A 131987-nucleotide genomic window follows, 5' to 3' on the forward strand; every position below is an offset into this window, starting at 1 on the left:
GAGGCTGAATTTCCTCCACGTTAAGGGCAATTTCATTAGTCAAGCTGTCCACAAGAAGTTTGAGTATGGAAAATCAAGTCATAGTGAAGTCGTTGTCAAGTCATTTTAGGAAAAAAATACAGATTCTGTACAGTCCCATGGTGCTTAGCTATTTCTGCCGAAAGGTCCACTTTACTGTTACTTTACTGCCTATGTTGGCAGGTTAGCAGTTTCTGCAAAAAAACGCTAGTTATTTTAAAAAGTACATTATAAGAGCATATAGACTATATTATTATAGAAAAATATATTTATTATATGAAAAAAAGGTGGCATAGAAATACGGTTTAAGTCCTATAGTAGGACTGGTGACAGTCACCTCCCAAGAAAACACTAGAGCATTGATTGATGCCATGGGTAGTGACTCCTTTTTCTATTGAATGGGATCTTTCCATATTTGAAAGTTATTTTCCCATCACCTATACCATGGAAGAAGGTATTCCGTGCACTGGTATGTCACTTTCTTGTAGTCATGGGTATAGTTATGGTGATGTCATATGTTTTATCTTTTATTTAAATATTTAACTCCGTAGAATTTACAGACAAAATAGCAGAAATAAAAAGCCATCCAAGGGCCCATGGAGTTCTTAATACAGCCACGATTTACAAGAATGCAGTACATATTACACATCCTCCTGCACAGCACCTCAGAATAGGTGCTACAGCTTCTAAGTGCTCAGGTCTCAAATTTTTTCACTGTGTAACCACATCAAAAAAGTTGCATATCCTGTTTATCTCTAAACCTACTAGTATCACCTCAGTGACTGATGCGAAAATGAAGGTCGGGCTCATGTATTTTATAGTGTATGAATCTGCTTCTGTTCAGAACTGAATCAGTAACTTAAATTTATATATATTTCATATTCTCTAGATCCTAGTGGCATTAGACAACAAAACCTTCTACATAAAAACTAAATAAATAATACTATAACTAATAACTAATAAGTGTAATAACATTGATGTCAATATTACATTTTTTGTGACAATATGTAAAATGCTACAAGCCACAACAGATGCCAGTCCAACACAAGAATACAAGAGAATGCAGAATTTAATTACACGTAGAACATTCAGAATCAGCCAAAATCACAATACTGAAATACTGTGGGTTGTTGCCATTTTAAAGAAAAGTCAACTATGAGTTGGTTGCCTGATGTTAGACACATACACACTTTATAGCATTGATGAAAAAAGTCTTAAAAATGGACTACTGGAAGGGAGGATTTTTTTTAAGGGCAGATGTCAATTACCTGTCTTGATAATCAGATTTTTCCCTGCTAACTGAAAAACAACAAAGGAATTTACAACATAAAATATTTACAACATGTGCTGGCTGCAGCAGGAAGGAGGGCAATTTACATGCAGTGTCTTACACAACATGGCTTTTTAGTATAAAATGCATCAAGCCAACACTAAATTGTATTCCAATAAAACTAATCTGCATTTAACCATTCCACTACATTGCCTTACTGACATAAAATTATAAACAGTGTAAGGTGCTATCAGGGTTTGGTGCACTGCATAACACTGCACGATCACACTCTGCACAACATACAATGTAAAGGCGATAACATAAAAATAGACAAATAAGTATGAAACCTGGAGCTATACATACAACTGAAAGGCTTGCTCCTTGGACACAAGTTCCCTGAATGCACTGGTAATTCCATCTGATGGCCAAACCAGTAGGAAGTAAACACACAACTCCATTCAGAAGACTGCTCAACACTTGAGAGTAAATGATCCACTGCATCGCATACACAGGAAACCAAAGCATTTCCTGTGTATGCGTATGAGGCAAAACAGTTTCCATCAACATGGAGGGGTCAATATGCTTGAATCCTGTGACAAGCAGCCAGATCTTAACCCTATCTAGAGCCAATGTTTGGTTTGTCCATTCTGGGCTAATGAGGAGACATGGTGGTGCAATATGGTGACCAGGGTTGGAGCACTAAAGTGCAATTTCACCTCGGACTTCATCTCTGTGTAGGATTGCAAGTGACAATCTGTTTTAATTTTTAACCTATCATTTATTTTTTGGAATAATCACTTAATCATTTATCTTGTTAAATGCTAAAATAATAACCAACATGATTTAGCATTTCCTAAGTGATTCCCCCAAATAGATTACTTTGTCTTTGCAAAATACCTAAATAATGAATCCATCAGAATATTCACTGATCAATTCTCTGCTGGTCGACTATTCCTTCAGTCCTATCTCTGTGATGTACTGTTTTAGCTCAGGCATATTTTTAGTCTTGGTCATTTCTGGGAGATATCCAGACCTTTTCCTACCAACCAAAAACCTACCTGTAAACAACAAAACTGAAAAAACACAATAAACTATGGCAAAATTGGTACAAACACATTGCATTAGCACATGGAACAAACATTTCCTGCTGTAGCTAAAACGTTTATCCCAGCAAATTATTCTTGTTCATCTTAGAGGTCACACATTTTTATCAAACTAGAGAGATTTGGGCTAATTGCATAGAGTATGTTGGAGTTTTGTAGATTTCTAATGACAGACACATCTGTTGCAGTATTCTGTGAATAATAAAAGTACTATTACTATAATATAATACTATTATCATAAAATATATCATATTAAAATCTGTCAGTATGAATCATGACAACAGCTCACTTACTGACAAATGAAGTAAAACGCAGTGCATTTTTACGATATGAAGACAAGGTGCACAGTCCACTCTTTTCCTCTTCACAAAACACGCTCCAGGCAGCACTTTTTCCATACACAAAATCACTGCCTAAAGCACTATGCCTTAGTCTTGTTTTGATTATCCCCTTTATTTTCATTTGCATTCTGATTAACAAAGTATCTGTGATCCTGTTATCACAGCTTCTGATTTTCTGTAACTTTTGGTAGATGTTGGGATGTAACGACATAAGTGGTGAGCTTTTACCTTTAAAGTGTTTTTTTGGTAATTTTTAAATAAACATGTACTCTACTCCAGCATTTGAGCTCAGATTGATTTATTTTATTGATTTATATTCTTGCATTAGCTATGGCTTACTAAGGCTCAAATCATGCACTGTACAATATCAAGTGTTAAATCAAATCGCTAAATATGGACCAAAAATGGGAATTTTCCCCAAGAGATGAAAACACAAAAAGTAATTTTAGCGAGACCAAACTCTGGACTTTTATGTAACAATAATAATATAACTAGCTTGTCATACTTCAGAGCCCTTAAGACTATAAAGGCAGAGTTCAAAAGTAGGATACAAAAGTTATAACCATATATTCTACATTGTCATTTACATTACACACAATAGCATAAAATACTATTCTAAACCGCAAAACAATGTAAATAGCGCATGCTCTTATCGCCATATACAGTATATATACATAACTATGTAAACTGAAGGAAGCAGAACCATTACCCAGATAAAGCCCCATAGTGGGCTGCAATATAACTTGTTTGCTTAAAAAAGAAAAGAAAAAAAAAGGCTATTTTATACAAATGTTTAGTATTTGTATTCCTCTTTTGAAAATCAGACATAACCCTGAGTGTCAAAGACCATAGACAGAGTTCACAAACATGAAAAGGAATTTAGTTTAATCCCTTAAGAAACCAGGGACGGTGAAGTCTCACAAGTGTTTCTCGCAAACTAAAGTTGGTTAGAAAATTTTGTAATACAATTGCTTCCATAATGTAGCTTTTTTTCTCCATTGATAATGTGGTTTTATTCACATGCTGAAGTTATCACTAACTGAAACCTTGACAAGCCAGGAACCGAAGCCCTGCTGCAACAGGTACGCCCTCAGCACGTTCTTGGCCTCCTGGTACGGCTTCGCCATCCTCTTAGGTGACAAGATAACAATAGAAGTAATAACAATCCTTACAGAGAAGTTTTCTAAAGCAAATACATGAGCGTCTTTACAAAATCAATTTTAAATCTGTAATCATGTAGTAAAGTTAGGAAAAAAATGGTGGTAGATGATGGTGGAAGATAAGAACGATTGCATACAGACAACTTGTAAACAGTCAGGCCGCACAATAAGTAGGTTTTGCTCAAATTAACTTTGAGGATTAACAGCTAGCTAACAAAAAAATATAAGTGAGCTGTATGACTGGAGCAGACACACCAAAATCATTTATCAAGTGTTTGCAAACTGGAAACTGGGAATTACACTACATGTATGTTTATTGTATGTCCATTCTGTAGTACAAGTGTTACTTTGGTAAACATTGCACAGAAGTGTGGGGAGGAGCTGTTGAGATTACCTTGGCTTCTCTGTAGGAGCTTGTGGCCAGCAGGTCCTGCCTCTGGGCCTCTTTGGCCACCAACTTGAAACGGTGCAGCATCGCTGCTTTGCACAGACGGCTTGCCAGAGCAGAGCCACTCTTAAAGGGAGATCTACAACAACAGAATCAGTTTAAGAAACAGCTTTGCTGTAGTCCCAGACAAAGCTACCAAACAGCAGAAAGTAAGTAAGTAAATCCCTACACAGTTTATTGACGAGGGAACTTATCAAGCTGAGGAACACTGGCTACAGTTGAACTTCTCACTGTTTATGGCTGGTAACCTGCCAATTAGATTTTCAGGCTGCCTTGTTTCAAGAATGAAACTACTTTAACCCACTTATCATCCATTTATCATGTATTATTTCTCATTAATTATGCTGTAATCGACAGTAAGCACAGAAGTGATGTTACTGATTTTTAAAAAGGGATAGTTTGGGTTTTTTGAGGTTTTTTTGGGGCTGTATGAGGTACTTATCCATAGTCAGTGTATTACCTGCAGTAGATGGCAGTCAGCACGTCCCCAGTTTGGAGAAGCAAAGAGTTGTACCGGCACAAAAGCTAAGCACTGTACTGCTGTGGACAGGATTAGCAGCAAAACGTACTTTAGCCACCTAAAATACAGTGCGCGTCCCAGCTGTGCTTATGCATAGGAATATAGAATATATTCTAAATATATTCGAATATTAATTCATGTGTGATATAGCAGATGACCGTATCGTCATATTCAAGTGTTTCAGCTGGTCGCCACTGAAGGGTAGTTACGTTACTTCAGTCAGTCATAAAGTGTGTAGATAAGCACAGAATAGATAAGCAAAAGAAATATTGTTATATATATAAAAGTTGGTTTATGCAACGTTACTACAGCATCTTCTGCTCTTTGTAGTTGCTCCAGACTGTGAACAGCTAGCTAGTTAAGCTACAGTGATTTTTTCGCTGTGGCAGAAAAACTAAAATCACAAGAGAAAACACGATCAATCATCTGATCCCTCTGAATACTGTGCCCACTGTTCCAGCTCCGCAGCTCCAAAACCTGTTTTGGGAGACCTCTGTTTTTAGGCCATTTTAATTGACTTTCGCCTGATGCAAAGCTGCTAAGTAGCTAGCTGTTCACAGTCTGTAGCAACTCTGCTGTGAAGTGTACAAGAAGACGCCGTAGCACCGTTACATAAACAGGGACTTTTTATTTATTTTCTGTGGCAGCAAACACAACACTGTGGGCTGTGGGTGTGCTAACCAGAGGTGGAAGAAGGGCCATTACTTAAGCAAAAGTACTAATACCATCCCGACTGTGAAAATACTCCACTACAAGTAAAAGTTCTGCAAGTACTCATTGTGCAGTAAAATGGTCCCTGTCAATGGTTTACTATTATATAAGATGTTTCTGGATTAATATTACTGCTGCATTAATGTGTATTACTGCTGTAGATGTTTAAGGTTGAGCTAATTTTAATTGCTTTATATACTGTTGGGTAGTTTATTCTATAGCAATGCATCATATTCAAGACGGTGTAGTCCCTCATTCGTCCAGGAGTGTTCCATCGTAGAAAAGGTTTCAGTCGTAGTCATCTGGACACTGTTTTCAGAATCAAGACGTTTCGGCTCCCATCCGGAAGTCATTCTCAATTGTGAAAATGGTCTGCAAACTCAGAAATTTAAGCTACTCTGTGTTGCTTAGGCCCTGCCCTTAGGGAGGGGTCTTCCTGAGTGTCTGCTGTTTACCCTGCCTAGTTTCACCTGAAACTGACCTTCATTTGTTTTCATGATGGCCCAGTAATCAGGCCTATTGTTAGGCCTATTGAGGGAGGTGCAGCCAGAGAACAATAGGCCTGAACTTGGGATCTGCAGCAAGACAATGATCCAAAACACACCAGCAAGTCCACCTCTAAATGGCTGAAGAAGAACAAAATGAAGACTTTGGGGTGGCCTAGTCAAAGTCCTGACCTGAATCCTATTGAGATGCTGTGGCATGACCTTAAAAAGGCAGTTCATGCTCGAAAACCCTCCAGTGTGGCTGAATTACAACAATTCTGCAAAGATGAGGGGGCCAAAATTCCTCCACAGCACTGTAAAAGACTCATTGCAAGTTATCGCAAACGTTTGATTGCAGTTGTTGCTGCTAAGGGTGGCCCAACCAGTTATTAGGTTTAGGGGGCAATCACTTTTTCACACAGGGCCATGTAGGTTTGAATTTTGTTTTCCCTTAATAATAACAACCTTCATTTAAAAACTGCATTTTGTGTTTACTTGTGTTATCGTTGACTAATATTTAAATTTGTTTGATGATCTGAAACATTTGTGACAAACAAGTACAGACAAACACTGTAACAAGTGTGACAAACATGCAAAAAAAAAAAAAAAAAAATCAGGAAGGGGGCAAACACTTTTCCACTCCACTGTGTATGTATGTATGTGTATATATATATTTATATATAGCGGCATAGCCTAAAAATAGCGAGATATTATTTATAACCCATAACACCCAGTTCTACACCAAACATAAACTAGTTACCAGCAAATATGACTTTAGTTTCATGCAAAATTTGGCAGTTACATATGACACCCTACTACAAGCTTCCTATACACAGTCATCCTTACTCCTCTATGGTCTTGCCCTCCAAGCCATCCACAACCTCCAGGGAGCTGTCTCCTTCACTCCAGTTGATACCGTAGGTCAATTGGCCACTGTTGGTGCTGTTGGTAGCCACAGAAGGTGCCAGGCTGATGTGCGGCCTCATCATGCAGTAGAACATGGGCAGCTGGGAGGTGATCCCCTCCACGCGCTGGCTCACAGAGAGCTCCATGCCACGGATATCACTGCAACCAGAGTCACCTGTAGGAGTTAAGATTTTAAAAGTTAATATCTTTCAGCAAATACCTATGTACATATATACTTGATTCTCTTTCTACAATGTGGGGATTGCAGAACATTAACTCTAGATAGTGGCATTACATCTGATTCATCTTGTATTTTATTTGTGGAATGTCAGCTTTTGCCACTTAATAGAAGGGTATAGAGTACCACAGGTTACACTGAATAGGTTGCAGAACTCATTCCTTCAAACAATAAGATGGGTACTCTTTGTGTCTGTTCCTGAGATGACTGTGGAAAAAAGAAGATGGTTTCTCTGCAGGCCAAGTGTGATATGCAATTAGTCAGGAAATGACACATAAGGTTTACACTGTTCAAAGAACATGCATATGTCAGACAGTGAATGTTAAAACACTACTTGTGTGTGTGTCTAAAATTGATTTGGCTTGCGATACAAGAATCTGATATATCCAATAGTGTCATATAATAGTGTACTCAACTACAGTAACAATTTACCTTATCAGTCATCTAGTTGTCCTTCTGTAATCACTAACGGTAACTGGTGTCATCATTTTTAATCAGTAATCTTACTTTTAAATATGTTTTTACAAAAGGCGTTCCGCTTTGCGATACAACTAATTTTGGAATTTTCCTCTATTATAGATTGGGCAATTGCAGGTCATATGCCATAACAATTAAGAGGAGGACAGAGTCATATGGAAAATCATATCTAACACTATTGTCCTTTGTAAAAGCTGACTTGGAAACTTCAGTAGGATATTTTCACACCTAATGTTATTTTGTCAAACAGATGATTTTAATGTTGGGGAATTTATTTGCTAGCTGTGTCATTTGTGCATGAGCACCTACTTTAAATCTAACAGCTGCAAACATCAGCCATCTGGATATAAAAACTTATTTTCCCTGACTTAGTATTGACTATTCCCTTGAGAAAATGTGGGGCTGTCTGTTAGCTTGTCTCGTTGTAAGCTACTTACAAATGCTTGTATGACAACACTGACGCCATGCTTCTTTTACAGTCAGGGCTTTTCCTGCTTTCTGTCTTCTTTTGTTTTTTTAAAATCGGTAAATATATTGTTTGCAGGGCCGGGATTCCGATGACACGTCAAATTCAGATGGAGGGCAGGAAGTGAATTGCAGAATGGACGAGATGAAGAAAAGTTTGTACTCTGCTAGTTTAGACTATTACGAGAGAGAGGTATCAATAGAAAATCATAAACCTATGTTGGATGTGATCCTTACGTTATGAAAAGGAGCGATTTTTCAACTGAATTGAAAGACTTCTATCTATCAAGGGGTACAAACTCCAACAAAAAGAAAAACTCTGACGTTTTTCGGTCAGTTTCCTGCATTTTTTACTCTTATGAACAACAATTTTTGGTACTCGATAAAAGCTCCTCGTGGTTTTTCGGTTCAATCGATTTGAGCAACCATAAACAGTGCAAATCAAAGGCATTTTGAGAGTTTATAATAGTGCTTCCTATGTAGAAAATCACCTCCTGTCCTGCTATACTTTCAACGTGTGCCATGTCCTTAGCAGAGGACTTATCTGCCTACACTGCCAGTCAAACCATAAATATTACAAAAGAATAATTTTTGCACACTACTTCATTTGTTATGCTACCTGAAGCAGATTTTTTAAAAAGTATGATCTACACTGGAGTATCAGAAAAATAGGACCAGCAAAATAATGCAATCCCATATAAAAGCCCTTTTTTAATCAACTAAAATTCTTATATGATGTTTTGACACATCACTGGGATCCCACCCTTGCTCAAGCAGAGAGAAGGTACTGAGGTTTCTACCATTTTTTCCCTGTTAAAAAGAGTTTTTCCTCATTCGAATTGAGGGTCTAATGACAGAGGGTGTTGTATGCTGTACAGATTGTGAAGCCCCTTGAGGCAATTTGTGATATTGGTTTATATAAATAAAACTGACTTGACTGAGCTGAGACCCACACAGACAAATAATTTCTTATCACGGTTTTTGTCTTCCTGCTATCCCTGAAAAAATGCTACGTTTATGAAGCTCATCCTATTAGCTTTCATTGTGACTGTTTCAGAGAGGTGCTCATTTATCTCTATAAAGGCTAATGTTTGAATTGACCTGAATTATACTTGAAGGTGGATCAGTGGGAAAACGCTACAAGTCCAAAATGAGTGCTTGGATAGAGATCACAAGTTCTTCTGGCTGTAGGTGACTATACCACCTGTATACTGTATATACAGCTTAAAATAAGGCAATTTGGAGCAAGCATCCACCACAATTAAGTGAAAGTCTTCAATGAACTGGGAAACACATTGGAACTGCAACTCTTCTCAAATCAGTTTACCAGCTCAAATCATAAAGTCTATAATTCTGCTACATCGTCTGATGTAGCTATATTGTCTCACTTAACATCACCCCTGGAGTGATTCTGCTGTTGTATTTGCACTTAGTGGTGATGCATTCAAGGCAATGCTCTTTAAACTTCATTACTGCCAACATGGTCAGGTTTTGGAAAATGTAGCAGGGAATTTGAATATGGTGGCTGCCTTTACATTCCCTATGCTGGAAAAACCCTGAAAATCCTAGACTAAGGAGCATAATTTGACTAGTTGACTTACCTATGAGGATGCTTTGGACATAGATGGGCTCAATGAAGTGGCTAAGCAAGGCTCCCTGGTATCCTAGCACCTGCCACTGAGTGAGCTTGTCTGTGGTGGACATGCTGACCACCTTGGAGGCAGAGTGATCAAAGGCTGACGAGAAAACTGAGAACACCTTTAAAAGATACAAACCAATTTGTAGTTATGCAGCAATAGTGCAGGTAACAGTTGCAATGCCATTTTATATTATGACTCCAACATGCGTTTAGAAATACGCAACTCAGTTTTTGTTACATATTCCATAAAATCAAAAATCCCATAAATGAGAGAAAGTAACAGTACAACACCTTGCCCTCCACTGACAGGTGTAGGCTGATCTCGTTGTTCACTTGCCATGCCGAAATGGAGAGTGGGTTCAGGCGCCTGAGAATAGAGCACAAAGCTGAAGAAAAGCATTTGAAATCTTTGTATTTGTAGAAATATTACTCATGCTATTTTATCCAGAAATGGTATTTTGTTATAAAAACAAAAACAGCCAGCCAAGGGTGAGTGCAAAACAGCAGATCAAGCTTGAGGAAGGATTTATATGCCAGAGCCTATGTGTCTTCTGTCATTACTAATGTTAGCTGTTTGAGTAGTAACACTTGTATTACAAAATAGGGTAAATAAATCATCCCAGTATTACTCCAAATATTTGGTTGTCATAACCGTTCTCTTACTCGAGAACTTGAAACTATCACATCACTTGATCTCCAGTGCCTCATGAGAAAACAGCAGTGAGAACCTCCAAAGGATGAAGTTGATAATCAAAAACTCACAGCTTGGAAGGGATCTGAGCAGCACCCTTTGGCAGTTGGTTCACATAGAGGTGGAGGGTGATGCCGCTCTTCAGGCTGAGGAGGCCGCTGCTGCTGTTCTGCTGGAAGATTGACTTCTCCGTCAGATAGGTCGTTTTGCTGAAGAACATCAGCAGGTGCCGGTATAGAAACCTGATAGCACAGTATGAGAATAGCTCACTATGAGGTTACATCTGAAATATGTGGGGTAACAGCATCTAGAGGTGAAGACCTACATTGTCAGAGGAAAAAAGTTAATTTCATGTCTTCCCCCATGAATAATCCAGTAAAACAATTAAACTTGCTAGCTGATGCCAGTTGAACGTGAACTATCTTCAAAATATCGAAATTCACACATTCTAAACGTGAAATATTCCAAAAACATTATTCTACCTTCATTTTAAACCTACTGTGCTAATCCAAATCATCTAAATAAAAACCTGCTGAATTTTAGTAGGAAGACACGTACATCAGTAACGGTATCTGTTTTGTTAAATTATTGCATATTTTGTTGAATCATATTAGTGGTTACTGGTGATGTGTGAAATTAAAGGCATTTTTAAAACTGTCAGTATTCAGTTGTTGTTGTTTTTTTTTAACAGTAATCCCCACTGTGATATTTTCATTGCTTCTTCCTCTTTCAGACAAGGCCACGTGAAATTAACCTTAACCTTAAAGACTTCTCCACAAGACATGTTGAAATACACAGGCAACCTATTGGCTTGATTACAAATTCATAATACAAACTTGTAAATAATGACAATCGGATTTGACCAGGCAAGTCCTGACATACATGTGATCTCAGAGCATCAGGGGACTGCTTAACAAAACAGGAAATGCAGCCACATTGCGAGTCATTCTCAGAGGCATTCGTAGGCTACTGTGGTCTACATGTGTGTCTATCTACACTTACTTACCCCACTGACAAAAGGTACACATTCAAAAAATGTGTCATCTGTGTGACCACATTTTACAAGCTTCTCAGTACTGGAAGGTGTTTAAACTGGTGTTTAATCTTGATGTTTGGGGCCATGTAGGGGTTCATAAAATTCAGTATTTTCCATTACCTGCAGGATGGTTTGTAAAAAAGTTTCTAGAATATGTATTATTATTATTATCTTAATTTTTAAGGTATTGTAACCTCTGTGCTTCAAATAATTATCAAGTAACATTACCTTAGATGGAAAAATAATACTTTCAATTAAATTTTATTTATATAGCGGCAATTCATAACAGAAGTTATCTCATTGCGCTTTTCCTATAGAGCAGGTCTAGACCGTACTCTTTATATGCACTGACTTTTAATGCAGTGACTTTCACTGTTCAGTGCATTAACACTTGCATCACATTTGTTTCTAGGCATAACATGATCCAAACAAAGCAATATACACACAGGGTCATGTTTGCAACTAACCTCATAAGTGATCTCCTTGCAGTTACCACTGCATGGGAATCGTGTACAATCCGTCCACTAGACGAGGCACTCTCTTTAGTATTGAAGTTCCCGGTGCCAAAAGCGACCACCTCACATCCACTGGCTAGAGGGAGAGAAGAGTAATTGAAAGGAACACGTCAATATAAAGCAATCCAATACAAGCTTGTGAACTATAGCCTGTAAAAATACTCACACTCAACACAGGCTTAAAAAACTCTAACATCATCAGCACAGATGTAGTGTTATTTGCATTGCAATTGTACTGGATCGTATCACCTTTTATACTGTAGCATATATTGTAAGGTCTATATATTCATTCAGGACACAACCGAAAATAATTTAATTAAAAAATTTTTTTAAAAATTTTTAATTATAGCCAGACGTTGGCCAAAACCAAGTTGTTTTCCTTCTTTAGTGTCATTTGCCTTTGTGAATAAGAGAAATGCTGTACAAATTTAGTTGGTACAAATCTTGGTCATCTGACAAAAAGGCAGAATGCACAACTGTCTTTACACTGTGCACACCAATGTCAAATTAAACAAACACTAGTGTTTATAATATGATTTAACCACACAGTGAGACTGATAAAAGTAATTTCAGTTGAAACTACCTGTTTTACAACCTTTTTATTAACCAACCTTCGGACCATGTTATCTTCCAGATTTTTTCCTAGTGAGAGCTCACTTACAAGTCTGAATGATGAATGCTGCTGTAGTGCCTGCACAGGCAGAGAACTCGGGGTGGCAGTTCATCAGTTTAGTGAGCTGATCCCTGACAGCGTGTGGAATCTGGAGGTTGACCGAATTCTTCCTTTCTGAACAGCAAGACAAACAATAAAAGAAAAAATAATAATAATTCTACTGGGCTTTAACTGATCTCATTAGACACCCTAAATGAGAAAGGTGAATGAGAATATGTATATTCTACGGTAGCGTGTGTTTGTACAGCATTGCCTGCACTTTCCTGTTTTGCTTTATATGGCATTAGGCATGGGATGATATGAAAAAATCATGTCACGATTATTCTGGCCAAAATAACTGCGACTCACAATATTATCCAGATAATCATCAAAATATGCTTAAAACTCCTAAAATGGCACCAAAATATACCGGAATCACTTTACCTTACATTTTGTTAAGAAACATTTTTTATTGCATTACAGATAGGACACACAACTTTTTAGTGAACATCCTTTTTTGTGAAAAACTAACAATCGTAAATAAGGCAATCATAAATCATAGGTCCCCCTGCATAAATAAAGGATAAATTAAAAATTTAAAAGATTGTGTGACTGTTCTTTCTTACATGATAATTCCTGTATTTTTTTAAATCAGGCTCTATTTTTCATTGCTCTACCATGATATCAAATGGTACAGACAATTTTTGCATCAGTATATATAATTTACCCTAACTTAAAAAATACAGTAAGTCCAACTGGCATTGGCATTTTCAAGTCACTCATGTGAGGATATTCACGATTTTCCCAATCCGCGATAAAATCGTGTATCATCCCATCCCTATATGGTATGGTCCTCAAATATTTCAACATGACTCATTTTTTGTTGTTTTGGCTGTACTTTAGCACATAGGATTTGAAATGAAACAATGAGTATAAGTGCTGACTTTCAACTTTATCCAACGCAATCATTCAAGACGCACAGCCAGACTAACCAAGGAGTTTTTGAGGCCAAACAGTGGGATGTTCAGTCATCTGACCTCAATCCAACTGAACATGTGTTTCACTTGCTGAAGACCAGACTGGCCAAACAGTTCTCCAGAAACAGGAAACAGATTCCATTCCATTGGATTTCATCCAATATGATGTCAACACCCTCAAATTAAACCCGAATGTCAGCACTTGAACTTCAATGTTTTATTTTAGAGAGACAAAAAACAAATATTCCACTGTCCTAATATTTGTAGCTGCAATGGACGTGCTGCCATCTCGCAAATATTGCAGCACTTGAGACGATTCATATAGAAATCCAGAATTACCATGAATGGCTCTACAAGGATGGATGTGAGAGATGGAGGGCTCCTCTTTTACTGGCAGGGGTGGAGGGACACCTAAGAAAAAAACAGACACGGAAATGAATGAAGATAAGAGTCACCTTATAAGATACTATGCTCTAATTTATGTTTTTTTTAAACACGCATTGTTGACCCACCTGTAATTGCTTACATTTAGACTGTATCATGTTTATTATGTATTATTCAGTTAAGTCTATGCTCTTTATTTTATTCTCATAGTAACTGTTAACAGGGTGTTGTTGTGCAAGAGCATGTATGCTCAGCCAACCTACCCTGTATAAATAAAGGTTACTTGAATAAGTTTAATTCTGTTTTCTAAAATTAGTGTCTACCCAGTATTTCCTTTAAATAGCGATTGACACAATGCCTTTCAGAACATTTCAAATGCATCCTCTCACTTACTCCTCAGCTAATTTTCTTCTTTCATGATTTCACTGTCAACAATGTCTAAATGTAGCACGAAACCTCTTTCATGGATGATGTTAGTACATGTTCCTGAAATTTTCTTTGTCAGAAATGAAAACCAACATAATGAATGGTATTTGAAAGTATCTTTCTGTAGGTGATTTAAGTTTTGACTCACCATGTTATAATGACATGTACTGCAACAGCAAAACTAATTGTATAAGGAAGGAAAACCAGTCTGGTAATTGAGGATAACCTTTACCAGCACTAGAAGAATCATCAAAGTCTGCTACAGAAACACATCATACTTTGATCAGCATTATACCCTAACCTGATGCTTCAGGGAGGACAGACTTCATACTTTCCAAAGTGGGCAGCAGGTCCTGCACAGCGAGCACCGCCGCTTTGAGCCGAGCCTCCTTTTTGGTTCGTCCCATGCCAGTGTTGTACTCAACCCCATCAATTACCACACAAAAGGCAAAATAAAGCCCTGGTATGTTGCCTGAGAAAACAAGAGTTGAGAAATTGATTGGAGACAAATCCTCAGCTCTGGCTGTGGAGTAAGCAGTCAGAATTTGGGAATCACGTGAAGAGCTGAGAGCCTGCAGGTTTCATCCTAACCAAATTTTAGAAAAGCAAAGATCAAGAGAAGTCGTATTTGCTTGGAAAAAAAAAAAGACTTTTGGGTATTTTGGGATGGCAACAGTTGCCACTAATAATCCTTCTGCGCCAAGTAGGAGCCACTTTGCTGATACATTTTGTTGTGTTTTACTGTACATTGGACATAAGAATGGGTAACCATTTCCAATTTTCTATTTTAGAAATTTCACTGTTCTAAAACTTCGGTACAATAGTTATCAGTTATTCCGGTTGTCAGACAGTATTGCTGAAATTACTCCTCACACAAACAAACTAGAGCTGAAATGATTAGTCAGGTATTTGATTAGTCAATTGAGAGAAAATTAATCAGCAATTATTTTGACAATTGATTAATCGTTTGTGTATTGACAAACATTACCTACTTCTAGCTTCTCAATTGATAGAATCTGCTGCTTTTTGTTGTCTTTTATGTTAGTAAATTGAACATCTTTGAGTTTTGTACTTTTGTAGACAAAAAGATTGAACAATTAATCAAGAAAATAATTGGCAATAATGCAAATAATTGTTTGTTGCAGTCCTAAAATAAATACGTCTGAATTACTGTAATTATGAATTATTTTAATTGGGACAGAAGTCACAAGACCCAGATTAGAATTTTAACACAGGCAACAAATCTTTTGCATAAACTGTCAAGTATAATTAATCAACAGGCTTCCACGGACCAATAACAACAGGAGTGGTCTCTTAAGTGAATGCACAAAGACATGCTGAGAAGCTTTACCTGTGGTCACCGTCTCCTTAAGTTCCAGGTGGAATTGCAAAAGCTGGGCAAGCTGATGGAGTAAAGACACGGCATTTGACTCGCCTTGCCTGTATCTGTCAATCAGCATTTTAGGTGAGAGTTTTGGCTTGATAGCAGGACCTTAGTTGGTGAAATAAGGAAAAGTGTAGAAAGGGCAGATTAAAATTTTACACAATTACAGATTTTTCCAATTGGCTGTAGCAAAAAACTAAATGTTAACTGCCCTGCAACAAAAACCAGACCTCACAAGGGATGAATGCAGTCTGGATGTTATTATCATGATTGGTTATTAAATTAATTATCATTAGTGATAGATGTTGCTGATAGAGATTTTTGGGGTCTCACCAGGTCTGAATGTATTTTTCACTTGGTCGTCTTTACTAGGACCATTTGAGGTAGACAGAGGTTCATATGATTCAGTCAGTCCTGGCGTCACAGGCAAATTCTTCATGAGGATTTGTGCGAAACAGGCTCCTCTGGAACCTCGAAATGAACCACGAGCTGGAAACATCCTGAAAGCTGTCAAGATTACTGACAAGAAGAGAACACCAAATTATACTCCATGATTGACCTGAAACCACACCTCAAAAAATTTAATAATGTGACAAACACACATAGATGTGTTAACTAGGGTTCCCAAAGTAATCAGAGATGTGATTGGCCAATGACAAAAAAGCAGGAAAATATACAGAGCGCAGAGCACGCACAGAAAAACAGCCCTGTTTTCAGCAGGCCCCCAGGAAGTGCTCCAGGCTTTAAAGACAATTTGACATAGGGCTGGATACCGAACTTCGATACTTTTATAGCACAGACGAAATTGCTTACCAAATACCGAAGGAGTAAATCTCATCAACGTCAGTGCGCCAATAAGCATGCAGCATGCTTGTACCAAGATCAAATAATGCAGGTAATTGGCTGTCTAATGTTAAGCATCATAGAGCCATGCAGGAATAACACTATGTTACGACCAGAGACGGGGCTCACAGTTGTTTTTATTGACTGCCAGCTGCTTATCTGCACAGATAACTAAGTGAACTTTGTTCGCATTTCATCCCCACAGTCTTCTCCCACTAAAATAGAGCAGCTAACCAACAGAGGGTGGTAGCGAGTCATTTTTGTGACTGCTCCTATCTCAGACTCAAATGCTAATAGTTGCATGGGTGTTGAAACTTGTTCAGATTAATTTTGATCACCTTTAGCTTATTAATCAACTTTATTTTATCATTAAAATATAACAATAACAATTAATATAATGAATTGTTAACATTTTAAAAATCAATCAGACAGCATTTTGTGGAAAAGTCAAATAAACATTCACTGTACAGTTTAAATAAACTCAGTAGTTTGTTGATTGTATCCTGTTTTGTATTCATACAATGTAATTATCACTTATTGTTATTGCACCATTGGTTTTGGCCTTGGTGCCTTACATTTTGGCTGCAACACCCCAATAAATTTGTATTTATGAAAGGCCAAAGTGACCTTCCCCTAAAAATGACTTAATTCCAGGCCTGGTCACAACCCAATGAAAGGAACCCCACCTCCAACGCTGTAACCAGTTTTCTTTATACATCCTTGATTTTCAGCTTCCTGAAGATGCATTTTCCAGCTGATGGGGGGGGGGGAATCACCAAATTTGTACATTTATATTTTCACTTGACATTAAGGGTATGAAATTGAATCTGGAAAGTAACCCTTAGGTCTAAATAAAGCTGTCAGACAGTTATAGAATAGAATAGTTGAAGTATAAAGTTGCATAAAATGGAAATACTCATGTAAATTACAAATACCTCAAATTTCTTACTTAAGTACAGTACTTGAGTAAAATTACTTAGTTACATTCCATCACTGATGACAAAAAATAAAGTAGCTAAGACAAACAGAAACAAGGCGCCCATCAAAATCTGCTCATACTTTTTCCCCTAGCAGCAGCACAACTGTGTTAGGTGGCGGCTGCTGGTACTGTGAAGCACAGCACAAACCTGCATGCTCACTACTTCTTGTAAAATACAAGAAACAACGCGCACGTAATTCTGTGCGGTAAGTGGGCTGTCCACCGTTTTAGAGAATGTATCATTTTACTTTCAAGTAGCGTTAAGCTAGCTGGCGGCTAATTTAGTTCATCCCACTTGATGGCGCCGACTATTTACTTGCGTGTACCAACCAGTTGGCGCTTTAGACGCAGGTAACAATGTAGTCAAGCAAATTGAATGTAAACATAAATATTTTATTCCCTAGCCGCCTGTGCCGTTACCTGTCGGCTAAGTACAAGCACAGTACAAGTACAGTACGGCAAATAACCCCCCCCCACACACACACAAAGATGTTTTTACGGATCTGTATGATTCATATTTTCAGGTCGGAAAATCCGGAATTCCGGATGAATCCGGAAAAACCACATCCCTAAGTGATGTCAGGTTTAAGGGCATCCAGTGACTGACCTAGTGTGACCAGCTGTAACCAGAAAGGTAAGCAAGTGGTGTGTTATGTCATATTCAAAAATATGGTAACAATAGAAATATACTTAGATGCTTAAAGCTGCCAAGCTAAGTTAGCTCAATAATACTGGTATGCTAGATGACATCAATGTTACTTTATCGTTGCCATTGAGGAGGGACGTTGCTGTAACGTTAACGCCTAATATCACACTTTCTACAGTTTAACAAAAACAAAGGATGAAAATAGTAGCTAATACTCAATGTAAAATTAACTTTACAGTTCCTTTACACCTTTACGTTTCTTTAGAAGCAGACGCCATACCTCATGATGTAACGTCATGTTAACGTTATACTAAACATTAGCAGCTAACGTTAGCCTATTTAAAAGAGAATTTCCGAACTCACCACGTTCATAAATGCTGCTAAATTTACAGTCCTAATTCTCAGTGTACGCTAAGTATTCCAACCTTTAAATTCAAACAACAAACGTAAAAAAAAAATATATATATAGCTAACGCTACATTTTTATCTGTATTGATTTTTAAGACAGGTTCTGAGCTGCGTCTCACCGTTCAGTGACGCTTCTGGAAAGTGGGCGTGTCTACACGCATGCGTTGGCGGTTGTAGTTTTTGGTTGTCGTTGTCAACGGAGTGCAGAGATCGTCTGCAAAACACGACGAACTACACTGTTTGGAGTATTGTCAACTGAATGTTGGCAGCGATTTTGCGATAAAACCATTGGTAGTCGGTCGGTCCACCACTTTGTTGCATCCAGAAAAGTCACAGCAACTAGTGAATGGATTGCCATGAAATCTGGCACAGACATTCATTTCCCCCTCTGAGTTAATTGTAATTATTTTGTTATACCATATACCTGTGTCCAATATTTAAATATATGCAAAATCGATATCCCTTCATCTTTAGCTGTACTTCGAGTTTAGTGCTAATTAGCAAATGTTAGCGTGCTAACATGCTAAACTAAGATGGGTGGTAAACATACCTGCTAAACATTGGTTTGTCAACATTGTCATTGTTAGCATGCTGATGATGGCATTTAGGTCAAAGCACCAATGTGCCTAAGTAGGCTACAGCCTCACAGTCTACATGGCTGTAGACACTAGTGAGGACCCACTGGCAGCGAACAAGGTGTCTTCACTGCCTCCGCCACTTCTCGCCTTAGGCTGTGGACATGTCAATGTCTTAGACTGTAAAACAGGTTAATGCTCACAAGCTAGCAAGTAGGCTAGTTAGAAAACATTGTGTAAATATCAAAGACTGTATGAAACAAAATATCTTACAATGTTCTCCAACAGTTTGAAGGTCTTTGTGTCAAGCAGCACTTCCCCAGATCCCAGAAACTACAATAGTGTTCACCTCCACATACATTCTTCCACTGTAAGCTAGGTAAACACTAAACTTCCTTTACAATAAACAAATTGCTGACACATTGAAAGTGTAGCCTATTTGCTATGCTTTTTCTGCATGAAACAAAACAAAAACTATTGGGATAGTTTATGATTTATTATGAATGACTGTCAACATTTATTTCTGAGCTGTTAGCACCTTTGATCCAAGTCAAGTCACTTTTTTGTCCATGCAGCTGTCTGACAAAAGACAAAGAAATGTTTGTATTAGGTTTTGTTACAATGTAATCTCTATAAACAGATATCTGCATATGAATGCAGAATCTGTAGGTAAGGGACGAAATTTTGGTAACTGAAGCTTTCTGGTTTCCGTCTGTAGTCTGAGTAGTATTGACCAATCATGTTTGAGCGGGCTTTAGTTGCATACAGTAAACAGTCTGTGTGGAGAGCAAAAGAGGCGGAATGCATTGGCCGAAATGCAACCCCCGGAACCCATTGGCTATCATCTGACGACAAATTAAGTTTTTATCCATCTCCAAACCCTAGAGCTTAGCTTTTTATTAGCTTTTTTTTAAGATCATCGCGGAAGAGGAAGCCTTGGCTCGGAAATCTGTACCTGTTATTCGAATATCCGCTGGCTACACCGGAAGCCCGAAACATTAGCCATTGACCCCAGTGATGATTCCAATGCAACTCAGTGTAAGTCGTGTGTAAGTGAATATTTTAAGTGTGAGGTAATCGAAAGGGGGCTTCCTCTCACATCTCCCACCCCCAGCTGACATGATGACAGTTGTGATATTTCAGTACACAGAGGCAGCTCCCGTCCCGTCTCCGTTCCCTGTCTGCATCCTCACTAAGACAAAATGAACTCAGCTTAAATACCTTCAGCAGAGTCAATTTTATTTTAGTCCCTGCATGCATCTTCTAAGTAACTGGTTTTGTACTTTAGGAATTTCCCTACATCCGAGTCACTTAAAAATAGTTATGTTCATTGGCTTATTTAGTCACCTCACACTGATAGTGTTAGGGGGTTTTACACTCTCCTGCTTTGTTATTTAAAGAAAAGGCATTGTCTCAGACAATGATAAAATGACAAGGCAGGTCACGGGACACTTGGCCATAGTATTTTCACCATAGTAACAACAGACACTATATCCGGCTGATGATAATTGTATTTTGTTTTGCCGGTATCATAAATTAGATCAAGTTTAAACATCCTAGATCAACAGCAGTATTTGCAGCCAGAAAGTGAGGCAATGAAATAAGAACTGCACCACTGATCCTGACCTAGTGGCTTGTTGAACCATTGAAGATATATTATGATAGATTTGTGCATTTGTACGGTTAAGATATATTTTATTTTTAAAGTTAAGTAACTGACTTATCCTTATATGTTAGATTTGGGCCTTTTCAATTGATACATCCACAAAAACAAAATTAAAATGAAATTATAAATCAGTTGTTCTTGTAATCATTCTCATTGATAAAAATGTGCTACCCTCTTAGTCATGTTTTTCCCATTTATCTGTCATTTCATTCAGCATCATATGCTGGTGAGAGCAAGTGTGGGGGTGGGACAGAGTTTCACATATTGTATTTTTGTTTGTATTAGAATATACATTAAAATTCTGAGGGATAAGTGATGAGATCAATACCACTCTCATGTATGTAGGGTAAATATGAAGCTACCACCAGCAGCCAGTTAGCTTAGCATAGAGACTGGAAATGGGGAAACAGCTAGCCTGACTGTCCGAAGGTAACAAAATCTGCCTGAAACTAAATTTTTCAGCTATTTTGTTTGTGACCTCCCCAGGATAGTTGCTCATCCAGCTTGACCCTTGATTGAGCTTGAGTCAAAAACCATGCATTTAGTCATTTAGGTATTAGTGATGCTGGATATTTAATTGTATGTATTTTCCAGCCTAATTGTTGTCTACACTACAACAACGATATGGCTCAGTGAGGGGGTGGCTGGATGTGGTTAGGGGTTTGACATTGCTTGTGTGCAGGCAACTGGCAGAACTTACACTTTTGTATGTTAAAGGGTCATTATGAAAGGCTACTGGCTTCAGTATTTTCAGTTCCCCCCTTGAACCACAAAGTACCCTCATTGGGCAATGATTAGCAATTATGAGACCGTAAAAGTAAAATGGAACAAGCAACCCACATTCAGCGAGAAGTGAAGGTCACCACAGGAACAAATATGGTTTTACACCCCCACAGATTGTAGGGACAAAGTTTGAATTGACTTCTCTGATCAGTCACACTTGAAAAGGGAAAGGACGCAGTCTGAAATGAGTCTGCACGCTCCATCCTCCTGTTAATCTTCCCATAAGCAGCTAAGACAAAGGAAAAAGATGAGTCACTTGATTTTGAACATGTGACCTTAACCCCAACTCAGTTTTCCCATTAATGAAGCTGGATGAGAAGAAGTTTGTTCTTTGATTTTCTTCTTTTTGGGGGGAGATTTCTTCAGAAACAATTTATATTTTGTGAATGACAACTTGAGCGCTGTCATCATTAATTTTTAAAATCCATTGTAGGCATTTAGCTGGTACTCTTCTAAACTAATAATAGAGTAAAAGGAGAGACACATGTACATTTCTCAATTGCTTTATAAACAGCCAAGATAATGATATAAATAGGTGAAAAGGGTCAGGAAATAGACAACAAATATTCATGTTTCCACAGCGCAATCCTTGTGTGGTACATATGTACGTAAATGATGAAGGCGTAATTGCCCAAGAGAAAAGGTTGAAAAGTCTATCTCTCTATTGTGGGGTTGTTTGTTCAGCATGGAAAAATCATAACAGCATCGATCGGAAATGAAACCCTCAACTCTGGAAATATTTTATGTTATTAATAACTTAGTGCACGTCTGCACCCTCTCGCCGATTTGGAAAAGCTAAACCCCAACTGAAAACCATTAAAGGCAGTGGAATTTCCCCTACCGAGTGAGATTTTCAGGACACCACCATCACTATCAAACTCAGACAGAAACTTTTTTTCTTTTATTCAACATGTATTTTGCAAAAACAAAGGCACCAGAGTAGAACATCACACTAGCAAGAGGTCATCACACACAGGATCTGATGTAATATGGAGATACCCACAAACACTTGCACATGCATGATGAATATGTAAAGCAATCTTCCATGGTTGGAGTCTTATTTTTGCCTCCGCCCACGACAACAATGACGATCAATGGACCAATAAGAGGCTTTCTAAACTGACATTTAACACTGTTCAAATTTTCAAGTCTACCAAATTTACATATGAATATTATTAAAAATAGTATGTCACCTACTGATCCATGCGCAGGATTCTGAGGGCTATTTAAATAGATCACAGTTCAACTGCCACTGATATTCACACGTGGTATTTTTCTTTGTAACAGTAGAGGGCAGTGTATGAATGGAGATAAAACTAAAGTCTATGGCATAAACTGTAGGTTACACACTTCACAAGATGTGATTCATTTAAATATGATGACTTTTCAGTATGAAATATTCGTGGTAGTGAATGATAATGACAGGCCTCAGTGATAAGATAATGAGTCACCAGGGTTGGGTAGGTGACTTATAAAATATCAGCTAGTACAGTTATTATTAACATCATCAAAGACTGTCACAAAAGTTTAAGCTAACCCCCTTTGTTTTCTGCTTACTTTCAGCTACTCTCAGATAATTATGTAAAATCTGAAAACAGTGAAAATTTAAATATAAATGAGTTTGCAAAGAAACTGTTTTGTTTTTTTTTTGTTTTTTTTTACAAACTTTTGTAATCAAAACAGAATCTAAATAGAAAATTTTACAATTTTTTATTTTTTTTTAAATTTAGTACATTTAATGCCATTCCCAGTATTTTGTCAATACCCAGTGAGTGCAGTCTGGACAGCAAATATGCTTCCAAGTTTATGATTTATGAAGAGAAATAAAATATCCTGCTCTCTGGGCTTAACACATGATGTACACATAAGCACATCTTTCCAAGTATGATATACACATAATGGGCTGTAGAGAGCTACACTAACCGCTTTACTGGACAGAGTGCCCCCAGACCATCAGAAACCAGAGCCTAGCGCCCCATGGCTAACGCATGTTTGCTCTGACAGCAACCCACCATTGATAAATAACAGCAGCTCTTCTTTAGCCTGCTGGTGCAGTCGCGTTCAGCTGCAGCTCTCCAATGCGTCCACATCCAAGATTGAATCTTCCCCATTCATTAGACTAAGTGGATGAGGCTCTCTAATAGGGGCTCCCTTCCCCTCAATAATTGCCGTTGATTGGCGTAAATTAGACCCTAGTTGCCAGACGAGTGATTCTCGACGACGATAATCCGATTCCCAACTCAAACTAATAGGATTTTAACTCTGGCTTTGGCCTAATGTCCGTCTGCAAACCCTGGCTATGGCCCTATGCCCCATCTAGCCGACGTCCTCTGGATCATATCTGGGCCAAGCCAAGCTGAAACTGCAGTGGTGTATGGATTCAGCAGGGTTGGGGGTCGGGTCATCGCTGTCCTTCGCCCCATGCTCTCGGTGACTCATCCCCTGCACGACATTCTTGGTATCAATTGGTCATTCATGTGTGTCACTTACATCATCAAGGGAACATGCGTGTGAATGAGACTGGAGTCTGCTGGAGCACAGAGCAGATGTTGGATGTCTTCGCTTGACATGTAGCTCCAGTTTAGGCCTGGATACTGAATGATAAGACCTTTGAGAGCTCTGATTTTTGGGAGACAGTGTGGACATCAATCAAACTTGGCAAACAGACACTTCAATCCTAGTCCAAGTCCATGTTTTGTTCCAGAGGCAGTGATCTCCCGTGGCTGGAGTTGAAAACTACTTTGGCTCAACTCTGTCTCAGCATAATAAAAAGCTGGCTTACTTCACATTACTAGTAATATAATGTTACTAAATGTTTGGGAAACAGTCTATTAAATATGTATTTTCCAAACCATATGCAGCATTCTTCCACAAGTAAGAAGCAGGCAGTATATGAACAAATGTATGAATTGTGCAGTCCAGTTATTGCCTTATTTAAAAAAAGAGAAATATAAAATGTAGCACTACTTGCATTTGGCATTAATTACAATGAATTCAAGTCTTTTATCATTTAAGAACTGACAACTTGCGCCATTGTCTCCTCTTTTACGGTGCTTGGTAGTTTGATGTGATGTGGGATGAAAAGATGCAGAAACACCACCCAATTTCGATATCTGTCCTTAGTTACCAATATGGCACTTTTCTATCTGCCTTCCCAACAACATGAAGTCTATAAGAGGAGAACCCTAAATGTTCTTTTGTCATTCAGTTGATAAGGGGACAGTGCTACCACTAAGGCCCGAGGACTAATGAATCTCCACTCCATTACCGCTGAATCGGACAGATTGCTCTCCCGGAGAAATGAATTGAGTTTTTTGTATTTGTGAGATCATTCTCCCTCCATTAACTGCTCTTTATCCCGTCTCTTCATCACAGGCAAATCAGGTTAGGCAGCCATGATTAGCTAGGGTGGCCTCCCTTTTTAAAAGGTAATTGGGTTTGGCGGCTCAGCTGATAGTGCCATTAGGACCAATAAAGGCTGGGCTTGGCTCATCGAGTGAAACAGATTCTTCAGCAGCAGATGGCAGACGGAGGGAGAGGGCTCTGATGCATTGAGGCCGAAAACAAAGTTTGTGTAACCAAAGTAGTTTGGGGGCATCCTCTCTATGCATACCCCCCACCAGCTTAATATTTTTGTCTTTCGAAGCAGTGATGGTGACATTTTCAAAGGGAGACAATGACAGCTTTTAATATAGTGAACACTGATTACAAAATGATTTGGCCATTAGAATGTGGTAAATTTATATTGGGATAATTATTCATTCACACAGAAATGTTTTAATGGTTTACTTGGGGCTATGATGTCACCACGGACTAGAGAGGGGTAGGACTAATGCTTTCTGGGAAATCAGTTTCACTCACCCCAATGTTGTGTAACACTTTGTTGTTGCTAATAATCATTGGCACGAAGACATTATCTTTTTTTATTATCCACAGTCTACATCCTAACCCGGTGGTTTGTAAAAACAGTAATCAGCGGTTGATGAAGATCGAAGATGTCGAACGAAGACGCGCAGTGTGACCAGCAATTGATCCCCCCAGCTGTATCATCTCCTGTCATCTGGACTAAAGGAAAGGTGAACTTGCCAATTCCGGGAAATCCTGCAAAGCCCCAGATAACCTTACTGCATCTGGGGCTTCGTCCTATAGGAAAAGGTGCATTAGTGGTGACAGGAGGGCCGGTGGGGACTGGTGCTGATGGGTAGATTTAGACGGCTGGAGGTGGGCTTGTGTATTATGTGGCTGGCCATTGCTGTGACTGTCTCCCTCTTATCTCTTGCACTGAGGGGGTCTGAGCCCCACCGTCCCTCTTATCTGCACGTTAGACTTAGTTTCTCCCCCTTTTCCTTCCCGGAATCATCCCAGTTTAGTGAATTGTGGTGTTGGTCATATGAAAGGTGACTCTGTTGCCTTTTTTTCCTCTATTCAACCAACTGCAAAGTTCATGTAAAGAAGCCATCTTTTTAGTATCATCTTTAAATCTTGTGTGGGATTTGATTTCCAGACATGCTACATTCATAATATGATCAACTGGGTTTCTGCTGACCTTATCAACCTTGAGGATGGTTATTTTTGATTTGCTGCAAAATTAAACAAGCCAAGTCAATGAAAGGCCACTGTCTATTTTACTTTATTGATGTGTTTTCAGAGTTTTTTGTCAGAAAGGTTTTTCAGAGCAGGAGAAAACCAAAACGCGTAAATGTAATGGAAATGCAATGATCTATTTTGCTACAGTACGTCTGCTTCTGTGCCTGCACACACACAGTGATTTTATTGCTGAAGTATAACCAGAGGGTTGTGGTACATTTTCACCTGAGAGCTGCACATTTCCAGCCCTCCTAAATAAAACATTGTGTCGCCAGGCGCCGGTAAGTGTCCCTCAAAGAGCAGAGGGAGGAAGGGTGAGGGTAAAAAGCGTCCAGGTTAAGTTGTTTGAAAGGCCCCGGGTATTAAGAGGCATTTTACACTTAAGAAGTTGGTTTCGCTGGGTTTTCTGTTTCCCCTCTTATTGATTGATGCTCAACTATCAATGCATAATAGAAAAGCACTCAGAGCAAATGCAGGGTTATGGCCTTGGGAGGGAGTCGGCAGACGAGACTTCAGCACCCCCCCACTCCAATGCCATTATTGGCCCATAAAGGATCCCTCGGGAAGGCCACGGTGTTCAGATCAGCACACACCAAATACCCAATTAAAAAAGGCTTTAAATTCCCTCCTCTTTCCTGGGCAAAAATCAATCTGAATTCAATCTATTCGGCTAGGATTCCGACAGAGCAGGTAATTGCCCATAATCGGTCAGCTAGGTGACAACAGCTTAAAGGGGAGACACTAATACAATCAGGTATTTGCTTTCAACACCCGTCCTGGGCCCAGGCCTCGGCTGTCGAAAAACAGGTAGAGTGCAGTTTATGTAGCCATCAGACAAAGGCGTATATAAAGTTACACAAGTCTTCTATTGTGGGGTGCTCGACAGCTGATAAAGAGATTCTGTAAAGTACTGGAGGAAGGATACTTCCTAAATGACCCATCATAAAGCTGCAATAAATGTATTCAGTGATGATCTTTGAAAATAGCTTGTCAAGGAACTGGAAATGAAATAGCGCTCATATTCCTCTATCAAGGGTTCACATTTTCAATGCATATTATAAGCATTATTTGCACACAATCTTCACAGTCATGTCAGGATTATCTCAATGAAATTCTATGCTTGTGCTTAAGACATGGCATACTTAATGGTAGCATTAGATAAGTAGAATAGTTAATGGGGGTATATTACTGTACATAACCACACCCCACCTGGCTGGATGTTTTTCCATTGCCTAATGCATGTGCTCTCGTGCTGCCTTAATGTTTTTTGCTCTCAAGCAGCTCTCTGGAAAAGGATTTGTCATCTTTTAGACTGCTGACACCCTCTGTATGTTAATTAAAACAGACCTGGACACAACACTGCAAAATCTGCTAAAAGCTACTCAACTCTGTAAACCATTGACTTCGCATTTTATTAATTTTGTTTTATATGCAAATATCCTTTAATTGTGACCTGCCAAGGGACTGCAGATGAAAGCTAACTTAAGCTAACTCTGGTACAATACATCAAATGGTAACATTTATGTTTAATATTGTACATGGTCCCTTTCCAAATAAAATAAATAAATAAATGCATGCATTTTCCTGAAATTTTGGATATCGAAACTAGTTAAAAAATCCACAGTATAATTTCAAATATTCATGCGCAGCAAGAAGATAAAAAAGCAGTGCATTATTCATTCCTGTAATGCTTCCTTGTTTTAAGGTACATACATACATTTTTTAGTAAAGAACACCTTACTGCTTTTTTAATTAAAATTTTCTTGGTTAAGTGTCATGTAATTTCAAAGAAATGGGGATCAATGGGGAAAAACAGAAAAATTCTTTACGTATTGTTGTTTTTGACATGATATAAAAACAATACATATTCACACTACACAGACAACATAGCTTATCTTTAATTACTTACATTTATTAATTGCCAGTTTATGCTTGGTGAAGTTTCTTGACCCCTAGGCCTTTAAGCCTATCAAAAATAAAGGAAAAAAACATCGTTCAGATGCCATGTCTAATAACAAGTAGCCTGTTCTGAGAAGTTGGACAAATGTAAACCAAAAGAGACAATCCAGTGAGCTGAAAATTGTTATTAGTTTTTAGGGGAACTGTGTCTGCCCTGCTGGCTTTAACTCTACTTTGCCCGCCTGGTAACATGATGTCCAGAGGTCAGCAGGGGTCAAAGGGTCACTAGCAGAAGGCTACGATTAATGGATCTCTCAATAAAACGGGAGCTAATATTACCAACTCTCTCTCCCTCAGCCTGACTTCGCCAAAGTGGAGAGGGAGTTCCTCATAGCAGACAGCGCAGGGCAAACAGCTTGGCTCTAGAAATTACTTTCTGTAATGGGTCCAGGCTTCGAGAGTGGAAGCGCACTTTTAATTGACCAATCAAAAGGAAACAAAGCAGCCAATCTTCAGACACGAAGCAGAAAGCCAATCGAATTTGTTTCATTTCCTGCCAGATCCATCGCCGTTTAAGACCGTTACACAGTACATCAGTGCAGTTGATTATGAATATATCAAATAGCCAGCTGCTTTGAGAGCTTTTGACTTTGTTGCATTAATAAGCACAGTGAAAATCAATTTCTTCTCTTTTATAGTGTAGTATTATCCCAAGAATGAAAAAGTGGAACTGAATTATTATTACCTAATTTAGGTATAGTTTCATTTTCATTTAGATTTTCTTTCTGAAGAGAAATTCAGCTTGCAGCTTTTGCAGAATAAGAGCATTTGATAATCATAATACCTACTTTTCACTGATAAAGTGTGTTTTGATACATGTCATGTCCTCAAAAGTCACAAGATTTTGACATTTATTAATGCATATGATCCTGTGTAACAAACCCTATTAAAATAGCCACTTAGTGAGAAACATGTCTTAAATGAGAAAAGAAAAAGTGACTTAAGCAGAAAAAAGGCTCATAGTGTGAAAAAAAATCTATTTATTCTGAAGTAGTCACTGGTTATCATCAGTCGTCACGATCCTGTACAGCTACTCTCAGCTCAGTGAACATAAGTGACTGTGAGTGGCATCACTGAACATGCTAAGCATCATTTGTCCATAAGGTGGCGTATAACGCTCTCAGTTGCCAAGGCACATTTTAATTTCAGCTGTGAAGACACCAGTCAGCATGAATGGTATGTACCTGTCACAAAAAATACCATTTGGTGGACACAGTTACCCAAAGGGCCAGTGATAAATCATCTTCTAAATTACTAGCAGTACCACAATGTAAAACATGCTTTATAGTATTAAAAGGCCTTACATTCAGTTTTTAAAAGTACAAAGTAAAAGTACAGGAGGATTTTCAGGGAAATATATTCAAGCATCAAGTAAACGTATTCATTAATTCATTTGCCGATGAGTAGTGGACATACAGTTACATATGCTTTTGAGTAGGTTAATCTGTAGAAATGCATCAATTTTAGAAGCTGATCATATGTTTTGTATATAGTATAGAAAGTAGTTAATTAAGTATAGAAAATTTGAACTACAGCTATTGGACAAACTGATTAAAAAGCTGTAGTGGTGGTACTCAGTATTCAGATCTTTTACTCAAGTAAAAGTAGCAATACTGCAATATAAAAACACACCATTACATGTAAATGTCCTGCACTGAAAGTGTCGCTTAAGTAAAAGTACCTAGATCTAATTAGTAAAATGTACTTATAATAGTTCTCATAATGAAAAAAAAATTCCCCCACGAGTGTTATATTACTACTGTATATATTACATTATTTTATTGTATTCTTATTACTGATGCATTAAGTAGCATTTAAATTGTGTAGTTAGTCAAAGTGTCTTGAATAAATGTACTTTGTTACTTTCCACCAAAAAAAAGAGCTTTACAGTATTTTGAATTCCATACATTTTTTTGTTATCACTGGAGAGAAACCCCTGACCAGTTCAACACAGAGCCAAACTGTGAAAGCAAATGGTGGTATATAAGTAGAAGTTATTTTATTTGAATGTATAGGTATATGTTGTTGCTATGGAATCCAAATTTGATTCCAGTCAGACAAAAAATTACAACTGTTAAAATTTGTTGGGCAGTTTTTCAATACATTATAGCTATACACCGATATTTGCATAGACCTGTGAAAACAAATCAAAGAGGCATTTAGGAGGCTTTCATATGCACATTGCCGCTGTGCATCAGAGCAACTATGAAGCTGTGAGTGACTCAATCTGTTGCTTTCACAAGGCCGGGCGCTGCGAGCAGCTTGTATTTGATTTCACAGAGAGGTGGTAAACATGCCGTTCTTTTCCACATCTCTGTTGTTCTGACATGCTCAGCTGAGACAGAGCAGCTCTAAAGTGTCAGATTGAGGATGTGGGCACTGCAGGTCAGCTTTCACACACACAAACTTACACCTCTCATGTTTCAGCCCACAGTATGGGTGGATGTTACTGCCAGTGTCCCCTTGCCGGCCATGGATTAAACGCAGACGTACTGTATGAGTTGAACTTGGTTCCCTTAGAAAAGTGATGATGTTGGGAAAATACAGTATGTGATTTGGCTGTAAATGTATTAGTTATTTGCCTTTGAAGAGAGAGTATATGCTTAAAATTGTTTTCGGAATTTAAATAAAAAAGCAGATAAATTACTTCATAAAGTTAATAACATAACTTTGGCCATCATCCATTTAAAAAACAAAAGTGTCATCATTCTTAGACGATATTTTATATTCATTTACCATGTTTTCAGTTGAACTGATGTAAACTCCAAACCAACATATTTCTTAAATGCAGTTTGCAAGCTAATAAAACGCTTTAAAAATGTTTTTGTCTTTTAATCCCATTTTGAGGCCACTATACATTCCACAAACATTATGTGGTATCAAAGAGGAAGTGATATGACAATAAGTATATGCTCTCTTAGGGCTTATCGTTCAAAACGATGTTTCCTTTGTCTGGTGAAATAATATATGGCTATTAGAGCTGATGAATCCCAGGAGGTGGCTTTTATTAACTCCATCTCATGTTGGTAGGTGTGATGGCACCAGTGTTTTCAGAGTGGGACACTGCAGCTGCTGAGGCACCAAGGGTTTTCATGTCCCCACACTGGGAGCTAAACTAAGGCCCTGAGGATGTGAATGGGACCCCACCTCCCCCGTCCTCCCCCTACTCTCAGTCTTTCTTCCATATAGCCATGTCAAGCCCGAAGGCCACCCTGTTGTCTCAAAGTAAATCAATGTTCCCACCCCAGTCTGACGTCCCCTCACCGCTTGCCCATCAAGAGAAGTTGTCCACACATTGATATTCCCCCTCCTCGTCCTCTCCCGGTCTTTATTATTTTAATTAATCAGGATCGCTGCACCTGTCTGTCAATTCTGCGGGTCGCCATTCCATGCAAAAGGAAAAGTAATTAAAGTGGCTGGCAAGGCATGCTGGGGGTTTGGTTTGGGGCAGAGATGGTGGCGCAACATTGACAAGATGAATCGGATACAGATGCCAGAGCTTTCATTAAATCCCCCCCCCCCCCTCGTCTCAACACCTGAAGCCTTCTTTGTGCTCACTCGACAGTGGCCAGGTAGGGAAAGAGTTAATCAAGCAGCGGCTGTGTTGTTTCTAATTCTGTGGATGAATAAATGATTGCTTGAGGACAGCGTGAATACTCATGTGATGGAGGCCCAGATAATTGTATCCTCAAAATATCTGATATCTTCCAGATATCTAATACTTTCTAATACTTTAAGTGTTACTTCTGGGCTCCATATACTTCAATGTCATATTTAGACGTTATAACTGCTTTCACTGAACATATTATATTAACGTCACGTGAAAACCTTGTGATATTCAAATTTGCCGATTTTCATAGGATTTTCTAAGATTACGAGGGCCATTGCTGAGCATATACAAGCTTTCTGGGCACTTTGGACAAACTCAAAAATGTCCATCTACTGTGCAATCAAAGCTCCTTTTCACCCCAGTATGCCATTTTGTGGTTACTTTAATTTGGGATTTTTTGTGCAAATTGCAACAACAATCCTATCATTATTGTAAACTACCACCACTACACAGAGGCAGGCTTTGAGCACACCACATTTCTATATTAGGTAATCTGGAACAACTTGCAATCATAGTTCATCATAGTCATAGTTTGATTGTTTTTCTCAAGGACACTCAGGATCCATGATGGTTGTTATGAGCAAAGCTGCAAGACCAGTTAAATTGCACAACCAGGTCTAAAAGACTACTTCAAGACAAAGACAGTTTGATACAAGTGTTGGGTTTGATTCTCAGTGGAAGCAGACCTCTGAATTGCTGTCCACATCTTCAATATGTTCAGCGATTCACATGTCTGGTGTTGTGCCCGATGCCTAATGTTCCCCCCGGTTAGAAAAACAATTCACCAGTCAGTGCTTCATAGGCGGGATTAAGAATGAGGATGTCAACTTCTTGTGAAATGTCTTCAAATGGAGCTCATGAGGTTATATTTCTGACATGGAAAGTTGAGTAAGGATCATGCTTAGCATTCAAGTGGTTTACATCATGAGAACATTGTTGCTAGGTGACTGACAACAAAAATGTTTAACAAGGACAAATGAACAGACGACAACAACAAAAAAGATTAAATAATTGAAAACGTAACTTGGTAAAAAAAAAAAAAAAAAATAAGCCAGCATACGTCACAACTCATGAACCGAATTTGTGCATACCGCAATCAGTGGGTTGCTCCAAAGGACTCTTCTTGCAACATGATGAACTATCACTATCACTTCCATAACTAGAAGGATCTGCATGATTCACATGGGTCACATTTTCAGGTTGGAAAGTCCGGAATTCGGGATTAATCCAGAAAAATCACATCCCTGATTTCTTATTTCTTACATAACTGCTGCCTTTGTTTCTACAGTGATGTTTGAGGCGGCTGTTATGTTTGTTGTATGTTTAGTAGCAGCACACCATTCACTTTGATTATGACGGGTTCGTGCATGCGTGGCGAATACACTTCATTTTGCCATAGACACAACGGTGTTACAATTGACCTATCTCACAATGTTTTATATGTAATTATAGTGTATATGCCCCGTGATTCAGATCCGCTCCAGAATTTAATGGGTTTGGCCCATGCTACATCCCTCCACTACGTTTCATGAAAATCGGGCCAGTAGTTTTTCTGAAATCCTGCTGACAGACAGACAAACAAACGGCACCGAAAACATAACCTCCTTGGCAGAGGTAATAACAGCTGGAGTAAAGTGCATTCTGGAAAAATTTCAAAATGGCAAGAAAAAGTTAACAGCCAACAAATTTGAGACAAACTAGGTTCAAGACCAAGAAAAGACCAACACTTCAGAAAAGTGTTTTCAAGGCCAGAGTTAAACCTGAGACTGTGTGCTGCTGCTGGTAGCTCTGACTGTCCAATCACCTCACCCCTAATGTGTGCTGCAGTTGGGAGCCTCAAAAGGCCTTTGCCTCCCTCCCTGCTTCACAGCCCCTTGTTCTCGTTTTGAAATCATTGCCTATGACTTGATTGCACTCATGCATCGGTCACCTGGTGCAATCACATCTTAAGTCTTATCTCTGTTAGCTTTATGGCTCCGTGTTTCAATAACCTCCGGCTTGTAAGCACCTTCAGGTTGACAGAGGAAAAGAAACGTCTTTGTCGTTTGTATTAACACCGCCTTGTGGGGGCAACTTAGTGTCAATAAACCCTGGTGCTGGCAAGGCGACGGCGGGCAGGAATGGACAATCAGAGCGTCTGCAGGGGATCTGCAGGGATACATAACACGGCGGGGGCTCTGGGAAGCTCGGCAGCTAAGTGGGGACTTGGGGTCTTCCACAGCATTCTGGGTAATTATCTGCATTATGAAGCATCAGAGCACTTTACGAGGGTCCCTAGGAGGGTGGTAGTGGTGGTGGTGGTGGTGGGGGCTGTTCTCCAGCTCAGTCAAAATGAGATGTGACGCCACGTAACCTGCAGAACGAGGCCCCAGCTAAAGCTTTCCATTTGGAACTGTTAGCCAAAGCCTCCTGCACCCTCCCCTCCCTCACCCCGAGTCAGTGTCATCTTCACTGAAACAGGAGCAAAGTGCTTTAAAAGGGGAGATGGGAATAGACCAGGGGGAGGGTTCGGGGGAAATGTGATTATCATCAGAAAAATGCAACGAGACCAAGAGTGTTTAATGCACAAATGTACAAAAAGTGATATTTTATTACAGCTTGAAGGCTTTCAAAAATTACTGGAAAAGGCAGGAAAATGTGTCTGAGATGGAGACTCTGAAATGCCTGTTTAACAGGACATAATCGGTTTAACCCTGATGTGTCCTGTCCTTTTCACGCGAAGATATGTTTCTCTGACCCTTGATTTGATTAAGTAAAACTTCATTTTGGGGGAAAAACCACTTTGTTGCTATTACTGGTGCATTTTCAAGATGGATGAATGCAAAAAAAAGTGGGCTGCATAAGATGTTTATGTCGCTCTCAGCTGGTTTACTTGACTGAAGGTCTATATGTGTATGCATATGTGTGTATGTGCATGTGTCGTTTTAAACAAGAGTCTCACGTTCCCATAATACATAATGCTGCAATATGCGATAAACGTGTTTAGGATGACCATGAGTTACATTGACCATAACTAAGGAACATTTCCTGATTTCATTTTACTCTTAAATGTTGCAGTTAACAACATCCGTTTTAAATTTAGGGTTTTAAAAATGCCTCCTATGCCCTTGTGACCATATGTCATTATTAACTAAAACCTGTATTTGTCTGTTGATTGATGACTTTTATTGCAATTTGTTACATTATTGTTATTAGAACCAAAATAAAACCCCTTTGTGTTTCACTATGTTATTCACAATTAATGCAAATTCTTAACTTCTGCCTTTATGAATTTTCTAATATGTTGCCAATATCCTTGAAAGTTACTGGTATGGAGCACTGGTACAGCATCTTTTGAACAGAATGTATTTAAAGTAGGGTAACCTTTTAAGTCGGGTTTCACTTTAACATTATGCACTAATAAATTAAAATATAATAAAAAAAATTATTTAAAGGAACTTCACTTCCTGATCAGCCAGTTAGCTTGTTACATGCCAAACATAACAAACCTATTCCAAGTATGAATGTGCCAACATAAAGCAAAGGACACCTGTTTGGTTTTTGCTGTTTGTGGTTAATGTTGAATACACAGCACCTTCCCATTCAAAAAGTACAGCAGATCACTCTCTTCCTGTAAATCGATGGAAGGCATTTTGGAAGAAGTTTATTTTCTTGCGATCATGTGAAAGTTAATTCTCAACACAACAAGCTTGAAGATCACAAAAAAAGCTAACTATTTCTTTTCGGGTCTTATCATTTTGTGATCTCAAAGTAAACAGCTAGCAAAATGTTTTTTTCTTGTTGGGTCGAAAGCACATAATTATTTTGTGACCATGAGAAAACAAGAAACAAAATTACATGCATGTGCTCTCTGGCCTGCCATAGGAATGGGTGCAGCTCACAACAAAAATGTAAAAGTGAATGAATAAATAAATAAGAATAAAAACATTCTGTTGGCAGAATGATTTGTGGAGGTTTGATGCCTGCTTGTAGTTGTGGAGACTCATTGTGGAATGAATAACATTTGATATTCCTGTGCATAAAATGAGTGCAAGTCTGATCTCCGACAACCCTGAGTAAGAGCAGAAAGCTGTGTTGGCCTTGGGATATAGACAAAAAGAGAAGTGTGGCTTAGTTTCACTAGAATATCAACATGTGTGACTGTCTGAATTTATGTCCACTGAAACAAAGACAACTTGTCGACAGACAAATTGTTACTGTACAGTAACTAACCTCAAGTAAATGCCTTCAGAAGTCAAAAATTGATTCGTTTCAGCAAATGGTTTGGCTTTTAAATAATCAAAACCAGTCTGAATTGAGACATCTACCACTTGACAAACACAGTTTACGAAATGAATGCTGATTTCAACTAAATCCCACTGTGAAATATCCCAACAAAGTTAATCTCAAAGTTAGTAGCGTTTGCTCTGAGGCCATTCCTAACGAAACAAAATGTCAGAGGACGTAATCAAATTGTAATTTGAAAAGCTCCTTGAACCTCTGTGAACATCACTTTTACTCCAAAATGGATCCACGTCATTTTGCTCTGAAACCCTTCACACTCAGATCCATCTGACAAATCTCCATCTCCCCTTTCGCTTTTGTAGCTCTAATAGGTAACATTATCCCATATTAATGGTGCCGGTGGCTATATGCTGCTACTAGCCAAGCAAACGGGTGACTACAGATCAGTGGGGTGAGGCGGGCAGATCATTAACCATAATTACCTCCAGCTAATCCACTTCCAAGCAGTACAAAATAAACAGCCAGGCCCATTAGAGGAGCTGACTGTCAGCCTGCAAGTGGCCTGTGGCTCCTTTGGCAATGATCTGAACCCACAGGGGGATAAGAGAAGAGGGGGAGGGTCTGCATGAGTGATGGTGAGCCCTACTAGTCCTCTTCCACCTGATTTGGGGGGTTATAACGTTGAAAGTGGCGGTGTTGTGGCGTCACTGGCTACATGCTGGCAGCACTGGTGCTTTTGTTTTGTTTCACCCCCCGCCTCCCTTTCATGTACCCAGATGGTGTTCATTTTGACCTGCTCTGTGTTTGCCTCCTCCTCCCCATTTCCACGTCCTATTCATTCTCTGCCTGCAGGCGTTTTCCTTCTTTCTTTCTCTTCACTCTCTCTCTCTCTCTCTGTCACCCACACACAGACACACACTGTGTTCACCCATATAATTGTGTCATGGCACACGATTAAGCTAATTTCAGGTCTTTCACTTTTTGTGTGCAGATGATTTATTTGCACTATACCATTATTATCCCGTCTGCATGTGAAAAGTACACTTCATATGTTCTTGTGGTGAATATTCACTGAGGTATTCAACAGTTGCTCAGGCCTCCTATAGCCCCTCACACACAAAGCAATCGTTTCATTTATTTCAGTCTTATTTGAGCTTTGTTTAACCAGGCAGATAAATTAAGGACAGTTTAGAGGTGTACGACAGACACTATCTTACAGAAAATGTATCATTTTTCTCCAAAAGTGAAATTTAAATGAATAAATACCATTAATACCATGTGATACTTACTTGAATAAAGTAATGACTGCCATGGAAACATATAACATTGCATATTATTGAAGTTAACCACCTTTTTGACTCTTTTACCTACAAAACAGCATCATTTTAGACAATACAATCATAGGCTCCTTTTAAATCCTAACAATCTTTACAGCTCAGCTAAAAGCCACTTTGCACAAAAACAACTTGCGATTCATTTTACATCAAGTAAATTACATTATATTCACTACTAAATGCTGCCTAGAGTGAGAGAGTGTTTGCACCAGAGACGTAAGGCAGCAGGGAAATAAATCATAACACAGAGGAGGATGAGGGATGAAGAAGCAACAAACCTGGTTTTGTCTGCTTTTCTTTTCCACACACTCTTTCCCTCTTATCTCTCTTTCATGTTTTTCTTTCAGTCCATACAATCCATAGTGTTTGTATTACTACTCAGTTTGACAAGTAGGACAACATGATCAAGTACAGTATTTCAACATTCATTTTGTATGGTTTTGAAAGGATTGATCAAACTTTAATATTAAAAAATATATTAATATATTATTATCCCAAAGACACAATGCCTTAAAATGACCACAGGTTAACACACATACTACAAATGATCTGTAAACAATATTTGACTGTGGCTTTTTGATGTAACTCCAACTTAGTCCACTCCTCCTCTACTTTTATCGCAAACTTACTGAAATGCTCACTCTCTTCTATCATCAAGAATTTCTCACATTTACATTTTGCATTAAGCTGACTAGCTTATCCAAGGACTGTGATAGCAACAACATTTCATGTAAATAAAGGTCCAGTTAGCACAACTCTGTTGCTGACTGATATAACACAATATATCACCGAACCTATAGTTAAAGTTTTACATTTGTTGTGTCAGGTAGGTTTTTCCTGGGGAAAATCCATACAGGAAATGACACATTTCTTGGTTTTTGCACAGCAGCAACTGCTGTTGTATTCTATTATGGTCTAAACAGAAAAAAAGAGTTAGCATGACCAGCATCATGCAAGTTATGTTTTGGTTTCTTTTTTTTAACTTATAACATGCTGATAACATATTCTGTATTGGCAATTCACATCTATAATTCAGCAACATTTGCAAAAAATGACACATGCCTTCAGTTCATATTTTCCTCAGCTTGCTCAACTGGATGTGAGCAAGTATCACTGCAAGCAGCGGGGCAGTAGATTTGGAAAAGATCCAAGTCTATTTGTCTTCCCTCTTGGCTCTCTTTCAGGTGCTTCTTGCAGTTTTCCTTCATGCTCTTGATGTCTGTGCATCTGATGAAATGGGGGCACTCATCCAAGTAGCTTTCAGGCAGAAAGATGAGGGAAGACTCATCTCAGTGTCTCTTTGATGTTTGTGAACCTGCAGCAGCTTTCATCGTCCACCGACTGACTGGTCAGCAGTTAAAGAATGACACATTAATCTTCTGTTTGATACGAGCTTATTATATTATTTCTGTTGTGGTTTTGGTTAACATGAGATGATTGGCTTTTAAAAGAATACAAAGTGTCAAACTGAAACAAACCTCACCACATCAGCAGCGGCAGCTGAGTAACCCATAGAAAGAGAAAGCAATGGAAATTTAATTTCCTCGCAATTAGAACCTCTCCTTCATAATGAAATCTGAAAGGGGATTCTTTGGGCGTTGTTCATTATTTTCTTTGAAATTGCAGGCTTTTGACACAGGAAATTCAATTCATCAGGCACTGGGTAGACTTCATTTTGAATCAACGGGAAGTGAGAACAGCCCTGCCAAAGGCTTTTTAATTCACTGTAAGCTTGCGGCTGACACACTTGAAAAAAAAAAAAAAACAGATGGAAAAGTTCCAAATGTTAACCAGTTGTACAGCGCCATTGGGCTAAAAGTCTTATTGTTACTAATCTAAAGACTTGCAAGTCAAAATAAAGATCAAATAAGACAGTACAGAAGTCTCTGTCAGTGCGGTTTGTATTACAATCCATATATATTATATAACACAGTTGATTTAACATGTCTCTTCCTGGCACCTTTTCTTGGGTAAGTATTGCCAACAGACCTCAGGCCAAACAGGATTTGCAAATTGTACTTTCTGGTCAAGTTGAGTGAAGTTTTGTATAAATAGCCATACAAAAGTTTGACTGAAAACATTTTTGCACCACCTGTATTGTACTTATGTAGCAGCTTAAGAAAGGAGAAGTGAGTCTAGCCAAAGTTAGTAATTAATCCCTGTAAATAAATCACCTGACTGGAGGAGAGAAGACAGATGCAAATCAGAGATCAGGTTCACTTGACTTGAAACACAGAAAACAGTTATTGGGTTTCACCAACAGGTGCATTTGACTCAGATTTCCAAAGCGTTTCCTTTTTATTTTGAACAACACCTGCTCTTACTCTTGCAAACTTTTTTTCCCCCCAGATCGAGTGATCCTGTTTCCAGCAGCAACCCAGAGCAACACTAAAAGCCACCCAACCCAAGAACAACCGGGAAACATTAACCGGCCGCTCCGCTACCCACTAATGGATCGGACCCATTTCATCAGCAATCTGACATTTAATGAATATATATTTTATCTTCCCGTGCCAGTTATCGGAATGTCCTCCCCGTTCCGAGAAATGGCCGCCCTGGGACTCTTTTGAACGGACCTTTTTTCCTTCGACTGGCACCTGTACGCCAATCACACTCGCTGCAACCGGCCCACAATCCTCTCTTGTTTTTTCCTCTTCCCTCTCTGTCTTCAATATGGTACGTGGATTAATAATTCATGGCCAGTTATTAGGGCCAGTTCAATAGGAGATCTGCTGATGGAGGGTCGGTGCTTGGCGAGCGTGCCCGGAGGGATGCTGCGTGTTGTTGTGTCAGCCCCCATCTGCCAGAATGCAATAAGGCAAACAATGGAGGCCTTGATTTCCACCAGCAGGCCCATAATCTTTAAATGGCTATTAGCTGAAGAGTGCAACCAGTCAATAACCGACAAAATCCTTTTAAAAGCTTCTGTCTCTCTCACTCTTTCTCCATTCTTCTTAATCTCTCTTTCTTTCTGCCTCTCAGTCTCTTTCTTCTCTCTTGTTTCTGGTCAAATTGGGACACAGTTGCAACGATAAAACTCTTATCATGAGAGTTTTTAATGCCACCAGTGGAAGGAGGTGAAGTGATCAATGGCGGTGGTCAAAATGGGGACAACTGAGGTCAACATCCATTTTCTAATCATCTCAGGAATCATTACACTCCATCAAACCCCATGTTGAGTGTGTGTGTGACCTCACATTGGCTTGGTATTGGTATTTATTGCCTTAAACTGGTATCTTTGACCTCTAGGTTCTCTTAGAAATGAATCCTAATATTTCTAATAAGTTTACCTTAAAGTTATTTTCCCATATTTTTCTCAATGCAAGAACAGAAATGCAGAAGGGAAGACTGTTTCACTTGTCAAAAGACTCCTCTTGATTCGAGTGACAGTGTCTTGAAATAAGGCAGTTGTCGCCCAGTGACATCGTATGGATGATATACTTATGCTTTTGCCATCAGTCACATGAGATGCAGCTTGAAAGATATTGAATTACTGTTTACAAGGATGAGATTAAATTGTTTTTAATATACAATGTTATGAAAGCAATAACCTTTTTGATAGCCGCAATCATATCCTAATAAAACTGATATTCATTAGTGTCAGGGAATATTCCCTGCTTCCAATCTCCTCGAACTAATACACAACCTGAATCACAGTGGCTGGTACACAAACAAATCCTGTTGTCCTTCATGGCTGACAAGGTAAACAACACATGCTCTGGTCCAATGACAGATCACTTACTGTGCACTCTTTGACAGAGAGAGGGACTTTATGTATTGTATTTGGAACAACATGCAGTTAAAAAGTCAGATTTCTACTGCTTCATATCAAAAATGATCAGATCATTCTATACATGCAATGCTTCGATACCAATACGTAATGAATACTTGTACTGAGACCTCTCAATTTCCTGTCTATTTCACCCCTTTTGAGCCTTACTCTATTATAGAGCAAAAGCTCCACATCCACAGAGATTCATGACACCACCCCATTCTCTCTTACATTTTCAGTTACTCGTTGATGGAAGATAGTGCTACATTTCAGCTTCAAGTGGTCTAAAAGCATTGTTCTCAAAAAACACAAATTTACGTTTGCAATGGAATGCATGCATTATGAAATATCTTTGTGTGACTTATATGGTTAAGAGAAGTGGCAGAGCTTGTAGCGGAGGGAAAACACTCAGTGTTGGTGCAATTCCTACTGGCCTCCAATAGGAGTCAACAAAGGTCATACTGCAGATTACTTAAATTCTAATGTGATGCCCAAAATCTTGAGTATGAAACACTCACTCAATGTAGGCTTGAAAGGTGGCTGTAAAAAGTTTGTAGTCAGCTCCTTTGCAGATTGCAATCATGTCTGTGTCAGTGTACTCCAACAGCATTTTTTTTATTGTGGAAAAAAGTATCAGTTCTTGCAAACTTCTTAAACCACTCCTGCAGCGTAATCCACCTCTTCACTCCCCAGTCAATATTTTAGAAACACAACTTTTAACTAAAATATGGCTGAATAGACTATTCCTGTCCAAATAATCTTAAATAATTAATATAATGTAAATAAAAATGTTTTGAAGTTAAGGAGTATGGTCCACACACTGATACTTTTGAGAAAATATCACAAAATACACAGCTTCTGTAACATGCTCCTCGTGAATGATCATTCTTACAGAACCAGTGCATTTATCAATCATATGTTGTCCCATACTGTCTGAAAAAAACTGGTTAAGAAAACAATAAACACAAAAATGCTAGCTGACAGTCTCATAAATCACATGACAAAATTATACATTATAAATGCTTCAGAACCTTTCAAAATGTTCTTTAGCTGCATTATGAATTACAATGTTTCCCATAATCATAGAGGCAAACACTCACTCTGATGTTACAATACCATGCTATCACTCACTCTGTCCACAATTCTTAGTCTGCCAAAAACACACTAAGAGCCATGGAAGGAGTGAGTGAGTCCGTGAGTCAAAAACATCACCTCAAACAGATTGGCACGTAGGTTACCACATTGTCACACATCAGCACCGGTGTTTTGACAAGCCAGCGTGACCTCTGTGTTGCACAATCACATGATCACAACTGGTCAGGTCAAAGGTCAATGCTAATGGATGGTGTAGCAAGGGAAGCAGCTTTATGTCAGGGTGTGAGCGTGTATATGTGTGTTTGTGCTGCGGGTTTGAGGCCATACTCTCATAAAGACTGTGGGAGTTTCCTGTTATGTGGTAGTTATTTTGCTGTGCGTGATATAAGAACTGACACTTTTTCAAAGTGGTATTTTGTAATATGAAAGTAGTTTGCTATTGGTTTTAGGATCCTAACTCAGGTACATAAAATAATGGACTACATTTACAATCTGTTTAGAGCCTAAATGACATTTTTTGACATGTTTCAGTGTTTGGATCTAACTTTTCTATTTTGCTAAAGAAACAAATTTCATAATTGCTCTCACCTACACAGGAATAACAATTAAAATAAGATATAATGAATGTTAAAAGCAGGTTTCATGTTGTTATTTTCTTTTGCCTTTAACTATGTTTTAGTTACATCTTGGTTGGGAATTGTGGCGCTTCCAAGAAAAAAGCACTTGCTTTTGTGGAATTTGCCGTTGCACATGTGAGATATGACATTTCTTGTGAATTCATCACATGAAATTTGTCACACGTGATAAATTCACATGTGCTTTTTCCTGCAAACCTTGATATCACTGAAATAAAATACAACAAAATGAATAAAAATGAGGTGCAAAATAGATATATTATCTACTACTGACAGTTGATTTGTTTTGGTGCCCTGTGAGACTATCAAAATAAAAGTTCCCATTCTTTGGTTTTGGTCCAAGGCCAACGCGCCCACACAGGAAACACAACATAGTGAAGGCTCACTCTATATAGGAAACGCCTCAATATGTGCCCCAACCTCCTCAATCTTTTTATCTCATTCTTGTGTCTCCCTACCTTGTTCTCTCACTCTCTCCTTCCCTCTCCCATTAGTCTTTCCTTTGTCTCCCTCTTTCTGTCTTTATGTTTTCTTTTGCTGTCTCTCCTTCTCCACCTCCGTTTGCTCTCTGTCTCTCTTTTTTGCATTCTCCTTCAATCTTGCCCCCCCCCTCCTCCCCTCTCCTCCTCTGCATCCCTCAGTATCCACCCGACAGAGAGTCATCCATCTTCATTGGGGAGACACATGTGCTGTTTTGACAGTAAGGGCTCTGACGGAGTGAGAGGAAGGAAAGCAGCAACCCCATGACAGCAAAGACACATTATCGGTGAGAAAACACATCCGACCATCAATTACTAAAGCCCATCCAACTCCACCAACACTTTGGGTATTAGCTATTGTCACTGCCATCTGGCTCAATGATCCGGCATCACTGGAGGGATCAATCAATCTACTGAGTTAATTCTCTATTAGTCAACACTGTGGGTTTGCTATGGTTTGCTATGAAAAGTGCAGGTCCAAAATGGTTTGTAATTTGAGATTTTTGATTTTAATTTTCAGTTTGTGGCTTTTTTGGTGCTCCCAAGACTTTGGTGCTGGCCAAAATTTGGCGCTGGAAATGTAAAACCCATAATTTCCTGTATGGCAGAAGATTTTTCCTATCTGAGTTTTTGTAACAACAAAAGGAAAAGTAGAGTTTGAATCACAGTTTTTTTATGCCAGTCAACAGTCAAGATGCAAATCATCATTTATCCATTTGAAAATGTGAATTATTACTTCACCATCTGACCATTCATCATGCTAACATCTTTTTACAAATGACAATTTGATTGATAAGAGACAATCAATCTGATGTGGGAGACATCAGCAATGTAACTGATGTGGATCTGGATTTGTTTGTAATTGCTGTCAAAGGTGATCTTAGTCAGTGTCCTGCCATTTGGAATGGTATTACTTTGACCTAAAGATGACAGTTCAATTAAATTCAGTGTCTTCAGGCTGAGAGGATGTGACAGGCACGTCCATGACAGTTGCCATAAGGGCATTAATGACATCGCTGCCAGTCAAACTGTCACTAGTCTCTCCTCTGTTGCTTTTTGTTGTTATGGAATTAAGTAAAAAAAAACTTTGAAGGAGAGTTTGGCTCTACTACAACGCATTTGACATGAAACAATAACCATGGGGTTTAAGAGCTGACCCTAAGATTTAAAGGATTATACCAATGGATTTGCATGTTTGAGCCCATTTACAAGAAATCATGTATATTTTACAGCACAGCTCATCATTTTGCAATCCATGCTGCTGTGTTTTAGAAAATCTGCATGCATTTTTGCTATTGTTTCAAGGATCTATTGGTTTCTGTTAATATCTCTTTTAATAGACTATTAAAGCTTATGTGGCTTGTGTAATCAATCACAGTGAGCATCAAGTCAGCCTAAATTTTTTTTTTATCAAAGTAACATTATCAGTATGAGGTAATGCAGTGCAGATGTTTCAAATCAAATCATTCTGCTCTTAAACTGCATTACTACACAATGACAATGCAACATTGACAAGATTAATGCAAACTTGATGTTCACTATACTGGATTATAAAAATCAAGCAAGTTTGAAAAGTCTACTGATAGATTTACTGTATGTAGAGCAAAGCAAACACAATGTTGTGGTTCTTTAAGGGTGTTTGAGGGTGTTCTCATCCTGTGTAGGAATCATGGCTCTTTTTATTTGCAGAGCAGAAAAATGGGTATGTTTCTAACCACTTTATGTGCATTTCAGTTTGCGCAAGAACACTTCAGTGATGTCAGTCGAAATGCGAGAACTATAAATAAAAGGCCAAAATATCACAAGAGCCTTTTTAACTTGCAGAGGTGGATTTAATTAATTACTGTTTCTTTTTTCAATGCGTTCATAATCAGAACATCCTCCGTTTGAACCAAGACGAGGATAGAGACACCAAAGTGTACATGTGGATCTGAAGAGTCAGATTCATTTAATAAAACACAAGTGCCATCTTAGGTGGGAAGCAGTAATGAAATGCCATGATGTATCAGAGCTACTGGTATTCCATTATGTAATGTTGTCAAGTCTCCTTGGGAAGACACACTGATACTGACACATTTTATTTTGCTAAGAATTGTGCAACATTTAAATGGAAACATAACTCATGATAGAGCTACGATTCCAATGTTATAAACACCCTTATAGTAAAGAAAATCACCAATTTAACCGCATTGTCATTCTTCATTTTAAATCAAATGTGTAAATGTCTTACGTACAGACTGCACTATACATACACACATGAATATAAGGTGAGGTCCTTGGTTGACAAAATATTAACATATTAAGTAGTGAACTTGAGCGAGACATTAGAAATTAAAGCTTTACACGATGGTCTACAACCTCTCTAGATCACTTGAATGCCTCTTCCCTCAACATTTTACTGGTATCAGGTTGTAAATGCTGATGCACTTATGTGTTCTGATAATGAATCTACTCGCTCCTCATCTCCATGTAGCCACTCATCATTACCGTGTTTCACAAAATGCTTCCTTGCCATCTTGACATCATGTGGATCACAGTAATAAGTCTTTGATTTACTACTAAAATGATCCTCTGTGATTTTATTTTTGCCTAATGTTTTTAAAGTTGTCACATAAATCAAGTCGAATCAAGAGGAGGACGAGGTGATTCTCTCTTTCCTCCCCCGTGCATTAGCTCATCCTCCTCTCACAGACTCTTCCCGCCCCGGCACTCACTTCCCGTCTGTAGGCGCTCATACCGGGACGACGCTCGCTCAGAGCTTCCTCTTGACGACCCTCTGAGGTACATTTGATGTCAGCGTGAACAGCTTGTTTTCCTTTTCTCCCTCTGATTCCCTCTCTTGCTCCCTCTCCCTTTCATGCTTCTTATTTCTTCTTTAGTCTGAAATGCCATTGCAGTATTGGATGCAGGTCTGAGAGGCCGTGGTACCAGATTGATGGCCGCTGGGGAGCATGTCCGTGACATACAGGCCTGAGAAGAAGCATAGAAAGAGCTCCTCTCTGCCCCCATCCATCATCCCTGAGCCCTAATCACCCAGTGATGGAGAACGTACAGGATGGAAGAGGAGAGAGTTCTGGATGACGGACGTGTGTGCATTGCACAACAAAAGCAATTCTGTTGTCTGCTGTGAGCCACTTTCTTCTCAAACCTTATTTATCCAGAGGAGGTTTGTGGAGCAAAGGTGATGTGTCTCTGCCTCAACATTCATGCAGTTAAGCAGCTCATCTCACAGGACTAATATCATCTCAAAATGGGAAGTGATTTGAAGTAATTGCAGGGATCATCAGTGTTTTTTCTTTTGTCTTATCTGTCTTCAGGTAGTCACATTAGCTTTCCGTTCAACGAAATTGCTGCACAATCAGCTCCAAAAAAGGATGTGAAGTGACTGTTCCAATGTGGGTAGTAAAAAAATACTGATCAGAGCAATCACAAACTGTAAATGGTGTATAAGAGCCATGCTGCAGATTGCAATCTGGTAGGGAGATGACACTGCGCTACAATAATGACTTTTCCATTTGAAAACACTATAGATCTCGTTGGCTCTATCAGCTTACACTGTGAATTTGCAGGGCAAAGTTAAACCTGACCTGTGCCTCTGCCTGAGCTGGCCAGGGGATAAAACCAAAACAGGAGACACATCCTTGATTTTGTCTATCAAACAGGCTTCAGTTGAAGTGAATGGAAGACAGGAGCGAATACGTGCAAAAAGTAATGTTACCGCACTCTGACCAACCTTTCAGTTGTGGTCAAGTTACTTGGAAAATCCTGGAAGGTGTATTCCTATTAATTTGGCACAAAACTAACACATCTCAGACCACTGAACACACAAACAAAAATTTATATCAACCCTCCCACCCAACGATAAGACACCAAACAAACGTTGAAGCATCACTAGGATTAGTAGTTGCGGTACACTGCTTGTTAATGAAAAAAACAACCACGTTATTGTAACATACTACCAAACACTGATCCACACTATAGAAAAGAGTTTTGATGGAATACTGCAAACATCCAGTTCCGCCTTGCTACATAAATCAGAAAGTGACTAATTGGTGGTGGTAAAAACCTTGCTTGTTGGTTAACAAAAGTAAAGCTTTGGTAGATCATCTTTAATAAATGTCACTGAATATGTACCAAAGGAAGCTTGCAAGTTGCCAGGCATGCTATAGGTAATTAAAGCTGTCAAACGACTTTGTTGCATAAGCCATTCTAGTTACGCTACTGATAAAATACTGATCATGGATGTAGTCTCCGTGACGTCACCCATAGGTTTCTGAAGAGCCAGTGTGAAGCTCATTGTGGTGGCTCCTGGCTGTCACCATCTTGGCAGTGCCTGACTCCACCTCCAAAAATGGGCAAAGATTTGAAGCCTGGTTGCTGCGGCTAGCCACCTGTGATGGCACCCACCTGTCACTCAAAGTGGCCACGACCTTATGCACAACTTTAAGCCTTAATATAATTTAAATGGGTGAGTTATATAAAAATTCACCCACCCCCTGTACAGTCGTCATGAACAGGGAAATTAGCTGGAGAGACCAAAACCGTTTGTTTGTACCTGGCTTTAGACATGTTTATTTCTGCTGTAAAGTTGGGCATTTTAAAATGGGGGCTTATGGGGATTGACTCGCTATTTGGAGAATGCTTCAAGTGGCCATTCGAGGAACTGCGGTTTTTGGCACATTTGTGTTGGCTTCATTTTTTAGCCCCGGAGGTTGTCGCATGTTTCCAAGTAACTGTGCCAGGAATGTGTTTGCTTGCCATCCCTTTGGCTGAAATATCACTGGTGATTGGTTGATTGGTATTACACAGGAAGAGGAAAGATAAATGAAAGTCACCACAACTCTCCAAAGTGGAAAGTGGAAGACATTTAATATCAACATTATATGTAGTAGTACAGTACAGTACAGTATATATGTATATGTGGCTTGCCCAAAGGAAAATTTACTTTCAAGTGCCAGCCTGCACAGTATACACAACACCCTGTACAGTATTTATACATATGTATGCAAACTTAGCACATGTACTCCTAATTGTGTCAATCAATGTCAATGTGCCAAAATGTTTAATATAACGAGGTTGGGGCAGGTCATTAATTTTTTATTATCTATTACTGATAACTTCATTAAATACAAGAAATGCCCTCATAATATTCTTTAGTGCTGTGTGAGGTGGGCTTGTAAACACCCCTCTTTACAATTGACAAGCTCAAGTGATGCATTTTGGGATTCTTGTGTTGTTTGTATTGCTCAAGGGCACTTCAGCAGTAGCCGTGATAGATGAAGCATTTCTCCATGGGTAATTTTTACTTGTGGTCTTGAAAAACAAACTAGTAAACGTGCAGTGACTCACTTCTCTATTCTCTACGCTGTAATTTGTTGAAATTACATGTACCCCCCAGATAACACTGAGGTACTGTATCCATATACACAAACTTCATTTTCATTATGTTACCCTTTTCATCATTACACAGTATGTCAGTCATGTGTCAAGGAGGCTCACCAGGATTATCTTCCTTGTAGTTGAAATAATTTTGATCCCATAACTTGTCCTCTGATTGTGTGAAAATGTCAGACACAAAGCTCTGATAATCCTGCTTATTAGTAGTTACAATAGAAATCACTGAGCGATTCATTGGAAGGATCTCAGTAGTTGACTGGCACCAGATTCATCCCCGAAAAACATGGAGAATCAACTGAGCTTTTGTAAACCACTCAACACCTCATCACTGTCAAAATATCCATTCAACATGTCAGGGAAGACAGTTTCCAAAGACAGAATAGAGAACCACACAAAAGAGTGAGGCTTTAATTGCTTCTTCAAATTTCAATAATGGGTTTTAATTTCATAAAAGTAATTATATTGTCAAAGCCGGTATTACATTTTTCAAATAGTGGATTTGCAAAGCGGATAGAAAACAATGCACGCACACACACACACTTCAAAAAAGAAGAATGCCTCATCAGCAATTAGGCGACAGATAACTTTTCCTGCAGAACATCAATCAAATCCAAGTCTCTTCCCACGTCTCGCCTTTATTTTGTTATTTGTCACCAAAATGATTAATAGTCACTTAGCATATTATTGCACGGCATGCTGCCGCAGCTCCTGCAATTACACAATACTTAGCTTCTCAGCTGTCAACGATCCATGCAGGGAAGAGGATACTGCAGGTTCACATGGCAGAGGAGCAGAAGCAGAGGTTAATACACTCGCAGAGAGGATGCGTCACTTTCAACACATCTGTTTTTATGACAGAGTGTCCATTCGAGTTACTTTCCCTTGCAGCTTAGAGTGTGTCATTAACAGCAAATATTACCCCAAAATACTAAAATGCACACTACTGGCAATGCAGATTACTGGCAATGATAAACGACATATAATAACAGCAAAATATAATTGTTATTGATGAATTTTCTGTTGAAAAGCAAAACAAATGTCAGCTGTCAGATGAAAAATGACAAACCCTTTAGAGCATTCTTCAAAACAACTGACAGGCTTTTTGAATATTTAAATATATTGACTACAGTTGCAGATGTATGATGTGCAATCTATTGACCTACTGATATTTTAATTTAATTTGAAGACTATGACTTTCAGCTTTATACGAAATGAAACACAAGTACAAACATTTGAAGTTGCCTCTATCAACAAATATAGAGTTGGAGCAGAGCAGGAGTGTTGCAATGTGAATAAGGAAAAAAAACCCACATGACCTCATTCAGTCCAGCCATTACCATTGAAGTAATGCGTAAACTGTTATTCCAGGTAGGACTGTGCCTCGTTTGTCAATGTCAGATGAAAGGTTTTGTGAGACAAAGACCCATTAAGAGCTCAGACTAAGTGTTTCTTCTTTCGGAATATTATATGATAGCCATTTGTTTTCACTGTCTCACGTAGTAAAGATATGATTGACTCTCATCTCGGGAGGCAAAAAGTATATTTCCGAGGCTGGACTGATCTGCCAGCATGTTGTTAATGTAATGACCCATGAAGCATGCCAATCTCTTCATCAAGACCCCAAACACACAACATATTGGTATTATTAAAAGGGCTTTCATTCTGCAAAAGTACAAATTTTTCTACACCAAAATTAGTATTGTAACATAACTCTCCAGAAAACCTTTTAAAATCATCTCAGGTATCAAAAACTGAAGGAATTCCTTTACATTTAAGCAGTAATATATTAAAATGAATTTAAAATCTGAAAATGTGATTTTACAGATCTGTATGTTTGATCTAGTCTAAGATAGAGTGCTCCTGTCATTCTTTGTCTTTGTAATAACTTTTATTTTTCAACCTGTCAGTAGTCTTTCAACAGAGGCAAAAAATAACAACAAGTTGGGCCAACAAAGTAGTTCATGTCCTACCTGAGAAAACAGATGGAGATTCATGTGAAATGCTCACATATTTGTATTGGCCTCCAGGACTGACAGAGAACAACATGAAAATCCCCTCTTTAAGATTTCATGTTCCTCCTTCTTTCCACCCTCTCTGCTGGCGTCGCCCATTAAAGCGCTCATGCTGTTCACTTTATCATTCTTATGACCCCCATCTTCGGCATCGGTACTGAGGCTCTCCTCCCCCTCTGTTTCTAATTCATCATCCTTTATAGAGACTAATAGGCTAGAGGTGACACCAGGGAGAGCCAACGATGACTCCTGGCTGCTCAGATCCACTCAGAGTGAAGGGTTTTCATTTGCCTCCAAGACACGGTGGTATTCATTTGTTGCAATGGCACCCAATTTTCTCCTGGCTTAGAGCACAAAACTCTTTACGAGGCCTCTTAAACAGAGATGTACAGCCCAAGTTTAGGAGTGCTGTATGCTGTTGTTTCCCTCCTGGTCACCTCTTCTTGTTACTATTACTTGTTTCATATTAAATGGCGTGTATTTTATTTTTTAACTGCAGGATGGAGTAGGTTATGTACAAAGATTTGAAGCTTACCTTAATGCAAGCTGTAAGAGGTAGATTGGCTTTGAGGCAGCGAGTCTGATCGGTAAATTGAGGATGTGGATTGTGGTTGGGTACAAAGTCAACAAAAAGACACAGAGACATGAGAGGATGCTAACAGTTTTGAATTTGCTCAAGGCGGTGTGAACCAAGTCGAAAATATGTCTATGCAAGTTGAAAATGTTTCACTTGAGTGAAAAATTCATGCAGATCCCGCAGCTCCACTCCACTTCATGAATGCACTGAGACGAGTTCCTGATTTGAGATTAGTCAGAGTCTGAGTTGTCACACAAACACACACACTTGGACACTCCACACACACACACACGGTAGGTGCATGTGTTAATTCCTAGCTAACAGTCACAGCTAATGTGTACAGTCAGTAGTCTACATGGGCTGTTTAATGTGGTGAACAAACATGGGCTGCAAAAACACTCCAGCTGTCAAATTCATGCAGATATGATGAGGCAAAAGCTTTGCTTTGCATTCAGTCTTAACACACCGGATGCCGGATGGATGGGTTTACAAAGCACCTGACCTCAATACTAAAACAATGCTGGTTTCATCTAACCGTAAAGATAATCTTGCTGTAACCTTAACCAACCACTTGTAAGCTCTAAAACTGAAAAATTAACCCTTGTGTCTTACCAGGAGTGGTTAAAATAATTAATAGATGCTCACAGATGACATGACACATCACCAAGTGTTGGAAAAAAATGTTAATGGCTAGATTCATTTAGGTGCTTTATTGACTCAGAACTGATCATTTTGGCACAGATACATCGACAGTATGACAATATCTGGTAGAATCTAGCAGTAGTGATCAGTTTAAAGGAGCCTGCAGGCTGCTGTTAATTTAGTTTAACAATGTCAAACAAAACTTATAGTCTTATTAGTCATATTTACTAAGGTGACTCTTCAAGCTCAAGTTCACTAGTAGTGCTTTGAAGTATAAACCAAGACAGACAGTATGTGTACTCAGGCTGCTGATTATATTGCACAAGCAAATGCTAGTAGTCATTGTTAGTCTGTTTGTTCAGTGAAGTGAGCTTGTAAGCTTGTGAGCAGACATAACCTAGATACCAAGAAAATAATAAAATAAATAAATAATGAGCATAGAGTTCTCCAAAACCCAGTTGCAGTTGTGGCTGTTTATTTTTTTATGTGTTAATTTATTATTTGTGACAGTAATTGAAGCTGCAGTTTTGAAAACGTTTAGCTAGCTACCCTTTGCATGCTGTTTCAGTCAAAGCCAGATGGGCTTCTTGTTAGTTGTAAACTCACCGGTTTAATACTTACATACAGTACATAGAGGCTGTGTGCACTCCATTAATACATGAACTACATTTAATACATGAAGTCACACTGGTGGTCCTAGCATAAACCTATGTGAGTGTCACATCACCCTGGAGACTTCTGTATTTCTCTTAGGCAACATTGAGGATAATGTTTAAACAAAAGTTGAAATGGGAAAAAACACTTGTCCCCTCCCACTTTGCAGCTCTATACCACTGTTATGTTAACTTCCTCTTCTACTGTTGATGTATTTGTGTCTAAAATTTTCTGTTAGCTTTTGTATGACAAGTTTGTCATTCATGTTCTGCAGTTGTATTCAAATGTAACTGCAAACATCCGACTGACAGAGAGGAGTCAGTGTAAGGGCGATGCAGCTGGAGGGGGAGTGAGTCGGATCCTTTTGTGCATGCAAAGCACCTAGTTTGGTAAGGCTGAATACACATAAATCTTTGGCAGCACAGTGTGGGGGTTCACTGAAAAACAGCTAAAAGGAAAAAGCACATAATTAATATTTAAATTCTTGTATATGAATTTGTTCATCATCTCCGAGTTGCTGAGGAGACATAGAATTCTTAGGCTTCTTAACAAAAAAAAGGCTTATGGAGTATTGTATTTCCAAAAGTGTTATTTGTTTAATCCACAGGTAGACTATTACGAGCTGAGTTATAAACCTCATCATCTAAATAAATGAGAAATTATTAGGTGAATTAACAAGACCATGATAACATCATTTAGCCTTCCCAATTTTAGACAACGTGGGAAGAAGATGCTAAATTACTCCACTCAAAAACCGCTTATCCGTTAATAGTATTTCCAATAAAGGGTAATAAGGTTTGATTAACCAGGACGTGCTTCCTTTGGGGAGAAAAATATTAGGTTGAGAAATGTGTTTATTTTTAAACTAAATAACGAGGGACATTTATCCAAGCTGGGAAGCCTGAGAAAAAAATAACCATGTACCAGTTTTTTTTCACATGAATACTGAGTCACAGTTTAGAAATACAAGCATTAATACAGTGAAATATATCCTGCCTGAACTATAATTTGATGCTTTTAAATGTCAACCATTTGAATTATAAATGTGCCATAAGGCAGAGAAAAAAATAACCTGTGCAAGTCAATCTACTGTGTTTCAATTTATGTTAAGCATTCAACTGCAGTCTTTGGAGCCTGGCATTAATACCTATTGTATGCACTTCTCTCTGCTTTCCATAAAGTTAACGTCTGTAATGATACTTCTGAACAGGTTGTTATATTTGTGTATTGACAATTTTCTTTATACCAGTTTGTCAGATTGTCAACTTGACAATCTGTGACAGAATGTGACTAAAAAATAACAAAAAATGCACAACGTTCTGCTCAGGAATTGAGTGCTACATTAAAGAAAGATGGATAATCCAATCACTCCCACTCCTGGTCACTAAATAGAGCAAATATAGATTTAACGACTGTACTATTAACTAATGCCATATAGCATTAGTTCAGTGTAATGAACCACTTAAAAGTTGTCCCCTGATTCCTCTTAGGGCTGCCAAACTGCAACCTTATTGCCAGACAGAACTTTGATACTGGATGATTCTGCAAAATATCAGATTATGTTCAAAGGCAATGTTTTAATTTTGTAACAAGGATTTATTTATACTATATCTGTGCATGGGAACTGCTGGATGGTTATGGTTAGGAAAAGACTGTGGTAATGGCAAATAGAGGCATGGTCACGCAACTAAAACATTCATTTAAGGTTAGATAAAGATTGTTACGGGGGGGAAAAAATCAATCAATAATTGTTGGTCTGTAGAAGGACACAAACTCTGAACATCTGCACAAAGATCAGATGCACCACCACTTCAACATCCACACCCTTATTTCACCTCCCTAAATAAAGGGCCCCACCACTCTCTGCATTGGCACTGAACATTGGCATTGGACATAAATTGTGTGCTGCAGAATCATCCATTATGAACATAAATCCTTGGATACTGGGCTGAACTGTGAAGTTGCCAGGTGCAAAATCACATTTGCCATTAATTGAACCATTTGTATCCAATTCATTACTTGTTAAGAGCAGGTTTTGTTGCAGATTGTAACAAATATCTTCTTCTGGCACCCCTTTTCACTACAGGTCTGTCTGTGTTTGTGAAATCTCAGAGCTCACACAGACCGACTCAGTAACTCAGACATGAAAACATGTAGACAAACTACGGCCCCTGTGAAAGGGGTCAGATCTCAAATCTCAAGCAGATGATCTCTAAGCAAAACTTCCCATCTGCTCTGCCATGCTGCCCTGCAGTCCCAAGAGAGTGCTTAAACAGACTGTCCAGAAATTAAGAGTGCAACCAGAACTATCTTGATGGAAAGGAGAAAGTTGTCTGATTGTTGGAAAGCAGTTTCTCAACTGATGCTATGACAAGAACGTCATGACGAATAAAAACAGGCTTTCTGCATAATTGCGCGTATTTTACAAAGAGTGAAGTGTCAATTAGAAATAAATGTGAAAAAATAACTGCAGCACTGACTCACTCAAAGAGTCTACACTTTATTTAACTAATATTTTCATTGGACCTTTAAATACACCTTGAGGAAGACCCTGTACGTCTGTAAGTGCAGACTCCACACTGAGTCAGTATGTGTTGCCAAGGTATATTTCATGTGGTACAGCATAGGTGTAAGACATGATACAAGTCTACAGATGATAGCTACTGATTTTTACCACTTTACAGTTTACCAAAACCCCCCCCCCCAGCCCAATATCCTAAGAATTATGCCGATACTGGATGATTCCGCACCTCATGATTTACGTCCAGTGCCAACATTCAGTGCTAGAGCAGGAAGTAGTGTTCCCTTTATGTAGCGTGGTGGAAAGTCAGGGTGTGGAGCTTGAGGTGGTGGATAGGCATGTAGCGTCAGTTTGCCTTTTTAATTGCCATTATTGTGATCTTTCCCTAACTTAACCTCAACCAAGTGTTTCAGTTGCCAAACCTCAACCAGTTAATTTGCCTGAACCGTGATCTTTATTTAAAAAGAATGAGAAGCCTGCACGCTCATAACTCAGATGCAATAATTTATGTCAACTTACAAGGATCAGTGGGTTTTTTATAATATTTACATTCTTGCCTGGCAATCAGGCTGAGAAAAAATGAGTCCACATGGCTAACCCAGGGTGTAAAAATACCATACAGACATTTTAACTGATTTCACCTGCAAAACAAAGCGGAAGCCAGAAAATGAAAACATACCTTGCTACCACTGATATTTTCCATGAATGTCTGCTATCATAGTCTGATAGGATTTCCATGTTGATGCAAATCTGTCCAATCTGTCCATAACAAGCTGAACAAGTTGTAGTCAAATCTACTAGCTTAATTCCTTGAAGCGTCTCTGTGTTCTGTCCATCTCCCGCAGGAACCAGCATTGAGCCTAACCTGATGTATCTGTTTTATGACAAGAAAACTTTCTTAAATCTTATAATGAAGTCTACGGGTTGAGAATTAGATTTTTATAGAATTGTCTGTTCTTAACAACATCACTGTGACTAATTTGCCAGTCATCCATGTTACCTCATATGTCCCCTTATACATCTACCCAGCTCCCTATGACACCATATTTCCTGTAATCTACACCTCATTCTTAACTCTGCCACCCCCATTTCCAAAGTTCAGATCATTGATTGGTAACTTTGTCGCCTGGTCTCTGGCCCCAAGCCAAAAATGATAACTGTTCATATGGGACGATGGAGCTAAGTGCTAAATCAATGGGGCCAGCCTCTCCGATGTGGATATAGCGTTACTGAGAAGGCCAGTGGCACGAGGTGGGGAAGATGTTTCCCTGGGGAAGACTTTTGGAGACACACCACCACCGCCAGCCGAAACTCCAGTCCGGGGGTTCATCATTCACATGATCAATTACAGCACCTTAGCAAAGTGCCCGTTTTGGAGGACTCGCAGTTTGTCTATCAATATCCTCTCATGTGGTTTAATTGATGTGACAACGATTATACTCACTGACAGCACTGATTGTCTGTTTTTGTCATATCTGTCATCTCTGTGGGCCAGATTTAGGGTTTTAGGAAGTTCTAGTCCGAGTATGGTCAACAGTGTATGTAGGTATGCATATGTTCGTGTACATGTGCGAATGACTGAAAGAGTCAAAGTCAGACTGAGGGATTGAGAGAGAAATAAAGGGAATAAGGTCAGGAAAATAAAGCAGAACCCAATGAGTTTGATTCGTCCTACAGCTGCAAGGTGTCTCATTAACGTCAAGACACTTCGCTGTCCACATATTTCCTTTAAGGTTGCCATGTTATAACAGGAAAAAGTCATTTTTCAAAACCTCAGCTTCGGTTTCAAATGAATTCTCGGCTTTGCAGCGCTGTGACTGGACCACAGTATGATTGTGGTTGGGGGCGATTTCGGCGGCTTGGTGATCATTAGGGCCGCACGGTGTTGTTCTCGGGCACACTAAATTAGCTTGCCCGTCCCAAATGGACATTACGCATGCACACAATGCCAAACTGCGCTGTCAGGGAGGAGTCTGGGTAATGTTGCTGCCACATTAAGTTGTTTCCATCATTAGGCTCACTGTTGCTTATTTCCCTTGTGAGTCGTGTGTTTTTGTTTTGAGGGATGGGTCTATCAAGGTCGGATGTGAGGCTCAAATGTACTGTTGAACAGTTATGTGTCAATGATTGTGTCCCACTATATGTCTTTTGTTTTGGTTTTCTTTTGTCTCTTTAAATTAAAAAACAAATCCCATGAAACGCATCGATGAAAATGAGGATTTAGGTTTCAGACAACACAAGCATTTGCCAAATGAGCAATTTCTCAAATAACACCACAGTATCTGTAATCAGCCCCGCTGCCAGGGTCTCTGTCTCTCACTGTGATAATGGTAGCTGATATGGTGGGTTCAAATTAGCCTTTGCATCCATTCTTCCCATTGTCTTGGATGTGATTGTGTCTGAAACTGCATGTCAGGGCAAGACAAAATGCAGGGGTTGGTTCAAAGAATTCAGTTTAACAATGCATTTAACAATGCTTTACACAGAATCTTGAGCTGTAACAAAAGTTGAAAATTCTTTAAAATCAATACATTCGTTATTTGGAAGAAAAAAACTGTTGTTTATAGGAGGCAGAGGGTATAGGGGGTAAGAAATAATGGGATTTGGATAGAAAGATGTTAAGAAAGATCTTGATATGTAGAATTTACCAATAAATGGACAATCAACAACTGCAAACAAATTCATTTAATGCTTCTAGACCGTCCAGGGCATTGCTATTTCTGATACAACTTTGGGATATGTGCATCTATGTTTACTCTCTTAAGGATTAGAGTTAACCTGCTATCCCTCCACTGACCAGCTCTGGGAACATAAGGGGGCTCTAAAGATGGAGCAGCTAGCAGGCAGACTGAGCAGTTGTGCCTGGAAACCTGATAGAGCGCCCCTCACCCAAAACTTAAAATACCAGCAGAGATCAATAGCTGCAGCATGTTATCTATTGTCCAGCACAGAGTATCGCAGGATGTTTCAGCCAGGCCAGATAGATACCTAACTCATCTGCAACAGATCTGTAGTAGACCTCTAACTGCAGTCACATATTTGGTGATTTTTAGGTCAAAACACATCTAAGGGGTATGGGCTAAATTTGAATAAAACCTTTTTTAAAGGTCTAAGCTAACTGACATTTCAATTTAGAAAGCTGTTAAAAATTCTGTTGTTAAAAAAACAACAATTCTTTTCAACCAAATTCAGCCAAAGCCCATTAACTAAGATGTTTAGATGTCTTTTAACCTGAAAATCAGTGCTTACTGGGTACACCGACACTCAGGGCTGTAGCTACCACTGAGGAAATTGAGATCATGTCCTCCTTAATATTAATACTATTAAAAGGAGTTTGAGTTGTATGATTACAACTAGGTTGGATGTTTAAGATTCTGATATATTTTTTTAGATTAAATATCTTATAATAGTTTTTGGCCAAAGATCTTACATATGTGGCACAGTGGAAGTGTGGAGAAGGCTTTGGAACAACATGCTAGGTGATAAAATTTACAAAATATAACTTGATTCATGTTTTTATTGCCAGAAAACTTTGAAATTCTCTGGATTTTCCAAATTGTCATGGTGTGTTCAGGCTAAATGTGAAGCAATTTTAGAGTCTTTCAAGTCGTTGAATTGAAACTTGAGCGAAAGATTTGTGCTTAACACTTAGTGTGCTCCACAAACAGTCATAGTGAATAGTTGCACTGGCGGGTGGATGTGGATCCACGTCACCTCATGTTTGTGTTACCAGGGATGGAAAGAGGTATTGTCTGTAGAAGCTTTTTAAACTAAAGTTCAAGGTGTGAGGATACTTTTCCAATTAATTGAAATACAAAATGGCCCACAAATGTCAAGACATTTCATGATATGTGTTTTTTTTTGTAAAACAACAACTTTCCTCTTTTTGAATCTAGAAACTTTTAAGAAGATTCAGACTTTATTCTGACTTTATGAGGGCAACCTCAATAAATTAACCGTTATTTTTCATCAGCAGAAGTAAAAAAAAAGAATTGTATATTAATGTTTATATAACAACTGCCGCCCCACAGGTCCCCCAGAGGAGACAAAAATGCAAATATTTGTACATTTAATGAGCATCCTGTCATCGTCGCCTATTCTAAAATAATATGGAAGACACAATGAATTAGTTCCCTGTTTTAAATAAAGAAAAATAAAACATTTCCCTGTATAATTAAAAGCTGGTCTGCAGCCTCTGGGCGTCTCAGGCATTGTCTCAAACTGTGAGAAAAGATGAAAAACAGATCCTGCATAATCAACAACGCCCTCTACGAGTCAGTGCAAGCGCACCTCACTCAGACGCCTGTGTGGAATGCATTCTGGGTAACATGCTGTCTAGCCCTCATGTCCGTCATCTTAAATAGCAGCAAAGACAGAACACTTGTGGACCTCTCTGGCAGATTTATGGGCTGTTAATGTCTTACCCCTTCACCTGCTGTTTTCCTGCTGCTTTTGTTTTGGCGGTGCTGAATGCAGGTTACGATTCTCCAGGCTTAGACGTGATAAATCATCGAATCCTCACGTCATGTCAAGTTGACTCACTTCCAAGCTTCGGTTTTCTGGTCGGTCCGGCGACAGAGGTCAGCTAACCCCTCGGGGCGGCCGGGTCAAGTTTAGTGAGACTTTTTAGCAGATGGTGTTTAGAGTTCAGTCTGTCACTCAGGAAGAACAGAGAAAGAGGAGAAAAGACACTTTACGGCATTAATTGACTTGTGTGTGTCTCAATATTGACCCAGCTTCCCCCCAAAACGCTAACCTCCTTGTCTCCAAAATGAGACACTTAAGGTCAAAACGTCAGCAAAACAGTCCTTAAATACCACTTATTCACCGCTCACTTAAATATTGATGATAAACTGAGTGGCTCAGCCCAGTTCTCATTCAATTGGAAATCAATTATTTTAGCTTTTGCAAACAATAGAGAAGTAGGATACTCATTAATTTTGTAAATTGGAGGTATATTTCTGTCTTTTGATTAACTGGGAAGCATTGTCTGTTGAAACTTTCCACATAACACAATCTTAGAAAGGACTTTTTTTGTCAAAAATGTGTTACTCATGAAACTATATTTTGACAAAATATTAACATTTTGAGTGAATTTTATTTTTACTTTTATGCATTAATGGCCAGTTCAATGGCAAGTTCTATCTCTAAAGTCATAGTGGGAGGAGCTAATTCAGGCACCCCTGGTTCTGGAAGTCCCATTTATTTTTCCCATAGACAATGTGATATGACTCACAGTTGGAGCGCTTCCACAGCTTGGATCGAGAGGAAACTCTCCCGGTTAATCATCAGTCCTAAAGATTAACAACTGCATTAGAAAATATCTTTGTCAAAAAGTTGTAGGTACAAGCCTGTGTACATACAATCTTCTAGTTAACTATGACTCCTGTAGTTTCCAGTCACAGAGCTTAACATTTTGTCACGTACATTGCTGATGGCAGGCGGGAGCTAAGGATAATGCTGTTGAGAAAACTGATTTTACATCGACAGCTTAAATCACTTTTAATTTCTGGTTAAATTTTGGATGAATTCAGCAACTATGGTGTTTTGTTTACAACTGCAACAACAAAGCTTTTTAAATTTGCCATCGCCCTGATTTGCGCCTCTGACTGGCTTCTTCTCAATAGCTACGGTGGCTGAGGCTCATGGGTATTGTAGTATTTAGAGCTGTCATGCCAAAATGACAGACAAAACATGATTTCTCTGAAACAAAGCTGAAAAAATTTGATTGTTACGTTACCCTTGTTTTTATGCTAAGCAATACTGAATATATTGTTTAAATAACATTTTTGACATTACAGAATGGGGAAAAACACTTCCAGAACCAGCGACTCCTCCCATTTTCTAACTCGATTCTCTAACTTGGTTCTATAAGGTTCTACCTGCAAAGCACCAATCAGTGCTCAGGATAAACACAGGAAAACCAATCAAGTCCTGCCTCTACTGTTCCACTTCACTGCTCTAGGTTAAGGGTGATGAAGAGACCATGAAAGTTTTGAAACCTCAAAAGTGATGATTTTATCTGAGACTTTAAATTAAATTCAAGGTTTTTGCAGCTAGTTACTATTTTAGTGATCTGATGCTAACTGTACCTGCTGCTAAGTGGGTTTGTGTCTATTTATAACTTGTGCTGCAGCAGACACAGAATGATGACCGTGACTACATTCAGAGCTCACACTTACTGAACAGTGAAGTCTCCAGGTTGTCCAGGTAAAAAATAGATAAGAGACATGAGGAGCACAGAAAACAACAGATATATGAATGCAGCAAGTATTTTCTTTGTTCCTTCAAACTAAAGGAATCCAGCCTCTGCTTTTCCTTCTCAGTATTTTTTTTTCAGTCTCAATCAATCACCTGTTTTGTTGGTTGGGGAGCCATCTTTGCATCCTGATGTTAATCAAATAAACAGCACATGTTTTACACGAGTTTACCATCCTATATTCATCACAGCTTGCTTGTATTCTAATGGCGTAATTATTCTAATGTTCATTAAGCCACTTGGGTAATTAGCATTTTTGATTGCGAATGCATCCGCAGGTGAATTGAACGGAGGGAAAAATAAAAGAACAGAGACAGCCCAAACTACCTTTAGACATGTTCTAGAAGCTTGTAGCGGCTGCAGAAAGGGCATTTTATAAAGAGAGACATTTATGCAAATTAGTAGACTTAATTCCCACTTTAAACAAAATGTCTTTCTTAATTTAACATTTAAAGTTGAGGTTTAAATCTATACCAGGAGAGCAGGTTTAAGCAGTGCAGCTGAGGGAAGCTGCAGTCTTTAAGTGAGTGAGATCAGGTTCCTGAAGCGAGATAGCTCAGTGAACTGAGCCGTGACTTAAGGCACCCCTCTTAGTGTACTTTTTTCTTGCTTTGGGAAAACATGTCTGTTGAAACAGTCAACAGAGTGCACCGACGCACGGTGGCTTTAGCCTGCGTTTACTCAGGTTACCCCATATGGACGCCTCATCACATGGTCTCCTTGTCCCTCCGGGAACAACCACAGCTCCCTGCCCCTGAGAGGGACAGAGGATATGTTCAGAAGACGTTGTGTATGTATATATGTGGGTTTGCATTTGTGTGTGTGTGGGTTTGTGTGTTTAGTTGGTTTCTCTACCACTTCTCAGGCTACGTTCACACTGCAGGCCGTCATGCTAAATTTCAAATTTGAATGACTTTATCTGTTAAAGGATCATAGAGATGGATACATTCCACAGTGAGCATAGAATAGAAGGACTCCATTAAAATGCACACTTCCTGGAAAAACAGTGAATTTTTAATGGTGACCTCATCAGGTACAATTAGGCATAAACAAAAACTCCATCCAGGTCATCACAGATATTTCAAATGTCAAATGTCAAATCCATCACTCTCTACTTATGCCCCACCCCAACATCTTCATATTAAGGAAGTAAAGATACTATTACATGGGCTCTTTAAAATCCCCTAAATATCGTAGACTCAGCTACCCAGTTAGTCTCTGCTCCACCACCTTGCTTCCCTGGTTCACGGCTCAACCCCCAGCTCTCCCCAACTCAGAGACTCTGCTCCACTTTTAAGACTAACTTAAGCATTGTGTCCAATAAATTCTTTTTTGCACCAGCTTCCTGCCTCAATGTTCTGTGTTCTGCGTTTGGGTTCAGAATTTCTAGTTCCTACGTAACAGTTATTGGTGTCCTCCACTGCAGAGTCATGTGATAATTATCTGTGTTATTATTTTTTGTTATTATTATCTCATGTTTCAATTTAACTGCTGTGCAATCTATTAAACTCTTCTATAAAGCACAAGTTTTCTGCTTGAGTCATCTGATCATCAATTATCAGATCTGAGCGGCTGGAAGCTTTACCTTGGTCGGCCATGTTTTGAGATTGAAAAGAATCATAATTTACCCACAATTCATGGTGAATTAGTCCTGCAGAACCGCTACAACTAGACATCTTTGTGAAACTTTGATTCCCTGGATGAATGCTAGTAAGTGCACCTTAGGTTATTAGATTATTTTGACAATGTCCAGTGGATGATTTTGGTGTCTTCTCAACATGTAACAGGTAAGTTGACCAATTGGCAAACCTTTCTAAATCAATGTCACAACCGAAATCTGCCAGCCAGTGTTTTAGCGCTCAATGTAGACTTGACAGAAAGTGATGAACCATAAGTGAAAACTAAATGTGATGATCACTATTAGAGATGCTGTAATTTGACAAAACAGTTCCAAGTTAAAGTCCACTTACTTTTCCAGAGCTTGTCCATCTTGTCCATGTTGGCTTACTATAAGTTGAGCATGAAAGTTAATTCTTGGCCTTGGAAAAGGTAGCTTGAAACAATCCCAACTCAAGGTTCACTTACTAACTGTTTCTGGAGCTTTCAACTGTCTTAACCAACATATGGCGTCATGGATCAGGTGACAGTGATGATGCTCTAATGTTTCAAGCATTGATGAGGTGGGATGGCACCAGTTTAAGGCCTCCTTATTTAAATGTGGGCTTGAATCTTGTAGTTAAGACTATTTTGTCCTCCCTTTTACATGTGTGCTGAAGAATTCAAATAAACACTTTTGAATTTTGAATCAGGTACCTGCAAGAAATATGATTTTGTTCTTCAAGGAAAACTAATAAGACCCATGTGTTTTGACGTCAGACACACTGAGGTTTTTACATAGTTCAAGGCCTTGCAAAGATCATGAATGATACACTTTAAAAACGAGTGAGAAAACATTTAAAATTTGCAGTTACGTGGTTATTCTGGGACAGTAAAGACAGGGCTGAAGGGTGCTGGATGCTGGGGGTTCATGCTGATGGTGGGGGTATGATGAGCTGTAGTGCTCATCCATCAAGACCACTTACACGCCATAGGATCTGCTCTATAGCTGAGGGGGGAAATTAAGTTATAGACCCACATCTGCTGATACCCGCTGGTTCATTAGAGGATCTGCCTGCTTAGACAGCAACTGTGCGGCATCAAACACACTGCAAGAAATGAGGAGCTTGTTTCAAATATGCAACCTATTCTCTATGGAAAAATTAGCTGAAGATTAACTTTCAGGATCTGTTAAAGTAAAGAGTTTTAGTTCAAAAAGATGTTTCTATCCTTGAAGCATACACATTTTTCAAACTGTGCTTATTTTGTGGTGCTTTTGGCATTAAACAAATTCAAAATCATTCAAACTGTCTTTATTTTTTTCTGGGAGAAATAATCAACCATAAAGGTGAAGTAAGGTGACCTTTGACATGATGTGAAATCAACTGGTGCGCTAGTTTTTTAAGTGTAAGTTTAAAAAAGACGGATTACTTTGTCAATAAAACAAAGCTGTTCAACACATTGTCTGATTTCACTTACAATGATTATCTTGTAAGAAAGAATTCAAGATTGGCATGTTGACACTTACATTTCTTGCAGCGCATTGCTTCAGTAGCAGAGCTCTTTAGGAAGGAGGATGGTGGAGTAGAAAAGGAGGAAGGGCAGAGATTCAGAGTTTATTTTAAACAAGAGGCCACTATCAGCATGAGTCCACCACCACAGCCCAATGTGAATTAAACTGATTGGATGCAATTGGTTTGGCTCTCATGTTGCTGACATTGACAAAAAAGTTAGTTGGTGTTGTTTCAATTAGTGGAGGAGGGGCCCTGGCCGATGGGAGCAGGGAGGTAACTGAGGGAGGAGACGGCTGCTTTTACTTATCTTGTTATGAGAATTTGGTTGTATTGAAGATAATCGTGTATCATACAGGCTTGAGTAAGCCTTACTGTTGCTGCTGGGGAAACAAATATCAAATGTGTTTTCCTTGTGACAATGTGTTTTTTTTTATTCATACAACTTTTTTTTTTTAACAGGCTACAGTTTTTTATATGTTGTATTTGTGGTGTTTTCTATTATTTTGACTTTGGGAATAACAGTTGTGGATTGCATTTTCCATGTGTACTTGTATGACAAAGATGTCAAACATTTGCCTTGATAGATCTAGCGACCATAAGCTTTATCATTAAATGCTTGTATTGGTCCTAAGTGTGCAGACCTCTCTTTTCTCCATATTTGTTTTTTGTTTTTTTGGCTGTCATCATTTGGCTGTTATAATCCAATATTTTCATGTAGTCAATTATACTGTTATGGTTTAGTTTTTCTGCAATAACCATTCAGTGTATTCTCTTTGTTACCTCTCTATAATAGTTGTTTTCATTGTTAGTGGCGGAGTCTGCCATTACCGGCATTCAAATTGCCTTCACATGGACAAAGGATTCACATAAAATGATGCATGCATGCAATCCAGCGTTACTGTTTTCAATTTTAGCTCATTCCTATCAGCCTCACTTTCCCACAGCCATATCAGAGCTGGATTAAGTTACTACTAATGCAAATGTGACATTTCTGAGACGTGCCAATCAAAATATAATGTATTATATTGTATTATAGTGTATTCTATTTTGATTTGCACATCTCTTATTTCTTACTAGAAATAATTGTCTCATTGCGGACTTATTTTTTATTATTTCTATTTCTATTCTATTAGTACTTCTATTCTTGTGTGCATTGACGTGATAGTGAGCAGCTGTCACGAAAGAGTTTCCCCTCGGGGATCAATAAAGTATTTCTGATTCTGATTCTGACATGGTGTTAATTAGTTTGGAGCTGAGCAAATGTTCATTAAGTTACTAGCAGCCTCCATTAGGTTAGGTGAGTTAAGAGTTGTGAAAACAGGGGTGTTTTGACTTTCTGTCTTATAAGTCATATAGTCTATTAAACCATACAATTATTTAAATAGAAACACATTTCTGATTAAAATATATTTGAATATTATTTTTATTCATAATCAATGTTATTTCTAACACAATATATTTTGGTATATAATCTATTACTCAAAAATAAAATACATCAGATCCCTCCCACCCCCCTTTCTCTTTATGAAAGTAACACCAGTGAGAGCATATCGACCAAACGATGTCTGCCCTAGTAGGTAATTGAACTTAAGTCAGGGTTGACTTTTAGTTTCACACGGGACACGAACAGCGGCCTCCAGGATGAAAATCCTGTGTCTGATCCATCCATCCACCCCAGCGTCCTCACTACACTGATGTGGACTTTGTTGCTCTTTATACTATCTTACCTGACTTCCTCCTTTGCTCCTGTCATAATACTATGGCCACTAGAGGTCACTGCCTGACAATAAACGCAAATATGGGTCGTAATAAGCTGCTTGCACAGACGTCCTATACGGCTGTATTTTTGGGGAGGACGGTCTGCCATGGATGTTCTTCTACTATAAGGCCCCAGGGGTCATCAAGGTTCAAACATAGACAAACATTTGCATATTCAAATTATTTAAAAAAGGGAAAGCTATTAGGGGCCCTATTTTATACCCAGCGCAAAGCGGCACACAGCGCAAGTGTCAATGCTAGTTTCTGACCAACGCAGTTGTCATTTTCACACCCAGCGCCCACGTTGTGTAAGTAGCAAATGTACTTGCACCCATCTGTGCGGTGTGGTCAGGAGCATTGTTGGCTCATTGCTATCTTGAGGCAGCAGAAAGCAATCGCGTCATTGACGAACAAAAACCTGGTCTAAAGTCAATGGCGCAGTATTTTCCTGCTATTTAAAGGGTGCATTATTCAGATAGTAAGCTGCGCCTATATAGACGGGTTCACAACGCACATACACTCCGCTTGTTACACACACAGGGACTCATCCTCCTCAGTTAAATATCGGTGCCTTTGCTCATATGGAGTCAAATGGAGTTGTTGATGGGATAGAGGGTCCACTGGCCAAGGACCGCATACCCGTCCCTCAGCAAAGACGAGTACCGCTGTAAACTTCGCTTATCCCGCTAGGCTGTAACAGACATCTGTAATCTCCTGTCAGATGATTTGGAGACTAATGCCAGCTGGCCCTATGCACTCCCCTTTGCATTTCTTTGCAAGTGGGTCATTCCAGCATCCCCTGAGTTCTATCGGAGGCATGTCACAATCTACTGTAAGTTTGGCCATACACTCAGTTATAGCAGTCTGATTGGTTTAATTCATGTTACGCCCAGAACACACCTATGATTAATTAAGAGACTAAATACAGGCCCTTTGTGCCTTGCGCCTTACTTTGTGCCCAGATTATGCACTGTTTAACTAGAAAAAGTGGAGAGTAAATGCACTTGCCCATGCACTTTAGACCATGTGCTATGTTTCATTGAGGAATGTGAGTGGTGTTATTGTTTTTTGTCTATAAATACAATTTACTGTAATTGGTGTCTTCCAAATGCACTCGACCCACCTCACACTCGACTGCAGGCCTGCGCATGGATCTAACGCCATCATCAAGTTTGCAGACGATACTATGGTGATTGGTCTCATCAGCAACAACGATGAGACTGCCTACAGGGAGGAGGTCCAGCACCTGGCCACCTGGTTCTCAGACAATAACTTGCTCCTTAACACCTCCAAGACAAAGGAGCTCATCGTGGACATTCTTAAGGACTCCTCTCACCCCGCCTAGAGACTGTTTTCTCCCCTGCCTTCCAGCAGGCGCCTCAGGTGCCTCCGGACAAGGACCAGCAGACTGAGAAACAGCTTTTTTCCCAGAGCTGTCTTCCTACTGAACTCTGGCCCCCGCTGATTCCACTGTCCCCTCATATACCTTAACTTAAATGCTGCTACATTGTTTTTGCTGCTGCTATATTGTTTTTGCTACATGTACCACATGTTCATTTGCACTACCGGACTATTTATTTCGGTACTGCATCATTTGCATTCCAGTACTATGTACTGAATACTGCAATAACTCATCTACTGCACTGTTAACTATTTCTGTCCATAATTTGCACTACTTAATATTCATTGCACTGCTGTTCTACCCAGTCCAATTCATTTTTGTACATATCCATCAGTATACTTCTTTTTATAGTAATGCCATCTGTGTATAATGTCCATGGTACCACTTGTGAAATATTTTCATAATACTGCTCTATCCTGCATTTATGCACACACTTTATATCCTGCACTTGCTTATTGCACTTCTGGTTAGACCTAAACTGCATTTCGTTGCCTTGTACTTGTACATGTGTAATGACAATAAAGTTGAATCTAATCTAATTTAATCAAATACTTTGAGTTAGTTTCAGCACTTTTCTCTCTTTCTAGATGACTGACAGTGTGCATTTCTATATGGTTTTAGAAATTTGAAAGACTATATTGTTGTTTGTCACTTTAATGCATTATGTGCTGAGGAATGACAAAATTATTCATTCATTCAACTCAAGACAAACAACAAACCTTGTAATTGAAGCGACATGTTTTTACAACAACAGCTAAGATAAAGAATATACTATCTGAAGAATATGGATGAACAAAATCCTGTTTGGTTTCTTATATTTAGCCTTAATTTATTCAGGGATGCTTTGCTAAATATGCATTCTTACTTTTAGCAACACATTCATTCATACCATCAGGGAGATGCCATTTTTTACTGTTGACCATTCAGCCACCCAACTGAAACATCTATTTTACAGTTTAGGCTCTCAGCTGACACCTTTATCCTGAGTGTCTTAAAATGCTTGTCAATGATAGGATAAATTTAACTTCCAATGTACATCTCAAATATAAAGTAACCCATTTTTAGGTGTCAGTGTCATAGGTGCCTTGCAAGATTTCTGTGTGCTGGGAAAACAAATAAGAATAATTTTTACTAAGTAGGTTGTATGGTAAAACAATTAAAACAATTTGTGAGCCGTTTTGGATGATGCAGTCATAGCTCAACTTGGTGGTAGACTGTGAGGGAGTGCGGAGTGTGTGATCTGTTTAACTATCAGCTGCAGGAATTCAAACCAGCAAACCCTCACAAACATTCCTGTGCTACCATGTGGACCCTTCTTGTACAGGAATGAAAATACTTGAAGCACCCTGTGGCTCTTCGTCCATCCTCGTGTTGCTCCAGACTGTGGAGCATTTTTCAATTAAGCATTTCATTTCTGACAGTTGAAGCGAAGCTACTGAGGCTTGAAATGTATGAATGATGGCACTTAGTGAGAAACTACCGTCCACACCCCATTAACCACCATCATTCATGAAGTAGATTGCACGATTAGGGCAAGTCATAAGTCAAATGTGCAATTCAACATGCCTTCCTCTGGCCCCTATCTCCTCTCAGTTTTTAGATCTGCAGCGGTTGGAGATGTGAGAGTGGGAGGATGCTGGCTGCTTGGATCACTCGTACCATAAGGGTACTTCCTCCTTAAGTATTGCTTTTCCCCTTATCTTGATTCTCCAGATTAGCCAATCTGGACTTTAAACAAGTGTTAAGAGGGGAGAGTGTCAGGTAAAACAATCACGGGAGACTAAACTGACTTATGTAAATTTACTTTAACTACCAGTTAGTTTACAATTCAGTTGGTAAACATGTCAAAAATTATATATTGACTCTTACAAACCTATAAAGGCTCTCAAAACAAAAATTTAAACTTACTCATGACACTTACATTATCTTTATCTTCAAAACCACAACCATCTAACAAAATCAATCAACAAAATGATTTCTTTTTACTGTGTCCACATATTGTATATATTTACAAATGAAGAGGCAGTTTTGTGACATTTTTGATGGCAGTATTATGAAGATAAAGCGGAGACTTGCACAGATAATGATTGAATACAGTAGATAGACAATAACCACCACACCTGACATGCTATCCAGTACAGCACTCCTGCAATAATGAATGCCTTTGTGAAGTTAATACATTACATTGTTGTTGAAACTGTATCATAGAGGTGTTTATTTATTTTTTGATGCATTGTTAGGTGTTCCTGTTATTGTATTATTTTGTTTTATGTCTTTTTATTGAGATGTGTGCCTGAGCTCTGCTACATATACATCTAATTACCGCACTGGGGATAAATAAAGTTTTTGAATTGAATGGAACTGAATGTTATTTTGCCCACTCCATAAACTTGAAACAAAAGTCTGAAGAGGTTCATTTGTTTCCAAATGAATCCCAACCAATTCATGAATCCAAAGTTTTTATAGTTGCCTAACTTTAAAGTGAGACTATGTAATTTTTAAAAGAAGAAATAACACTTTCTTCTTATATAACTTCATTCAGAAATTTCGCTAGCTGAATGAAAATGTCCTGGTAACATCCTTGATAAGTTGTTATTTGTTAAAGTGATGAAATTACCTACTAAAGTAGCATTAGATTACAAATATTTAGCAATATGAAAGTAATTAGAAACTAACTTATGTTTACATTGTGTACTGTTAGACAGACAGGTAGCGAGCTTCAACCCAGAGCAAGCAAGTGAATACCAGTGATGAAACAAGTAAGTGAGTCAGTCTTAATATCTAACAATTCACCGTGCCTATGACAAAAAATTACAAACAATTACAAATTTTGGCCATAACTTTGACCAAAGTTTTTATAAACATTAGCTAATCTTTCCACCCAGTGAACATGTTACATACATTTTACTGTTGTTTGTTCTGTTATTTCATAATCCTTCACAATTTTGTGAAGCTGTGCAAAACAAAATGTATGATTTCCATCATATAAAGCACAGTCACTGTCATAGACAAGAAAAGCTGGAGCAACAGTCCTCTGCCTTATCACAAAAGATCAAAGTTTCATCAGTATTACCATCTTCACTGTTAATGGCCATTAACCTGATCTCCCCTCAGCATCCGTCAAGGTGAGGGTAATGCAACTCAAGCAGAAGATCAGAGATAGGCTGATGAATGAATGAATCTGGGCCAACTTTACTGAAAGTAAAGCCATGGTGGTAGTATTTGTGTTTCTCCAAACACTCTCAGCTTTGTCTCTGGATTATTATGGGCCGACATCAATGGTTTGAACCCCATATATCACCTCTTCAGCGATGGTGGCTGAGGGCGTTCTCACACGCTGTGAAGAAGACATCCTGTGAAAACCAAGAGATCTGTATCCAGGCTTTATAAAAGTAACAAAACTGCAACGGGTCAAACTTATTTCCCTGTTGATCGAGGCAAATGTTAATGACTGCAAATCTTGTCCTGTTCACGATGTGTCAAAAATACTCTTATGAGATTCTAAAATTTATGTTTGACCCCTGTAGGTTTACATGCTGTATGATGATCTTGAGAGAGCTGAAACAGATGTTTTATGTAGTTGTTTTGTGTCTAATTGTTCTTCTTTTATATGTTGTGTTTTCACAGAGGAACCATGGCAAAGACAATTTACTGTCACCTGCAGAGAGACAGACATTAAATTTTTGCTTATTCTATTTCTAATTATTCCTACATGGAACATTTGGAATAAGACTGCCATGTAATGCAGTTTCTTCATTACTAAAGTTTTGCACCAAGGTAAATTTCGCTGCTGTAGTACTTTAACTAGGCAATATTTTTCTGTAAAATTATACCCAGGTGGGTGTCCTGCTTGGTTGGCCTTATCATGTGATCACATGACATACCTGCATTCATGTTAGCCTGAATCACAAAGTGGGGCTGCAACAGTGAAACGTGCCCCATTCTTACTAATTGAAATACCGTAGACCCTATTGCCCAAATGTAATTATATCATCAAGTATGGGCACTAGAGAAAACAGCAAGAAACAAATTGAAATTTAAGAGTGAAATACGAACTGTCTCCAGCAGTGCATGAGTGCTCATAGTGCCCACAAGACCTGGCCTGGAAAATCTGGTATATGTAAAAAAAAAAAAAAAATTATCATCCTGGGATGTTTGAATTTATAAACCAAGAATTGAATTATTACATTATTTTGGACATTTATATCCAAGGCAATTTACATTTTTTTCCTTACATATACATACATTAAGAGGAATTTAAGATTAAAATGGTCAGGGGGAGACAGGGATCAAACCACCTACCCAACAATTTATCGAAAACCCACTTTACCAACTGAACTACATCTAGGTGGTACAGTGGGTGCTCACAGGTGCTCTTTCTAAACAGTTGCGCATTTGAAAAATAAGCATTTTGCACATTAAACTCCATTCCATAATGCTATTTTCTGTCAGACATAATAAGAAAACTTTAATTTTAGACAGAAAATGTTCTGAATATGAACATATTATAATCCATTGTTTGCATAGGGCTTGTTTTCTTGACTGCATGTCTTTGTTGTTTTTCATAGAGACAGAGGCTGTGATTGAAATCATTCTCTTGTTCACTCATTCACTCTTTTCTATATGATAAATACCGTACTCAATGGGTTACTCTGTCATTTGAGATTTCAGACAATTTGCCCCACACTGCAGTGCCACATGCCATGGACACTTTTTGTGTGTGTGTGTGTGTGTGTGTGGGGGATAGACAGATGTACTGAGATCCTTTACTTAAAGGATGGAGCTATTGGAGCTAATGGAATATAATAGTTATAAGGTATGTTTTCATTAGTGCATAATCGCCTGAAAATAAGAATTGTTGTGTTTTCATTATCTTTGAATAAGCCATTTATATGTACATAGTGAGAGGACCCGCTTCCATGGAGGCCACCATGTTGCACCACTGTGTCTCTACAGTAGCCCAGAATGGACAAACCAAACACTGGCTCTAGATTGGGCCTTTTGCGGTATTTGCGAGTTTCGCGGCCACCGTAGTTTCTCCTACACGCTTGGAACGGGAGGGTGATGCGAGCGGTATTCAAATGGTTGCAAACTGCAATTTCACCGCTAGATGCCACTAAATCCTACACACTGGAGTAAAACCACAATGTAAAAATGCTCCATAACAAGTGAAATACCATATTACTTAAGTAAAAGTACAGAAGTATTATTAGTGAAATGTACTTAAGTTGTAAATGTACTTTGATTGTTAATACTTAACTGTTGGAGTTGATTGAGGTGGGGCTAATTTTAACTACTTTGTATACCGTTGGCTAGTTTAATCTTTAACAATTAATCATATTTTAAAAGCTAATTATATGTTTTGTATGTAAAACATAATCCTGCAAAATACCTAGTAACAGCTGTCAAATAGGTGGAGTAAAGAGTGCAATATTTGCCTCTGAAACTTAATGTAGAACTTAAGATAGATTATTTGAGTAAAGAAATAGAAAAACAGCAAAATAGTAGTAGCAAAAAGTAGCCACCGCAGAAGTGCAGTACTGTACTTAATGCACACGTTTTACTCTTTTCACTCCTGATACTCAAATAAAAGTACAAAAAATGAAAGTAGGTAGCAAAAAGGGACCAGAAAAAAAAAGGCAAAGGAGTTGTTCTCAAACTGTTAAACTCTTAAGCCCCCAAAACCTTGTTGGGGGCTTAACCTTGAACTATCATTGATATTCTAGTTCTGTTCCCTACTGTAACAGAAAAATTAGGTTAGTTTTAATTGTACAAGAATAACGAGCACTCCATCAGCAGACGAACATAATGACAGCTAAATACAGTGTGTGGGTTGTATCAATACACTTCTCCCTCGGTGCTGCTGTTGTGACTCCCCTCACGTTCAGAAGCTGTCAGCAGGTCGACCGCAGGGAGCTCAGAGTGCAGATGACAGGTGGAAGAGCAGAGCGGCTGCACTGGAATGAAAATGGCACAGCCTGGACAGCATGGCGACAAAACGTTTCAAGAGGCTGGATAGTTCAGCGGATCCAGGCAAGAGATGCTATCCAGATGCCTCTTTTCAACCTTAGCTGAAGTGTTCATTCCATGAGTCAGTGTGTCGATCACTTGTTGTGAGTGAGAGGGAGGAAGGGAGGGAGGGAGATGTTGGTTCTGCTGTTTTTTCCAAGCTGTGATTTTCAGGCTTCTGCTTTGGCAAGACAATGGCAGATGGGAATGCATCGATATAAGTAGAGGCCCTGTGCGTGCATGGACACGCTGTGCAAAGTTCAACAGTGTCACGCTCCTTCTCTGACTCTGCTGTGTAACGTTTGTGTATGGTTTCCTTCTCTGAACCTCTTAAGTAACTCTTATAACCTGTGAAAACTTGTGCCTGCATGTTCTTGTAGTTGTTTTTCCAAAGCTCCTCAGGGTTTGTTCCAATAAAACATCATTACTTTGACTGATATTAACTTTACAAACTGCTAATAAACTTTGGAAATGAAAACATTTGGATTCAAACACAACCTTAAGACAGAGCCAGTTGTTGTTCTAAGGTTAAACCCCACAACACCTGCTTCATCATTAACATAAGAAGCAACAACGGGCTCATTTTAAGCTCTGACATAAATTAACTTGTGTCCTTCTTAATAAAAGCACCATATCTTGTTTCCGGAGGGACTAATGCATTTTCCTCCTGCTGGAAGGCCGTGCTGCCGACGACAGAGACGTTTCACACAAGCTTTTGAAAATGGCAGCCGCTTCACTCATTCTTAATCCAGATATTTCAATCTTGACACTTTTATGGGTGGACAGTCAAAGGAGGGTAAAAGTTGCACTACTGTGGAACAAAACAATCCCCTTAGTTACAGTAGCCAGGAATTTGGCCGTGGTGATAAACGCAGATGTGGAAGATCACATTTCAGATGAGCGCAGATACACCAAAAAAGCCCCAACAAGCCTCTGCAACAGCTCTGTTTAAAGGTATGTGCCACACTTTCCACGGGTGATCAAGTTTTGATGACACATTAACAAATTTAATCTTCTTCTCAGGGCTTATTCAAAAAAATGGATCTTTAAATGTGGAGACATGGCGAGACAGCTGAAATCTTGAAATAGCTTAAAAAACGTCTGCTGTGACTGTGTGTTTTCATCCACCTATGGCGCCCTCACCACTAAAATCTAGTCACCGCAAGTGGATTGACCTCTCTTTGTAACCGGAGACGTAGTTGTACTTTGGAATTCACAAACTTTCATCTCTGCAGTCAAAACCTTTCATCGCAAATGGCTCAGAGTCTTGATCTGCCGTCAGTTATCTGGCAAGAAAAGTAAACACTGCCCACACTTAAAGAACTATAGGGTAACAGAGACACTGAGAAACATTTTAATTAAAGGAAGCTCATGGATGCTTAACGTGTTTAAGTGATTCACAGCGCTGGACCATGAGTGGATCACAGACAGTGGTGGAAGAAGTATTCAGGATTTTTGTTAAAAATGAGTTATCTACAAGGTCAAGCCGAGATAACCCTGATGACATCACTAGTGTTATTTTTGCAGACTTGACAAAGCTCCTCCAGAGCCACACAAACCATTGTACAACTTTTTCTTACAAGATGCGTAGTACTTGATATGTAAAATCAGTGGAATCTCCCTTTAACCAGTCCTGTCAGATCAGCAATCATTATATTCGTTTTAGCAACAGTCAATATAGGAGGCACTGGCAACCCACCTATATCTATCTACCTTCCTTTCCATTTCCAGTTCAACAGGCTCTTAAATATGACACAATCACACGCACATGTACATGCACACACCCGTTTTCATTTGTTTTCAACTGATTTCAACCACAAGCAAAGCTAGTTTGGAGTGCTGCATACAAGCAGCTCACTGCCTTAAGATTCCTTCTCTTCCCTCTTCCTGTAAAAGAGCAATCATTTCTTCATTAGCCTTTTATTTGTTTCTAACTGTTCCACTTCAGGGGTAACACACACAGTTTATTTGGGTACTCTTAATTACAAAAGGGAGATTGTGTGCCCTCCTCGCCAAAATGAATGTCTCTCTCAGCCTCCCAGAGGGCAACGGCAGCTTAGAGTTGGACTGTATCTGATTGCATTTTCCAGGATTGATGAAGTTATCGAAATACTGACCAGCCTGACTTGGACCTTATCTCGCTTGTGTACGGCTGTGAGGTCTTTAACCTGTGTCTTTCACCCTTAAGGTGAGGAGGATTAAGAGGAGAAATGCCTTTATTTCCTATTTGTTAGTTTTTGAGATGTTTTTTTTCTTTCGCAGGAGAAGCCCAAGGCCTGTGAGCTCATTCACGATAAATTACATTGCAGTGCTGTTTCTCTCTCCAGATAGCCGTTCAGGAGGTATAGCTACCTTCAGGAACTTTTCATTTTTCGTGCCGTTATTAAACAACGGGTTGTATTAAACACAGTGATAGAATCGGCTTCTCCTAGTTGATTCAGAAATGTCAGGGTTGACAAAAGAAGAAGAAATATGGCCTGCTGTTCGCAGTTTACTATCACCTTCAACATCAGATCAAAGACAAAAACACTTTTGCAGACACAAGTGAACACCTGCTTATGCATGCACTCAGAAATCTCCTACAACTTAAGTTCATATAAAATTAATTTGCAATAGTGACTTGTTCACTGGCAACATTTAGAGCCAATGCAGGAAGTAGTCATAGAATATAGTCATACAAAAAAGTGAGGTCATCAGGAAAGTGGATACCATGCAACTAGAAGTTTTCAACATTTAACCACAATCTTTCCCTTGCATAAGAGGTTTAGTTGACTATTCTTAACTATAGTTGCATTGACCATTCTTCAAGCTCCTGAAAACTTGGTTTCAAATCTTTAGATAAGCAACAGTTAGTTGCGAATAGTACGAAATTTTGGGATATATTCTTATTTGCTTTCTTGGATAGATCCAGGCTAGCTGTTTCCCTCTGTTTGCAGTCTTTATGCTAAGTTAAGCAAACCAGCCGCTAGCTCCAGCAACAGACATGAGAGTGGTATCTATCCTCTCATCTAACTCTCTGCAAGAAAGCAAAGAAGCGTATTTCCCAAAATGTCAATTTCTTCCTTTAAGGTTAGGGGAAAAAATACATTCTTAGGTATTATTTATTAGAATTCAGCACATGAAGGGTGTGGTTTGATCAGATTTGATTGACAGTGGCCTAGCAACATAAGCAAACACTCAAACAACTCAAGTTTTGAAACAACTCAACATCAAGTTTTGATTAAAATACTGTTAAACCTTGATTGGTGCACAGATGTATCCTATACCTCAGTAAGAAGATGTTTGGGAAAATATGCTTTCAGGGACTTTAAAATGAACCATTTGCTTTAATTTGCCTTAACATATGCCTGCATTAATTGATTTTCAGCCACTGGCGGGAAGAAGAAAGCCAAAAAATCTTGATCTTAAAGACACACAGCCCCGATATATGATTGCCATCTAACTTTGTCATGGCTAACATGTTAGCAAACAAATGCTTACTTACACATCCAGCAAACACAGAACAACATTATCATTCCACTGGAGTTGTCTTTCGGGCCACATGATGAGTGCATATAATATATTCAATCTCGTTTTAGCTCTGGTTTTGTCTCCACCAACTCCTGAGAAAAATATGTTCAACTTTCTTCAACAGTGACTAACTTTGTTTACCATTGGTGTTGGGCGGGTTGTGTACAATGGGCTTTTTTTTGGCAAAAAAAAAAAAAAAGAAAAGGTGCCTGTTGCTGCTTTAAACACGGTAGCTGAGAACCTTGAGACTGAACCACACAGTAAATGTGCTGTAAAACCAAAATTTGAGCTGAAAGAGGTTAAACGCTCTGGAGCTGTAGAGTTGGGGGAGAATTTTCTGTTTACTGCAATCAACTACTTTTACTTTTCATGTTATTTGATTCAATGTTCGTAAAAAATAATAATTAATTAATGCTGTTTTAACCATAAATACCTAACATACATACACACATACACACACTGATGCATGGACAACATATAAACACCTATAATGATTTCCTGGAGAGTAATGTTCTTGATATCCATCCAAAATCTTGGAGGGTGAGGCTAAAAGGCCTTAAATCTCATCCACAATTGATTATGGGCATCGAACTCAGGGTACATTAATTCACTTTATGGCCATTAAAAGAAGAAGAATGCTTGGGCTTGCAAATGGCAAACTACGACTGTCAACGCCATGATGTATTGTAGCTTATTATATTCCCCTCATTATGATTAATAACATAGGAAGGAATCCTCCATTCTTGTCGAGATGGAAAATGTAATTAGCTGCCTTGGCTGGCGTTGCAGCCAGGCCTCCTCTTGGCTGCTCGCTTCCTCAAGATAAAACACCCAGTTTAGAGCGGGAGACTCAACATCTAGTGCATGAAAACCTGCAGCTGGTTACACATCATATGCATCCCTTTCTTTTTGTTTTCCTAACAGCCTTTTCTCTGATCTGTTTTTGGACTAGGGCTGTTGCAAAATTGGATTTACTCATAATTTTAAGCTGACATGAACCTTCATGGTATAAATTCTTTATATTCTTTTTTCTAAGAGGTAGTAAGAAATATAAAACTGCCGTTTAATTTGAGGAAGGTGGCTGTTAAGGGAGTAAAAAACATGAAAACACACTTTTCTATTTGTGGTTGTGTGCCTAATGATGATCACACACTGGAGGTCATAGTTTACCCATATTTGTATTTGCACTGGGCAGAGGTGTGTGAGGGGTGGGCGGAGGGTTTGGAGTGGGGTGATGGGGGTGGCGGAAGTGAGTAATGGTGAAGAGCAATGGGAGGGCATTCTCATCATTTCTGCTGCTGCACCTGCTATCAGCACCTATGAGACTGATCGAGCTAAACATCAATTAATGCAGTGATATACCCAGGGAGACCTGACTCGCTCTCACCTGGACCTGGACTCACAGCAGCAGCCCCCTGATTACAGTAATGATTCTGTTCAACCAAGAGACACTGATGGAAGATGGTGTTTTAGTGCTGTGCTTTGCTCTCCATGCATTTAGCCTTTGCTCTTATTCAGAGAGTAGTACAAAAGATAGATAACAGATTTCACTTACTTCATAGATTGATGCAAATCTGCAAGCAATAAAGAAATAAAGAAGTGAAGTGAATAAAGAAACATTTTACATTTGAAAGGTCATCATAATTTATGAATTGTTGTTTTTTGTTTGCTTGTTTCTAAACTTCTAAAAATTTTTGAACAAACCTCTCAGTTTGAAATCATTGCTGTAGTTGATAACAATAAGAATGGTAAAATGACTTAATGTACTTAATAAATTAATCTCCAAACTAAACTGGTCTAAAGACCAATAGAAAACGAGCATAATCAGATTACATTTTTGAGTTGTTGAATCCAAATGGTTTAAGTGGGTGATTACAGTTTCAAGCAGGTATTCATTGCTGCATCACAGATTGAAAGTATCAACACAGATCCTTCTCATGATCCCAGCATATAAGAGGAGAGACTGCCCTGTAACCAAAAAGTCACAGGTTTAATCTAACACAATCTTTTATGAGATTGTCTTCACCAGAACAGCAGCAGAATATGATTTGAACGCTTTAAACAACATACAGTATATCTACTTTTTCCTGACAAGTAACCCCTTGCGTTCATGCAAATAAGCGCTGTTGTCTCTCAGAAACAAAGGCAGAAGAGCGTGATGTTGTTCTAGAACAGCAAAACCTCCTAAGGAGGGGGTCAGGGTGGCTGTTTGGCCTTACAAAGCATCTGTTGACAGCATCTGTTGACACCAACGATGGTTTCTTTTAACCATGACCACAATCTTTTCCTAACCTTGACCAAGTACGTTTACTTGCCTAAATGTATCCAAACCTTAGCCATTTCGTGCATTGTTTTCATACATTGTTCATATCATCAACGTACGAGGACTTGTTGAGCATGAGCTTGTTGAACACTTTTGCTAGACAAGAACGTTGATACTGGTTGGTTCTGCAAAACCCTATATTACACTGAATGCCAAATTTTGTTTAAGTCCATTGCCAACAAATTCTCACTTTACAGGATCCATGCGTGGCAACTGAGGTGTGGTCAAAGTTCGGGAAAAATCATGGTTTGGTTAGGGTTGGGCAACTATAACACTTGGTTAAGGTTCAAAATACAAACTGTTTGGAAGGTAAAGACAAATACCTATTTGGCATGTAGCTATGGACCTGTTGTCATTTGGCCAGTCAGAGTGACATTGAACCCCTGCCTGCATTCGACTTGGAAGTTGTTTTAGATAAAATTACTCAACAGTCATGAGACACAAACACGGATGTTCCATAACTGTGAACAGCAGAAAGATTCATGGAATCATTCCAACACATCCTCATACCTAAATGACAGAATGGGTCGTTTGCCAATGACTCCCAAAACAACATATATAACTGTTGGAGACTACCAGCGACAGGCATACCGGATATTCAGCGTCATGGTAACAATAATAAACACGTGGTTAACGTTGTGAAACGGTTGCAGTTTGGTTAGGTTTAGGCACCAAAATGACTTGGTTAGGTTTAGGAAAAGATCACGGTTTGGGTTAAAATAAGCAAGTTAACTTACTTAACTTGGTTTCACACAGGACACGGCCAGTGGTCTCTTGGGTGAAAGTCCTGTGTTAGCTCTTCGCTCAATCTTTATCCTACCTCACCTGACTTCTTCCTTTGCTCCTGTCATAACAACTAGAGCCACTAGAGGTGGCCGCCTAACAATAAACGTAAATATGGGTCGTAATACGCTGCTTACACAGACGATCTATATGGCCGTATTTTTGGGGTGGACGGTCTGAATCCTTCCTATGTTAGATATGTGGCAATATGTTTAACATACGTTTATGTGCAATTTAACATTTTGTTTTTCTCCAGAGACATTTTCTCCAGAGACATTTGTCATAGTTTTTGCAATCACAGCAGCTTCACTGAGCCAGTGTTAGCATGTTAGTTGGACTGTGAGACACAACAATGCAAAGAAAGCCAAATAGCTTTATTTACAGTAATTGGTATTCAAGGAGACACACTGGTACTGTGAGTGTAACTGAAATGTGTCTGATACAAAAACAGATGTGACACCTTATGTTGTTTTGCTCGTGGCATTGTCAGCTCGTACTGGATTCAGAAACAGATCACATCTAAAAATAGATATGAACAAACAATGAAATAAAAATAAAATCTGACACAAGCAGCAATTAGAAACTGAACACGAAGTCCTGCGGTATGAAGATTACTGCACCTTGCTGGCTCTGCAATCACATCTGCCCTTACTGACCCGGATTCAACCCCCATCAACCCTTTCTGCACTGTCTCTCCCTCTCAGCCTTCCTACAGCCTCAATAAAGAAAATATAAAATGTGTGTGTGTGTGTGGACTGACCAACTCTCCTATTAGAGGAAGGGAAGAAAAACACCAACAGCAATCAACTAACAGCAACTTGAGATGGCGGGCTCTCATCCATCACGCTGCATGTTCATGGACGCCATATGAAAACACAAACAAGCAATCAATTGTTTTGCTCACAGCTTGGGGCCTCCTAATAGAGCACATTTATCTGACGCCGTGGTGGTAGCCCCAGCAATACTTTAATTTGTGAGACATTATGTTGAGTTAATGCCTACCAGGTTGCCGTTCAACCGGGGGGACTTGGCACATTTGGCTCTGTTGTAAAAACCGACATCGTGCTGTATTGTACTGGGACACGGTGATGTAAATGATCTCACCCGCTGTATCTTTAATGGGTTGTGAAATGAATTTATGTGGGAATATTTGCAGAGGAATATTGCATTGTATCATGGCTTAATTAGAGAGCAGGAACTGCACTGCCCCGAACGGAAGCTGCTGTACAACGGTCGGCTCTCTGTTTGTCCTCCGACCGCCCCTGTGATTGGACGAGAGAGAGCCTGGTAGAGAGAAAGAGGAATAGAGAGAGAGAGAGAGAGAGAGGGAGGGAGGGAAGCCAGGCTCTCTAATAATGATGCGCCCTCAGGCCTAATGTGCCATCTCTCTCTCTCTCTCTCTCTCTCTCTCTCTCTCTCTCTCTCTCTCTCTCTCTCTCTCTCTCTTTCTCTCTCTCCTTGCTCTGGTCTAGTAAACACACACACAAATACAGCACAGTTTCATTCTTCCTTCAATGTGTATGATGTCAATAAAGAGTTCATTTACAAAAGACTGTTTTTCCAAATTGTGGTTAATTCATTTTGGACAAAACCAGGGTTGTATCTATAGTGAAAGATAAATATCCCAATAACAAATTCATACTTCTCTGAAAACATTATTAAGCTTTCCTATATATTTGTCCCTTTGTCTTATAATGACCAGCTTCAGGTCACACCATTACAGCCCTGCTGCCTATGTTCATGCTTTCCATGTTTCCCATTACATGAAGTGACAAGCCACAAAGCCTGGTGACTGAATCTAGTTTGTTCTGTTTCCTAAAGAATAGATGACCCACTGTTAACCCACTGCCGGCATTGCTTTCATTTTAACGGGGCTTAAGCTTAAAAAGGCTGCTGCCATTTTGTTTTTAACTTCTTGCTATTTTTGCTCTCCATGTGAGATCCTCTGATTGGGCAACTCTCTTCCAGTCTCTCTCTTTATTCTACAAGATAATGCATTGCCTCCACCATAAAAATGTTTAGTATTTTTGAAAAAGACACCATCTGTGGTGTTAATAAGAAGGGAGATAAACTCAAGTTGGTGATCATCATTAACAACATAATTCTATAATCCTAATAGCATGTATTTTAGAAAATCACCAGTTTTTACCTTTCTCCATCTTCAAGGACCCCATATCTCATCTTCATATAATGTGGCTACATGAATATGATCTATGAATTTAGCTATGCAAGTCTCTTGGCCTTTAAAGGAGATTAAAATGTATGGCCTACAGTCGCTCATCATCATCCCCTATATAACAACCCATACAAATATCACCAAAGCTATTTTCAGAAATTGTTATTTTACCCCGCCAATAGGATAAAATGGAACTTAATTGATCCCTGTGGAGAATTGAGATCGTTGCTGCAACTAATTGAAACAGAATGCAAAAGGAAAATACAAAATAAAGAAAATAGTCTGCAAAAGTAACAAAGGTAGTAAAACATAAAAGTGACGAAAAAAATATGTGAATAAATATAAAATTGTGGCAGTATAGTTGGTCAGAATTTAAGCAAATAAACATAATAAAACTGAGCAAAAATGACAGAATATGAATGAATGGAAGTATTAAGAAAATACAAGAACAGAATATGATGCTGATGAGGGATAAAACTTTCTTCAATTTGAATCTTCATAGATGATTAGCCTACTTATTAAAAAATACTATAAAAACGTAGATTGATGTCAGCTAACCCATAGAGACAGGACTGGGTTTACCCTCCATTACATCCCAGGATATCATTCATGTACACTTTTATTTGGAGGCAGATGTCACCCCCTCTCCAGAATCGCCCCGGGGCCAGTCTCCGGCCCGCTGCCCGGGGTTGGGGAGGCTGAGCTCGGCCTGACAGGCGGCTGGTGGCTCTTCAATGCGGCGGAGGAAATTAAATTACCGCTCCTGTTGCCCGCTTTGTAAACAAGACAAAAGCCAATGATACGGCCAATTACACTTAAATACGACGCATGTGTACAACAGGCTCTCAGAGCAGCCCGGTTTTAGACTGTGGAATCAGGGATGGAGAGGAGGATAAACACACTGTGCGCTCAGTTTTTGTTTTTATTTGTCCTGTAGAGATTTGTCACAGTTTTATGCCCATATGATTTTTTTATTCATTTATTTAAATAGCTCATAGCAGTTTGCAAAAGAACTGGTGCAGTCCTGAGAGCGAATGAGATGTGTCTAAATGAAAAATGACATAAAAAATATGAATATATATAGTTATGACGGTCACCAAATCGTTTCAGCGGCTGCATTAGGCTAAATCAAAGGTTTGTAGGCTATAGCAAAATATTCATGCAAAAATATGCATTTTCCTTTTAAATTATTGTGGGCGACAAAAGAATATCTAATTAATGAGTCACCTTGGTCGTTAAAAATACCTACGATATATTTACATTTTGTAACAAAGCAGGAAGTACTCTCACATTCCTGATTAACAAAAAAAGAATGGCCATTTCCCTCTGTAGTGGTGCATCTTGCAGCAGTTGTGCAGCTCTTGACGAAATTGTTGATTTTCGTGATTCCTGCAGACAAAAGAGAAATGCATATTAAAATCTATGGAGGCTAGTTTGTAGATTTTATTGATTGGTTAAATAGTATTGATTGAGAAAATATGAATGGCTTTATTTCAGACATCACTGACTTAGCATATGTTGCAAAATTATAGTTAGTATTCAGAGGCCTATCTACTACTTTTTGGAATAATAATACCAAAAACAATAATAAAACAATAATCATAATGTGTATTTTCTATACAGAAAATTGACAGGTGACATTGCCAGTCGTCAGTTTAAATCTACAAAAGAAGATAAATCCGTGAACCCAATCTTTTTTCCTCTCCAAAAATCCTCAACAAAGTCTGCCCTCGCAGTCTCACAATAAACCCCCGATGAAAATGGCGATCAGAGTAAATAAAATAGATGGTCTTTATCAAAGTAAATTAGATTCAACTAAATAGTTCACCGGAGGGGCAGAGCAGTTCCTGTAATTCACTTTAAGGTTCACCAACTTACTCAATAAAGCCCTGGCTAGGAATCTAACTGATGTCTAATCGATAGGTTTATCTGAGGCAAACAGCTGGGAAGAGTAAAATGAATCGGTTTGCATTTAAAAGGAAAAGAAGAAAAGATAAAGTCGAGAAATCTGACGTCCAGTAATGAAATGATGGTTTTATTTTATCTTTTTGTGTCGATTTTTTTCCAAATAGACCAATCTCACAAGGGAAAAAGTTGAGCATGAAACATAATTTTTCTTTATTTTTTTTAACCAATATAATATTAATGCGTTAAGTTAAATTCAATTTATAAATCAAGTCCGAATAACAACAACAACAACAACAACAACAATAATAATAATAATAATAATAATACTACTACTACTACTAATAATAATAATAATAATCATAGTCATGATTATGATTATGATTATTATGATAATCAGATCAATATTTGTCAAACAAAATTACCTGCTTTTCTTGCAGCCTATGCGGCCTGTAACGCTCAGTGCAGCAACACGACATCCCTCCATCCTCCCAGTCCCAAGCCTGCATTTCAGCGATCTCTCCTCTTTTTTCACTGTTTTTACTCCCCCCCCCCTTTCCACTCCGTGCAGTTTCGAGTCGTCTGATCCGGGCAGGAGGCGCCAGGTTTTCCCCTGAGGGGAGGCGAAGAGTCAAGGACTGAACCCTCCAAATGCAGAATAATGTAATTGTACACTCTCTGTAAAAAGGGTTCCACTATGCAGAATGCTTCTTTATGGGGTTGTAGTGTATAGCAGAACCCTACACTCTTAGCAAAAAAGGTCCTGGGGTCTACAGAAAGGTGATTCTTCCTCCATCACAGAACCCTGGTTGTTGTACACTCTCAAGAAAAGAGGTTTCACAGGCTGCAACGGCATAAATAATGGTTCTTTCTAGGTTGGCAGCATGCAGAAGCTCACTGGTGATTGTGTGTAACATGTTCTTATGGCAGTTAAAGGAAAATCACAGTTTGTGGTACTGATATATAATAATGTGTTCAGCTTCTTATTGAGTATTATGGACATGGTGACATCAGAGTCCTTCAGGACAAGCAACACAAATGTGCAGATGATCAGAAAGGTTGTGAATAAACAGCTAAGCTTATACATAGCATAACCTAAAAAATCTTTTTTGGAAGTGAAAATGAAAGTCAATGCTCCTTTAAAAAAAACTGTGTAGCAACAACTACAGTAAGTAAACTAGGTCAAGGCTGCTCTACAATATTTATTGGATGTTTACAATGAACAGTTTGGTTAATCATTTTCATGTTGAGTTTTAATGTTAAAATCAATGGTTTTCACTTCTAAACAAGTAGTTTAGTTATTAAACTCAATAATAAGACCCCGGTCTTAAAAACAAAATTTGATATAATCCACTACAAAAAAAGCCAAACAAAAAAACCCCAACCTTACCTTCTATGACATTACTACAAATGTGTATTTTTGACAGAAAAATGTAGTCACGACTTTGGTTAACTTGAGAAAGCCCAGACTCAGACCCAGAGTCCATGCTACTTTTCCTACATTTCAACAGAACATGTAGCCTGTTTTTGGACAAATAAGTTCACATTTCATGGGAGATTTCTGCGCTGTTAGCAAATGTTCTTCTTAAAGTTTCAGAACCACCTTATGGTTCTTACACTTTAACAGGACCTCATTCAGATTGCGACGGTGACAGTAATCTTTTAAGTTAGCATGTGCAAACAGCAAGACCAATGAATTACACAGAACTCTTCTCTCGTGTGTCTATTGTCCTTAAATGTTTTTGGCTACTCTGCCCGCATCAGGGTTGTAAAAGTGTGGACTAAACATATGGGCATGTGGGAAAACAGTTGTGCAACAAGAGCTTTACTTCTGTTTGTTTACAATGATTTTCAGGGAACCTGTGGAGTCCACACTCTTTCAAAAAGGTGATTTAAACTTGTGGGAAAAAATGTGCATGCTCAACAAAAAAATCATTGTAGGCTGCAGCAACAAGAAATGGTTACTGTACATTGATTTGAACAGCTGGTTTTTAATCACTAGGAAGAGATTATTTAAAGCATGACCCTGGCAATGCAGGACAATGTATGTACCAAAGTGACAGCACAAAAAGTTGTTGTATTTCTAAAACTGCCGCAGAATGTTGAAGAATAAGTGAATAAATGATGATAAAGTGTAAAAAGAAGTATTGAGAACCACATTTTTGTCACAAAGACGTTTCCTGGAGTTTACAGGTCGAGCAAACCCCCTGCCCTGACCACTGAACCATGTTTTTTCTGGGTGTATCGTCTGAAATTCAACCTAATAGCAGCAGAGAGCCAAACAGGGCCTGGGAGGGAGGAGGATGACAGGCTTCGTCACACTAATCTCCGACATCCTTGATTGCAGAGGCAGCTTTTTTCCCCCTCCCCAGGTCTGGGATCATTTCAGCTGTCAATTTAAATGTGTCCGTTATCGGACAACTTAGCGGCTAGACATCCATTATCGGACGCCCTTACCGTCTGGTGTTCCTTTTGCATTTTTTTTTTTACAAAATTTGGACAAGACTCCACAAACAACCAGCTGAAAAAGGAGTTTAACCATGCCTGTCCATTTTTGCTGATACACACATTCATTCATTTTCGGATTGAATGTCAGCTCGTTCTCCTGGTGTTTCAGTGGGCAAACTCAGGCCAAATCTCTTGTCTTGAACTGGAAGTGAAAAAAGCATCATTGTCCGATGATGGAACTAGGTGTTTGTATCAAAGACCTGCATTGTTACATTATCCCATCGCTGCGCACAGGTTACACAAATAAGAAACTGATATTTAGTTTCTTTCACAGTGTTTCCCCCCCTCATCATTTCTCTTTACAGAAACAATTAGTGAACACCAAGTCCAAGGAAGCGCTTTCCATGATGAACTGTGGAAAACCCCAATGGCCAATAACAAAGAGGCTTTACACAAACTAATGACACACAACAATGTCTAACAATATTAACAGCATCAGCAACAGCAGTAACAGGCTTAATCATCTTCATAATGATAATGACTAGCTCAGTGGTGGAAGGTATATTGGCTTAAGAACTGCACTTAAGTACAATTTTGAGGTACTTGTAGTTTACTTGAGTATTTCAATTTGATGCCACTTTATGCTACTTCTACTCCACAACATGTCAGAGGAAAATATTGTACTTTTTGTTACATTTATATGACAGCTATAATTACTCATCACTTTGCTGAATAATATTTTTCATATAAAACAAATGATCATCTTATAAGATATGAAGGATTATACATTATAGTTAAAAATTGGTCCATCCCTAATTAGCGACATTAGAATTCTGCTCACAAATTATTGTATCGATAATAATAATACAATCATTATGTTAATTTAATATTGTGAGAGGGAGTATTTTGCACAATGAGTACTTTTACTTTTGATACTTGAAGTACATGTCGCTGATAATACTTTAGCACTTTGCTTATGTAACAATTTTAATGGAGGACATTGGAGTAGGGTATTTATTTCTGAGTAAACAATCTGAATGTGGAAGTTATATAGTAACGGTAATGCGTGGAATCTTGAGTTCAATCTGTTCAATGGATAAACTAATTTCATATTTCCTAATGTGCGTATTTATAATAAATATCGTTTAAGTAACATTAATATTCTGTTAGCACATGCCTATATAAGCTAACCTAAATAGATGTACAGTCAAAATAAAATGTTTGATTACCTACACGAGTCTTAAATGCTTTAAAACTAGTCATAGAATCCACAGCTCTGATTGGCTGAGGGCGTTCGAAAGCGTTGCGCACCTGCTAGTCTGCGTAATAGTGTGATTCAGATACGTGTAGTCCTGCGCGTGCATTGACTAGTATGGCATTGATGATAGGTCGCCTCCAAGGAAGGAAGAACTGAATAATAATGATAGTAGTAGTTATATATTAGTAGTAGGAGGTCTATACGCACTCCTTTTTAAATGGCCTCTTCCATCGTCTACACATAGCCTCTACTGCCTCTTATTTGTTCTGTTCATTTTAATTTGGTGTGTAGGTCCCTGGCCTCCCAAATGAAAGCTTAACCGACCGGTAGGTCGCTAATATATCGGGGAGGCAACTGTGACAAATTCCTATTGTCTCCGCTTTGCTGGTACTTTATTACCCAGACGAGCAGCATGGCCTGGAGATAACGATTCATCACGCACAGCCGGCAACCATAGACAACGCCTTTGGGCAAAGTCAGCGAGGGGCTTTCATATTGAGAGAGGTGTGTGTGTGTGTGTGTGTGTGTGTGTGTGTGTGTGTGTGTGTGTGTGTGAGAGAGAGAGAGAGAGAGAGAGAGAGAGAGAGAGAGAGAGAGAAAGAGAGAGAGAGACAGGGGGGACCTTAATTGGCAATGGGTTTTTATTGCATTAGTAAAATTGCTGATTACAATCCTGCACAGCATCATGTCATGTTTGCATTTAAAACCTATAGGTAGACCTCCTATTGGCCTATTTTTATAACTAGTTTTATATTGGCGGCCAATAATAAGTCAGGGATCTTTATTTAAAAAATAATAATAATATAAATTCCCTCATGTTAGCTATAGCTTATTAGATAAAATTTGAATGATCCTTTTGGGAAAACTGGGTCAATGCTGCAGCAGATAGAGAGATGTCTAAGAATAGAGCAAAAATGGCCCAATGAAGATTCTTCAACAAGCATTTAGAGCAGGAAAACAGGGAGCATAAGCAGTTCATGCAAAATAATTATATATCTAATAACAGTGTTTCCCTTTGCAGAATGGAATGTCAGACGTGCATCTAAATGGGGAAAGATGTTTGTGAGTTTGGTGTAAAAGGTGTTTAAATAACATTTGGCTGAATATTATGTCACTGAATTATCTTTCTGAACTCTCTAACTCGTGGTCAAAACAAGACCTATACCAAAAATGTGAAAAAGACTTTCATTTTAAAAACTGGATGAATAGGAATGTTTCCTTGTGTAGCTTGAATAACAACACAGAATCATTTGGTAATTATTTTGTTCTGCTCAGATGTGTGTAGAAGTACGAATGTAAACTGAAAAGAGACCATATGATGAGAATTTTCATGGAGTTAAAGGTCTGAAGAGTCCTACTGCGCAGAAATCAGATGACTTTTTCAAAACATTTTAATACCCTTCATTACAACAGCAGCTCATGGGAACTAATCAGTGAACGGCCTAAATTGTTGAGAATAATGAAACAAGACACTCGGTGTCTTGTTGAGTAAGCTCTGGTTGTCAGGCTCAATAAAGAGAACTGATATTGCTCCTGATGATTAGAGGTTTACACTTCTACTGTTGTGTTCAACATGTTGGCAAAGAGCCTCATTCATGCTCATGCAGGGCCTCACCTCATACAGGACACGAGCTGTAGGATTAGAATTGCAGTGACATTTCCTGCTTCATGACATGTGAGTGTGAGGATCATAGTCTCTACAAAAAAAATCATTATTGGTCTTCAAAGAAAAATCTTTTTTGGGGGAATATTTTGGAATTTTAGTATAAAATTGGTAAAAAAAAAAAAGATTAAATGTGCAATGTTTAAAGTATCAGTGCACTGAGCAGTGCCTATTTTCTCTTGGTCTTCGAAACCTATAAGTGTCTTAGTTTGGTCAAATGTAATAAATAACCCACAGTAAAGCAACAAAAGCAAAATTAAAAAAAATCCCAAAACAACAATATAAATACATTTGGGTTGATGAATGTGAGGTCTTTCACATTAAGATTGAGTTGGCACAGGGAAGATATGCTGCTTTTATTGCTCTCACGGTTACAAATTGATGTCAGAAAGCAACGCAATACATCGTTCAGTAGTTATCAGAAAAGAGGGTCCCTACTGAAGAATGTGAAGTGAATTTCACTGTTCTCACTGACTAAATGTTGGCATAGTTAAAGAATATATAGGGAAGAGTCATCTCACAATAATAGAGAATCATGCGACTCCAAACTAAAACTGATAAGAAACGTCTCACAATGACTTTCATTAGAGGCAGTCATTAAAAGGCCTGGTCTCAGGTGAGAACATCTGCAGGTCTTTAAAGTCCCCTACATAAAAATAATAACAGGACCTGCCACATTAACCCTATAAAGTGTAAAAACCAACATCATGCAGGCATTCCAATCAGCCTAAAGTAATTTATTTATTCAGAATATATAGATATAAATACATTTACATTCAAGGTATTAGGCTTATACTTCATACTATAACAGTAAGATGCACATGGCACACAAGTAAAGCAAGAGAAAAGTGTCAAATTAAAGCAATACATGAACAACTTAACATAATAAGAAAAACCTGATACTAATTCTAACATACAGTAATAGAGTGTACCAGCATAGAGGTGTACTGTGCCATAACAGCACTTAACTCTCCATTGAACACTTGAACTAACCTTCACTGATTCATCAACACTTAGCCTACAAGGTCTGAAGATCTTGTGAGAATGTATTGATATGACACTTGAGTAACAGTTAAAATCCTAAAGCTGAAACCACAGATTTGGATTTTTAAACACCTTTTTTTGCTCTTCTGGCAAAAAAAAAAAAAAATGTGGATCCACGACACGACAAAGTTCGGGAACCCCTGTGTTGGCGCATAAAAACAACTTGGTTTGTGGCACTAAAGGTGACGCAAAGACATCACATCCCTGCTGCTGACATCACCAACAGGGAGAGATGTGTTACCCCAAAGAGGCTTTCAAACATTATTTTCCGCCTTCCGGCTCATAGATCTTCCTGGTTTTGCATAAACGGCCAATTACCTTGTCAGTAAGCTGATCTGAGGCTCAGTGCATCCTCTCGTACCTATTCATTTTATTGTAACGCGCAAATATAAACCGGCCTAATAGCAGCTACACTCGCACTGTTCACGTCCCCGCACCGTTATTGATATGGCCTTGAATTCACACAATTGATTTTTATGCTTCCCTCTAGCCACCTTGTGCAGTTGAGAGATATCTTTATTCGCACGGAAAGTGAAATAAGTGCGTAATAAAACGGTGATATATTAAATTCGTTTTTCCCCGTGTCGCGGTTTTATTATGAGTCATTTTTCATTTTTATTGAATTGAGACCCTGGCGATCCTCGTCGACGCTTCGAGCGGAGAAAGGTTAAATAATTTGTGCAAATCAGCAACGCCGAGTTTCACATTTGGCTTCAGGATCTGACTCCAGCTGCTATTTATCTATCTATCTATCTATCTATCTATCTATCTATCTATCTATCTATCTATCTATCTATCTATCTATCTATCTATCTATCTATCTATCTATCTATCTATCTATCTATCTAATCTTTTCTCTTCATTTGGAGATGAAAAGCCTTTATTTTACTCCTGGGTGTGTATGCTGTTTCCCATACAGGCTAAATATCGCTTACGGTCGGTTTGCATTTCATTACTTTGTGATAATGTACGTTGGAATGGGCCTATCAGTGCCTCTAAATCAGGCCTATACTCTGCACACTTCCCGTCAATATCAGTGGATTTATGGCTTCATTGTGTGCAACAATGCAACTTATTATTGCTTCAGCGGCACACACACACACACACACACACACACACACAAATCTGGTCCAGTATTTGTTGTGTCTTGTAGGACATAGTGTACTGATGCAAGCTGTCTTTAAAAATAAGGGGATGACATTCAGGCCCATTCTGCAGCATGATCAGCATCTTGCCAATTTGTCTCATATTCGCTCAGTGCTCATTGATCCGAATATTGGTGGTCCCTAAACTGGGGTAACGGCAAACTCTAGGGGTCCTTGGACGAGTTATACAGGTCCATGTGGCTGGTTTAATTGCACGGGCAGTGAACGCACATAAAAATACCCCCATGTTTCATTGCTGCCTTGAAAACAAAGTGCTGTTAACCTGCTGTCAAGTTCTGACAGTTCTGCCTTCTCAGGTGGCAGAGAGCTCCCAAACCAAATCTGAAAGGATTGTCCAGGGGCCTAGATGTAAAGGCTGTGACCCAGTGGGATTACATTTAAAACACTTTAATACCTAATATGAAGAGTCTCAGAGAAAAGATGGACACAAAAACATCTAAATTAACTGAGCATTTACAGTGACAGACTCATAAAGGCCCACCATAAAAAAAATCAACAACGAATAAACCAAAAGGGAAATATTTCTGACATGAGGAGAGATTTTTTTTTCTTTTTCTGATTGCATGGTTTCAATGATTGACCTTGGATGAATGAATGAATGGAATGATTAACCTCAGTATTTTAACATGTAGACGAGTATTGACACAAAACTGTTTGGAAGCCGCTTGACTCGAGCCTTCAGTGCCACTAAAAGGCACAAAACCTTCTGTTTACCACCAGAAAAGCTGCAGAAAATAAAGAAAGCTGCGGCTTCTTTAAGACTTACGAGCAAAACAACTGCCCTGCCGGGGAGGAGGGAGGAAGGGTGGGAGGGAGAGAGCGAGGGAGTGAGGGGAGGGAGGTCTGGCTGGATGACCGAATGGCAGCTTTTACGCAGAGGGTTGTCTCACCTGCTGAAACGCACTTCACCATTCAGCACAACAGAGCCATCTTTCGCTCGCACCTCCAATTAATATCCACGCCTGCGAGGTCAGCGCTTCGTTTTCGCCTCTTTGGGTTTGTTTTGTTTTGTCTGTTGCTTTATTTTGACGAGCTTGGGTACCCTAGCATGCCCTCTACGTATGGATCGTCTCTGCCAGAGTAGGCGAACAAAGCGCATCAAGCCTCTCCAGAGAACTGCCTCCCCAAAAAATCACGGATTTTTGTCTGTAAGTACTCAGGAATAACCCACTTGGCATCTTCGGTTGTTTTTAGGCTGCCGTGTGTCTAGTTCACTTGGAAAGAACACGCTGTTAAAGATGGATACGCTTTTTCTTAGTCCGATGGATAGGCATTTAATTTAGGGAACACCCGATCCCACTGCTGGACAAAAATAATGGCAAGATTTTGGATAGCGCTGGACGCGTTGTTGGTTTCCTGGGAGTAGAACAGCCCTGTGTCGATGCTCGAAAACAACAAACAGCCCAGTACTGCAGCACACATACAAACATTTCATTTCCCAGTTACTATATGACAAAAATACATCCGAGCACTGATAGAATATATTGACAAACATATCACCGACAAAAAAAAAACTATGGAGCACACCGGGATCGAGGAGGTGAACCAGACGCACCAGCAGCAGCATGAGCCCATCAGCTTCGGGATCGACCAGATCCTCAACAGCTCGGACCAGTCCAGCGGCTGTATGCTGCCCAACCGGACCGGCGACCCGGATTACGCGCTGGCCTCCAACGTCTACAGTAACGGGTACAACAGCGTCTACAACCCGGCCTGCTCCATGGCGGCGGCGGCGGCGGGTCTGGCCGGCTCCTACAACGTCAACATGAACATGAACGTCAGTATGAACATGAACGTTAACGTGAACTCTGGCGGCGCCGGAGGGGTGATCCGGGTGCCGGCGCACAGACCCATGCCGCCGCCGCCCGCCGCTGCTGCTCCGCATCCGCCCCCTTCGACGCATCCGCCGGGCATCGGACCCGGCATCCCCTCGGTGCCCGGGATGGGGATGGGGAATGCGGCAAACTTCACCTTCCCGTGGATGGAGAGCAGTAGGAGGTTTGCCAAGGACAGATTGACAGGTAAAAAGAGTTTATTCGTGATCCTGCAACACCTGTAGTCTGATTTGTGTATCCCATTAAAACAGATGTAGGCCAGAAAATGATTCAATATACAGAGTTTATGCACCTTCAGCTGCATTGCACACCCTAATGAATGAGCCCAAAGACTCAGAGTAGTAGTAATATTGTATATTTTCCTCATGATCTTACAGGTGTGAATTTTCTGATATTTGTGTTAAAAACAGACCCTGAAAGATGAGCTGATATCATCTTTAGGTTGTAATCTATAACGAATCGTATATGCACACACAATCAGTTTTCTTATGGAAGGGCAGTCTGATAAACGAGTGGAGAAATTGACATGGACATGCTGATGAATCAGTATTGGACCATCACTCTCCATTTACAGCGGATGACGGATAACGGCGTTCACAGTCTTTTCATGAGGATGAATGATTTTTTTTTTCGTCTGTGAGCCAAAGCAGCAAGACGAGTCATAATAGTCATACCATATGGCAGGTACAAATTCCATATAACCGTGGATAATAACAAGTTAGGCCTGTTATTATTATTATTATTATTATTATTATTATTATTATTATTATTATGCATTTACAATGTTTGCCACTACGAGTCATATAGCATTTTTATTCGAATTTAGAAATACATATCATTCAAATGCAATGCCTCAGTTATATAGCCCACACAAATGAATCTGCATAATTAACATATTGTAAACTATTAAACACCTCACACTCATTTGGTTCACTTCCACTGGACTTACGGAGCCCAGACTGAGGTGTCTGCTTATTGTTTATTGCTGCCAGTGCGGCAGGTTTGTAGGACGCACCTGTGGGCCGGGTGTGGACGAGGACGTGAACTTTGTCAACCCAGATCCTTTACAAACGTCTGATATTAATTACACGGCTCCGTTTCTGTCTCTGTTAGATTGTAAATTTGGAGGAAAAGCAAAAAATCAACACCTGATAGTCGCTTTTGCTCTGCTGCGATTAGTAAATGCCATGACGCAGCAATAATACAATAATAAGACAATAACAGTAGTTACTTCGTAGACTCCAGATAGACTTAAAGGTCAGTTTTAATTTAATAACCTTTCTTTTCTTTTTCGAAGAAGATAATACAATCAAAAACATGACAAATGATTCATTTCTTCTTTAAAATAAACCGAAATTTAGAGACTAGGAGGCATTTTTACGCCTTTTCACAAGCAAACACTGTTGTCTGTAGTTATATCATCCCGGTTTAATTGTTTCTAGCCTACCTGCTCACATGATAACCTTTTGTTTTAGCTTCAAACACATACACTTACAGCCTTTTTATGCACTCTTATTATCCATATGATTTTGTATCTTACCCATAAAATAATTACTTTTTAATCATTTTGTAAGTCAGAGAGGCGTTTACAGCTTCAGAGACAAAAAAGGCCATTTTTAATTTAATTTAATATATTATTTACTTATACATTTTTTACAGGAACAAAGCACATTGATCAACGTTATTAATTATGTGCCATTGTTAGCAACTGTTGTCCCTTGGCCAGATGTTGAAACACTCATCTCTTTTGTCTTTGTAGTAGTAGGCTGCATTCAAATAAAGTTGTAGAGTTGGTATTATATAGCATAAAAAGATGCATTTAAAAAAAATGAGTGCTTGAGTGAAAATCTCAACCTGAGTGATTATGTCAGACTTTATATTACTGTCTTTTTATTTCATGTATGTTATTTTATTCTCTTTATTAATTTGGTTTTCTGAAGGGGTGGTTCCACTGGTCTTTTTCTCATGACCTCATCGTTATGAAGATGAAAATGAAGAACATCATGGATTTGCGCACCCTCACCCCCACCTCTCCACGCATTAAATATTCACTATTCCGTTCTTTCTAGCTGATTAATTATTAATTACTGGGGGACGATATGTCAACTGCAAAAAGATACAGTGTAAATAGGCTTATCAATTCTACTCATAGTCACTGAGGGCCTCTCGTTTAATTTCTCTCAGCTTTGTGTCGCTGTAATTATTTCCCAGCTTATATCTTTCCACTGTATTGATCAGCCAAAGATCAGCAGCAGCTACAGTAGCAACACACACACACACACACACACACACACACACACACACACACACACACACTATCCAGATTTAGCCTGCTCTGTTTCCTATGTAAATCAAATGGACTATCATCTATCCTGATGGGCAGAGTACCATTTTAAATGTTTCTCCTCTGTTTCTTGTTTTTCTCTTCGCTTTTCAAGTGGAAACCGGAGGAGAAAAACGGCCCCGTGCTGCATCAAACAGCTAAGCATTTTGCCAAAGGCGTCCAGCTCTGGCAGCCGTGGGGGTTTTTGCAGGGATGTAAACGAAACCTGTTAAATTGCACAATAGACTTCTCTCATTTTTAACGCAGACGCGCCTCCTCATGGCCTAAATTCATGTGCTAAATCATGAGAAGTTGTTTCAGAGTGACGAAAAAGGATTAAGCTTCGGGATGTTAGAGGAATCATTTAATCCAGCTCTAAAAATAAGACCTGTTTATATACTAGTGGGTTTATGTTGATCACGGACTCCTCTCTGTATTTACTCAGGGCTTATGGGCAACATGTTTTTCATTTAATTTACATTTTTTAAATTATTTTGTTCCAGATTTCAATTATTTATGTTTCTAATTATTATTATTATTGTAAGTAGTAGATTAGTAGTAATAATACTACTTTATTTTTAGATTGATTTTTATTCATGTCTATTTTAAACCTGCTCGTCAACGATTATGATGACAAAAGAACAGAAAACAAACACAAAAAAACTCCAACTGAACATAAAAAGTAAAAAGTAGTACTTATTTAATCAATAATGGTTGTAACAAACTGAAACAAATGCTCAAAAAGCGTTTTACAGCACAAGATATGTAAAACCATTAAGTCGTAGTGTGACAGTTTAAATTCATACAAATGAATAAATGTACGATCCAATAATTTAAAAGCTGTTGTTGTTAACAAGCACTGCTAAAATAATCATAATGAATAATAATAGAAGATAATGTCTGTGGATCGTTTGGGCATAGTGGCAATAAACAGAACCATAATACAGCATGTGTAGCTCTATAGGTCACGGAGCACCAATAAAAAAACATAATTAAACCCTTTTTTCTCTCATAATCTCAGTCTGCGTGTTAATGGCAGCAGAGCAGAAAAATAAGAATTTCTTTCCGTGTTGAACCCGCTCCTGTCCTCGCGTTTATTCGCTGCCTTGATTCTCGGTGTGACAGAAGACAGTGTCCCTGCCTTTTGTCCCGTATAGTGTAATAAATAGCAATATACTGTATGTTCATGTTATATTTCAATATCCCCTTTAGAATCCTTCACGGATATATTTATTAGATTGCTACAAAGGTAATATCCGCAGTGGGGAAGGGAGGCGCTGTCACCGAGAAGTGTTATTAAGTATAGGTGGTTTTATTATGGGAAACATATTCTCCATGGTGGCATTTTATTTTTTGATATGCTTATGCTAAATTGTATTACCCAGGCAGCAGATTTAGTATTCTGGCTCATTTTCTCTTTCATTTGACAAAGGGGAAGAAAAAGTCAGATCATTTCGCAACATATTGTTTTGTTTTTCTGTCTTTTTTTTTATGGGAACAAGATTTTCTCTCTTTTTAAATACAATCATTTTCCAGCTTATCTCCACAGACACTCCATTAACAGTTTCACTGTTTTCCAGGCTGCTCAGGATAATGTTATTGGCTAATTATTCTTCTCATAATGAAAATAATTAAAATCCTAACTTTGGATTTTGGAGGATACCAACAACACTATAGGGTTAATGAAAGATTATGTATTTTTCACCACAATCATGGTTTATCTGGTGTGATTTAGAATCTCTACTATATTACAGGAAATGACAGGCTTGCTGCATGAGCTACAATTAGCTATCTTTAATATTTATATTTATATTGTATGTGATTCTGACATTAGTCCTCAGAATTGTGAGAATTTTGAGAAATCCCCCCCAATTTTTTCTTTAATTACTTTATTACTTTTTATGTAGGTATACTTTTACCTAGTATACTACTGAAGTGAGTAAAGTCAGTTTAAACTCACTATTTAATACTAAAAACAAAACTGGCTTAATGTAAGGACACAATGAACTCATCTAAGTGCCATAGATATGAGAGTAAAAGAATATTATTGGTTATTTTCATTCATGCAATTTAATTAGGACTGCTGCAGTTGAGCAGGTACTGTCTTTTATTAATTTAATGTTGATTGAAAATCAAGCCGATTTTATGCTTTTAGGAGCACACAAGCTCAAACATTACATAATTTTTTTGCTAATTTCTTCCTACAGCTTACAATTCAATTCAGGTTTATTTATATAGCGCCAATTCATAACAGAAGTTATTGTACAGTGCTGAAAATAATAGCAATGGATAAATCTGAAGGCGTATCTGATTCCTTAACAGTCTTAGCCTTACACCTTCAATCAAACCATTAAACATGACTTGATGCAGTATCCATAGCATCACTGTATCATATTTATCAGCATTTTGCAGACTGTGAGGCCAAGCTTTTCTGCAGTTGGCAGGTCCAAAGGCTCCTGCTGCATGTTGTGTTCCACTTGGGTTGCTTCTGAACGTGCTTGTATGTGCCTGGTCCATTAGTTAGCCCACAGATGGCCTGAAATAGCCATCTAATGCAGTATTATTTAGCCAGACCCGCCGCTGGGAGCAACAACAGGCCTCCTCGCTCTCAGCATGTGCCCCGTAAGGCTACACATAGTTTTGGGCAGTAAGCCGCCAACTAAAAAGGACCAATTACAATGTCTGTATATTAGAAACATCATAGAAAAGGCACTATAAGAATAAGACTGGGAATCATATGAGATTTAAACACATACCATGAAGTGCAATAAAGTCACTATAAGCTCACTATCAAGGGCCACAGAGATGCTACAGTCTACTGTGAGCACCTTATAGAAATATCAGAAACATCATGGGAATTTTGTCACTATAAACTCATGATTTATACCATAGATGCCTGTCTATGTCCCAAAAGGAATATTAGAGGGATACAATTATCATTTTTACTATTATTGAGCTTCAGAGCAACACATAATGTGAAACCAGATAATAATATTTTAGGAATATTACCATAGGAGATTAAAAATAATAATGAGAGGAAGAAAAAGAAGACATGGTCACTATAAATCCAGTACCAAACACAATAAAAGGTAGTGAGTTTTCATTTCAGGCACTACATTTGCATTGCTAATTTACACTCAGGTAATGTTAACTTTATGTGACCTACTGTAACATTGCAGCTATTCATCTTTATTTTACAAATCATTTGCTCGCGTACGCCTCAATTTGCCACTTGTGTTCAGCACCATCAGGGGACGTCGGCAGCTCCCTGGAAATTACTGCAGAGCACATAATAGCTTCATGTTCCATTTTCCATCCAAATTGTCATCGTCTGTGCGGCAAATGAATTTTCAGGACGCTGAAACTCTGCGAGCAGCAGCAGCACGTGGCCCTCGAGGGACACCTATGCAGATGTTTTCATATTCATTTTGGCTTCTGGTGAGCTTTTCTGACAAAACAAAAACAAATAAACACCCTGTAAGACAGGAGGCAAACAGCTTGTTGGGGAGGAATGACACAAAGATATTGTGAGAAAGAGATTTCCATTCCGCCTCAAAATGAGAGAATGTGGCTGCGGAGTGGATCTATGGCCAAAAACGATCTCATTACATTTATCGATCTTCTGTTTACCCATGGCTGACAAAATAGACAGGATTCATAGATATTTTATGATGCAGAAGATAAGTTGTTATTAATACCCAGATACAGTACAGTGATCTGTGAAAGTGAACCACCCAGCAGTGAGGCACAAGAACAGTGGCACTTTGCAATTCATATTTTTGAAGAGACACAATGACAAACCAGTTGAGAAGACACAAAACAGTCCGGTCAATACATGTATATATAATCTATTTAAATTAATAAATCATTCCCTCAAATTCATCATCGATATCTGTAAAATATAGGAGGTCTATTCTGCAAATATGATGACTTTATGTAAGAAGTTGTGTAATTGTGCATGATCAGTCATGAAATATTATTGTTAGGAGTTGTGCTTAATGTTTTGTATGGAAGATATTTTGTGCCAAAATTGAATATCTTTGAATTTGATTGGTCTGATTGCAAAAAAATGACATACAACATTTTACTCCAAAATTGTACCGTGGTAGGTTGAAAGCCTGTGAATAGTAAGCACTTGGATTACTAGTGCCACTGTTTTAAGTGGGTTGATATTATTATGGTGATTATTAAATCATATTTTAACCTTCACATTATCAGTGGATGACCCTGATTGTCTGATTCTGATTGGCTTACCATTATGTGTTTGATTTATCTTTGTAACCCTGCTAGTTGTCACTTATTTATCTAAATGGCAGATATCTCATTTTGAAGCAAAACCTTTCCAAATGCTAACTTAAGAGACTAGCAGTAAATTACATTAAAGTACTCTGTTCATCATTCAGGCTTCCTTCATGTGATTAGCTGCTATGCGTCGGCGCCTGCACAGCGGCTACTGCTGCTGTGCTCCAGATGTGGGACCTCACTGTGTCTCCCTTTCCTTTAGGGGAGCAGGCAGAGGAGAGCCGAGTCGGAGAGGCCACAGGGGGGCCGGGGACTGCCGGGTCCCTCTGTCCTCTCCCCAAGGGAGACATCGGCAGGGTCCCCGTCTGGAGCACTGTGGAGACATTAGCCAAATGCTATTACCCCGAGCTCGCTCACCTGCGAGACGGCAATGGCCTTCTAGCAGACTATCCTTTCCCAAAGGGGGCTTGCCCAGGTGAGTCACCCCCTCCGCCCACCAACCACCTGACCCTACCTCACCCATCTGTAGCTGATTTTTAAGTGCATCTCTCTTGTGTGCGACTTATTATTGAAAGGGTTTTTTATTTGTGAAAATATAAAAAATATGACTAAAATAGAAGTTTAAATCTTCATTTGTACTGATCTTTTAACTTTTAAATTTGAACTATAGGAGGCCAGCAATATCTTTTCTTGAATTGTTTTTGGAACTGATGCTGCATATCCCAGCTTTGTGTATGTTTCTCTTTCTCTATGACTTTTCCTTGGACATGCTTTCTGTACAAACCAGTGTGCTGTTTGGTTTTCAAAATCTGGCAGGGGAATATTAGTTGTAATTACATTTATCTTCTTCAATTGGCAGCTTCTGGGCCTTCTCTTAGACTCCCCAAACACACTGGCTTTTCCAGAGTTAAGACAAAATGGACAATCATTTTATCTACTCAAGGACTGGAAAAGAAAATTGTGTTTATAACATGAGCGTATACAAACAAAACCTCAAGGGAAATAAGTTTATATTTCAGAAGTGTAGATCATTGCAGTTTAGAAATGGGAATAACTACTCACACTATATTATAATATATATAATATACTATTAATCTTGAACCCTTAAAGTCCAAATAGCTCAATTGCTTACAGTAAACTTATTTCTAATTAACATGTCTTTTTTAAAGAATGACTTGCATGATGTTCAAAGTTACAATCCACCAATTGCTTAAGTATCATCAAACAAAGTCAAATAAATCCTCTTTTTGTGCCGTTTTTCAGCTGCCCTCTCACCCTTCTCCGTGACCCGTCGTATCGGCCACCCTTACCAGAACCGGACGCCGCCCAAGAGGAAAAAGCCTCGCACCTCCTTCAGCCGGGTGCAGATCTGCGAGCTGGAGAAACGTTTTCATCGGCAGAAGTACCTGGCGTCGGCCGAGCGTGCCACCTTGGCCAAGGCCCTGAAGATGACAGATGCACAAGTCAAGACCTGGTTTCAGAACCGACGGACAAAATGGCGGTAAGATCGCAGTGGGGTGTTCCTTCACTTAAAGTGTTATCTGGTGCATTTCAATGTCTTTTACTGGTGTGAAAGTAGAGAATAGTACAGCTAAAGCATCAGAATTTCTCTTCCACTTGCCATATTTTGCTAATTTCTTCTCCCTCGTGATCTACTTAAGCAAAACAAAGAGGCCAAAGTGGATTTTTCAGAAGCTGTTTGCCTTCATGAGGGCAGGATGTTTACTCAGATGAGCCAATTTTTCTTGTGCCATAAATCGACAGCACTGTGTGTCTGTGTTTTGCTCTTGGATCCAAAATGCTTACCGATGTTTTACTTCAAACACAAGTAAAACAGTCCGCAGCTGAAGCATCTGAGGCGTCGTACAACACAACACCTATTTTGCTTAGCATAGCTGCCAGTATAGGCCAGTTCACTTGACCAAGCACAATTACTCCTGACCCTCCTGAAAGGCCTTTTAGAAACCTGCTGTTCAAAGCAATACTGAAACACTCACAGGAGGAATTGACTGCCAAGTCCATAGACAGAAAAAAACACACACTCCTTCACTTCATTCTAACTGTTGTTTATAGCCATTTGGAAGTAAATGAGTAGGAAATCAAATTATGAAGCCCTGCCCGTAGTTAAAAGGACAGGACAAATATTTCACAAGCATATTACAAACAGCTAAATTACCTTTTAGGGTTTTAAGGTTTAAATGATCCTAAAGCTTTTTAGAATGAGCTTTGAATTCAATACACATAAAAAACACTTAAAAACTTCAATTAACATTTCTGAGTTAGCTTATTGGCTTCTTTGTCTCAAACTATTTGGTTTGATGATCCTTTTTAAAAAAGATTTAAAAATAAAAGTGCATTTATTTGAAAAAATTCAAACAATCACATTCAGTAGCACTGACTAAGCAAGACACATTTTTCACTACAAGATGTAATAACAATGAATTTGCTTAAAATAAACACCACCAAACTAAATCCAGAATGAACGGCTTGTCACAAGTAACAAGGGAATTGGCTTAACTCATTTTTATGATTTCCTAGTTTTGCTGAGATTTATGCCATTTCCCTGTAGTGTGCACCTGATAGGATATATATGAGCATGAGGGATGTCTTTGCGTGACGACTACGCTAGTAACAAGAGGATGATCAAATCAACAGCCAGGGAATCAGATTATGATAATGCTGTTAACAATAATGTGTGGCTAATGGATGGAGGTTGGTGTGCATGAAAGAGTGTTTTAGAGGTGTGTTTCCGCCTGTGATTTCTACCTGCCATTTGTATTTTGTTGGTGATTTTGACAGAAATCTTTTGTTTATTATGGTATGTGTCACTAGTAACACCACCATAATTTTAAAAGAGCCTAGTAAATTCTTCATTGTGCCTTAATTTGCGTTGCTGATAAGGACCATTCAGAGCATTTCTTGGCTAAAAATAGCACACACACAGAGGGGAAAATGTCCTAATTAAAATGTAAACATCTGTCAGGAGTATCGTTTTGAATAGGAAAGAAACTCAGGGGAAGAAAAAATTGATGAACAAAAGCAGCATTTCCTCTACTCTGAATCGCAATGGGAGCACAATTTGGAACTTGTTAAGGATTCACAAACGCTTAATAAATTCACATATTTTTCACTCCTCTCCTGCTCTTTTCAGCTCACTTCTTTTTTTTTATACCTGTAATCTTGCAGACGCAAAGTATGCACTGCAACCTTTTCATTAAAAGGACATATCATTATAAACATATTGTTTCAGGAAAACACACGCGTGTGCTACTTTTCAACACAGCAAATGTTAATATCAGCAGCCACCAACACAATATATAGGATGTATGTTACTGTTAACATATGCTGTTCTGAAAAAAAACAAAAAAAACAGATGCAACTTTTCACCTTGAGGCAGGAAGTGTACTACCCCCCACCCCCATCTGTTAGTCACGTTCCCTCACCACCACCTGTCACTCATCCTGATCAGCTGTCATCTAGTTTGAAGCTGAAGTAAATGTCACAAGTGTTGAATAAACATACAGCAAAAGCAGCCAATTTGCAAATTAACAGGTTTCATTTGCAAATTGTTTGAGACACGTACAACTGTGCTGCTTTTCTTTTTCTTTCTCTTTCTTATTTTCGTTTCTTGAATTCTTTATTGCTTTGACTTCCCAGCCTTTTGACTGCTTCCACTGATATCCACAAACAGCTGCCAAAGAGAAATATATACACCCTAAAATATTATAAACAACACTGAAAATCCAGTTTCAGCACGGTATTCTTTCTATTTCTTGATACAAGTTGCAAATTGCAACTTTTATTATAGTGTTATTATTTTGCAGGCAATCATTTATTTAGAAACTTTTTAAGAGGAGCTATAGCACAGCATCAGTCTGATATCCTTTAATGCAGTGGTTTCCACCCTTTTGGCTTGTGACCCTTTAACACGAAGCCTTGTCTATTTGTTACTCTTGTCACTGGTTGCATATGGTTACTGGTTGTGATCAGTTCACCCAAAAAGTGATTTTTATTTCTTGTATGAAAATATAATATTTAGAGCCTCGAGGAGGTAAAATTATCCAATAATCTGCATGAAAAAAAGGAAAATCTGAAAAATATAACCATAATTTGGTGTAGAGGAAATTCTTTTTTTCTGCTTTCCTATTTATCATCTCACAACCCCTCAAATTTAACTTGGGACGCCTTGTGGGTTCTGACCCCCAGGTTGCGAACCACTGCTTGAATATAAAAAGAAAGGATTATGAGTATATGGGACAATTCATTGCAAACAATGCTGTGGTATGCGGTATTAGTCAATCTTGTTTACATGCCCCATAAAAATAAACATTATATAGGTCTTATATCATCCTCTTTTCCGTCTTTGTGTCCTCCATCCACCCAGGAGACAGACGGCAGAGGAGAGAGAGGCCGAGAGGCAGCAGGCCAACCGGCTAATGCTGCAGCTTCAGCAGGAAGCTTTCCAGAAGACGTTGAGCCAGCCTTTGCAGCCGGACCCACTCTGCCTGCACAACTCCTCCCTCTACGCCCTGCAGAACCTGCAGCCCTGGGCAGAAGACAATAAGGTGACCTCCGTCACCTCCGTGGCATCTGTAGTGTGAACGTGTGTGTGTGTGTGTTAAGAAGAGAGGGAGGGAGGGAGAGAGAGACAGAGGGAGGGACAAAGCTGGGAATGAAATGTGTTAATCAAAGTGTCGTCAGTGTGAATGGACAAAGGGGAGGAATCTCTTCAGTCTATTTCTGACATGTCTGACGTTCAAAAACGCAACACCATTATGGGATTGTCATAGATACAGGAGATGTTTGCTTGGGAAAAAAAAAAATTAATGGACATTGCGCTTCCTCACTCATTGATCGCTACCAGCAACATGGTGGGGGAGCGTGTGTAGAAAGAGACAGCTATCTGTTACTGCCAAGACCTACAAAACACTGTATGCGGACTTCACAGTACAGGAGCCGCACTGACACTGCTGTTTGTCAAAATTAAGCAAGTCTACAACTGTTATCTTAAATATCTGAAGTATGTTGAGTCATTTTCCTGCCTTACACCAAGTTTCCGCTTTCCCTTCAGCTGTCGGTCTAAAAGAGAGGAGGGCACTTTATCCATAAGTGCCAGGAAACAAATGGACACCTCTGTACATGCCCAACTATCAAGATTGTCCCCCTTTTGCCTCTGGATCCCTCACGAGGCAGCAGAGACTCTCTGCCAATAATGGCAAAAAAAGACCTCCTGTTTTTCGCTTTTGACTTTGTACAATGTAGTAAATGCATGTTTCAACCCTTTTCTGTGTGCACTCGGAAGTACCATTGAAGTCAGCTGCCGTCAAGGTGGACTGCAGTGTTCAAGTGGTAGTGGATTGATGGAACTCCTGATGACGAATTCCTCATTATGTTAAATTTAAAGGTGTTTTATATTAAATGATATTGTGACTTTTTGAAAAGATGACAAACCTCTCTGTTTTTCTTCCCTCTCTTTGTGTCATTGAGTTCTATCACTCACTGCCTGTTTGTCACCATTATGAAAACCATGCAATAATACTTTATGATTTTAGCAAGCTAGTTAGCCTCATGGGATTTAGCTATGATTACACATTAAAGTTTCAAACCACCCAAAGGTAAGATACCATCGAACTGTATCAGAAGGACAGCGCAATACCTTTTTTATCCATAAAAACTGATGACTACAGCTCCCAGGTGTGAATGTGAAGGAGGGCGTTGCCGAAAAACAGCAAGCGTGCTCAGCAAAACCCTCCCTGGATAAATAAAGGTTTGCAAACTGATGCCAGCTCAAATTAGAAAGAGAGCACAGGAAAAAGTACAAGCTGTACAGCCGCCAAGTAAACGTGCAGAAATGCAGAGGTCTGGCTTTTGTTCATGTTTTTGTTTTTTTTCCAATGATTTTAGTGGAGTACTTTAACGGAAGATTTGTTCAATGGTTGGAGCAGGAAATCCAAAAACAAACTAAAGGATGGTGTTTTTTAAAAGTCTGTGTCACTTTGTCCCTCACCTTTCTGTTTTTCCTGCTGGAGTTTGCACACAGTCAGCACAGGCCTCAAGCTATCAAGGGCCAAATTTCTTCCTTAAGAAGCCTTTTGCTCCCTTCATTCTTGCACAATATGAAAAACAACTTTCGCAAGAGTGAGATGATCACTCATAGTAAACTATTTTAATGATTTGGTCAAATTTCCTCTGTTTTTGTATTGTCGCTGCATTACTTGACACTCTGCTTCCAGTCAATCAGCTGATGGAACTCTCCACCCTCAAACAATCCCTCAGATACCTGTCACCTGACAAGCTTTATCATCATAAATCTTTTTTATTCAGGTTGATGTCTTTTAGTTGAGACAGGAGTTTGAGTAAAGTGAGTTAAAAAAATATATATATAAATGTCCTAAATGACACCAGTATTAGCTTCTTTTTTTTTAACTTCCTTTTTTGGATGTTATCTTCCACACCATTTTTGGTATTGGCCTCCATTGTTGTCTAGGTGAATCATAGACACCAGACAGCCATAAACATCTGTTATCACCACATCTACCCTATCATGCAAATGCTTATCATCCAAGTCATAACAAAAACGGCCTATCTATAAGCACAGTAAACACATCATTCAGGTTCCTTGCTCGTAAATGAGCCTTCACCACCATGAACGTCACAGGAAATGGGCCTTGCCAGGGCCAGACCTAGCACATTCAGTGCCCTAGACAAGCTTCCACTTTTGCCCACCTCCTCTCCCTCACAGCGAATCACTTGATTTCATTGGACTGTAAGCATAATGTCAGCCTCTTGTTGATCTTGGCCATGCTTTCTGCTGACAAATACATAGCACAAGCCTTTATGACATACTTAGTTTTCACAAACTCCAGGGTAAACATCTTGTACCTTTTGTTGGGATGTCAACAGCATCTGGCTGCTCGAGCCTACAAGTTGTTGCTCAGAGCATGTTGATGATCTGGTTTGAAACAGCTGTCTGCAACTGCAGCCACCCCCAACAACCCTCCGCTTTCTCCAAAACATAGCGCCTATGTTTAGTCAGTTTTTAGGGCGTCTTGCTCGGTTGGGATCCTGTCAATAGCAGGCAGATCTCCAGGTGACGCCTCCTCAACCCCCATTTCCTCCGCTCCCTGGTGCTTTCATCTCTCTGTCTCGGATGCCTTGAAGACGTGACTTGGCCCATTCTAGAAAAATTCCTCCCTTTACTGTTTTCAAAACCGTGCATTGTGTTTTACTACAGGTGCTTAAAGATTTTTCTCCTCTCTTGTCATGGCTCTGTAGGATTTTTTTTTTCTCACCTCCCTCTCTCTGGCTGCCAAAGAGCCCTGTCCTTATCCAATAAAATGTCACCACACAAGATGAACAAACAGCAAGAGGCTCAGGGTTTATCAGACTTCCTATCAAGCACTCTGTTTTGAACAGGGGCACCAAAAAACTATTCACCACATACACAGCGTATGTGCTCTGTGTCATGCTCTGTCTGCTCCCATCAGTTGTTTCCATTCTTGAGAAACACAGTAAACATTTAAGTCATTTCCAGGCCACTGATGAAGCGTCAGTGATCCAGTGAGTGATTTGACCACTGTTTGGGAGTTTGATTCCTAAAGAGAGGCTAATAGACCTTCAGCAAATTTATTGTCATATTTTATATTTAATGGTCACTTGGCAACATTATACCGTTTATTCAGACAGTTCAATACTAATACTCAGCTATTAGGTAACATCAACTAAAGTGTTCAACAATTTGTGATTTGCTGCTTTCCCACAGATTATCTATACATAAACTTTATGTATACATAAACTTTAAACAGTAACCATAACCTTCTTATTTTATGGCCCTTTTTAAAACATATATTCAGTTTATAGATGACAATTCAGTCTTGACATTTGTCTAAATAAAGATTAGTTGTAATTTACTGAAGAGTCTGGTTTATTTAATGTGTTAACATGTTCAGTGGGATTCTCTGCAGCACATCCACAAATGCACAACACATGACTAATACGAGCCTAAGCGTGATATACATTTTTTTTTTTCACTTTTACTTGATACCAGATGTAATAATATCAGTCTGCAGTCCTAACAGCCATTTTCAGGCTATGACAGCTGCTGTGGCCACAAGATTTTGTGGGAAAGCAACGGCCGCTTCAGACTGCCAAACTCTATTAGATTGCTGCTAATGTGTTGACATGTGAGGCTTTGTTGCCGAAAGGCTTTTATGGTTCTTGACTTTAAATTACAGCCACGGCCCGTTAGCTTGATTTACTTGGAAAATAACGATTGCACATCACAGAGGAAATCTGTTGTAGAGGGACATTACTGACTGTAGAGTTAGCTCTAAATCTATAACTAATAATAGGCCCACACTATGATGTGCAATGATTTGTACAGTTTCCCTCTGATGTTTGGTCAAGTATGAAGTATTCCTGCAATTTTCATAAACAGGTTTTAACATGTGGGTGAAATTAAATGAACAAATGAAAATCACAAACTAGTTTTGCTCTACTACATGTGAAAAGCTAAACATATTTCATCCCTGAACTAGTTTCAACTCTGATGAAAAGACTCACATCAGCTTTGTATTCAATCGAAAGAAAACATTTTACATCATGGGTATTTCACAACTGATTTTCCCAGAGCTGTTTATTTTTGAACCCATTCATTGATCACCCAACATCAGTAATGACTGAGAACCACAATGCTCTGATGATAGATGCAATGGTTCCATATTATTTTGCTTTGTTATTTTGTCTTCAAATGTCTTATTGCTCAGGAATGTTGCCCTTCATGATGTCCTGTGGCTTCTTATAAATCAAATGAGTTAAATCTCCTGAGTGGAGACTTTCTGTTTTAAATGACAGTAACTGGTTTGACTAGACAGATTCATGTTTTTGTTTTTTAATAAACGTGGCACTAAGGAACAAATCTGGGTGACTGGAGTCAGTCTGAAACTGCCTTTTTTAATGCCATAACTTTAAATTAAATTTCCCGAAAGAGATTAAATTAAAACTGTGTCTTTAGCAACTATTTACAAACACAAATTAAGTTGTGTTAAGTAGACACAATTTGAATTCATAGAGGACATTTAACTAGATGTTCAGAGAAGTGGACGGAAACATGGTTGAAAATGGTGTTTTTTAGTTCTGTAAGTCATCATAATTTGGACTGATTTGGACTATTAAACAACTGTTGGCTGCTGTAGCAGAAAACTGCAGCATTGAGTCACTTCCAGCTGAGTCAAGTGAAGAATGAAGAACTCTTTCTGCAGTCTGACAGCATGACTCTGAGACTTCAGAGCTAATTCAACCTGCTGACATGACACGCTTTCATGATTCTCTCTCTCGCGCGCTCTCGTTCAGTTACACATAAGCACTCACACATATGCACATACTCACTTTATACATACACATGTATAAACAGTTACACGTATGTTTGCATAGAACAGTAAATGCAAGGACAAAAGCAAGCATGTAAATGCTCACGCACAGACACATTGCAAAAAGCACAAATGCAAACACAAATATTAACATCTTCCCTTTAACATTGGTGCTAAGTAGAATAATAACGAGTTATTTTGCTCTGATGTTGACAGTGAGCTAATCTTATGTTAAATTTGGACATAATGGTAAATATTTCTAGTGTAGGCTGATTAGAATCAGGAACAATTACTTAAAATTTTGATAAAGAATATAAAAGTGTATATTTACTTTTGTGGTGATAGAAGTTGAGTAGTCAATGTAATATCAAGTAAAGATAAAAAAGCAACTTCTTATAACTTCAAGAATCAGTACTAAAGTGCAAGCAAATGTGTTGAGTAAGTCCATGGGCAGAGCAGCAGAATCACATCAGCCATGCGAACGGATCTGCAGATGTATCCTGGCAGTCTGTGACACATTAAAGCCTTCTCAAGCTTTCAGGCATGCATGAAGACGACTCATTCCTTTGGGGTGATACTGGTACTGCGGCTCAGTGACACAACACCTGCTCAATACGGGCCAGCTACTGACACACTCTGAGGCACTTGTTAAGATTAGAAAGACATTTCACAATTAAGCAACCCAGCTGCTGTTTCACAATTAGATTTCAGAAATTTTGTTTTAGATGCCTATGCGCTCTTGCAACAGAAATTAACTGAAGTCAAATACTCAGGGAGTCAAGGTAAAAGGCTGTTTTTCTGCCCAAGGAAAAATCTTTCAATGCTGAACGGGAAGGTCAGACTGTCCAGCTAATGAATGGCCTCGATTCAAGCCCCTGTGACTATAAGAACCTGCCTACAGTGCCTTTGAGCAAAACAGTGAATCATCACGAGCTCTAGGGAAACTGCCCTGATATTGAGAGCAAGACAAGGAATCCAGAGTGTCTTAAATCAACAAACCAAAAAGTGGAATGTGTCTATACAATTTAAATTGGCTTTAGGTTTTTCCTTAAATCAAACCATTGATTGTGCCATGTGTCATACTATCTATCTTATCTTCTATGTAATATCTGAGACTGCAATGGCTCTCCATTTTGTTATTAATATTTTTAACAACCACAGAAGACTATTCAAAAGCTGCAACTGCCCCCTGGGCTGGACTTTTAATATCACTGGCCAAAGGCCTCCTTTATTTAGTCCAAACAGCGCATTAAGTGATGGACATGAGGGAGAATATCCCAATCTTAATATAAAAGCTGTAATGCTTATTTGAGGAAGCCATTAGGAATTAGGAAGATACAAACAACTGTAGAAAGACCTTGCAGATAATCAGAAAACAGGTGGTTGTGCAAAGACCACCTTTATCTACTTATATCTAATATATTTGATAATCAAACATGTGAACGTTATTTGCCTAATCTGCTGCCATCTTGTTGTCTGTCTTGATGAGTCTTATGCTATTCTTCCTTGCACATTTTTTCATTTACTTTCTGAGCATAGATTGTAGCTAACTACCATGTGTATAATGTGATATTATTTACTGGTGCATGTATGAATGTAGGACTATCTATCTATCTAGATAATAATAATAAACTGATAATAGGCCTCTGTTGAAAGATGATGCATAACCTCAAACTTTTATATTTTTTATATTATAGTCATTTTTATTTTTTCATATTTTTGTTTACAGTAGGCCATTTATTTGTAGGATTACCTCAATCTATATTACGACAGCTCCATCTAGTGTTCATCCGTTAGAACGTTCGGTTTCATTTGTCCCGCCCAGTCTCCAATTCTATTGGCTCAAGATCTTTTAACGTCGATCATGTTCTGCTTTCCCATTGGCTCGATGATGTGTCCATCACACCAGTTTACGTAAGCGTAACCAGCCACTACAAAGATGGAGGACGATAGCTCAGATTTGAGCAGACCACAAATTTACTTATTTGGTGAGCTCGCTTATTCTGATGAACCTAATATTGTAGGTCGCACAATCAGTTTTACTGCCATGTTATCATGCACAAATAGCCATTTAACATTTTTAGCTGGAGGAAGTTAGCTAAATAGCTGGCTAAACTGCCTGCCCCTTCTCGCGCCAATTCAGCTCTTTTGTTAGCTAGGTCGAGCAAGGCAGCGAGATGCATAGCTGTAGCAAAGAGTAAACCCCCGCATTTCAAACTGTTTAATGCATGTGTGTATGTTGTTCAAGATAAGTGCAAACATAGCGTTAGTTACACGTTGCACTTATCGTTTTCTCTAGGTTGTACCCTCAAATCGGACAAACGGGAGTTCAGAGTTGACGTACAAGACGATGATACGGAGCAACAGCTGTCACTCAAAGCAGTAAGGAAGACGCCTTCCATTGCATTCAGAATAACTATTCCTGCCAAACAATGCGGCTGTAACGCATGTTTCAAAGGGAAAGATCATAAGGGTTAAATATATGAAGCGTTAGTGTAAGTCATCCCTACTTGTGTTGCTACATCTGTCTGCCTCTCTGTCAATTCCAGTTTGCTTTACTGGCATGACATGTAAAGACATCCGTGTTGCCAAAGCATGTCACAGAAAATCGTGGACAAAGAAAACAATGGTTATTAAAATACAAATAACTATAGAACTATAACCATATATGCTATATAAGAGAACTATCTACAGTGAACATTAAAGAAATTCATCATCCAGTGTGCCCTATGTTCATGTGTTCAACCGGGCGGAAACCGACTTCTTCATAATATTTCTCTATCCTGTATTTATGCACATACTTCATATCCTGCACTTGCTTATTGCACTTTTGGTTAGACCTAAACGGCATTTCGTTGCCTTGTACTTGTACATGTGTAATGACAATAAAGTTGAATCTAATCTTATGCTCCTCAGATTTACATCCAGTCTGATTGTAAAAATACAGGGCAGGTCAAAATCCATATATGTTAATTTCATACAGTAAACGTTTTATACATTTTTTTTCATGTGCGTATTTCCTGTGGCAGGAGGTATTCTTGTTCTTCCCCGATAGAATATAATGTTTTTCATTACTAGGCAGGGTCATAAAGCCTGGAAAAGCTTTTTCAAACTTTGATAGATTTAATATTTTGGACGCATATAGTTATTGTCTTATATTTTGATGTCCAGGTGACAGTGGTTACAGAGATGTTCTTTTGGGGGTTTCCATGATTTCTTATAGCAAGATCTTTTGATCGGAATAGTTAGATAGTTATTATAGCTGCTGCTAATTATTATGTTTTATTTATTATTTTTTGATTTTTTATTAATCAATAACTCTTTAATCTATCAAATGTAAAACGTAATAAAAATTACCAGAGACCAAATGAATGTCTTAAATGTATTGTAAGAAACTTGTTAACCCTAAAATTAGTCTGGGCTCTAATTTTAACAGCTGAACTCTGAAAATGTTTTGGTACCTTTACTGGGAAAATGGCTTAAACAGCTAATATTTTATCATCCAATTAGTTAATCAACAGATTGTTTCAACACTTATAGTAATGAGATCATTATTAATCAGTCAAACTGGAACTGGAGTATTCAACTGGCCATTACCAGTCATTTCAGAAATTTAGACTCTTACTGAAGGCAATATCTTCCTAGAAAACTTGAATTTTCCTGGTGCATCAGGTCAGACAAAAGGTATCAGGAGCAACGTTAGCCTGATGATGCCAAGACATGGAGGTGGTGTTGTATAGAGTCAGCTGTGCTGCTTTTCCAGGTGTGTCTGGGAGCCGAGGCTGAGGATAAGTTCCACATGGTTGAAGTCGAGGGCCTCACTTATGATGGAAAAACGACCAAAGTGCCACTGGTTGTCCTGAAACCGTCCATCCTGCCCTCTGTGAGTGAACGCCATAACTGACAGGATTTTGTGAAGTATTTAAGGACTTACTCAATGATATATAAGTAAAGAAAATGCGTATCTATTAGGCAATATGTATAATCTATAATGTCTAGTTTTGTAATTTTCTTTTTTTTTTAGTAACAGTAAAAGTAAAGTGGCTTTCAGCCTCTTTCGTGCTTAATAAAATGACAAAAAACGAAAGGAAACTCATTCATACCGTGGATGGTAGAGAAATCTGTAGTGAAGAACATAAATGCAAATGGTATATTAACAATTATTAAATTGTTTATTTTGTTGCTATAATTGTCTTTTTCTTGTCCAGATGAGTTTAGGTGGATTTGAGATCACACCTCCAGTTACCTTCCGTCTCCAGTCCGGCTCTGGACCAGTTCACATCAGCGGGCAGCATTTTGTTAGTGAGTATTAATGCTAGGCTGCTAGGGCTACTATTGACTTTTTTTCTTCTAGAATTACAGACATACACATACAAATTATGACTCATGTTACAGTTCACCATTATTGAAATGAAGCGCTTACCTACTCCACACTGTCAAAAGTCAGTCAAAAGTAGCAAGTTAGCTCCACCTACCTTGACAGCCTCATTTTACAGACACATAAAACATACAGTAAAATGGTATGGACTGTACTTATATAGCGCCTTTCTAGTCTCAAAGCGCTGCAACTACATATCACATTCACCCCATTCACACACTGATGGCAGAACTGCTCATCAAAGTAACTAATCATTCACACACCGAAGGCACAGCCCTCGGGGTTCAGTGTCCAGCCCACATGTGGGCTGGGGGAAGCCGGGATCGAACCGACGACCTTCCGATTGGTGGCCACAGTCGCTAATCATATTTCATAAGCCTTTCATTTTAGGGTGAACCTGTTACTTTAAGACTTGCTTATGCAATTTGTTTTGGTGGGAAAGGACAAATGAATAACTGGAAAACAAGTTTTTTACTGTGACTAATCGTAAATGGTGATTTAAAAATAGCTTTGCTTCTAATACTACTACATTGATTCATAAGGAGATAAATTTTTGTCTTCCATTGTTAGAATTTTAGCATTTCACTGATTCACTGATAAGTATCACTCTCTGTTTCCAACAATGTTTAAAAGTCCATACAAGGGCTGTCCACGTAAATCTAAGTTAAACAGAATTCATCACTATGCAGTGCCAGTAACCAGTGTTTGCTTTGTAGGTGTGAAGGATTCAGAGGATGAAGAAGAGGAGAACAACAGCTCACCAGTGAAGAGGCCTGCAAGCCTGATGTCGGGGATGAAGCCTCCATTGGTATCCACCTCAGTGTGTTCTTTGAATTCATTTGGCTACAGAGCTGCCTTCAACTCTGAAGGAAAATTATCCCAAAGAAAGAGTTTTAATCTTAGTAAAATTGTGTTTTTGACCAAATGATGATTCATTTTCCTTGTAGAAAAAACTGAAGATGGATTCTGACAATGATGAAGACGACAGCGACGAGGATGATGAGTATGTTTTTGTAATTCAGAATTTTTTCAGTCATTGGGCATGCCTAAAAAATACCACATTTATCGGCCTAAAATTTTAGTTAGATGCACAAATAATATAACATTTTCATTCAGAGACAAGTCTGTCAGGTTGCTTAACGTTTCTTTCCCTCGTGTTTGTAGCGATGATGAAGATGATGACAGTGATGAAAATGATGTGAAGCCTCAGAAGAATGTTGGAAAAGAGCTCAAAAAAGTAAGCCTGGTCTGTTATTTGTTCATTTTATAAATAATATCAAAAATGTACTTGCAAAAAAATGTTGACAGTAGCTGCAGGATACTGTAGAGCAGAGGTTTTCAAGCTGTGAGGCGTACCTCCCCAGTGGGGCACACAGACATGTTACACATATTTTTAAATTCTTGACTTACGCGTTCCAATGATTATCTCATTCCAATGCCCAATATATTATCCTTTACATCAAATGCAGCACTATACTTGGGTTTCTTAGAAGCAAACAACACCCATTATTAAGAACTTGCAATATCACCAATCTATGACTTACATGACCCAGTGTGACCAACATGACATTAAATCTGAATTTATTGAAAATACAACATGCCATCCTAGAGCTTCTGTGTAGCAGTTTATTGATGCTCTCAGTTTGATTATTTACTCAGTTTGGTTCATCTGGGCAGGTGAACCAAGGTCAAACATTAATTTGTGGAGTAGATTCAATGTGTTTGAAGTGCTTCCAATCCCCTGTTGTCCACCAGGTGTCAGGGTAGCCAAGGGCTTGCCCTTTTTTGAGTAAAAGAAATTTCTCTGTGTTGCTGCAGTCTGCCCACTCCCCTTTTGTTTCTACCACATCATTTAAACTCCCACAGACTGTATCCTATAGTGGCATTTCATTTCAGCAGGCCCTTCCCATTCCTGCACTCACTGACCGTCCACCTTTTTGTATGAGACAAAACATGGAACTTTTTCATCCTGTTCGCTCATGTACCCACCTGTTTTCCACGAGTAAAACACAGGGTCTGTGTCGCGTAATGATTGGATTTCTCCTCTGTAATCTGCTTGAATTCTCACTGTCTCACCAAACACGACGGCACTATGTTATCCTATACATACACACACACGTGCATGCACACACACGTACACACATGCATGCAAACACACACTCACACTCAAAGGTATGTACACACACTGTAGACTGTACACTTAAATGTGTAAGTACACATGCATACTTGCAAAAATGCACACAGTCTGCAAACATTAATAACACATATATACAGTACATACGCAGAGAAGCACACACACACACACACACACACACACACACACACCAGTTATGGGAAACATCTTCCCCCATTTTTCTGTAACACTGCATATCTTTGTCCCTCTGTCATCCCACTGTTAATATGATTGCTCCTTTTTATCGTCTCTCATACCATTTCAGCTTTGCACCTGGCCTTTGCCTTTGAACACTTGTTTTGCGTGTTACCGCAATCATTTTCAAGTGTGTGGGTGCATGTGTGTATCTGCCTCATTTTTACATCGGTGTCTGTTTGTGATTTCCTTTTTTCTTTTTTTTTTAAAACACGCTATCCCAGTGCAAACTGTGCCAGGCAAAAGATCAAAGCAGGGCAGATGCGCATACCTGCGACGTGAGCGCCGATCCTTGCCTCAGGGTCAGATGACAGCTGAGCATTTCTGTCACCTGTTGATTTATTCTGTTGTCTTCTCGTCCAATTCCTCCACCTCATGCACCCCGTAACCCTCCCCTCCGTGACCTTAATCCTTTTCTTCACCCTTCTTGTCTTTAGCTCCATAGCTATACTGTCTCATTCTTTAATAATGAAAGCACAAAACTCTAGAAAGTACGGCTGGGAGCAATTATTATTTTTTTGACTGCTAACTAGTCAATAGGTCAATATACATTTTTTTCTTCTTTTTTTGGTATCAAACCTTGTTACTGTTAATTAAAATGTATTCGTAGCATTGTGTATGGAAATGTGGCATCAAATGCTTGGTCTGCTTCTTAATCTAGTTCACTTGTTCTTTGATCAGATATTTTTGATCTAAACAGGAAATCGGGAACATTGCTAAATTTAGACTGTCAGAGTTCTAGGATGGCTGCTTGTGTTAAACAACATTATTAAGTATTAAATAAGTATCTTTTCTGTTCCTGAAACTCATTACATGCTGACACCGGTATCGACAGATTTCCATGCCCTAATCAGACCTGGATTTTAGGTTCAGTTAAAATCGACACAGGCACACTTTCAGCTGAAAGTGATTTTTTGGTCACATGATTTTTATGTTTTTTGCCCTTTGTGAAGAGCAAACACGTTTATGGAGTAATTTTCAATTCTGATTTGGACCACATTGGATGCACATTGCCAGTGTTAGCATTAAGAACAAAACACAACCAATGTTAAGAAAAGGAAAAAGAAAATAGCTGAGTTAAGTTTTATTTGAGAAAACTCCTTTGTTTAGTCAAAAACTGGCAAAAAGACATGTAGTTTGTCTTTCAGACAAGCACTGGCTGCCTTTACACTACAGAAACCTTGCCAGGAACAGTTCTCTAGGAGCTCTGGTACTTTACCTGCATTTCATTTGAAGAAATCAACTTTGGCTCCTGGGTTACAGTACTTTGCTCCCCAGGTAGAACTTTCCGATGACCCAGAAACGTGGAATGGGAGTTTGCAGCGCTGAACATCTCAGACTGCTCCAGCACAAGCCTTGAGACTGCAAACAGTTATGTAGCTGACTTCCCAACTAGTCTAAAACATAACAAGATAAAGACACCAAGTGGGATTAAGAGAGTCAGTGAATGATTGAAACTTTATTTGCTAATTGTGTCAATGTGGTTATCTGCTAAAGGAGTCAAATAAGCAGATCTTCACTACGACAGAGACAGGTGTCTAACCTTTATGACAAATCTTTCTACTTCTGAACTTCTCCATTTTAATGTCTCCATCCAAACATCACATGAACACTTTCTAGACTTTTAGCGGTGTACTTCACTTTGTGGTAGAAGCAAAGTGATTTAAATCATTGTGTTATAATAAACACAGAAAGGACGGTGGCAGAAATCCAAGGAAATAACATCTCATGTAAAAATCTGACTTGCCGACTTCAAAATACCTATCAGGTATACCACTCAGGTGCATCTATGAAGGATTTTTGAAGAAAGCACAATGTTTCCCTACTTGATTGGGTTCTGTCCTTCGTGTATTAATATCCCTCTGATTTGGGGAAAAAAAAGCTTTGCAACCACACTGGAACAGCCTTACAGCATCTTGTATTATCAGGCATTGCTTTAGGAAATAACATGTGTAATTGCCTTGTAACAGTTATGTCAACACAGGCAATTACACTTCTAGCCCATTCCAAGGTGAATACCAGTGATTGCAAGGAAAGGGTTGGTGCTCAGGAAATGCAGGTACTTGCCTTGGCTATTACAAGGTAATTACACAGGTGACTGAGACCAATGGAAAACTGACAGGAAGGCCTCCAGTGTGGAGAAGAACAATGACAGGTTATTTGGGTACTAAGTATCTTATCAGTTACAAATTACCAAGTATGTCTAGTGCTTCCTCCGTAATTTCATAAAGCGCTGGTGCTTGAAGATAATTTCAGTTTTGGTTACATATCATCCCCGATTTAGTTGCAGTTATATTTTTAGTACAGCCTGCAGATGGACAAACCCAGTGTTGTGCAAGTTCACACTTCACAAGAGCTAGCTTAAAGCTCAGTTCACACAGATTAAAATGAACTAGTTCATAGTTCACAATTTTGAATTTTGAACTAAATTCACAGTACCAAAAAATGAACTAGTTCACAAATGTTCATTTCTTCCGTTTTTTTCTTTCCTTTTTCCAAAATTCTGTGAGTTTGACTTGGGTGGAGGAACTTTGCGGCTGTTGGCTCGTCTTACCCTTTAGTGATTTCTTGTGATTATCATTCACTCGCAGATATTTCCCAAGACTGGTCAGATGCTTCAGCTCGTTGTGTTGTTTCAAAAATCTGTGACCCATTAGATTCTGTGACCCATTCTGTGACCCAAAACACCGGCATGCCAGGTGCCATAAAACACAGTGCTTGAGCTCACATTCATTAGCAGCAAACAGATACGTTCAGTTCGCCGTTCACCAAAAACATGAGCATGTTCAATGAACAGTGCTCTTTGAGTGCATTCATGCACAAGACTGGACATACCTTTAGTCTGAGATACTTTAATTAATTAATTAATTCAAACCTTTATTTAAGCCTTGAAACTCATTGAGGTTTCCGTCATTTGCAATATGAGAATATTGAGATACAGAGAAATGCACAGTTAAACAAATCAAAAGAGGAGAAGACTCAGTGAAAACAATTGCACACTGAGGTGAAGTGGTTTGAAATCATCATCTTGAATTGTCCAGGGATAGGGATCTCCGGTAATGAATCTCAGGGCAGAATGATAACTTGAGTCTAGGGGTTTGAGAGTGGAAGCAGCAGCATGTCTGTGGATACTTAATCAGAAGAAACTATTAATTCATAACTTTAGGACTGCCACTACTACTTTGGCTTTTGAATGATGTTGTTATTATCCTTGTTGTGGAATGTACATATTTTTGTCTTCTTGTGTTAAAATGCTTTTTAAAATAATAAGTCTACGCGTGCAGCATTGACATTATTATGACCTTACAGATGGGAGAGAAAACACCTCATGGCAAAAGACTCTGAAGAAAATTAACCACAATTGCAAGCACTTCTACAAATGTGGTTCACATTATGTTACATGCCAATTATAATTTGTCAGCTATAAAAGAGGCTTGGCAATTAGCGCTTTGATATGGGAATTTTCAAAACAACATGACACAACTACCATAGCCCCAAAGAGGCTAAGTTTAATATCCAACATAATATATCAGGAAGAACAGTCTGAAAGTCACGCATTAAGAAAAAGGAACCACTCTCACAATTTGAAACTAATCAACAGGGATATTATAAATATATACAGTATGTAGGGGGTTGTTAAATATGATATTTTGCCAGCAATCTAAACTGAGCCACCTTTTGTAGCAGTGTTTGCAGTTGTCATTCAGTTACTGCAAAGTTAGTCACATTAGGCACTTTTTCAAGAAGTGTTGATAACATGTTCAGCTGCTTGTAACTTCAGAATGGTGCCCCCTGCTGTCATCTCACTTTTGGTTTTGTGTACTGTGATTAACTGTGATGTATGATCAATTTAGTATGCATTCTCTGAGCTTTTTGTACAAAGAGTGTTCTGCTTGTTTTCTTATTATCTCTTTTTTTTACAGATTTTATTAGCGTTTCAGTAAAGTAGACCGGTAAATTGAGCTGGTTAAAGCCCACATGTTTCCTAAAAACGTAGGGATGTCATACTGGGGATGTCTTATTTATACATTTTGGCTGTGTTTATTTGCTTTCTCAGAGCCCAGCATCAACACCAAAAAAGCCCAACAAGACTCCAGTGAAACAAAACGGCCCTGCAGAAAAACCATCAGGATCAGCAGTCAAACAACAGATTAAGGTAGGAAAGGCTGCATCACCTGCTCAGCTTTGTTTACTTGTGGTTGGCTCGTGGATATTTAATTCATTGGTTGACAGCATTTATACCATTATAAAGGGGTCCGCTAATAGGGTCAACTAAGAGCCAGTTTATTCAGTACTGTTTATTGGAAGGACAACGTAGGTTTACAGGTGCAATGAAGACAAACCTGTTTTTTTTTTTGTTTTTTTTTTAGATTTAAACAAAATAATGGGATGTTTAGCCACACATACAACCAATGAGTGATATATCAAAACTCATCTCATATCCATAAATATAGAGAAAACAAAAAATGAGAACATCTATATTGCACCCCTCCCTATAAAATTCCCCTCTTACCCCCCATCCTAGACCATTTTCTTTTCTTTTTTGTTTATATTATTAAAATATTTGTTTGGAAATAATATAGCTAGATGTATGTAGAAGGCCAGGACATTATCCGCTAGACTATAATCAAAGCCAGCAGCTCTATTTCTAATGAAAGACATAATGTCACTCTCAAAAGAAAGCAAAGAATGGTGGATAATGAAAATGGGAGTTTTAAAGAAGAATAGACAAAGAAGAAGTTAAGTAGTTAGAAATCATTATGAATCAAGTTTGATAGATATGGTGTTATGTAACGTATTGTGTCACAACATGCAGAAAAGAACTATCCACAGAATAAAACAGTGGAGAGCAACAAATTTAAAACCTCCTTCTTTGCAAACAGACACGGATCTCCCGCTACTTCCAGTATGTCTGAAGTCAAAACATGAAAAGGCCTGTAAGCAAAACACATTACACAATCAGGGCTTCAGACTGCGATCATTTAGTTGCATTTTGCGACCATTTTTGGAAACAGTGCTACCAAATTTTATAACTAGGAGCACCAGTGCGACTTGCAAATATTCCCCGTTTTTGTTTTGTTTTTTAAAATCATCATTGTATATCGTGTGAAACACCACAGGGAGCGAGAATTGGTGTGTGTTTGTGTGTATTACTCATGTTGTGGGGACATAAATCTCTTTGCACAGTCACATTGTGGGGACCTGCCTTCCTGGTGTGTGTGTGTGTGTGCGCGAAAGAAAACAAGAGCGAGAGAGACGCGTTGTCGGCCAACTTTGATTATGCACCAGCCCACATCCTCCTCCAATACCAGTTCAACTGTTAGTCAAGGTTTTGCAGCTGAAGCCGTAAGACAGAAGACAACAGGGATAAGATAAGCAAGGTTTGGGTTTGGTTAGTTGGCTATTTAGCTATATCGGGTGCCTTTTGTTGATGTCCACATGTGACATGTTCAACTTTTCATAAAGTCGATGGGCCCGTCAGTGTCACTTTTCGTGAACCGACCAATCACAGCCTGGATGGGGCGGGACATTATAAACTGCTGTATTGTCCAACTATACTAACATTATATAATTATTATATTTATATAATACTGACATTATACTATTATATTAACATTATACTATTTATTTAATGTTATAATATTATACTAATACACTAATTTATACTAGTTACTCATCCAGGTTTTGGATAGTGCATCTGCAGTGGACAGTAGATTTAGCCAGAGCCAGAATGCCAGTGCCATTGTGCTAATATGTGCTCCTTCTAGCCAGCCACCTTTCCCTTGTTATATTTTACATCTATTTTTAAGTTATAGTTATAAATATTGTTCATTAATCTTGTCTAGGCTACATGAAGTGTGGCATGGGTTGTGTGGGTGGTGGTGTATTGCCGGGTTATATTTATTACTAAAGCATTTATCAGTAATACAGTTAAGATGGAAAAAGTATGAATGTGTTGCGTTCCATGTCGATTTAAGTGGTGTTCTTGAAGTTTGTGCTGGTGCTCCTAAAATTTTCAGTAGGGAGCACTAGTGCTACTAGTGGAAAAAGTTAGTCTGAAGCCCTGGACAATGTACTGCACTTAAAAAAAGAAACATAAAAAACGCTCTACAAATAACTTTATTATTTTGTGTTAAGTTGTTTCTGCTCAAACCTGAGCCTGTGAAGAGACAAAGTGTCTATGACCATGGGTAGTTGTCTGCATTTATTGGCATTCACAACTAAAACAAAAAAAGAAAAACACTTGGAGAGCCTTCCCATTCCGCCGCCAAGGAATGTGATAAATGCACATTGCAATTAGCTCAACCTGATAGTTAATTTCTTGGATGGAATGTCTTGGACAGCCACCTCTCAAAATCCAAAGCTTGAACTCTGCCTCTCTTTAAGCAAACACACCTGACCTCTAAACGGGTTTCCTGGGGCAAGGTTTAAACCCACGACCCCTTGGCCTGACCCCGCCGTCTTGTGTTGCAGCCACCTTTGATGCCCCCCAACCCCCTGTAGCACACATACACATCAGGGAATACGAATTTGCAAGCTTCTCTGCAAGTTTACAAATTTCACAAAGCATGTTACTGTGATAAAAATGACTTGGACAGAAACTCAGTTTAGATAAGGCTTTTTGCGTTAACATGCAAGTGCTGGCTGCTTGTAGGCTAAAACATGGCTTATGCTAAAGGCACACCATCTTACACACCCAGTGTACATAAGAGCATTGTCATTTCTTGTCTGACGTTTTAAAAGAAACTTTTTTTCATGTTAAATACTGAGCCTTGGGATTGCTAAATTCCTGAGGCGAGAAAGCGATTCCCCCCAGGGCTAGCGCTCTTGGTGTGTGGGAGAGTGCAGCTAATTCTGTAGTGGCCGTTGTCCAGACATAACACAGTGGCTCTTGAAATGCTCTGGGGGATTAGCCGATGGGCAGCTGAACTGCCGAAACCATCCCGCCAGTTTAACTTTCTGGCCCGTGGAGCTTCAACTGCCCCCATCCCCTCTCCACTTATGCACAACAACTGTTCCCTCTCTACAACCTTTTCACACCCCTCACTTCCTGGACACACCTTCTCCCAATTGCTCTCATTACCAGCGTTTGATGTCTGGTGCAGCTTGCGCTTCCAGATGCCCCTGAGGAGCGAGGAAGCGGGCGTGGATGTCTGTTTTTTCTTTACTAAATGCAGGTGACTGGTCATTAGATTGGCTTGTCAGATCTGTTGCCAGTACCGCAGTTCTCACCTCTCACAGCCCAGCATGTAGCTGCACCTTCTTGTGTAACAGGCTTGACATGAGAACGAGCTAACTCGAGTTGTGCTGATCTGAAGTAACTTTATCTTGCAGCTGGTGTCTTTTGATTGATGTGTTTGGAGAAGTTGATGCCTTCAAGCACACGTCACAGTCGTAAAGTTGTTAACCACTCAGGCTTATCCCAAAAGGGTGTGAGTCATTGTTTTAGTGACTGATTGACATGTGTTATAGCAGGTGCCTATCTTGTTAGCGCTTATTTACTTTTCCCGTGAGTGTAAGGATGTTGACTTCTAACTATGACCCTACCGACTGGACCTGTTGTGCATGAAAAATGTCCAAAAGACCAGCCCCTTTACTTGCATATACAAGTCATAGGATTAGAGTCACAGTTCCCAGTGACCTGACGTTTTCCCCAGACAAGGGCCTCCAAGACTCTCATTCCACCAAAATGACAATTACCATCCCCAGACAGACCTGATGAGAAAAGGTGTCACAACCATGTGTTTGTGCCGGATTGAAGACAAGCGATTGCATCAAATGATAGCATGCTTGTGATTAAGTTCCATGTCTCGTGGCATCTGTAATCACTGTCTGGCCCAGATGAAAAAGCTTGCTGGCTTTGTGTGTTTATCAGCTGTTTCAGGTCCACAGCTGTCCTTTGGAAGTAGAGAGCTGCCCATAAATAATAAATAGGCCTACGTAGTGCATTTCTCTGGCTAGGAGCCAGCAGCATATGTGCTCTTTTTTACTGGTGTGGTATGTGTGCGTCAAGGTTTTCTTCATTTTATACCTTTTGATCTGTGCTATAAAATGCAGATCTCTTGGGGACAGGGACAGATAATTGAATTTTTCAAACTATACAGAGAATTTATTTTCTCAAGATCATTCCACCTGTTTTTAACCATTTTAAGTCTTACCCTGGTTTTAAAAGCCAGAAGTTGCTAAAGGTGTGAAGTATCAAGTAGTAACACATGGCATTTATTGATTGCTTTTATCCACAGAACCTTACCATTAGGGTTGGGTATGGAGAACTAGCTCTGACTTTGAACCAGTTCCAAATGTTTAATAAGTGGGAAATTGTCAAAGTTCCCATGAAACAGAAAGCAGAATGCTATTTTATTTACGTGTTTCCTGTAAAAACACGAAGCTAGGGAGAGACTTGTCACTTACCACTGAATGTGCCCCCCCCACCCCTTGTCATGCAGACTTCTTGCGGACTAGGAGCTTACAGTGAGTGAACCCGGCCGGGACCGAACACAGTCTCAGAGTCTAACAGAGGCCAGTTTGACAACAGGGAATACAGTACAGAGGTGGTTTCTTGCCGGTTTTTGCTCTTGGCCTCCCCGGGGCTGAGTCAGCTAATAGAACCGCTAGCTACATGGCTAACTAGCTAATGACAGCTACAGTTAGCAGTTTAGCAAAAAGTAAAGCTATCTGTCCATCAAGAAACTCTGTAAATCACCTCGGTAACATTACTGTATTCCCTGTCGTCAAACTGGCCTCTCAGAGACCCCGGCCCAGCCCTGTTCACTGGGAGGCTGCTGTGCGGGCTTCCGTGCCCCGAGTTCCCAGTCCAGGCAGAGTCAAATAATATGACCGCTAGCTGTACAGCTAACTAGATAACGGCAGCTAGTTATCAGCAGTTGGTAAAGCTATCTGTCCATCAGGAAACTCCGTAAATCATCGAGAGTTGAGGCAGAGCAGCCTGAGGACATCAGAGGGAAAACCAGAAAATATTTTCTCTTTATAAAATATGATCCAGTTTCACCCAAATCATACTGGGGTATGGGTGACATATAGCGCAAGACATATATAAAAACACTTAAACATCGATTTTTATTTCGAATCATGCTTTTTGATTCTACTTATCCATTCCTTAATGCAAAATCTTTAGCTACTGCACTTCCGCCTACATTTTGGTTATCAAGGCTCCTGAACATGTACTCTGGCATACTGTACAAGTCTACATTGTGGCAGACTGGAGCTGTACAAGTGTGGTTAAACTGCACATTAAACATAAGCAAACATTCAGCTTTTGCATGACAAGGTATAGCATATCTATTTTTCTTTATTTGTTTATATTAATCAAAACAGATCACACAATACTAGGCTATTTATGAGAAATCAGTGTGTATGGCAGCCTAAAACTGCTGAAAATAAACACAGTTTTTGCTTCCAACCTATTATGGTTTAATTTCTGACTCAAGTAATATGACATCGTGATTAAAACCAGTAAGTAGAAATATGAATCAAAATTGCTAAAATCTGACACAAAAAAATGATAACCAAATGAAATTACAACCAAACAGAAAACAATTTTCCATTTGCTTGCTGTTTTTTGACTCACAGGGTAAATAGTTGCTTTATACATGGCTTCTCTCTTCTTTCACATGTGTCTCTGGCTATCAATGAAACCCTGCAATTTCACTGGATTCCACACTGACTTTACATGTAGGGACAAGCTCTGTGGCTTGTGTAACATGCAGTCACAGAGTATGGTGTGTGTGTGTTGTAGTTGTGTCACATTTATACACTTCTAATCTAGGACCTCTGGGGCCTCGACTGCCAAGGTCTGGATACACCCGTAGTTCAGTAATCATGCTGCTCTCACCTTCACAAACACAGGGGACTCTTTGTGTGTTGAAATAGCACCTATAATGTCACCAAAACGTTGAACAGAAAAAATCTCATCATTAATTTGATGTCAGTTTAATTTTTATTGAGAAACAAGCACAAGAACATTATTTGGACTTAGACTTTTTTTCTTTTGTTCAGTTGTTGGGATTTGCCATCAAGGGAAAAAGACATTTGGCAAACAACCTCTATTGCTCATTGAAGAGTTGGGGCTTGCCCTCTCCTGCTTGCAAACAATAAAAACATAATTTGTACCTGATGTATTTGTTAAAAAAAAGATGGTGTAATTATACTAGAATTCGTTGTCCTTTCTGTTGCTTTTATCCTCTTCCAGCTGGTTCCTTACGCCAAGCCTGTAAACACAGGCCCAGACAAAATGGGTCACGATAGGGCTGTAGCCCAGACTGGCCTGTTGGTCAGCAAATGGATTCATCACCAATAAGTTAGAATTAGCAATTTTGTGTTGAGTTCAAATGAGAACACAGACAAATAAAAGTTAATAGCAAGAGTTGAACCTGAGTAAAAGAAAAAATATTGTGGCCCTAATATGAAGTTATCTTTTTATTTACAACTCTATAAACGTCTCTCTATTTGACATATCAATCAGTTTTTCTTATCTAGCTGATATATTTTTTCAAGACACCTGCCCCAGCAAAAGACAAACCCCAGGCTGGCCCATCTAAATCTCCCTCTCTGCCTGAGATTAAGAGCAAGTTGTCAACCGCAGCCAAGGAGGTAAGCCTGTCATCCTCTTTTGCAAATTACTGCTCTTAATTGAATGTCTGACGCATGGTTAAGCTGATGATTTAATGGCCTTTTTTCATCAGGGAAAACCACTACCGAAGACAGAGCAGAAGTTTGAAAATTTCGTGAGGAGTTCTTTTAAAATCTCAGACAAAAAAGTAAGTAATCGTGAGTCATTTGATATATTATGTATATATTTATTGCACATGGTTTTGAGAGCCCTGGTTATGAGGCATCTGAGATTGGTCTTTGTTTATTTCTAAGTCTAAAGTTTTTATATTTTCAGCTCTTACACCACATGTGCAATTTATCTCAATTTCCTGCTTTCTTGCTTTTGCAATCTAATCTCTCATAAACACTTAGCCATGGGGAGTTTTTTGGTTTCTAGAAATGTTTCAGTTGGTGGGTATTTGTTGTCATGGGCACATTTACTTCAACCTTCATTTCAGCTTTAAGTGCTTTTTGCCATGATAGATACCCAGGAATGCATTATTGTTCCTCACACTGTCCTCATACCTTACACTGTCCATTATGCCTCAAATGTCTCTCCAGCACAGTGTGTTCTCTGTGAATTATATTCATTTTGTGTCAGCGGGCTCTTTCGAGATGGAATGGGAGTACACCTGCCAAGGAAAACTCTTTCTCAGTGATTTACTGGAGTGTGTGTCTTTTGTAGCCTTAATGAAGGGACTGGTGGTATGTGGATGGTACCAGTCTCTTTCACATTCAAGGCCTTTGACCAACCCAAAAAAGGGTTTTTATAAATGCAGTACTTAAATCTTTTCTAATGCTGCTTGTCATTTCAGAAGAAAAACAACAGCCCCTGCACATTGTTTTGCTGAGCATGAATTAATCACCCAGAAAGCTTTAGATTATCCCCACCGACTAAATGATTCTAGGCAATGTGTCCAATAGTAAAGCTGCGTTTTCTGTAGCGAAGCATCTGTATGGCGATCACTTGAAAAAGGCTATTTGAACATTCATTTGTGATTGCATTGCAGTGTTAAAATGTTAACTGTACAGTTATGAGAGCAGGTGAAAGCGCTTTAGACCAGCATGAGGGCCAGTTGGACAAGGAAGGAGTGGGGGTGGAGTTGGGTCGGGGAGAGCTTGTTGATCCCAGTGTGTAGAAACATCTGTGGAAGTGCTTTGGTTTCATCGGCCAAGGCTGAGATCTGTCAGACCTGGAGCACCTAGTCATATACTCTGGTATGTACTGTTGCCCCCACCCAACCCCTCATCGTTTCCCAACAGCCCCATCTAAATTCAGCATTCCCACAGGCGAGACGCACAAAAGCATGTTGTACTAAAAGTGAGTCATGTGTCTGTCTCATGCTGTATAGCACTTCATTTGGTTGATATATAATTTCTCTCTCTTTCTTTCTTCTATTCTGTTGTTATCCCTTTCTCCCATCTCTGTACCTTCCTCAGGTGGTCAAGGACCTTTGGAGTTTTGTACAAACTTTGAAGATTGAGAAGAAGTAACACTTGTACTTTGAAGCATTTGTATGTTTTGCATCCTGCAAGACATTTAAAGGTACAGTCTGCGAGATTTCCTACTTGGCCATATTATGTCATCAGTGCTAATTATGAGTTGGAGTGAACAGAAGGACTGAGAATGGGTAAAGCCATTACTGATTCAGGTGTCATCGTTTTTTTAGATGCGAAGCACCTCCTTGAGCTAGTTCGTAATTCACTCACAAAGTCACTCATTCACTTTTAGCAGAAGGGGTAGCTGTCCCCTTCATCACATTCTATATAGGGAAGGAAAGTAATAGTACTAACAATTACGACCTGCAGATGTCTATGTTTCCATCCTACAGGAAAGAAATAGCTTCTGCAATTTTAACACTTGCGCCACCTGCAGGCAATAAATGTTGCACCTGCAGATTTTTATAGCTGCAGTAAATAACAGATATGTAAATAATTAGGTCACAACAAATTTTATAATTCAAGTATTCAGAGCCAAAGACAAGACAGATCCTAGTCAAGTTAGTCATTGATAATCTTTTTTTTTTTTTTTGGACTCTAGGTCCTAAACACCCCCTTCAATTTTTGATGCTACAACAAGGAGTCGTCAAAGACAAACATTTTCAAATCCTACACACGAGGGCTCTTAGAAGTAAAATAAATCGTCAAACAGCGGCTGTAAAAATGAAAGCAACTGCAGGTGGTTTAACTGTCAAATTAAAGAAGCTATTCCTTTCCTTGCCTGTAGAAGGTGAGATTGGCATACCTGCATCTTACTTTTTTCACATGTAGTTTTTGCATTGGAGCTGCAGGTGTGAAACTGCTCGTGATGCAGCTCTGCAATTTGATGATATTGGCTGAGCCTGGTTTCAGGTGCTTCGCATCCATAACACTGTGTGTCCTTGTTAAGTCAACAATGCAATAGGAGATATTGCAGAATGTGCCTTTAAATATCTCTACTGTAAACTAAGATACATCAAGAGTCCCAATTTATGTGAATTTGAGCAGTATATACAAGGATGCTTAAGACAGCTGATACAGGGGGGACAGTGACAATATATTTTTTCATCCAAGTGTTGTTTTGTTATTTTAGGTTCGGTCTGGCTTTATGAAGCATTTTTTACTTGCGAAACATGCTTACAGATTGTACTATGGATTTGTTTGGCATAATTACTCTATACATATTGTACAGAAATTCATCAGCATATGTTGAGATAACAGTTTTTTAAATTGTGTCACTCAGTTTGCAAGAGTTACTTGCAAACTGAAAATCAGCAAAAAGATTAAACTGTTAAAAAAAAGATTGCAATCTAGAAACGGTAAGAACCATACAGTATATCTACATGGATGTGTGCAGTTTTAACTTGCTTGTTACATATCTTTACCAGTTAATCTCTTGAGTTAAAAAGAAATGTTTCATCCTGTGTTTTTACCAGGAACACACCTGACATTTCTAGATGAGAGCAGTTTCATTCTTTGTTTTTTTTTAATACTTTCAATACAAATGTAGGTGAATTTATATTAGGGTAATCAACTTGCAGAACCTGCGCATTTTACAAAGCTGCTGACTGTACCTGTTTCAGAAGGCATTTTTGGAGTGTGAATTCATATCAAATCCATTAACATCTGTGATAACCTGATAGCATATTCATTACAGTGATTATAGCCAACAATCATCTGTACCAAAAATGTTCATAAGAGCAGTACACAAAGAATACTCAAGAGTATTATGAGCTCTATAAAACCAACACAGATGCCCCGACTATAATGTTTTTCTATAATATACATTATATACAAAAAGTTAAAAACAAGGCAAATAGATTAGCTAGCTCCAGGGCTATATTTACGACGTGGCACTAACACTGTTTTCAATATATTTCAGTGTTCTCTAATGCACTAAAAACAGATTACAAGCCTATGATTTACACAGCTTATTTTATTTATGACAACATAATGATGAGGTATATATCACATCACAGTAACATGGCGTCACCTTTACAGAAACCCCATAAAGAACTCAACCCCATAATTGTTTGCACTCTTGAATATCAGTGCTCTGATGACAATAAGCATACACTTGCTCTGCTTATAACGTGTTTATGATCCTGTATAATGCCTTTTACAAGCCAAATGTTGGCAGATTAATACCATCTTTAACCAATCAAATTGCTTGGTTCAACCTGTTGTCTGTAAAGGTAATTTACTTAAATATTACATTTTGAATATCTGTAATGTCCTCTTTGTAGCGAGGTTTCAGTAGGAGCAGGTTGCCATCACTAGGATTTATTTTTGACTTGCGTATGAGTTCGTGACGGAGTCTTTCCTTACTGATTTTTTAATGCTCCCCTTAATTAACTTTTTTTTGTAAATAAGTCTCTTGCTTTTATTTAGAAATACGGCAGCTGAACAATTATATTTTTAAGTGTGTGCTTAATCCGCCCTTGCTAATAGCTGGTTTTGCAGCTTGGATCTGTTTTGATCTTTATTTGAAATGTTGTGTTCTAGTTTCGTATAGAAGTGTTTTCTGTTGAGTATAAAACCCCTTTTAAAATGTTGGAAATACTGTCCTGTTTTTGTTAACTTTTCATTTTAGCCTTACTGTTTGGTTGTCCTGCTATGATTCTGTACGGAGTAATTAAGCCAGTACCTAAATATGTCCAAGTGGGAAAAAAAGAGATTGTGATCTTTGTTGATAACCTGATGTAAGGTTTAGGGCTCATTATTTTTAATCATTTTTTAATAACAAAAATGTGGTTGAAATTTGGTTTTCAAAAATACAATTTGCAACAAACACTGTAGTTTTGCTCTTTACAATGCTGCTAGCATGGTAAAACATTAAGTTTAGAACAGCATTATAATGTCATTACGTTTTCTGGATTTTGAGTAGTAGTAAATATCTACCATTGTATCCAATTTAAGTAGTTCTGAGATTTATCTGTGATCAGTCCAATGACCCCCTCTGTATCCCCCCCCTAATAATATTGCTTTGTTTCTGTGACCTGAAATACCTACTGTAAAACATCAATATGTGGTGAGTGGCATCTTAAGTTTGAATTGACAAGAAACAAAGCTCGTACATAATTGCTGCATATGTCAATGCAAATTAAATTGCAATACACTGTATTGGAGTCAAATCTGAATTGGTATGAGTAGATGACGGTTGGGCTGACTCTGTGTTGAAAGAAAGTGCATTTTGTCCATTTAGTCAAACTTTATTGATAAGTTCCTGCATGACTGCTGATGGTGGATATTCATTCATTCATGGTTTGTTGAGATGAACATATCCATCCTTTTTTTTTATCCTACCTGTAACATTTACCTGAAT

At 38.8% G+C, this 131987-nt stretch overlaps 3 protein-coding genes and 2 long non-coding RNA genes across 18 annotated transcripts in view; 3 read left to right on the plus strand and 2 right to left on the minus strand.

Annotated features, from left to right (window-relative positions):
- Positions 1-1069: 1069 nt before the first annotated feature.
- On the minus strand, positions 1070-19425 carry adad1 (adenosine deaminase domain containing 1 (testis-specific)). Of its 7 annotated transcripts, none has more exons than XM_044205959.1 (13): positions 19273-19425; positions 16180-16365; positions 15814-15954; positions 14764-14934; positions 13992-14063; positions 12685-12810; positions 11976-12099; positions 10544-10714; positions 10073-10148; positions 9744-9900; positions 6903-7137; positions 4287-4419; positions 1070-3862 (listed from the first exon to the last, which is right to left on the minus strand). In XM_044205959.1, exons 1-13 carry the CDS (start codon positions 19310-19312, stop codon positions 3749-3751), a joined length of 1746 nt encoding a protein of 581 aa, XP_044061894.1. In that variant the 5' UTR covers positions 19313-19425; the 3' UTR covers positions 1070-3748. The 7 variants fall into 7 exon arrangements, with proteins under 7 accessions (XP_044061894.1, XP_044061898.1, XP_044061896.1 ...); XM_044205963.1 differs by lacking the exon at positions 19273-19425 and adding an exon at positions 18842-19041; XM_044205961.1 differs by lacking the exon at positions 19273-19425 and adding an exon at positions 18678-18835.
- On the plus strand, positions 17716-42959 carry LOC122880640. 3 transcript variants are annotated; one of them, XR_006378987.1, is made up of 4 exons: positions 17716-17874; positions 18193-18302; positions 25683-25822; positions 39810-42959. It is a non-coding gene; the product is annotated as an uncharacterized LOC122880640 (long non-coding RNA). The 3 variants fall into 3 exon arrangements; XR_006378988.1 differs by lacking the exon at positions 39810-42959 and having other exon boundaries at positions 25683-26333; XR_006378989.1 differs by lacking the exons at positions 17716-17874; positions 39810-42959 and adding an exon at positions 17881-18019 and having other exon boundaries at positions 25683-26333.
- A 40524-nt stretch (positions 42960-83483) lies between these two features.
- LOC122880199 lies at positions 83484-85091 on the minus strand. The gene is made up of 2 exons (XR_006378863.1): positions 84905-85091; positions 83484-83963 (listed from the first exon to the last, which is right to left on the minus strand). It is a non-coding gene; the product is annotated as an uncharacterized LOC122880199 (long non-coding RNA).
- A 7811-nt stretch (positions 85092-92902) lies between these two features.
- tlx2 (T cell leukemia homeobox 2) lies at positions 92903-105902 on the plus strand. 3 transcript variants are annotated; one of them, XM_044205870.1, is made up of 5 exons: positions 92905-94079; positions 100721-100933; positions 101722-101959; positions 104843-105023; positions 105530-105902. In XM_044205870.1, exons 1-5 carry the CDS (start codon positions 93575-93577, stop codon positions 105539-105541), a joined length of 1149 nt encoding a protein of 382 aa, XP_044061805.1. In that variant the 5' UTR covers positions 92905-93574; the 3' UTR covers positions 105542-105902. The 3 variants fall into 3 exon arrangements, with proteins under 3 accessions (XP_044061804.1, XP_044061806.1, XP_044061805.1); XM_044205869.1 differs by lacking the exon at positions 105530-105902 and having other exon boundaries at positions 92903-94079; positions 104843-105523; XM_044205871.1 differs by lacking the exons at positions 100721-100933; positions 105530-105902 and having other exon boundaries at positions 92903-94079; positions 104843-105523.
- Positions 105903-111689: 5787 nt separating this feature from the next.
- Positions 111690-131987, plus strand: part of npm1b (nucleophosmin 1b) — a 20316-nt gene continuing 18 nt past the window's right edge. The window contains exons 1-11 of one of the 4 annotated variants that reach the window (XM_044204805.1): positions 111690-111814; positions 112126-112208; positions 113590-113709; positions 114035-114128; positions 114921-115024; positions 115152-115207; positions 115369-115441; positions 120630-120728; positions 127070-127183; positions 127276-127350; positions 128624-131987. The exon at positions 128624-131987 is cut by the window's right edge and continues 18 nt beyond it. In XM_044204805.1, coding sequence (XP_044060740.1) covers positions 111766-111814; positions 112126-112208; positions 113590-113709; positions 114035-114128; positions 114921-115024; positions 115152-115207; positions 115369-115441; positions 120630-120728; positions 127070-127183; positions 127276-127350; positions 128624-128677 — 921 coding nt within the window. In that variant the 5' untranslated portion in view covers positions 111690-111765 and the 3' untranslated portion in view covers positions 128678-131987. The remainder of the gene's footprint in view (positions 111815-112125; positions 112209-113589; positions 113710-114034; positions 114129-114920; positions 115025-115151; positions 115208-115368; positions 115442-120629; positions 120729-127069; positions 127184-127275; positions 127351-128623) is intronic. The other 3 variants (XM_044204807.1, XM_044204806.1, XM_044204808.1) reach the window with 3 other exon arrangements.

This window comes from Siniperca chuatsi, linkage group LG8 (assembly GCF_020085105.1).
Source record: "Siniperca chuatsi isolate FFG_IHB_CAS linkage group LG8, ASM2008510v1, whole genome shotgun sequence".
Taxonomy (NCBI): Eukaryota; Metazoa; Chordata; class Actinopteri; order Centrarchiformes; family Sinipercidae; genus Siniperca; species Siniperca chuatsi.

Bases quoted from the DNA above. Each gene is read 5' to 3' on its own strand.
- adad1 (XM_044205958.1), bottom strand. From the start codon at position 18,612: ATGACGTTACATCATGAGGTATGGCGTCTGCTTCTAAAGAAACGTAAA. The intron at 10,149-10,543 runs GTGAGTTTTTGA...CTCTATTCTCAG, and splicing joins GCTCAGATCCCTTCCAAGCT to GCGCCTGAACCCACTCTCCA. The intron at 7,138-9,743 runs GTAAGTCAACTA...TAACTCCTACAG, and splicing joins TGTCCAAAGCATCCTCATAG to GTGACTCTGGTTGCAGTGAT.
- tlx2 (XM_044205869.1), top strand. From the start codon at position 93,575: ATGGAGCACACCGGGATCGAGGAGGTGAACCAGACGCACCAGCAGCAG. The intron at 100,934-101,721 runs GTGAGTCACCCC...GCCGTTTTTCAG, and splicing joins CCCAAAGGGGGCTTGCCCAG to CTGCCCTCTCACCCTTCTCC. The intron at 101,960-104,842 runs GTAAGATCGCAG...CCATCCACCCAG, and splicing joins AACCGACGGACAAAATGGCG to GAGACAGACGGCAGAGGAGA.